The 102,894-nt window shown below is 46.2% G+C and overlaps 5 protein-coding genes across 7 annotated transcripts in view; 3 read left to right on the forward strand and 2 right to left on the reverse strand.

The window, feature by feature from the left end:
• Positions 1-782: 782 nt before the first annotated feature.
• Positions 783-52,194, reverse strand: ITGA10 (integrin subunit alpha 10). Its single transcript, XM_033174803.1, has 30 exons — positions 51,861-52,194; positions 38,251-38,362; positions 33,246-33,355; positions 31,934-32,022; positions 29,462-29,576; positions 28,612-28,739; positions 23,209-23,357; positions 22,170-22,320; positions 21,048-21,213; positions 20,241-20,308; positions 19,730-19,874; positions 18,995-19,143; positions 18,066-18,209; positions 16,772-16,975; positions 15,599-15,729; positions 14,954-15,120; positions 14,041-14,183; positions 13,678-13,788; positions 13,121-13,206; positions 11,448-11,589; positions 10,603-10,695; positions 10,170-10,246; positions 8,529-8,618; positions 6,800-6,884; positions 5,704-5,817; positions 4,616-4,717; positions 3,212-3,325; positions 2,493-2,591; positions 1,922-2,035; positions 783-869 (listed from the first exon to the last, which is right to left on the reverse strand). Exons 1-30 carry the CDS (start codon positions 51,910-51,912, stop codon positions 816-818), a joined length of 3,504 nt encoding a protein of 1,167 aa, XP_033030694.1. The 5' UTR covers positions 51,913-52,194; the 3' UTR covers positions 783-815.
• A 3,489-nt stretch (positions 52,195-55,683) lies between these two features.
• BANF1 (BAF nuclear assembly factor 1) lies at positions 55,684-62,049 on the forward strand. The gene is made up of 3 exons (XM_033174769.1): positions 55,684-55,785; positions 60,643-60,782; positions 61,351-62,049. The coding sequence occupies exons 2-3, from the start codon at positions 60,660-60,662 to the stop codon at positions 61,495-61,497; spliced, it is 270 nt and encodes an 89-aa protein (XP_033030660.1). The 5' UTR covers positions 55,684-55,785; positions 60,643-60,659; the 3' UTR covers positions 61,498-62,049.
• A 2,123-nt stretch (positions 62,050-64,172) lies between these two features.
• CTSF (cathepsin F) lies at positions 64,173-90,436 on the forward strand. The gene is made up of 14 exons (XM_033174598.1): positions 64,173-64,406; positions 67,574-67,696; positions 69,761-69,836; positions 71,053-71,162; positions 72,400-72,475; positions 73,105-73,218; positions 73,873-74,018; positions 74,825-74,921; positions 75,332-75,412; positions 76,060-76,179; positions 85,562-85,626; positions 88,174-88,264; positions 89,039-89,097; positions 89,724-90,436. The coding sequence occupies exons 1-14, from the start codon at positions 64,197-64,199 to the stop codon at positions 89,796-89,798; spliced, it is 1,443 nt and encodes a 480-aa protein (XP_033030489.1). The 5' UTR covers positions 64,173-64,196; the 3' UTR covers positions 89,799-90,436.
• A 3,309-nt stretch (positions 90,437-93,745) lies between these two features.
• On the forward strand, positions 93,746-99,285 carry EIF1AD (eukaryotic translation initiation factor 1A domain containing). Of its 3 annotated transcripts, none has more exons than XM_033135766.1 (7): positions 93,746-93,848; positions 94,827-94,918; positions 95,959-96,135; positions 96,740-96,848; positions 97,194-97,302; positions 97,967-98,020; positions 98,829-99,285. In XM_033135766.1, the coding sequence occupies exons 3-7, from the start codon at positions 96,049-96,051 to the stop codon at positions 98,971-98,973; spliced, it is 504 nt and encodes a 167-aa protein (XP_032991657.1). In that variant the 5' UTR covers positions 93,746-93,848; positions 94,827-94,918; positions 95,959-96,048; the 3' UTR covers positions 98,974-99,285. The 3 variants fall into 3 exon arrangements, with proteins under 3 accessions (XP_032991657.1, XP_032991659.1, XP_032991658.1); XM_033135768.1 differs by having other exon boundaries at positions 98,832-99,285; XM_033135767.1 differs by lacking the exon at positions 93,746-93,848 and adding an exon at positions 93,866-93,894.
• Positions 99,286-100,822: 1,537 nt separating this feature from the next.
• The window catches only part of SART1 (spliceosome associated factor 1, recruiter of U4/U6.U5 tri-snRNP), an 18,967-nt gene continuing 16,895 nt past the window's right edge, over positions 100,823-102,894 (reverse strand). The window contains exons 16-20 of the mRNA XM_033174522.1: positions 102,799-102,889; positions 102,437-102,572; positions 101,986-102,075; positions 101,583-101,704; positions 100,823-101,092 (exon numbers count right to left, since the gene is read on the reverse strand). Of these exons, the coding sequence (XP_033030413.1) occupies positions 101,074-101,092; positions 101,583-101,704; positions 101,986-102,075; positions 102,437-102,572; positions 102,799-102,889 (458 nt within the window). The 3' untranslated portion in view covers positions 100,823-101,073. The remainder of the gene's footprint in view (positions 101,093-101,582; positions 101,705-101,985; positions 102,076-102,436; positions 102,573-102,798; positions 102,890-102,894) is intronic.

Below are 102,894 nucleotides of genomic sequence, written 5' to 3' on the forward strand. Positions count from 1 at the left end.
TTCCACACCCACTGGCACATGCCCCTCTCTATCCTCCATCCGGACAAGACAAGCAACGGGCATGAACCATTCCCCTGATTTCCTGGTGGTGCTCACAGCTGCCAAACCAAAGGGCCCTACCCTTTTGCAATTCCAAGTGAATGAGGCTGCTCTGCACCAGCCACCAACCCACCCAAAAGGTAGCACTCATCTTCAGCGTGGTAGCAGGAATACAGGACTATGTAAAATTTGTTTTGCTTCTGTGCAACAAAGTTCAGTTTGAGGGAGACAAGAGAGGCTCCACCTTGTCAAGACAAGCTGCTGCATCCCAAAGGACTGGTGGAAACCATAGAATTGTAGAGTTGGAAAGGAGGCCTCCTGCAATGCATGAAGAAAGTATCTAGAATAGAGATGCTCCACATGATTTGAGCACTTAAATCACTTTTCACAGGGGAAGGAGCCTTCTTTGAAACCCATATCTCTGTTGTCTTGTCATCTTGAAGGGTTGGGCCTAAGCTGGCCTGCAGACACTACTTTTTCTCCACCCCTTGAACATTGGAGGCAAAATTAGAAGTTTACCTGCCCCAATCTGAAGACCAAAGTGTATGTGTATCGGTGTGTTTAATTGTGGCTCCAACAGAGGGGAAGGTTGTTGCATTTTCTTAACTTCCCAAAAGCAAAAGGATGCTGTGAGATTGCAGATTGTCTTCAGAACTGCTGGATCTTCCGTCACTTTTTACAAGGAGTCAAAAGAGGGCAGCAGCAACAACACCCACTGGATTTCCTCCCCTTGCTCATTTTTCCTGTGTGAAGAGTCCTTGCTCAAATTCCGTGTTTTATTGTTCCTCTTTCTCTTCTTCTCCAGGTTTTTTGTGTGCAAAAAATCCAAGCTGGAGGGGGTGGTAAAGGAAAAGGGAGCAGAAGAAGAATATATAGATTAGCATGCGAAAGAGATGTTTTGTTTTACAGCTACAGGGAACCTAGTCTTCTGATGTCTTGGGTTCAGGGCTCTCTCAGTGCTTCCAGACAACCTGTATATTGAGCATTCATCCTGATTTGTCTGCAGGGAGGTTAGACGGCTCCGAGTCAAAGCAAGCAGCACCTCACATTTTCCTGTGCATTCCCATCACTTTCCATATTGCAAAAGGGCCAAACTGTTCTGGGGAAGAGGGCTTGCTGTGGAAGAGCTCCAAATCAGCTAGAGTTGTGCAGCCTGAATTTTCCAGTATGGGATTGAATCCCACCTGAAAACAAGCCTGAAAATTTCCCTGAGATGAATTTTGTGCTGATCTGTCCCTATAGAGAAAAATCAAGTGGTGGAGAATGCCTAGGATTGTACCACTTTCAACCACAGGTGGGGAATTGCATGTACTGTAACTGCATATACTCTTGTGTCAATCAGTTTTCATGAACCTCTGGGAATAAACAGAAAGCTAGAATTGAAATCTCTCCCTGGCCGCTAGGTTCTCTTTATGTATAGTTCCTTTCGCCACCTACTAGCCACAATGGCTATCCTCTGCCTCCACAATTGGAGGCAGCAAGGCCTCTGAATACCAGTTTCTGGAAACTACAGCAGCGAAGAGTATTGCACCTGGTTGGCCACTGTGAGAACAGGATGCTGGACTAGATGGGCCCCCTTTGGCCAAATCCAACAGGCTCTTCTGGTGTCCCTATGGTGACCTCCAAATGTTTCAGACCACGATTCCTGGGAGTTGTAGTCCAAAACATATGGAGGGCACCTGGCTGCGGAAAGGGCACTTCTCCCCCCCCCCCCGCCGCCTATGTCGACAGTCCCAGGAATTTTGTACCATGTGATTTTTCTTTTGGCGTTGCATCTCAGCAATTAAGAATGCATAAATTAGAAGACCAAACTAATCATGTGACCTGTTTAAGCTTGTCCCCCTGTGCAGGTGCAACCTGAGGCCGTTAGCATGACTCTTACCCTCCACAAACAGATGATAATCAGAGCCAGCAGCAGGAGCCCCCCAATGATGCTGCCAATCAGGATCCAGAGCGAAAGAGGGACCAGATTGGACTGGATGATCTCCAAGATGGTCTGCAACGAGAAAGGGTAGAAATCTGCTTAATTCCAGCAAAAAGCCCACTGGTAGTGTTGGGAGGCATGATGAGGATTCAGAGCTGGTTAGCTCAGACTGAAAGGGCATCACAAAGACAGCATGAGAGCAGTTGACTCGAACAGGGTTTTCTCAATGATTTCTCTTAAGCCTAAGCCCAGTGCACTCAACTCTTAAACACACATGCGCGTGCACACACACACACCAAGCTTTCATGCCTTATTGCAATTGTGAATACATACAGACAGGTCCTGCTTACCATACACAATGCATTCCCTGGAAATCATTCGCTTGCATAACAAAGTCAACAATTTTCATTCATTCTTAAGGGGATTTTTTTTTTTTTTTTTTTTTTTTTTTTTTTTGCTGTGACGCAGAAGTTGCTGCAGCTCGAACCACCACCACCCCAGACTTGGAAAGGCCAGCACGCCCTCCTACCTCCCGTTGATGGGCAGCCTCCGGCAGCAGAAGGAGGCTCTCCTCTTCTTGGCTGGTCAGCGTGAACCTGCTCACAACCTTCACTGTCTTGAATTTAGCCTTCATCCACAAGATGGAAAGAAAGAGACAAGAGGGATGTTTAGAAGAAGAAGAAGAAATGCCTCCCAAGGTGGGTTGGCAGCTGGCAAGCGCATTTATTTTTACTTATTTCATTCTTGCATTTATCCTCCAAGGGAGTGTGGTGTATACGGCTCTCCCTTACCCCACAACAATCCTGTAAGGGAGGTTAGACTGAGAGGCAGTGATGCCCCTGGATTCTCAGCACATCACTGTGCTTTACTGAACAGGCAAGTTTGCCTTTTTAGGGGTTGCATTCCACAACCACCATCACAGCCTCAACCTGCTACCAGATGCTCTCTAACCCTGTTGCATTCTTGAGCAAAGCAAAGAAGGAATTCTATTCTGGTGATTTCCAAACTCAGCAGGTGCTTCCAGGGGAGTTTACTGCTCCATCTGAACAAACTAGATGTGCAGGTTTTATGCAAGGTCCACACAGTCATCGTCATGACAGCCTGCACCTACCTACCTACCTACCTGCCTATGCACACAAAGACATTCAGTCCAGATTTTCCCATGCTACCAGCGAAGGGCATATAAGACCCTCTTAAGCAGGAACTCAAGGGTGCATGCATGAGAGAGGGGACAAAGTCTGCACTCACCCTCCTGAAAAACTCGTTGTGAACCGCTCTCAGCAGGTGGATGGAGACTTCCACGTTCCTCTCGATGTGGGGCAGCTCACACTTCACCACTTGGCATCCGGTGTTGGTGCAATTCTGGCAGGAAAGAGAGACCTCAGCCCTTTCTTTGCCTCTGCTCATTCCACCCAAGACCCAATCAAAGTGTGGGCAGAATTCTAGGCATCTTCTGTACCTTTTCCCAACCTTCCCCCCCCCCCCTTCACAACCTAGGCTGCTTCCAGATTTGGGTGCATTATTTATTTGATTAAATGTTGCATTTAAGCCCCACCTTATTTCCTCCAAGGAGATCAATGTTCTCCAGCCCGCCTCATCAAATCCCCACAACAACCCTGTGAGGGACGATCAGCTGAGAGGCAGTGACTGTGTTCAGAGTTACCCAGGGAGCCTCATGGCTGAGTGGGGATTTGAACCCTGGTCTCCCAGTTACTAGTCCAACACTGTAACTGCTGCACAACCCTGGCTAGCACCCCATTAGTAGCACCCAATCCTTGCTGTCCTCCTTTAAGCCTGCAACTGAAAGATCAACTCTTCTCTCGGGCTTCAAAAATCCAAAGAACATTAGCCCCCCCCCCCTTCACCAGGCCCAAATGGGGTGGTTTTCATTGGTAACATGGTGTGCATGTGGTAGGTTTAGGGGTTTTAATCTGTTTTAGTTTATTGCTGATTTTATTTTATATATTGAATGTTTTTTAAATATATGCTGTTAACTGTTTTTACTAATAATTGTATTGCTTTATTTTCTTTCTAAATTGTTATGAAGGTTGTTTTAAACAATCAAGCAGTAAATGGTTCTTATGAAATCTAAACAAACAAACAAATAAATGAAAATTAGTGTACACACTCTGCAATCATGGATGCAACATAAAATGGGGTGGGGGGAATATCTCCACTTGGCACTCTCCTGGATGGTACCATTTTAAATTGTGTTAAAACAATTTTAACTGACCTTTTAGTTTGCACTAAAATGCTTGCAATGGAAAAGCAACTGTTGGGTTGTGATAGAGACAGCCAGTCTTGAAGCTGCCTGAGTCACAGTGAGGAAGCCAGAGGAGGGAAAGTTGGAAAAGGGCAATACATCTCCTTCTCTTGAGTTACTTTAAACCACATGAGGGCACTCTTTGTGTTGCAATCTGGCCAGCACTTGTTTGTAGTTTTTTTATGTCTATGTTAACTTCACCCATAAAAGCTGAGCCAATTTGTCTGCTATTCTCTCCAGACAAGATATCTACCAGTATTATTTTCTCTGTCTCATCTCCACTCATATTGTAAATAGTTCCTGCATGAATAAAGCCTTTAAACTCCAGAAACTGTGATTACTTCAATCAAATTCACCCAAGCTGCAAGGTCTGCTAACAGGGCACTCACTAGTTTCTCTACGTGCACAAGTTCTTCTGGATGAACAGGGATCATCACACCACCAGCTGCATTTTGAGATGCCTCTGTCAGATTTTGCATGGTGCAGGTCACCTGGAAAATGGAAAGGGACATCAATATGTGTGAGGGGTCCTTCTAAGCTTTTCCTTGAGCACCTGCAGCAGACACCCATGCCTCTGAACAGGAGTGGATTTCTTTCCCTCCCCTTATTCATGTTTGGCCCCTTCCCATTTTGCACTTTCTCTTTCATCTCTTTTGGCATTAAGATGTCCTAAACAATACCCAGCAGCAGTGCTATTTTTCTAGAAAAAGAGGTGGCACCCACCTAAGAGGTGCTGGAACTGAGTTCTGGCAAATTCTGGCTGGAAAAAAAGCCCTGCTCAGCAGCCAGCTAAAATTAAGAAGAGCCTGCTGAACCCAAAGTGCTAGAGGAAGTGGTCAGAGCTGTTTGCAAATTAAACTTTACTAAAGCTGAGCTTTTAGAACATTTAGGGAATGTTTAGCCCTGTTTAGGGAAGCTTTTAATGTTTGATAGACTATTGTATTTTAATATTCTGTTGGAAGCCACCCAGGGTGGCTGGGGAGGCCCAGGCAGATGGGCGGGGTATTAATAATAATAATAATAATAATAATAATAATAATAATAATAATAATAATAATAATAAATTATTATTATTATTGATCTAAGGACTTTTATAAGAGGACCTTGTGAGCCATGAGCATAGGGAGAGTCTGGTCGCTGGGTGAGGCCAAAGGGGGCCTATCTAGTCCAGCATCCTGCTCTCACAGTGGCCAACCAGATGCCCCAATGGCAAGCACAAGAACATCCTTTGCCCACAAGTTAGTAAGCGTTCACTCTAAACCAGATTGCAGATTTTGAAACTGAGAAGATCAGCAACAGCAGCCTTCTGGGCCAAATCTGTCCCGATGTCATACGTGGCGCATTGCCAGGGCTGTGCAAGAGAACTTGCTGCCCCATGAGCAGGAAAGTGTCATTTGGAGTTTCCCCCTAAGACCCCAAATGACAGCAAGAACAGAGGCCCCAAAGCGCTTATACGGGTGAAGGCCTAGTGACTCACGTTATCTGCAATGATGCGTGTGACGGAGAGGAATTCACTGTTCTGATAGGCTGTGGCAGGCAGGTCCATCACAAGGGAGAGATTCTCCACCACATAACAGCCGAGGTTTTGAACCTACAAGGATGAAAAGAGTATTCAATAGATGAAGCAAAAAACTACACAAAGCTTTTAAAAAAAAACCCAGTAGGGTCACCATTTTTGGAAACCAGAACCTGAAACTGGATTTCTCTAAACTGAACTTTGAAAATCTGATTGGGCAGGAGCTATAAACTCAGTCTCCGAACCCATAGGAGTGAACAGTGCCTTTGCCAGTTGTTTTTCTTCTTTTTCTTTTGGGCATTGCAGTGGTGAGAAGAAGGGTGGTCACAGTAATAAATCAACAGGTGTGTCGAGCAGCCTCTGCCCGTTGTACAATGTGGAACCAGATGCCCAAAAGAAAGAGAGGGGAGCCTGTGGCCTTCTAACTGTTATTGGGCTCAGATCATCCTTGGCCATAGGCCAGCCATAGGCCAGGCTGACCAGGGGGCTGATGGGAATGGGAGCTCAAAAACGTCTGGAGCGCCAGCCCTGATTTTAAAGCACTGGTAAAATGTAAAGGTAAAGGATCCCTGGACAGTTAAGTCCAGTCAAAGGCGACTATGGGGTTGTGGCGCTCATCTTGCTTTCAGGCCGAGGGAGCTGGCATTTGTCCACAGACAGGTTTCCCAGTCGTGGCCAGCATGACTAAACCGCTTCTGGTGCAACACTGACGGAAACCAGAGAGCACAGAAATGCCGTTTACTTTCCTGTTGCAGGGTGCCTGGGGGTGCTGGAGAAGCATTCAGTCATGTGAGTCCTGCAGTCTGAATTAAGCTTCGAGACTTGGACCCCTGAGAAGCTAGACTTCTACACAGAGATATGCTTGTATATTTTACTTAGAGGAGCCCCTACCTGCAATCTGAGGTGGTCCAGCCCAGGCACAGGTTCACCGCTGCCTTACTAATGCCACTAATGATAAAGTGTTATGTTCTGCAGAAGAGCCCTGCCAAACAGAAAATTGGCCACCCTTCCCTGTGTTACTTCTGATATACAAACTCTGTCTCAATTCCTTATTTACCTTGATGGTAGTCCTGAACTCAGGGCTCATACCGCTTGGAAATGTCCCAACAGGATGCACTTCATAGCGGTTCAGGGTAGACTCGCTGAGGGAGAGAAGAACCATAGAAAATAAGCCAGGTCAGTTCTAGATTGTGTAGGCCGCAGTTTCCAATTTCTGAACGTCAACCCTTGCAAATAACCCAGATTGTTTGCTTACTGTACACTCTACAGAGATGACCCAAGGGCTTTTGTTGCCTGAAGAAGAAAATCCATATACCGTCCACCTAGTCCTATCTCCTACGGTGATGTAGCACTTAAGAGTTTCAGATTAGGAATTTGGAGACCAGGGTTCGAATCCCCACTCAGCCATGAACCTCGCTGAGTGGTGTTGAGCCAGTTACTCTCAGTCTAACCTACCTCACAGGGTTGTTGTGGGGATTAAATGAGGAGGGGGAGAACCATGTGAGCCACCTTGAGCACCATGAAGAAAAAAGTAGGATATAAATGGAATAAATTAATTAAATACAGTATTTATAAATTGACATCCTTTAATAGCACCTGTTTTCCCCGCCCCGCCCCTGGAAGGTAGGCCACGTTGATCAATTGTAACTTCATTTCTTTCCAAACTCCGTATCCATTCCAATATCCCTCAATGGTTCAGGCAGAGATCCCTGGAGGGATACCCCAAAAGGAAGAGATATTCCCAATCTATATATTATGAAAATGGGAGGCCTAGAGATGTCATCACCAATCCTTGTATTCAAACCACCTTTAATAACAATAAATGCTGTGGGATGTTTAGAGCTAATGAAACTCAAAAGGTTGTCAAGTTAAGCCCACCCATCCAAGGTAAGTAACGTAGGTTAAATTAGTGTCGGATAACCAGTCTCATATAACCAAAATGCTTAAGTTTAATTAATGCATGAAGGGGTTTGTGCCATAGAGTGAGCTGTCCTGCCAGGCTTAGCTATGTTACTGCCCTTCACCTTGAGAGGAAGGAAGTCAAGTCTACTATTTCCTTCAGTCTACCATGTGAACTGCTATGTGTAAAGAGGAGCTGGTGGCTCCCAGCTCAGACCTCATGGCTTTCTGCAAGTCACCCTTGTGTTCCTATTTAGGAACTTTCACCACTTTGGAACTAACCTACTGAAGTTTTGCTGCCTGTGTTTTCTCAATGCTTTGTGGGAAAACACATGAATCTGACCTTTGAAGAGTTTGTAAGTAAACCATTGTTAACTTACCAAACATGTGGTCTTTTTCTATGCTAAGAGAAGAGGGGAGTTTTGGCACTTAGAAGGGCATATTAGACCTTTAAATAAACAGCCTATATTTCCACACTTTACTTTGCTGCATATCTTGTGATTTTACATCTCTGCAGGGGTTCTCTCACAAAAGAGTACTTGCCCCAAACTTGGATCTTGCCATCCAGGGAATTCTCCTTTACACACCTATCTTTTTCATTGTCAACCAACAGTTAGAAGGGTCATCTAAGTATTAAGACAGGCCAGGGTAGTCCTATTGGGGAGTTTCGTCAGAACTGAAAGCATCCCTGCATGAGGAACCAGAGCCTCTAATATCAACAGAGATAAAAGGTAGCCATTGGAATGAATTAGCCAAGTGATGATGGTTCACATTTGGTTTACTCTCCACCCTGGGGGAGCTGAATCATCTTGCCAGGGATACCTTGCAAGGAGGGGGCTCCATCCTCTTATTCAACCTGCATGCAGCTCACTCTCAGAGGTCCTCACCTGGTCAGGAAAAGGTCAGGCTCATAACGGATATAGGCAAGGGGCTGTGCCACGTTGTCGGTCAGCGTCTCATTCAATTCATGGCTGTCGCTGCAGGAGAGATAATAGAATCATAGAATTTTTGGGCTGGTAGAGACCCAAAGGGTAATCAAGTCCAACCCCCATGCTGCAGGAATCTCGGATAAAGAAGGCAATCCAAACTCTGTTTAAAAACATCCAGTGAAGGAGAGTCCACCATCTCCTGAAGTAGTCCATTACACTGTCAAGCAGTTGTCCTGACAGAAAGTTATTCTTACTGTTTAGTCAGAATCTCTTCCTTGTAATTTGAACTCATTAGTCCTCTGCAGCAGCAGAAAACAAGCTTGCCCCTTCTTCCATGTGACAGCCTTTCACATATTTGAACGTGGCTGTCCTATCAGCTCTCTGTCTTCTTTTCTGCAAGCTAAGCATCCCCAACTACCTCAATCATTCCTCATTAGGCTCAGTTTTGAGGCCCTTAATTTTGAGGGCCACCCTCCTCTACACAACTTCTAGTCAGTCAAATCCAAATCCAAATCACTTTATTGTACTAGCCACTGACCATGACAAATCTGAATCAAAAATAAATACAAACAAAAGGGATGTCACACCACAAATAATGGTTTCTATTTAGATCTGTGCATCTTAGTCAATAGCCTTCTTAAACTAGACACAGGACTCCAGCTGGGGACTGACAAAAGCAGGACAGAGGGGCACTATTCATTCCCTCAATAACACTCCCCTTCTGTTGATGCAGCCTAGAATTGCATTAGCCTTTTCTACTGCTGCATCACATTGCTGATTCATGTAAAGCATTCACAGAGTTCCCTGTGAAGTGAGATTGCTTGTGAAACCACTCTGAGACCTATAGCTCTGTCCAATGAACATGGCTGGTGTTTATTGCAGAATAGCTGCAACTGAAAACACGATGGGTAGCTATGGCAGACAGCGGAAGTAAAGTTGTGCCTCCCCATGCATTTTGAAACTATGTCCATGCCTTTGATTCATGTACTGCCCCCCCACACCCCGCATCCAAACACACAGAATGAATGAAACAGGAAGAACTTTCCAGGGAAGACTGGTGGTGGAAGAGCCCATATTTTGCATGCCAAAAGTCACAGGTTCAATCCCCTGCATATATATGTAATGCTGGGGGGGGGGGGAACCTCCTGTCTGAAAGCTTGGAGAACTGTTGCTAGTCAGAGGAGACAGCAATGACCTAGATGATGATGATGATAATGATGATAACAACAAAACAACAACAACAACAACAACAACTCATTTATACCCCACATAACAACAACAACAATTCATTTATACCCCACCCATCTGGATGGCTCCCAACAGAATATAAAAAACACGATAAAACATCAAACATTAAAAACTTCCTTAAACAGGGCTGCCTTCAGATATCTTCTAAAAGTCAGATAGTTGTTTATTTTTTGACATCTGAGGGGAAGGCATTCCACAGGGTGGGACCAGTGGTCTGACTGAGAGCTCCTCCAGACAACATGGAGTCAGCTTTCATCCTTACTTGCTTGCACAAAGCTGAAGAAGTGGTTAGTCTAGGTCTGTTACACACACACACACACACACACACATATTATATTCACTGGTTCTCACCTGCTGGCTGTGAGCTTCACCTGTGCTTTGTTCAGAAGGGTGGAGCAGCTGAATTCAAACTCCAGGACAAAGGCTACCTGTGAAAGAGAGAGAAAAGAAACATTCCCGCATCTGCTTTTTCTACACCATTCATAAACTCTGTACCACAGCTGTATACGTGCCATACATTGGCTTCCCTCAATGAACCCTAGGAATTGTAGTTAAGAGTGCTGGGAGTTGTAGCTCCATGGGAGGTAAACTATAATTCCCAAGATACTTTGGGGGCAGTTGTGTGCTTTAAGTGTATAGCGAGTACACAGCCCACATCTTCCTTTAGCTGCCTTTTATTTTATTTTCCCTACGTGGAAAAAAAAATGGAATACTGTTCACCTAGGAAATGTTCCAAGGAACCCCGCTCTAAGGGGATCCTGAAGAGCTGCTCTTACTCTCTCACCTTTGCTAAGGACCTGAAGACAGGGTAGCCCACACTGCAAGCTCGGGTTTGGGAAGACGGGGAGGCGCATTCCACCTTCACTGCGTTCTCTCCCTGTGGAAGGAAGGAGAGAGCAAAGCTGCAAAAGGAGAGAACCACCAAGCGCATGGAATGGGATCCAGCCTCCTCAACTTGAGTTTCCACCTTTTGCTTTCCTGGCAAGAGCTTTCAAAAAGCTGCAGGGTAGGCAGAGATCCAACACGTAATGTTGCTACACCTCTGTGCTAGAGAAAGCTGTGCCCATTCAATTTCTGCTTATCACACAGGTGTTTAAAGAGCCTTGGGCTGCGGAGGCCGGGTTGTATACATTCTGGGCTACAGAAAACCTGCGGGATTTGGTAAACAGTCACATAATCTCTGCTTTTGTTTTTTAAAAAGAAAACACCCACACCCACACACTGTGTGATTGTGGCAAAACACTGTTGGCTGCAAAGACAAAGCTTGAATCCTTGGTGCAATCTCAGAAGTGATTGTTGGGGAGTTGTTGAATTTCTGGAGCTCAAGTCCCTCCCCCAGCCCCCCAATAAGAAGAAATGAAGAAGCAGAATAAATCATGTGAAAATATGCACATCTGCATGCTTCACACAGGAGTTTTCAGGCTGGCACCATGACATTTAAGCCTCGGAGATGTGACAGCCTCTCTTTCCAGAATTCTATGGCAACTATCAGTCCTCCTGGAGCCAGCCTCGTCCCTGGCCAGAGGGTGACCCTCAGTGTCCTAGTGACTACCAGTATTTCGTTCTGCTTCCAGCCCACCACTTTTGACCACAGCGGAACGCCAGTTGGGAACAGGGCCTCTGCTTTACCTTGAGCACAAGGCTGGAAAAGTGGAGGTTTCTGGAAAACCAGAGCCACAGGCTGGCATTGTAGGCGTTCTCCTTCTTGTTTTCCAGGAGGACGTCCACCAAGACTTTCCGCTTCCCTTTGCGGATCACGTGCGGCTTCTGCCTGGAACGAGAAGAGGAGATGGCAAACGCCTGCCTTGCAAAAGGCGAGGAGGGCAGGAGGCCTTGATTTTTGCCCAGCCTCCCAATCAAATCATTCTCAAGTTGATTATCATCAGCAACAGATCTCCTGCCACCTGTTATGGAGGAACTGGATTGACAGGGTCCTGGGCCAGGAGGACCAGCAAGTGGCTGATGAACTAAGCTGATGAACTGCTTGCTTGGCCTGATCTAGCGAGAGAGGGCTAGGGACTATAAGAGCCAAAGGATGATGTGAAAGACAGTGACTGGGCTGGGTGAGCCACTCCGAAGTTAGTCAATTGCTACCATATCATGTATTTTGATGATGGGCTTACTGAATTCATTGTACCTTTCTATGTATTAGTATGCTGTTCACTGCTTTGGGGGGACTTTGGCCCCAAAGTGGTACACATACAGTATATCATATCAATCATATCATATCATATCACCCGGCTCGCAACAGGTCAGGAGTTGCCAAAACATTTTTGTGCCCCTGGGCACATCTGGAAATCTGTGAAAATGTTGTGGGCATCACCCACTGCAGGGAGCTCAGGGTGGCTCACACACAATAAGTGGCATAAGATTCATTTAAAACAACTCTCTTAACATAGGAGTTGGGAACCTTCTTCAGCCTGAGGACCCCATCTCTTTAAAGGGAACCGCTGCCAGGGGTGGCGGGGTAAGCAGGGGTGGGACTGAGGAAAAAGTGGGCAGAGAAATGAGTGGGACTCTTGCCTTTTGTGCAGGAGGCCACACACACACACACACACACACACACACGTCTCCACCCAAGCAATGAAGCAGGTACAGTCGTACCTTGGTTTTTAAACAGCGTAGTTCTCGAACGATTTGGCTCCTGAATGCCATAAACCCAGAAGTGACTGTTCTGGTTTACGAACTATTTTTGGAAGCCGAACGTCCGACGCGGGTTCCATGGCTTCTGATTGGCTGCAGGAGCTTCCTGCAGCCAATCAGAAGCCACGCTTGGGTTTCTGAACGTTTTGGAAGTTGAATGGACTTCCGGAAGGGATTCCGTTCAACTTCCAGGGTACGACTGTAATATTATGGCAGTTCAGGGACAAACTCCAGCCAGGAAAAAAGCAATCAAGGAGGGTGCAGAGAAGAGCCAGTGATGGGTAGGGATGGTTGGATATGCCAATTTCAGTTTCTTTCAAGCAACATCCACACCATACATTTAAAGCACTATGATACCACTCTAAAACAGTCCCCCAAGAATCCAGGGAGCTGTGGTTTGCTAAGGGTGCTGAGAGTTGTTAGGAGAGCCCTCAATTCCCCTCACAGGAATTGAATGTGAAGTCGCGCTGAGAACTGCAGCTCTGTGAAGGGAATAAGGGCCTCCTAACAACTCTCAGCACACTGCACAAACTACAGCTCCCAGGATTCTTTGGGGCAGTTTAAAGTGATACTGCTCTGAATGTATAGTGCAGATGAGGCCCTGCTCTTCTGAGCCCTCCTGCAGGACAGACTTTTCAACCGTTCACTCTAATTCCTACCTGGATCCTGTGATGTCCATCTGAGCTCGCAACACCAGATCTGTTATACACTCATCGTCTTCACCACAATCCTTAAAGAAGGGGATCTAAAGAGAAAGCAAGAGGCAGGATGATTCTCTGTGTTGCAAACCCCTTTCCACAATATTATTAATTTTTTATTTTTATTTTATTTTTATTTTATATTATGAATTAATCATGATTCAAAAACAGATAAATTTATTTGAATAGGTTACACAACTATATAGTTCTTAAACAAGGTACATAAAGGGGGAATGCTCCTCTGTTTCTAAAAGCAGCCATATATGCACTAGATAAACTAGTCCTTTTAAAAATTCATTTCAGTAACTATACAGTAAAATTATACAAACACCACGTAGGTCGTAATAAGGTCTAACTAACGATACAAAAAAAAAATAGTAATGGCAAGAATTAAGTATCTCCAAAATGAAATCTTGACCCCAAGGTTAGCAAGGCAGGAAGCAGCAAAGATGGTCTGGTCTGACATGTGGAATGGCATGGGCAGCTGGCCGAGGGGCATCTGTGCATGTGCTACTCACCAATTTCTTAACGCTGGTGGGTGATTTATCGTCCAGCACAGGGCCTGGCTCAGCATCATTCAGTGCGAACTTCACCAGGACTGCGACCGGCCTCAGGTAATCGGAGGTGTCCTGCAAAGGATAAACAAATCCAGGGTTGTCTTTAGATAGCAGGCCTGATGAAGATTCACAGCGTTGCTGAGATTAAAACAGGAGAACACTGTGCACCTTGGAGGTTTTTAAACAGAGGTTGGATGCCCATCTGTCAGGAATTTTTAAGCGGTGATTCCTGCATTGCAGGGGGTTGGACTAGATGACCCACGGGGTCTCTCTCCGCATCAGTCGGAGTCAGAACTGACCCACCCACACTTGTAATGTACTCACAATCACGTGGAAACGGACCGCCGAGCAGGTTGTCCTGCCCACAGTGGCCCGGGTCCTCTTCTGCAGCAGCTTTTGGGAGTTGCCATCAAAGACGGCCCTTGCCCCAAACTTCCTGTCATCCAGGGAGACGTTGTACTTTATACCTAGGGCCAAGCAGTGAGTGGAGTCAAGCGAAGCCAGCCTTTGCTAACCTTGGACTACATTTCCCATCCTCCTTGGGCATTGGCCATGGGAACTGGGGCTAATGGGAGCTGCAGTCAGAAACTTATGGAAAGCCCTAGGCTGGTGACACCTGGTTTCAGTCATGTGATCAGCCAACAACCAATCACAAGGCTCCTCAAGAGCTGGCCCAGAGGCATTGCGAGGTAGTTTAAGATTAGGGCAGGCATAGGCAAACTCGGCCCTCCAGATGTTTTGGGACTACAACTCCCATCATCCCTGACCACTGGTCATGTTAGCTTGGGATGATGGGAGTTGTAGTCCCAAAACATCTGGAGAGTCGAGTTTGCCTATGCTTGGATTAGTGGCATAGGCCTACAGGCACAAACAAGAATTTAGATTTAAAGTATCACAGAAGGCAAGCTGCCTGATTTCTCATCCATATCCCCCCAGATAAATTCTTCAACAAATTTGCCCCCTGCCCCAGATTGCCCCCAATCAGCTTCCCGTTAATTAATTTATCCTGTTTGCAAATCAATTCCCCTTCCATTGCCCCCATTCATTATCCTGTAAATAATCTCTAGTTAAAAGCTACCTAGTTATTCCATACCCAAATTAAGACCCTGCCTTGCAACCCAGATAATACTCCAAGTTTTCTCCAAATGCATTAACTGCCCAGAAACAGCCCAGAGGACACTTTGGAGAATATGCTGCCCACTCCTAACAATCCGCCTGCCGAGAGGGCGCTACTCACTGAAGTGGCTGTCCCTCGGGCCCAGAGACCGGGAAGACACCCTGAAGCAGATGTTTGCCGTCACACAAAGAGACTCCTTTCTGTTCCTCTGGCAGTTCTTCTGAATCACATTGATGGATGGAGGGTTGGCAGTGACTGAAGTGTTGACTTGCACGATCCTCCTTGACCTGCCCCCCTCAGCAAGAAGGAAAATGATATTGTTAAATTAAAAAACCCCAAAGTTGGGCCTAAGGTCTGCGCTATACGTCTGAGGCAGTATCGTATCACTTTAAACAGTCATGGCTCCCTGCAAAGAATCTTGAGAGTTATTAGGAGACCCCTTATAGAGCTACAATTCCCAGAGTTCCCTGTGAAAAGGGATTGATTGCTAAACCACTCTGGGAACTATAGCCCTGGAAGGGGAATAGGGATCTTTCAACAGCTCTTAAAATACTACAGTTTCCTCTGGGGAAACCATGATTGTTTAAAGTGGTATGATACTGCTTTGAGAGGCAGCGTGGTGTAGCGGTTAGAGTATCAGACTGGGACCTGGGGAGAGACCAGTGTTCAGATTCCCATTCGGCCATGAAGCTCACTTCAATGACCTTGGTGTTCCCTCTGCCCGGGTGCAGCTTTCATTCCCTCCCATCTTTCAGCTTCCCTCACCTCAAGACCACCGCAGCGCCCTGAGCTCCAACGGCAAGGTCCACCAGGCCATCTCCATCCAAATCGATTTGCCCATCCAAGCTGCGGCCAAAGTAGCGGAGGCCTCGGCGCAGGCCGGCCGACTCGATGCGCTGTCAGAAAGAGCAAATCAAATCACATGCAGAATGTGGGGTGTTTGGTTTTAATCAGTGGGGCTGCTCTCCAAGAGCCCTCACTGCAGTTGTTCCAAATGTACTTAAGAACATAAGAGTCTGTTGGAACAGGCCAAAGGAGACCCATCTAGTTCAGCAACTTGTTCTCACAGTGAGCAACCAGATGCCCCAATGGGAAACCATCAAACAGGACCTGAACTCAAGAGCCGTCTCTCCTTCTGTGGTTTCCAGCAACTGACACCCAGAAGCATCACTGCCTCCAAGAGTGGAGGAAGAGCATAGCCCTCATGGTTAGTAGCCATTGACAGCCCTCTCCTTCGTTAATTTGTCTAATCCTCTTTTAAAGTCATCAAGGTTGGTAGCAATCCCTGCGTCCTGTGGCAGAGAGTTCCATAGTTTAACTATGTGCTGGATTTTCTTTTATCTGTCCTGAACTTAGTGCGGTGAGAGAATCAGAATCAAAAATCAAAACGGTACGAGGAAATTGCTTAATTTTGTTCTCTGTGGTTTTCTTTCTCATTTCCCTCTTTTACATTTTACTCTTCTCTTTTGCTATTGGTTTTCATTAATATATTTTTTTGTGTGTACTGTCATGGTTAAAAACAAAATAAATAGATATTTACCAAAGGCAAAAAAGAATCAAAACAATATTGACAGGTTGGAGTTGAAACCTAAAACAGCGTGTGATTCTGCAGAGTCAAATGTGAAGCGCTGCGTTTAGTGGCAATAAAAAAAAATAGAAGGCGCAAGTTTAGGATGAGGGAGGGAGACTTGGCCTGGCAGGAGCACAGCTAAGAAAGGACATGGGCATCTTAGCTGAACATCAGCCAGCAGTGTGATTTGCCTGCTAAAAACGCAAATGCCACCTTAAGCCCCTTAGATCATGGGAAGTGAATAGGAACAGGGCCTGGGGGTGGAAATGGATTTTGGCTAAACACTGGGGGAAATGTCCTAGTGGGAAGAGCTGTTAGAATAGTGGGGAGCACTCAAACACTGGATCCCAACACTGGATCCCACTCACCTGTTTGAAGCGCGGCAGCACCGTGGTGCGGTAGCCATGATAGATGTAGACTGCCCCCTGGTGGTTGTCCTCCAGCGGTGCGCCCACCACAACGTCATTATAGCTGTCGTGATTAAGGTCAGGGACAGCCAGGAGGGAGTAGCCAAAACGAGCGTCTTGAGGTTTTGGGTCGGCATGGAGGGTCCCGTTGAAAGACACGAGCAACTTCAGAAGAGGGAGAAAGGTTAAAATGGTGCCATTAGGCATTGGCTTCAGGATAGAAGCCCCCTCCCCCACAATGGTGTGCCGCGAAACACTGTGAGGAAGGCCACAGCTCAGGACTGAAGCACATGCAGAAGGTCCCAGTTTCAACCGGGGCATCTCCAGTTTAGAGGATCTCAAATAGCAGCTGATGAGAAAGATCCTTCCCTGCCTCAGATCCTGGAAACCAAATTCTCAGCAAAGTACTGGGCAATCTGACCCAGGATGAAGCACCTAAGCTCAGCCAACAAAAACACTGCAATGCTTTGGACAACGGCTCCCATCATCCCTGACCATTGGCCATTCTAGCAGGGGCTGATGGGAGTTGTAGTCCAAAACACCTGGGAGGGAAGGCATCAGGCTGAGTGCCACAATACAAGTGTTGCACTTTTTGTTGCAGGATGAGGTTCCAGGTGGGTCACGTATCAGAAGAGCTTGAAATTTACTGGCTTTGTAAGCACCTCTCCCATGTGAAAAATATTTCTTTGCTCAGCAGAGGCCAGACTGGAAATGGCACGAACATGGAAGGGAGTGGTCAGCCTTCCTGTTAACACTTGGGAGGAGAGAGTTTGGCAATTAGCAGTCAATGATAAGCTTACTCAAGAATGCAGGAGAGCCAGAGGAGTAGCCCTAATAAAGTTGTTCAAACTTGGTACCCATTCATCTGTTAGGTGACCAAAGGTGGATGGGAACTTCCTGGAGGGACACTTTCTTGTCTACTTCATTGCCAGGATAAACTCAAATGTTAGGGAAGTTTTAATGTTTGATGTTTTATTCTGTTTAATATTCTATTGGGAGTCGCCCAGAGTGGCTGGGAAAACCCAGCCAGATGGGCGGAGTATTAATGATAATAATAATAATAATAATAATAATAATAATAATAATAATAACTATAGTAGTAGTAGTTGTTGTTGCTGCTGCTGCTGTATTGTACTAATGTATGATGATGGAGACATTGTCGTTTCCCATTGCTATTGTCTGTATTCCTGCTAACTGTTTATAGAAAACCTTTAATAAAAAAGAGGTTTTTAAAAACCAAAACAACAACACTCACCTGCCCCACTTTGTAGATGTAAACGCGGCCAGTCTCTTTGTTCTGTGGGCCCAGGTACATGGGGGCAGCCACCAGCAGTACGTCTGTGATTCCATCTCCGTTCACGTCCACCGGGCACATTTCACTGCCAAAGTAGGAGCCAATCTGCAGAGAAAGACGCCACCTGCTATGTCAGAATTGCACAAGTTCTTCTGCACTGGACATCAGCGCAAGCTTGCACCTTAAGCCTGATTTTACACATTTCCAGATCTCAATAAAGAAAGCAGCACCCCCAAACACCTAGATGCAAAGTCAGAGGTCCAGGGGGCAATTTCATGGCTATCTATCTATCTAATCTATCTTATCTATCTATCTATCTATCGTATGTGTGGGGGGGGGGGTCAGGCAAGACTCAGAATCTTGAGGAATTCAGAGTTTTCAAATACCTGCTCTTTATAAAGCACCACCTGCATAGATGGCGCTATAGAAAAAACTAATACATTCAGGTATTTACATTCAGGTGCAGAGGGTATTTCAGTTCAGTCCCCAATCCATAACGACCCCCACCACCCCAAACCTCTCCTTGGCTGCTATAAATTGTGCTGGAAACCGCGTCCATCTATTTGGACCCCGAAGTTCTGTGTCACGAGTTCTTGTTGTGCCTGCAAAGATAGTGGAAGGGTTGCATCATCTCCCTCCCCTAAGAAGCAGCACCCCTAACCCCTGCCTCCTCCCACCCTAATGAGTTTGGGCCACAGCCATAGCCAGCAGGTGAGGTTACATGAAAGGGAGGAGTGTCTCTGTTCGTGTGCAGACTGTCTTTTACTCTCTTCTCTCAGTAATTGTACACATATTCGGGAATGAACAAACAAAGTTTCCAGGGACACAGTTGTCACTCCAGAAATCAGCTACTATCATCTACTATCATCTCCACTGCCCCGAAAACTCACTTGGTCCCCAGTGAGGGCCTGGGAAATGGTTACGCTGCCATCGCTGCTCATCTCAAACAGGATCACTTTCCCCTTATGCTTGAAGCGGGGGGCACCAGCCACATACAGCCCCTTCCCGTTCCTGAGCTTGATAGAGGAGACTGTGTATCCTGGGGAAGGAAAAGAGAGAGAGAAATAATAAAGCTGTGCAGACTCTCGTTTTGCCCTGAACTAATTGGCTAGCTTTTCACTCACAGCCTTAAGTTTTTCTTTCTGCAAAATGGGAACAAGCACTGACTGGCCTCACACACATGGTGTATGGGGGAAGCAAAGGACTGCCTTGCTTTTATTCATCCTACGTAAGCAAGTGGTTTAACAAACAAACAAAGCAAATGAATCTCACTAGTTTTTTTGTTCTTTCACCCACTGAACAGGAGCCGTGCTTGAAACCTGCTGGGATCATTTTATCACCTTGATTTTGGAAACAAATAGCCATTGAGAATTGGGGAGATGGGGTGAAGAACAGGCCTGCCAGCTGCCTTGACTATTAAATGAAACCTCCATGTACAGGGCAAGTCTACCTGTGGGTACCAGGGGAGGACTACTGGCTTCCTGACCTCCTCCAGAGGCCTCTGTGATGTTGTGCTAGAAGGACCTCTGGCCTGATCCGGCAGGTGGGCTGATTTTATCTTTGTGCCCTTTGTGGGTCTCCACTCTTTCCCTTCCTGTATAATGGGAAGCAGCATCCTTCCTTACCCAGATAGGCTGCGTGGTTTTTCAGCCTCAGGGGGAACTCCCTCTCAAAGGCCTCCCTTGGCGGGATGAGCCGCCCACTCCTGCTCTCCTTCAAGACTGCGCCATCCCAGTCATATGCCCCGACCATGCCAAAGAGGATCCCGTCCTGCCAGGGAACAAGCAGATACATAAGCAGCCCAGCCAAACAACTATTTGCCCTTGCCTTTCACACAGCAATACCAGAGGTGGCCAGCAGGGGGCCCTCCATATGTTGTTGCACCCTGACTCCCATCAGCCCCAAGCAGCAATGGCTACTGGGCAAGGGTTCATGGGAGATGGAGTCCAACAACCTTAGGAAGGCATCATGAAGCCCATCACATTACAAATAGAAGTCATACAGCATCTAGCATTACAAGAGCTACAACAGGCAGAACAAACATTAAGTGGCGAGGCCAAGAACCTCTGCCATTTTCAACTGGTCCGCGGGGGAAGGTTTGAGAACCACACTTTGCACTGCAATAGATCTTCTTACCTCAAGGAGGTGCATAGAGAAGCCAATTTGAGACATTTCCAACTCAAATGAGCTGTATTCACGGGTCCCTGAGGAGAATGGGGAAGGGGGGGGGGGAGAGAGAAATCTGTTAATAGTTGTACACCACTTTGGGTATTCTTTTAGTAGAAAAGCAACAAAGTAGTAAGACAAAGACAGTAGGCAGATTGATAAATGAACAAGGTGTGCTCCGTTTGCTGAAATAGCAGGTGGGAACTGACAGGGAGGGAGGGAAGGGGCTTAATCTGTCCTGCCAATTCTCCATTGCGAATGCCCCCCATAATTGGATTGACCCATATCTCCCGTAGCAGAGAATCTTGTGCCCATTGCCTGTCTGGTATTACCACACAGCTTCTTGAGACGCTTGCACAGGTCCTAGCACCATGAGGACCCACTGTCAGCTCCTACCCCGGGCCCCTCGTGCTCCTGGCATTTGGCAAAGGAAGCCACCATTTTAATTCCCTCACAATGTCCTGTTGCTCTAGGACACTGCAGGAAATCAAAATGAAGGGTCACCTGACACTGTCTGTGGCCTCTACTGTGTAAGCCCAAGACGGACGCTATTGGTGCAGCCCTTAAGGTTTGAGCCAGTGCAGTGCGTCACTCATACTAAGGTTTACAAAGGACAGCTGGGAAATGGTTATGACTGGGAGGTGTTGGAGACCTCCCAACTAACACTTCTCCCTACTAACCTCCCTACTAACACTCCATTTTGTTTAACTTTCATAAACCACAGGGAATCTGGTGGTAGCCTCCCTCCCCCCCTTTTCACCCTCCCCCTTCCCGAACCTTCAAGGCTGAATATCCTGTCCCCTAAGGCATCCACAATATCGTTCAGGGCCGCCTCGTCAGTCACGTTGAAGAAATACTTCTCATCAGGGTCGCTGGCAATGTATTTAATCTCGTTGATGAAAGAGTCCGGGTCTTTCTGTCGCCGAATGTAGTGCCCCAACACCTGAGGGAACAAAAGCCATTAAAAAAAAAAAAGGCTGAGGTGCAAGAAGTGCTCATTATAACACTTTGCAACTAAGGGTGTAAGAGAATTCCGCAGATAATGGAAATGCTTATTTGTTTGATGTCTGGAAAGGGAATCAATCCAGCAGATACGGCTGGTATTCACTTACAGGTGGGTAGCCGTGTTGGTCTGCCATAGTCAAAACAAAATCGAAAATTCTTTTTAGTAGCACCTTAGAGACCAACTGAGTTTGTTCCTGGTATGAGCTTTCGTGTGCATGCACACTTCTTCAGATGGTATTCACTGTTGTTGTTGTTGATTCAGTCCACAAACAATTTGCAGATGGTTACATTTCCCTCACCACCACCATTTGCGTTGTGCTTCCTCTGCACTGAAATGAATGAGGTGGAATAATGTGATTTATGTCACCATGGTGGACAGCGAGATGAATAATGTTGTTCTTAGAAAAGGGCGGATTGCAGCGGAACAGAAACAGGGCTGCATGGGAGGAACACAGGGTGGGACAGAAAACCCTTCTTACCTCCCTACTTGAAACTCACCTGAAAATATTTGTTTGGGCGGATGAATACAAAAGTGGGGACCAAGGGAGCAATACAAAAGGATTCAAGCAATAGATCCTGCTAGTTATCTCAGAAGAGCATGTCAACTTCCGCCTCTTCCACACTGAAATCATTTAATATATAAATTTGTAGCTCCTTCATATGCAAGTCGGAATGAACCAATATTAAATTTAGTAAAGAAGCCATTTAGTAAAAAGCCCTTCTTATCTGTCAAGGTGGAAGGAAGCTAGACATGGAATCATGGCAGAAGAACCTGCTTTGAATTCTTTTTCATGTGGCACCTCTCTCAGCCCTTGCTTGCTCTCTTTTTCACATGCAAGCACACCCACGTCACTGCCACCACCCAAAAGCCTCCTGGCACCAGAGCATGCTCACTGCAATGGCGTAGCGTGTCACGTTCCGTTTCTCACACTCTTCCAGGGCGTCTTGGAGCTCTTCGCCATCGTGGGACTCCCCGTCAGTCACCACAATCATCAGCTTGGTGGCTCCCTCTCTCCCGCCTCTTTCTGGGCTAAAGGCCTCTGTGCTGAAGAAAGAAACAAGAGGTGAGGAGGGAGGAAAACAGAGATGCGCTCCTGTTCTGAGAATGGCATTTCTTGGAGACACTGGCAGTGGGCAAGATTTTGTGTGCCATTCAGACCAGCACCAATGGAAGCCTAACAGATCCGACTCACCAGAGCACCATCTGCCAGGATGTTCTCCTGCAAGGTGCTGCACAAGGCTCTATAACACTGGTCCTCAAAGACCTACATTGGCTCCCAGTGCGTTTCTGTGTTGGTGCTGACCCTTAAAGCCCTAAACGGCCTCGGCCCAGTATACCTGAAGGAGCGTCTCCACCCCCATTGTTCAGCTCGGACACTGAGGTCCAGCTCTGAGGGCCTTCTAGCCATTTCCTCGCTGTGAGAAGTGAGGTTACAGGAAACCAGGCAGAGGGCCTTCTCGGTGGTGGCACCCGCCCTGTGAAATGCCCTTCCATCAGATGTCATGGAAATAAACAACTATCTGACTTTTAGAAGACATCTGAATCCAACCCTGTTTAGGGAAGTTTTTAATGTTTGATGTTTTATCATGTTTTTAATATTCTGTTGTGAGCCACACAGAGTAGCTGGGGAAACCCAGCCAGATGGGCGGGGTATAAATAAATTGTTGCTGTTGTTGTTGTTGTTGTTGTTGTTGTTGTTGTTGTTGTATCCTCACAACAACCCTGTGAGGTAGGTCAGGCTGAGAGACGCTGCGTCCGTACACACGAGACCATCGGAGCTCATTCAAAACACAACACACACACACACCCCAATAAAGCCGCTTGCTTCTCTGCAAAATGCCTCTTTCGCACATGAGCTGGGCTCCTGCTTCTCTGTCTCTGTCTCTGTCAGGATCAAGACACACACACATAAACAAACAAACAAACACACACCAGGCTTTGTGGATGGCAGACGCTGTCCTAGTTTCGAGCCCCTCCTGGCGGCTGATGTTTTTGGCGGCTTCAATGACCTCCTCTGCTGTTTGGTAATCCTTCAGAGTCCACTCGTGGACAGCAACCTCACTGTACTGCAATACCCCAACCTACAAGGAGAGAAAGGTTTCATTGGTTTTTCCTTTTTCCTTTTTATTATTACAAACAAAGCAAGAAAAAGTGGTTTAAAGAGAACACATCATTGGGTTAAGAAATACACACCAGGCTGGCATAATTCAAAATATAAAGATGAGGAGGATTCTAAACACAGAATAAAATAAAACCATGAATGCTGTGGGTGGAAAGAATCTTAAAGAGGAATTGTATCCTATATTATTGGATCAACCAAATCCACTGATAAGCAGAGAGAGGGAACAGACCATGTTATTGCTTATTGACATATGTTATAAAATAAAGCCAGACCTCTACAAATCTATCTTTCCTACATTGTCCCCTGGAAACCTAACTCGCAGGGTTGTTGTGGGAAATAAATGTAGGGAGGGCAACCATCTACACCACCCTGAGCTCCTTGGAGGAAAAGGTGGGATATAAATGAAAGAAGAATAATAATAATAATATATCTGTGTTTTAGTATGTCTTTGTGTGCATTATTATGTGCATTATTTTGTGTGCATTATTTTGAAACTAATAATTATACTGCAGTTAAGGGTCAAGACTGCAGTAAGGATCGCCAAGTAAAATGTGAAAGAGCTTCATAAGTGATAAGCATTCATGCTACATGAATGATAAGCATGATATTATTATTAAGGAGAGCAGCTGATACAGGCCACCGTGGAGAGGGCAAAGAGGGGGAAACTGGAAGGGGCAGGGTGAGGTAGAAATTCTGCAAAACTCAGTAAGAGCAGTGTTACTACGTAAGAGAGCTGTCCGACCACAAAGCTGGATTCAGGAGGAAACCTAACTTTGACTATTAAGAGTGAAAAACAACTCTAGATAAGGTACAAGGAGGGCTCTGCACATACAGCAAAAAACTTGAGGACTGTGATTGGATGAACAGACAGTGTGGTGCTTGGGCGGCAGAAGGTTGGTTGACTGGAAAATAACCAGCCAAGATGACATATATTTTGCCTATCTGGGATGTGTGCTAATGGAAATGCTTCCACAGACTATTTTGGATTCTATCCTGTAATGCAGTTCTGAATAAGTCTGACTAACTGGGAACTTTGTGTGAGAACAAATAAAATGTTATTTCTGTATGCCACTACTGAGGGTCATGTTTTGCTAGCCCAAAAATGGAAAAACGAGCAAGGTCCCAACTAAAGAAGAATTTCAACTTAAGCCAGGGGTCAGCAACCTTTTTCGGCCGTTGGCTGGTCCACCATCCCTCAGACCATGTGGTGGACCAGACTATATTTTTTTTGGGGGGGGGGGAATGAACGAATTCCTATGCCCCATAAATAACTCAGAGATGCATTTCAAATAAAAGCACACATTCTACTCATGTAAAAACACCAGTCAGGGCCCACAAATAACGGAAAGATGCATTTTAAATAAAAGGACACATTTTACTCCTGTAAAAACACGCTGTTTCCTGGACTGCCCACGGGCCTTAGGTTGCCTACCCCTGTCTTAAGCTGACAGAATATGCGCTGCTTGCAGATTTAACATATAGAATAAGAGAACAGGAAGAACACACGTTTAGAGAAGATTGGAAAACCTTTATTGAATATATGGGGGGGGGAATTGTATACACTTGAAAACGTTGGCAGCATTAAGATAAATTCAACAGTGTAAATAAGTTTTGATGGATGTAATAATGGAATACTGAATGGCTTAGTTTTTGTAAAATATGCAGGGATTTGTGATGTGCAAAATGAACCATGTAAAGAGAAGAAGGGAAGTCACTGATATTTTAAGGATGTTTAGATGAGTATTTTAAATTGTAAAACGAAAAATTTAATAAAAATTATATACAAGAAAAAAAAATTTAAAAAGAGAATTTGGTGTGAGTCTCTGTACTGAACCCCAAAGGGAATTTTCTCCAACCCCCCAGGGCCCACCAGATGTCCCTGAACTACAGATCCCATCATCCCCGGCTATCGGCCATGCTGACTAGCGGAGCTTCTGGGAGTTGGAGTCCGAAACATCTGCAACAACAAAAGGTGTGTTTTGCTTGGGGAATTGCCATCCGCTCCCCTTCTTGCCAACCCTTTCTTAGCCCCGGAGAAGGTTTTTGCGCTCATGCTGACTCAGCAGAGAGCCCCTCTGCAGCTCACAATGAGGCTACACAGAACCAGCTCCCCTTCCCTCCCTGTCCCTGTTTTCTTTAAGCTTCCTGTTTTCCACAGGCTGGAGTTTTCAAACGTCCCACGCCTCTGCTCTGGCACAGGCTCCATCCTGCAGTAGTAGCAAAGGAGATGGGGAAAAGGTCAAGCGATACCCCAGCATGTGCTGCTAACAGGCCAAGGAGAAATAAAGTGATTATCTTTATTTCCAGAATGTGGCTATGCTCTGAGAATCACACATGGCCATTCTGGGCACATTCCATTTAATTTACGGTTTCCCCTTTTTTGCATTAATTAAAAGTTGGGGCGATTTAAGTTTTTGCATGGATGAAGTGGGGGAGACATCAAGCCCTGGCACAGTTCCTTATCAATTCTGGAGATCTCCCTCTCTCGTAACGCTAGAATTCATGGACATCCAAGGAAGTTGAATGTTGGAAGGCTCAGGACAGAGGAAAGAAATGATTTTTTTTTTACACAGCGCATAGTTGAACTATGAAAATCCTCCTGCAGGAGGACATGACGGCCCCTATCTTAGATGGCTTGAAAGAAGATAAAAAATTCTTTCCAGTAGCACCGTAGAGACCAACTAAGTTTGTTCTTGGTATGAGCTTTCGTGTGTGTGCATGCACACAAAAGCTCATACCAAGAACAAACTTAGTTGGTCTCTAAGGTGCTACTGGAAAGAATTTTTTAATTTGTTTTGACTATGGCAGACCAACACGGCTACCCGCCTGTAACTGGCTTTAAAGAGGATTAGACAAATTCATGGAGGATAAGGCTATCAATGGCTACTAGTCATGGTGGCTATGCTCCGCCTCCACAGTTGGAGGCAAACTGCAGGAGAAAACTGCAGGAGGGGAGAGTTGCTCTTGTGCTCGGATCCTGCTTGAAGGTTTCCCACAGGCATCTGGCTAGCCACTGTGAGAACAGGAGGCTGGACTAGATGGGCCACTGGCCTCATCCAGAAGGTTTCTTTTTACGTTATTATGTGTATTGCAACTGAGTCATTAAAAGTTAAAATTCTGCTCAGAAACAGTAGTGAATATATAACTGAGAAGGTGGCTTTGCATGCCAAGGTTTCCCTCTGTTTTAGAGCTGAATCATTACACATAAACCTGACATTCTGTAGCTTAAATATCAAATGATGGCTGTTGTTAAGAAGAAATACATTACACACACACACACACACGGTTGTCCCACATTCTTCATATGGGGTGTTGTTGTTCAGTCGTTCAGTCATGTCCGACTCTTCGTGACCCCATGGACCAGAGCACGCCAGGCACGCCTATCCTTCACTGCCTCTCGCAGTTTGGCCAAACTCATGTTAGTAGCTTCGAGAACACTGTCCAACCATCTCATCCTCTGTCGTCCCCTTCTCCTTGTGCCCTCCATCTTTCCCAACATCAGGGTCTTTTCCAAGGAGTCTTCTCTTCTCATGAGGTGGCCAAAGTACTGGAACCTCAACTTCAGGATCTGTCCTTCTAGTGAGCACTCAGGGCTGATTTCTTTGAGAATGGATAGGTTTGATCTTCTTGCAGTCCATGGGACTCTCAAGAGTCTCCTCCAGCACCATAATTCAAAAGCATCAATTCTTCGGCGATCAGCCTTCTTTATGGTCCAGCTCTCACTTCCGTACATTACTACTGGGAAAACCTTGCTTTAACTATACGGACCTTTGTCGGCAAGGTGATGTCTTTGCTTTTTAAGATGCTGTCTAGGTTTGTCATTGCTTTTCTCATATGGGGTATAATACTGTATATGCAACCTATCCTTAAAAAGGTGAACGTTGCTAATGGCAACAAGTTAAATACGGTCAAAATTTTAAAATTACTAAAAGCAGCAGATAGCTGCCATCATAATCTGGGTCAGCAAAATCTAGGTCCTCTGACACTTGAGTATAGCAATGGATGTTCTGAGTTGACATTCTGAAACATAAGACCTTTTCTTGCAGGATTTGCTCTGGCTGCCAATTTACTATCTGGCCAAGTTCATGGTGTTGCCACTAACATGTAACGTACAGTTACAGGTAGGTAGCCGTGTTGGTCTGCCATAGTCAAAACAAAATAAAAAATAAAAAATAAAATCCTTCCAGTAGCACCTTAGAGACCAACTAAGTTTGTTCTTGGTATGAGCTTTCATGTGCATGCACACTTCTTCAGATACACTTCTGGTCCAGCTTACTTGAGGGACCGGCTTATCCCTTATACACCCAGCAGATGGCAACAGTCTGCAGGAGAGTTTATCTTGCAAGATCCAAAGATCTCAGAAGCTTGCTCTGCAGTAAACTCAGAACAGGGCTTTTAGTGTGGCTGCCCCTGTCCTTTGGAAAAGCATCCCTGCCCATTGGACTATAAGCTTGTGAGCAGGACTATGTTGCTTTCTTAATCTCCAGTGCCTAGAAAAATATAGGGTGTAAGAATACCAATAATAATGAATAGTGGTGTTGATGGTAATAATGCCTTGTCCTTGGCTTTGGCCCAGCACAGCTTCCTTCTCATCATGCGTGAGTCAGGGAAACGGTCCAAGCAGAGTGTCTAAGCATTTCCTCAGCCAACATAGCCGGAGGATGTGGGGAGGAAGCCAAGCAGACTCACGCAGGGATGTCTTGGGTGGCTCTCAACTCTCTGTCCCTTTTAAAACAAGTCACACTGTATACTGGCCTTTCCTGACCTGCTGCCCTCCAGATGTTTTGGATTTCAACTCCCATCAGACCAGCAAGCACAGAATCCTCAAGAACCGCCCCCCCCATCAAATCTCCAGTTTGCAACAGTGATATTGCCTTATAAAAGCAGATTTTCTCCACAGTGATTTTGTCCGGTGAAAGCTGATTTGGAATACTAATTAAGTTACTGCGATGCTAAATTATCAAGAGGAGAGTTACATGAGTGGAATTGAGTGGTCCCATATGTTTACTGAGTGCTAGAAGCTGACGGTTTTGCAACTGATTGTGTGAAGCTGCAGAATGACTATTTAACATGGAAAGAAACAACGATTTATAAATTGAAGTGTAGCTTAGCATATGAATAGGTAGCTGTGACCATACTGCAATTTCAAATAACTTATATTTTTTCCATCATATATGTTTGGATGATCATTTCAAACAAAATAGCAAACTCACTTGGATCTGCTCTGGATCAATGAAAAATTTGCTAAGGATGTTGCTAAGAAAGTTCTGCACCTCGTACCAAGGATAAATGCTGTTGGACCCATCCAGAACAATTATTATGTCCATGTAAGTTGAGCATCCTGTATGAAATTGAAAAGGCAGAAAGTTAGGCAATGGCAAAGGAGGGTTGTTCTTTTCAGGGGGGATAGCAATAGGCAAATATGTTTTTCTCAAAAAACATGGGACTTTTGACCAGGCCACGCTCTTAAAATAGGGGACTGCCCTCTGTAAAATATGGCACATGGCCCTGCTAGCCTGAAGTGATTCAACAGAGGCCTAAGGCTGTCCATGGAGAAAAGTCATTGGCACACGATGCATGACTGATGTCCCAACACGACTTTCCAGAGCCTGAGTCATATGGAATCATTGCAATGAGTCCTCCTGGGCCTGCAGGCTTAAGGAAAATGCTAACCTTGGGGGAACTTAAATGCTCACAGCGGTGCCTGCATTTCAAATCACTAAAACACACAACAGCTTTTAACAAAGGAAGCTGCCATATATTCAGTCAAACTGCTTGTTCAGACCAGCCTACTCTGGGAGGCAGCAACTCTCTCCAGGATTTCAGGTAGATAAAGGCCTTTCTTGTCATCATCTTCTACCTTAAATGCTGCAACAGGAGGGTGCCATATTGGCTAGCCCAGAGCACTTCTGAACATGTGCAGAGTGGCACTTCCCTTTCTCCTGGACCAACACAATTATTTCTGAGGGACTTGGGAGTAGAGAGAAGAAGGGCTTCCAGCAGAGGGCCTCAATGCTGGCTGCTTTAGAAATCTGACACACCATGCAGGACATCAAAACTTACTCTGAGCTGTTGGGGCAATGTTTTCCATCAGGTGGAAGTTCTCGTCCACGCTGGTGCAAATCCCGGTGCTGAACATGGACGTGCCACATTCCTGGGACCACAGGGGGGCACAGGCCTGTCAAGAGAACCAGACATAAGAACCTGCCCAGCCACACTGGAGAGGAGACACAAATTGGTTTAAGTGGAGTGCTGCCGCCAGTCTGCAGACTTTACTGAGCTAGATAGACCAATGGTCAGACTCAGTATAAGGCTGCTTCCTGGATCCCTGTGTTCTCTTTTGCCAGACAATTCTTAGCATGTTCAGAATCTGAGAAAGTCTCGGGTACAATCAGGAGGGGTTAAACTAGTGGTTCCCAAAGTGGGTGATACTGCCCCCTGTGGGCAGTGGGGATTACCGGGGGGGTCCTAAAAGGCAAGGGGGGGCACTGGAGGTTTCAATGACTCTCAGACTTTGAAAAGCTGGTATCACTGGATCAAGTTAATCCATTTTGTTTAATTGATTAAACTAGTTTTAACTGGGTTTTGAATAAATGTGCAACTACGGGCTCATCCACAATTACCTTTTGCCCCATGCTTCCTAGGCACAGGTCTGTGCTTTAAACTGCTGTGTCCAAACATCCCACCCCACTGCGCTTTCCTCATGAAAACCCACTAAATCGGAATAAGCGGGAATTTGGGTTTTCCACTTTAAAGCGCAGTGCTGTTTCGTGGCACAAAAGCAAGTTTGGATGAGCATGAGCCTTAATTGTTACTGTTTTGAATTTTATTGTGTTATCACCTTCCTTGGTGAAAGGTGCTTTTTTATAGAGTAGGGGACACTGGGGTAGAGTTTAGGAAACCAAAGGGTAGATAGCCCAAACAGGTTTGGGAATTTCTCGTTTAAAGGCCGGTTCTTGCACCAGTGACACGGATTAAAAAAAACAGGGCCTGCCCCCCCAAAAAAGAGGGACAGCTGGCCCACATGTAATTCATTACACAGGCTGTGGAATTCCAAGTTTCCTAGTGCAAAACTTTTGAACATTTAGTTATTCGTTCCATTTGTTCACGGGTCCCATCTCGGGAACCCTTGTCAGGGCTGCGGGATTCAGCCCCACTACCAACAACTGCAGCTCCCCTCAGTGTTTATTTTCTGCTTTGAAAGGCTGTCCTGCTCAACCCGCTTTCGGGGCCTCGCTGCCCTCAGGCCAGCTTCAAACAGATGCTCAGGCGGGCTTTGAGAGTAAACAAGAGCCTCACCACAAAAATGCCAGCCAGCCAAGCAGCAGCTAACGGCCTCCTCTGCTTGCAGGGAACGCCCAGCCAAGCTGCCCTAGATACCAGCCGCAGCCTCCCTGGCCAGCTGTTCAGGGAAGGAATTAAGCTCCTTTGGGTGTGCCATCGTTGACTGCAGCTGTGATCTTTACAGGCACACCTCCATTAAAGAAGCCCCCACCCCACCCCGCCGTTACTTGCAAGTCTTTGGCAGGCAGAAACACGACAAGCAGAGCTTTCTCTGCCTTTCCATCAGGGGCCGCGTTTGAGACTCTGCACAGTGGTTCTCCCAGGTTGCCGGTTTCTCTTTTTCAGGGCCACGATCCTCCTACACATTAAATCCCCTTGCTTAATAGGAATTAAATGGGTTGTTTGTCCATGGACAACAACGGGCTTGTTGTTAGTCATGTGACAATAAAATTGCTGAAGCTATCATGAGACACGACAAAAATAACCACAATAAATATTGTTGAAATACACCACTTTAAAAAATATAAATAGATCCTGACTATATCCAAGGCAACATTTTTGTCAGTCTTGCTCCATTCTGCTACAGAATTGCCTTGCCTGTTGATTTTCAGCACACCATGCAGCTGCTGAAACACATAGGGGCTTTGCTGAGATTGGAGGTGGGGTGAATGGGAACACTACCATCAAAATCCCTAATTTTTGTTTCTTCACTCTGCTTTTTCAAAACACACCCTGCATCCTGTTTGCCGGATGCATGCATATACTTCTTTCTTCCCTACTAAATGAACTGTTCTATGTCTTTTCATTATCTTTTGTAAAAGTGACAAAATGTTTTTTGCAAAGCCAGGTTGCAAAACCCTCCGGCTACCACAAATTCAGTGCTTGAAGCATTGTATGCAAGGAATGGGACCAGCCTCTTAATTGAAGACTGATGGAGATATCATATATAAACTGATGCCCCAGATGCATGTGAATCTATCCCCCCAAAGGGCAAAACACACATACCACACACATAACAAAATAAATGAAAATCAGACCAAAATGGCAGACAACCCCCTCTTTCAAACAAACAAACAAACAAAACTTCATTCTAGAAATAAAAAATGGGGCCATGTTGAAGACTCTAGCCTTACAGTTCACCTGGCTTCCATTGAAGTAATAGCAGCCTTTCCTAGATCTCATTTTTGTGCATCTGTCTCTGTTTGTGTTTTCAATTTAAATACAGAAAAAGACACCGCAAATATTGCTCACCACAAACCCGTCATCTTTGTTGGCCACAAGCGACATTCCAAAATGCATGTTTTTTATTTGCCTGGAGTTGTTCTGCAGGGCCATGTCACCTAATTTTAGTTCACAAGAGGCCAGCAAGAGGGTGGGGGAGGAAGAGAAGTAAGAAAAGGAAGTGGAAAGGGGGGGGGGAGAGAGAAGGACACATACAAAAATATGAGCCTTGCATCAGATCATGGCTGGGACTGGAATTAGAGGTAATAGCTACCCTGTACATTAAAACCCTCCTCCATGATGTACGCCTGCCCTTGCCTCCCCCAAACCCTCCATGAATTCTGCTGCACGACTCAGGATCACACCTGATTGATTGATTTATTAAGGATTACAATTGTCACAGAAGGGTACAACAAGCCCTAAATCAGGGAACCTGACGATAAATCCAACAGTGAGCTGGTCCTGCTGTCTCTGCCCCATCTTCCATCCAATTCCACAATTCTACCAGTCTATGAATCCAGGGACACAGTGCCTGCATGAACAGACCATGTGTGCTTAACCCTCATGGAGACTTTGGACCAGTCACTGCCCACTCAGTGCCCAATTGCTTGCCCAGTCTCGAGGCTCAGAACCTTGACTTTTCAAATAGCTGTATTTGTCCCTCTCTTCGAAAAGGAAGCACAGCGGGTGTGTCAAGGCTTCAGGGAATCCGATCCCTCTCACGGTGGAATTCCAAGAAGTGGCAAATACAAAAAGAATTCTTACCAGGTAGTTTATTCAATATTCACAGAGAGAGAGAGACGAAGGAATGCGGTCTCTCTTAGTTAATGATGTTGCTCCAAGTAAAGTCCCACCCCCTCAGTCCCTCCTATTCTACATCACCCCTGCACCAGCTGATCTGAGTTTTCTGTTATATTACTCTCAAGGCACGCCTTGCTCTGGGAGAAGGGGGGTCAGGAATGCTTTCAAGAGACACTTGAGTCTGTTAGCTGTCTATTCCCTGCTGCTCTCCCAATATTTCCCAGCTTCTCCCCCCTGCAGCCTCTGAACTATGACCTTCTGCAAACCACTGTCCTCTTCTAGGAAAGGTGCAGGAAGGGGAGGGGCAGTTCCTACCATTCCTCCTCAGTCCAGCCCCTGACAGGGGGTGTCCCAATTTTTGGAACATCTTAGCTTACCTGCTGTGCCTCATGAACTTGCAACTTCTAGACTCATTTTGGGACACTCTGCTAACTTATTGAATAAAACCTTTAAGCCATCCAATCCCGGCAACAGTACGAGTTCTGAATCTGATGGGGGAGAGGCAGGTCAAGTACTTACCAGCTATGACATCATTACCTACCTATGTTGACTTTGGCACATGTTGAGTTGTTCCTCTCTCCCACAATGCACTTGTAAACATCACCTTTTCTGTCATCTGCCGTCCCATCCCAAGGTGCCCCCACCAGCATCCTGTTGAGATTTATTTATTTCATTAAATGTATAAACCACTTGACTATAAAAAGAAAACTCAAAGCGGTTTACAAAAAAAACTCAATAAAATACAGTTTAAAACAGCCATTCATAACATTCAAATAACAATTAAAACCAACGGTAAGCTAAAAAAAAACCCACATGTCAACATTCTGGGTAGGCGCGTCTAAACAAAAATGTTTTCAGCAGGTGTCGAAAATCCTGCCTGATGCCATTCCATGCGTTATAAAGTCACAGTAACATGAAACCACACCAATATTTGTATATTGTTTTCTGGAGTATTGTGACACAATTTTGCAAAGGGAGTTTCACATGGAATTAGGAGCCATGGGTTCATGTCACTGACTAATTCTCTGGCCTTGGGCAACACAGTGCTGCTAACGTTCTGCATGTAGTACGACTCATGCAACACATTGACATGAGTCGTACTACTTCTACTAGCAGAACAGGTTGCATTTTTTTCTGACATTTTGCGTGTGGCAAAGCAGCTACGCTTTTAAGGGTTATAAATACGCTATCAATTGCTGCACTACATGCAGCTTTTTAGGAGCTGCCCCAGAAAAGAGGAGAAGGAGGCAGCGGCCCTATCAAACAAGTAGCCACCCCCCTCTATTCTAGCCCTGTATCTGTAAAATGATAGAGTGAATGTGCTGCATTACCTCGCAGGATTTTTGTGAGGGAAATCACATCTTGCAAAAAAAAAAAGTAGAGTAATTTGGATTATTGTTTTTAAAGCACTGTATTACTATTACTGTACTGAAAACTAGATGATGAACTGTGAAATTTGGCAGGGCAGAGTTGGATGGAGGTTTGTGTAGGAGAGAGAAAGGAGGGGAAAGGACAAGGGAGGCCATTTTCTCTTGCATTTCCTTCCTCCTGCTCACTTTCCCTCTATCATTCCTCCACCCACCCTTCATTTTGTCCATCCCCTTTCCCAGGGGGTCCCCAAAACTATTCTCACCACCTCATCTACTCACTCAATGCTTCTGGAAAGAAGCTGGAGAATGGAAAGGTGGGCATCCCTGATACGTTACTGGCACACACACACACACACACACACACACCCCAAAGTGTTGGCTTTGGTGAACCCAGTTCTTGGTTTGGGGAGGGGATCGAAAGTGTTTCTGACACGCTTCCCCACTTTCTCACTGAAGCCAGCCCCCCAGCTCAACAGCCCCGTCGCCCATTCTGAGATGCCTTTTCCACGGGAAACAGAGCGACCATGTTAAGCTTTGCATCTGATTCCTGGATCATCGCAGGCAAGCTCACAGATTCCTCCTTCATTCTGGTAATACAATGGAAATATATTATGGGGAAGTAGGGCATTCCCCACAGTTTTCCTCTGAAGGTGCTGCCTGGGATTTAGCGTATCACCCCAATGTATTTGGAGGTATCAAAAGATGCAACTGCGTGTCAGCCCCCACCCCTCATCAGTGAGATGAATTCAGCAGGCCAGGTTGCTCACAGGGGCAAGACAATTTGAGTAGGCCTATATAACACCAACCCCCCAGATGATGATCAAGGGTCTGGAAACTAAGGCTCATGAGGAGCGCTTGAAGGAGCTGGGTATGTTTAGCTTGCAAAAGAGGAGACTGAGAGGAGATATGATAGCCACCTTCAAATATCTTAAGGGCTGTCACATGGAGGAGGAAGCATACTTGTTTTCTCCCGCTCTGGAGGGTAGGACTCGAACCAACGGCATCAAGTTGCAAGAAGGGAAATTCCAACTAAACATTCTGGGGGGCGGGGGCGAACTTTCTGACAGTAAGAGCTGTTCAGCAGTGGAACAGACTCCCACAAGAAGTGGTGGACTCTCCTTCCTTGGAGGTTTTTAAACAGAGGTTGGGTGGCCATCTGTCATGGATGCTTTAGCTGAGATTCCTGCATTGCAGGCAGTCAGACTAGATGAACCTTGGGGTCCCTGCCAACTCTAAGATTCTACGTAGAAACCCAGAGCCTGTATTCATCATCTGAGGCCCTTCTTCATGTGCCAGCCTCTACAAAATGTCCGGAGGGTGGCAACACGAGAATGGGCCTTTTCTGCAGTGGATCCCCACTTGTGGAATACAGTACTCTCCCCAGGGAGGCTTGCCTGGCGCCTTCATTACATACCTTTAGGCACCAGACGAAAAGGTTTCTCTATAACCAGGCCTTTGGCTGATTAAACAATCCATGGCCTTTTAAATGTGTCTGTGGGAGGGGGTTATTGGTTTGTTTTCTTTGGGGGAGGGGGTTGTTGTTAGGTATTGTGTGTTCTTATTTTGTATTTTTACATTGAAACCCACCCTGTGCTGTTGGGAGTTTAAATGCATCAGCGGAAGTTGAATTAATCACTGCAGGAGGAACAGACTTTAACCTCCTGCAGGAGGCAGAAAAGGCCCACCAGCTTGGACGGCTTTAAAAGAGGGTGAATTCATGGAAAAGGCTGTATCAATGACTACTAGCCGTGACAGCTATGCTCTGACTCCAGGAAATGTTGCCAACCATTCAAGTGGATCTTGCAGCTGCGGCTGAACAAGATGATGACCTCTTAGGTCCCTAACTAACTCTACAATTCTATGATTCTACGCAGCTTTAACAGTGTGGAGGATTGCACCAACAGAATGACAAGCATTATCTCTAAGCTGAGAAACCTTTCTACACCACAAGAGAAGGCCTGGATCAGTTGGCAACCTTAACCCACACTGAACCCCATTTTCAGGTCAAAAGCTCAGTTCTCCCTGATAACATAAATTCATTACACATCCCATTTCCAACTCCCCCCCCCCACAACTCCCCTGCAGCATCATTTCAAGCTAAGGAGGCCAGACATCTGGTGAACCCATTCAGCAGGACAGCCTCCATGTGGCTCTGAGCCATCAGGGGATGCTCCAAACACCCACCAGTAGCTATGGCGGCTGCACACAGAGGCTCTTCTTGAGTGCCTCTGTGTTTCATGTGATCTTTGGACCCAGTTCCCTGGCCACCCTTAATGGCAGCATATGGAAGTCTGGCATATACTGAATTTCTTCTCCATCTGTGAATTATTCTCAAGTGCGCGAGTGCTGCCAACAGTTCCCTTTTGTTCTTTTATTCTTTAACAAGGCCAGCGGATGTACAATTGGGGAAATCATTGGTGCAGCTCGGAATTTCCCTTTCTGATTCAGGACTGACGCAGGACTGAGGTCTGGAAGCCAGAGAAGAGGTGGAAGCTGCCTCAGAGGAAAGGCAGAAACAAGCAACAGGGGGCTGTTTTTAGACCTGCATTTAGGCCTCAGGGGTGTGGTGGGGGAGGACAGATTTTGAGGCACCACAAGTTGTCAGGAAATCATTGCCTTTTTCATTCCTTAGATCCTTGGCCTCAAAGCCAAAAACTTCATTCAAATAATCTCTCCGCCCCCCTGCCACTAGAAAAGAAACGCTGAATGTTTCAGTACATACCCTAGTCTCTGTAAAATTTCCACTCAAAATCACCCCTTAGAGATATATCTAGAGATGCTTAAGGAACCATCTTTATCATCATGACTATTTCAGTTTATTACCTGGGTTATTGACCACTAGGTTCTAATGTTATGCGGGGGGGGGGGGAGAGCTTTTCTCTAACCACTTTCTCCATGCCATGTGTAATTTTATAAACTTTTATGTCACTTCTTTTTTGCCTTTCCTCTAAATTAAAAAGTTCCAAACATGGGAGAGTCGCTTCTTCCCTTTGATCATTTTGGCTGCCTCCCCCCCCCCCGAAACCTTCTCCTACTTTACAATATCCTTTTTAAAGTGAGGCAACCAGAACTATACATAGTATTCCTAGTGCAAGCACACCATAGATTTATATAATGGCATAATGATATTGGCAGTTTTATTTTTCAAATCCTGTGCTAACCAGTGCAAATCATTTTCAGAGCTGGTGCATACTGGGTCAGCAAACCCCCATGTTTTCCCAGGACAGACATCGAGCTAACTAGCCTGTAATTTCAAAGGATCCCTCCAGGTTCCTTTTCTAAAAATTGGTGTTACACTGTCTTCTTTCCAGTCCTCGGGTGTGGAGGGCTGATCTGAGGGACCAAGTTACATATTTTTGTTAGAAGATTAGGAAAGTCACGTTTGAGTTCTAGGGTGGATTCCAACCGGACTTTTGACAAGTTTTCCTTGTGTCTGTTAGGCCTAGATTAATCTCATCACTGCTATCTGCCTCAGCTCTTCTGACACCCCTTCCTGCACAAGTTAGTGTTCAGGCACTGGGAATCTGCCCTAGATTTTCCACTATAAAGACGGATTCAAATAATTTCCTCAATAACTTTTTCCCCAACCTGTGTGAGGGTACAAGCAAACTCCAATCCCTTACGTCTTGGCACTCAAAGTGCTAATTTGCCTCCATCCTTTGGAGCAATATAACCCCACCCCAACCCCACAAAAATATATTTGTAGGCAGAACAGGCCTAAGACAATTTGCTCCCTGTGGTGGAGCAGGAAATCCTCCACTCACCATTCACCACCCATCAAATTGCAGTGTCAAAGGCTGGCCAAGTTATTTTGGCACCTGAGGCCAAAAGATAATCCCATCAGCATATCTTCCCCTCCCTGGCAGCAGTAAAAATGCAACACACTTTTATGAAATAATAACATGTTAAATTTAAAAAAGTAAGCAGCAAGTAGGCTGCCCTTCCACGGCACTGGAAATTAGCTGCCTGAGTCAGTCAGCTCACTTTGTCTAATAGTAGGGCAGGCCCTGGAAGGACAAGTCTTCCCTCAGGTTTCTGGATAATTGAACAAGAGGCAGAGGCCGTGGTTTTAAGCTTTCCCGTATGTGTAAGTTTTGGTGACAATCTATAAAAAAGAGAGGAACGGTCATATTCAAAACAGCTATTGCAGGTTAGGTTTAACCAGCCTTGACTTACCATTTCTGACCTTGGGCTGTGTACTGAAGGACTTTGTATCCAAACTGGGCTTCCTGTGGGCCACGGAAGATCTGAGGTCTTTTCACATCAATGTTAAATGGAGTTCCAAACCCTTGAATGATTGAGAAAAGTAGAGAGAAATTGAGAGCTTTTAAAAAAAACACATACACACACACAAACACACACACATTACTTACATTACTGTCACCTGATATGTGGTTTTTATTCTGAGGTGCTTTTAGCACTCAAATGAAAAGGCAGGATAGAAATCTGTTTAAATAAATAAATGACATAGATTTGACGCATTAAGTGACACACATTAAGCATATAATTAAATAAATGACACATTTTTTGCCCTCGTGATGTTTTTTTTTTATATACTGGCGGTGCTGGTTGTATTGATACTGCTTTGAAGTATGTTTTGCTATCTGTTTTTGGTCTGCATTATATTTCATGATTTTGTTCACCGCCCTGAGCACTTTCTGTTGAGAATGGTGTAAATAATAGTGATAATTATTGCAATACCTCAGGTTTCATAAGAATGAAGGTCACTAGAGAAGCTGTAATACAGTATATGATTTTATTTATACATACAGGCCTAGTATAAAATTGAAAGGCTCACAGCATTAACATGCCCACAGACACTCCAACCAGCCACCATTAGGTTTGGGAGCAGGGGCTCCCCAATGCCATCATACTGGATTCTCACAGCAAACAAAATCGGGTTTTTATGTCTTCCCAGTTCCACCTGCAGATTAGACTAGTCCTCCTTTCACACACACTTCCACTTTGAGGTGCGCTCAGTACAAACGTCACTATTCTGCACCAGGGTGGGAAATATAGCTTGGATTGAGAAAATCTGGCCAAAATGTATCATGAGCAGAAAGTCATGCAGAGGATGCATAACCCACAAAAACTCTTAACGGCAGCAAACTGAACAGAAAAAGATGTTGTGCGGGAGGCTGCAAACAGCACTCCAGAACTAGAACCAAAAAACCCATGTCTGAGTGAGAGTCGACTCAGACACTTCCTTGTAAGGTAAGCTAGAAGGGCCAATCTACACTATGCTGGCTAGGGAGGGTACATATTGGCTAGCACTCAGGCCGTCACCAATACTCTGGAGTGTGTTGATTTATATTATTTATAAGGTAAGCCAAGCATTACTGAACCACTTTTCTACCTGACATCCTCCAATTTGTCTCATGGAAACATTAACACACACACACACAGAGAGAGAGAGAGAGAGAGAGAGAGAGAGAGAGAGAGAGAGAGAGTGTTGAAATATTACAAAATTACCCCAAAAAACAAGCAATAAAAGTAATAAAATAAACATCAACAAGACTCATATTCCACAGGCAGAAACAAATACACTGTAAAAAGACTCTTTACAAAACCCCGAAGAAGGAAGGGTTTCAGTCCTGAGGAAAGGATTTCCAGAGCTAAGGTGTCACCACAGAGAAGCCCCTGCTGCTCATACTCATCAAGCTAACCTGAGATAGGGTGTGAGTTGGAACTTCCTCTGAAAACCTTAATAGAAGTGGAGGCTAGTCCACTGGGATGACTGCAGCACAGCTCTCCCACTGAAATGTCAAACAGGGTTTGTTTTTTAAAAAAATCCTCCTCCAAAACTCAAAGCCACACACTACTTCTTGTCCCACACATGTTTTATACTTCCTTGAAGTTACAGGGGCATTTTTGCTGTCTTCTGTTCTCTGGCCAATCAGCTCTCTGCATCACTCAGCCGGTCCTAATCCAGAAGTGTAGCTAGAGGTCCTTCCTATCCGTCTCTAAACAGGAAAACCGTGTGACTGACCGGACTGCCGGGAAGTCAGACCTAGCAGGAAAGCTCTTACTCCATCTGTTGCTGTGGGACCTGTTCAACACAGCCGCTACAGCAGATGTAGGAGATGTCAGGAGATGCTTCAAAAGCAGCGCTCTGTGCTTGCATTCACCTATCAGAATCATACACTGCTTCTGAGCATGCTCAGAGCTGTTTCCTTGAAAGCCACAACCCCATAGTCACCTTTACCTTTACCTTTTTTAAGAGTTGTTTCCTTGAAAGCCAGAAAAACAACAATCCTATTTTGAAGAGCTGGGGGGGGGGTTTAGTTTAGTATTTGTTTTGTGACAGAGAGCGAGAGAACAAGCAAGCAATTGTGAGTCTCTTTCTATAGTAAATATCTTTTTTATCATTAAATCACCTGGCATGATGAACTCTGTACATGAACACGTTTTCAGGACTGAGTCAGGAACTGCAAATATGTTCTGCTATGCTCCAATGTGCCCTGGCTCAAAGGAAATAATCTCCTCCAGCCCATGGATTGGAATTTTTAATTGGGGGGGGGGACAGTTTTGGATAATTAATAGTGAAACTGATCCCCCCCCGGGAGGTTTTTTTTTGGGGGGGGTCTGCATGCAACGGGAATAAAAATTTCCTCGCATTTATATCTGTGGTTCTTTTTGGCAATGGGTGAATACATGAATTCAGAAACTTATGTCATCTGATAAGGCTCAATTTTCGAATAAGAGTTGTGGCGTCAATCTTGTCTGAAAATCATACTTGAGCCCTCGCGCATGGACCCTCTTTCCCTGCCCATAGATGTGCAGAGAATCTGGTGGGTTGTTTTTTTCAGAGAGGAGGAGACAGCACTCTGCACGTGTATAGCGGCACACTTTCCTAAATAACTGCTTTACAAGTCCTACTGGGATGAAAACAGCAGGGTTAAAAATTGCAGCCCTACCAGGTCAAAATGTTTCCAGCAGACGCTGCTTGGAATAACAGAATGGTAGAGTTGGGGGACCCCATGGATCATCTAGGGCCAACCCCACCTGAAATGCAGGAAGGAAGAACAACAAGGGATTTGGAGAGTGAAAAAAGAGCTATTCTAAATTCACCTGTCTCTTGCAGGTAGTGGACCCGGAAGCATCATTTTGGTTACTGTTTGGGGCTGCAGTTTTGAGTGGGGTGGGTGTGTTCTTTAACCCCCATCCCTCTCCAAAATTGCACCTCCAAAACTGAATGAACCACTAATCTGGGGGTGGTTTGATACAGCCCTACATGAAAGCAAGCATTATTTCCAGAAAACAGGATCCAAACCATTTTTGGGATATATATTTTCCCCTCTCGTGATCAAATTTCAAACTGTAAGCTCCTCACGGGAGGCACCTACCTTATTTTTTGCTTATGATTTGACATATGTACAGTAATTGTACTAATTATAAAAAAATTAGTCATTCAATAAACAAACAGCTTTGTGGGCGGAAACTTGTTTCTACATGTCCATCACAGGAACTCTGGCTCATGGCCTTACACCAGTGCTTCCCAAGGTGAGCGGTACCATATCCTGGGAGGCCGTGGGATTATTTAGGGGAGCACAAAGAGGAAGCGGGGCGCTGGCAGGGTACCATTAGACTTTGAAAAACTGGTATCACTGGATCATCAATTTTGTTCAATTATTTAACTAAATTGTTTAAAGTGGATTTTGAATAAATGTGCAATTAATGGCTACTGTTTTGAATTTGTTGTCGATAGCCTTCTCTTCCATGAATTTGTCCAATCTTCTTTTAAATCTATCCAAGATGGAGGCCATCACCACCCCCTGTGGAAGCAGATTCCACAGTTTAACTGCACACAATGGAAGGACTTCCTTTTATCTGCCTTAATCTTCCAACTTTCCACTTATCTGTCAAGTGTAGGAGTTCCCCTCACCCTTCGGAAGCTCACAGATAAGAATTAACGAGCAGTTGATAGATTTATAGTCCTTTTATTACAGCATCATGTTGCACGCACAAGCAGAAAACCTTCCACAAGATCAGTTGCCTACTCTGAATCCTCCTTCTGACTTCGCACCAATGGGACGTTCCTCCTCCTCTCAGCCTCCTTTGTTCTCAGATACAAAGAGAGGGGTGTTTCCCCACACTCTCAATTGATGTGTCTCCCAGCTGCCCCCTCCCTTCTGGAACTCTTGTCATTATCTCATAGCTGGGTAACTCCTCCCTAATGTGTTCAGCTTCTGTCTCTGTGTATGCCCCCCTCTCTCTCTCTCTCTGCTTCTGAAAACGCTGCAGGCAGGGTGTGTGTGTGAATATATCCCCTTCCTCTTCTGAGAGGAATTGATCTGTCTGCAACTGCGTCCCCCAATCTTCAGATCCAGACCATTCCCTGACGTTAACTGGATGTCCACGAGTTCGTGGAACCAAGGGGGTGGTTGCTCAAAACAGTTTGGGAACTACCTTCTACCGGCATCTGCCTGCTTCGCATCTCCTAAACTTACAGCCATGTTGTTGGGAATGTGTGTGCTGAGGAGGGGTGAGATTTCTTTGCTCAAGAAGAAGAAAAACGATCTGATGCTTGCAGCTGCTAAAACAGCAACCCACCCACCACAGTCCGCCATGGCACAACCTTGTGAGCCAAAATTCCAATCCAACTTTCACAAAGTTCCCAACAAATTTCGTCCGTTTCAAGTTACCGGCACAATCCCACATCCGCTCAGTGAACGCACTCTGGAGGGAAGGGAAGGCCAGGAGCAAACGTGGGCCAATATTTGAAATTTGGATAGTGAGTTTATCTTGGCCCTGCAAAAACATTGTTTACCCTTCTGGCTGGCTCAGAAAGCCTTCTCTGTTCTCCTCTGGCAGGTAGTCATTCTAAGAAGGATTAAGCTGTGCCTTGGCTCAGCCTGAGAATCTGTTTTCAGCCCTGCAGGCCTGGTGCATTTGAGACAATAGTAAAAATGGCAGTGTTCCTGATCGTGTGCAGAGCGCCTCGCTTTCCCCCTTGTCTCTAGCCTTGGACCACTCTTTTACACACACCTGATATCAGGGTAAAGGCAGTGGTTTAATTTCTGAAATGGAAGGGAAGACCCCTGAATGCTGTCCATCCTGGCCGGTAAGGAGATGTTGGAGGCCAGCAAATCCACCTGCACATCACTATCTGACTACAGTATATTATTATTATTATTATTATTATGTTAAATTGGAAGTATTAATTTATGCTGTTGTAATTTTGTTTGTTTACCTTATGATAGAATGGTTAAGTTGTTTATTGGTCCTGTGTATTTGATTTTGTAATTTTTGTATACTGATTTTCTCTGTGTATTTTTATTGCTTTGTTCCCAGCTCCAGGATCGAAAACATTCAATAAAGAGTGGGCTATAAATACTGCAAATAAATAAATAAATGACCTGAAGCCTACAGATCAACCGTACTATCTAATGAATGTAATCCTGCTGTCCAATTGCTGCAGTTACTCCGCGGCAAAGGAAATGCACTCTTACACGTTGGAAACCTGGGCTTAGCCAACAATACATACATAGCTGAATGTTGTAGGTTCTTCATACGAATTGTACAAATTGCTTTCCATATGAAAATGAGCATTAATGCCCCTAGCATTCTGCTTGGGGCAAAAGATAACATGGAAGCAGTTGAAATCTATTTGTTGGAAATAAGTTTGCCAGTGTTTTGCTTTTGTCAGGAAGGAAGGAAGGAAGAAAAACAGAAGCAGTCAGCGTCAAAGTCATCATCGCCAGTATCTGAGGGAACGATTTCCAGAAATGGAGATCAGCAGCAATAGTTCTGCCCTCCGAACGGCAGCTCAGAATCTGGCAAAGCCCCGGAGAAAAGAGCAAAGCGTTTCCTGGCTCGCAAGTGGATGTGTATGGAAAGGGTGTCGCTGTCCGTGTCTCGCACAATGGCACCTCTGTCTGTCCCTGCCCCAGATTCCAAATGCCAAACGGAAACAGGCAAAGCAATCATGGACTGGTAGAAGCTGAAATATATATATCTCAAATCATAAATTGCAGCTTCTTACTTATGGAGATTGTGCCCGGCAAACTTCCACTACAAGTTCAAAAGCAAACCTTGTTGTTTGTACCGTGTAGTTTGGCCTTTGCCAGATGCTTTGGACTCTTAACTGGGGCTGATTGGAGTTTTGTTCGAAACATCTGGAGGGCACCAGGCTGGCTGGTGTAGCTCAACTACTGTTGGTGAGGGGAGGGAATCCAAAAGTCTAGACTCTAAGGCTCTGCTCACACACCCCTTTACTGGGAATGTGAACACAGCCTTAGAGCAGAGGTCAGCAAACTTTTTCAGCAGGGGGCTGGTCCACTGTCCCTCAGACCTTGGGGGGGGGCGGACTATATTTTTTGGGGGGAAATGAATGAATTCCTATGCCCCACAAATAACCCAGAGATGCATTTTAAATAAAAGCACACCTTCTACTCATGTAAAAACACCAGGCAGACCCCACAAATAACCCAGAGATGCATTTTAAATAAAAGGACACATTCTACTCATGTAAAAACAAGCTGATTCCCAGACCATCTGCGGGCCGGATTTAGAAAGCAATTGGGCCGCATCCGTCCCCCAGGCCTTAGTTTGGGGACCCCTGCCTTAGAATCTAGACTTTTGGATTCCCTTTGCACACTCAACGCGTTCCCACTGCTGTGTTTTTAAAAAACGTGTTCACGTGATGTTATCCAGAATTCAGGTGTGCGCCTTATACTTTGCTGTAATGTTGGATGCATTGCTTCTCACACAGTTTTAGGGTTTCCAGACCTCCAGGTCTGAGCTGAACGTCTCCAGGTGTGCCTGGCCCCCTCCAGGTGGCAGGTGGAGGTCTCGAATATTCAGGTGGGTAAGGGGGCATTTAATAAATAGATATATTAAGAAGACCGTATGTGCAGCTTGCAAGCTACGGCCCAACAGGAGCTGGGTGCAAATTGTAGCATAGACACTCCAGGAATGGAAGGTTGGTCCTCCTCTGCTCCTTTGCCTGCCGTCCCTATTTACCTACGGTATGTCTCCAGGGCCTGCCCTGTGACATCACGAGGTGCTGCCCCTAGATCTCAGGTTTGGGCCCTGAAATCTCAGGGTCTGGGAAGCTCCTACTGTGGAGTCCTGAAGCCATTCCTAATTCATCTCTTTAGGCATAGGGTCTTTGCACAGGTTCAGTGCCGGCCCTACAATCAGGAAGATTGAGGGATCTGCCTCAGGCGGCAGATGCTGGGGGGGGGGATGGCAGTGAGGTGTGGGAGGGTGGAGCAGTCTGTGCTGCACAGCCTGCTCTGTGTCGCCATAGATAGTTTGCTGCCATCACTGATGCTAGTGGTGTGTGTGTGTGTGTGTGTGAGAGAGAGAGAGAGAGAGAGAGAGAGAGAGAGAGAGAGAAAGAAAGAAAGAAAGAAAGAAAGAAAGAAAGAAAGAAAAACTGGAAAAAGGATACTGCTACATTTTTTTGTGTTAGATTGATGTCCTTTTGCCAATTTCAAATACTACTTTTTTTAAAAGAAAAAGGTACCAGGGTCTTTCTCCTCATAAATCTCAAACTTTTGGTCTCCTCCTTGCTTCCCAGAGATCTCACATGAGCAGTCAAAATGGCTTATTTTCTCCTGTGGTGGGTGTAGCAAAAGCTTGGCAAAGGAAGCATAGCCCACAAGCATATTTTAGGAAACACCAATTAAAGGGGGTGAATTCAAACCAATCCATCTTGCCTTTGTCTTGGAATATAGAAAGAATCCTTATGACTAGAGATAGGACGCAACGTCTTTATTGAGTTCGCCTTTAAAGGCAAACCTACCAAATTTGCATTTTTGTAAAATAATGCACAAACCGAAACACAGCCAGCCTTCAAAATTCGCAGTTCTCTGAATTTTGCAATGCAGTTCCCCAACAAAGGAATGTTTCAAAAAAATAATAATGCACATGTTAGGTAAAAGTATGTATGCATGAAAATGAACATATTAGTGAAAACAACATACAAAAATGCACCATATTAGGAGAATTTGCTTTCAAAAATGTGCACATTAAAGTGCATACAAAATAATGTTTATTTGGAAAAATCCACACTCATTCTCACAGCTGAATTTCGCAATGCCAAGTAATGTGCAATGCAAAGTAAAGTGTGCAATATAGTACTGAAAATAAGATACTAAAGATGCATTACATTATAGAGGGTTGCTTTGCAAAAAAATATATGAGTGTATTAGGCAAAATTGCATACAAATGTGTACACTGAGGGAAATTTGCACTTAAATTTTCATTAGGACTTTGCGTTTCTTTTTTACATCACCCTAAACTGATGTGGAAATGTGAAAAACGGGGTTTAAGAATGGAAAAACGAGAAACCGAAATTTGCAGATTGACCTATACCTACATTTTCCCAGCAGCTAAGAAGTCCAAGGGATAGCTATAGGTAGTTCATACACATTACATTGCTGGTGCAACCGCATTTGGAATACTGTGGGCAGTTCTGGTCACCTCACCTCAAAAAGGATATTGCACAGTTTGAAAAAAGTTCAGAAAAGGGGATGGAGCGAATCCCTTCATTAAGAAAGGTTGTAGTGTTTGGGGCTTTTTATTTTAGCAAGAACGTGAGTATGTGGTGACATAACAGATGGGTATAAAATTACACTACGAGTCAAGAACATACAATGAAGCTGGATCTTGGAAGATTTGGGACAAATAAACGAAAGTTCTTCTCCATGCAGCACACAGTTAAACTACAGAACTCCCTGCCACAGGAGGCAGTGATGGCCACCAACTTAGATGGCTTTGGAAGAGGACTGGACTAATTCATGGAGCAGGAGAAGGCCATCAATGGCTACTAGCTAGGACGGCTATGCTCTGCCTCCATGGTCAGAGGCAGTAATGCTGCTTGGTACCAGTTTCTGTAAACCACAGGAAGGATGGGAAAGGGGTCTTTTGCTCAAATCCTGCATGTGGGTTTCACAGATGAAGTATCTGGTTGGCCACTGTGGGAACAGGATGCTGGGAGAGATGGGCCATTGGCCTGATCCACCAGGCTCTTCTTAAGATCTTAATTTCTTTTAGGTTTCACTTTGCCCTCCTCCCCAAGTCTTCATCCCCATCTGAAAAGGAAATGAGCTTCTGTACCCTTCTTTCCCCAGAGCTAGTGTGGGATAGTGGCATAAAGAGTTTAGTCACTAAGGGCAGCACCCAACTCACTTATTCCACCAGAACAAGGATTTCCAGTTTCACAATGGAAAGAGTCAATAAATGCATTGTCGAGCTTTGGCTCTTAAAACTCATTTTTCACAGAGCAAGAGAAAATTGGTAGGTGGTGTGGGTCTTAGAGGACCATGTTAAGGTTTTTTAAATTATTATTCTACCCACCAACACACCTAACTCAATACAGTGGTACCTTGGTTCCCAAATGGCTTAGTTGACGAACAAATAGGTTCCCGAACTCTGCAAAGCATAAGAGTTCCGGTTTGCAAACGTTTTTTTGGAAGCCGAACATCCGTTTCGGCTGTCAACATTGTTTCTGGTGCCTTGGTTTGCGAACGTTTTGGAAGTCGAATGGATTTCCAGAATGGATTGAGTTCAAGAACCAAGCCACCACTGTATTTTAATAGCTGTAATCTTGTTTTTTCCCTGATGCAACTGATTTCTCTGTTTCTGTGAGCAAAATTCTCTGACGTGGGGTTGTAATGTTTGTCAACATTAGTCTTGAGTCAAGTCCATTGTTCATGCTGCTCTCTATTTAGACATGAGGCAGGCAAATTTAATTAATTTATTTATTTTCCTACACTTAACCCCCCCCCAACCTTTCACAGGAATGCAGGAAGCTGAATAACACTGACTCAGACCTTCGGTCCATCTAGCCCAGTATTGTCAGCTTTTCAGGCAGGGCCAGGATTAGCAATACTTACACTGGGAAAGTACAATATGAGAGAAAAATCCCAGAATCCTTTGCAACGTTTCAAGGACTTGCTGTTTTTCAAAGCCCTAGCACTGTCAATAGATTTTTTTTGGGGGGGGGGAGTGGAGAACAAGATGATCTGGTGGAATAAATGGGAACCAAAGCTACCTCGCTGCCCCCCTCCTGGCTTGTAAGCTTCAAAAAACAAGCCTGCTAAATCACAACGGGTGCTGCAAAAGGAAGGCTCTCGAGAAGCCTGCAATATCCATTCATAAAAAAATAAGCTGGTTAGCAGCATCTCCAGAGCTGGGAGTGGTCCAGAAATAGTCTACAGAGAGAAAGAGTAAGGCGTGGGAGGGAAAGAGGAAAAACAGATTGAAGGGACCAGAGAAGGGTGGGAGATTTGCTTGAATCATGTCCTTGAGATGGAGAATGAGGAGGAAAGGGCTATCGATAGCTATTAGGTACGATGGCTGTGCTCTATCTCCATCACTAAAGGCAGCAATGCTTCTGAATATCAGTTGCTGGAAACTGTAGGAAGAGAGAGGGCTCTTGGGCTTGGGTCCTGCTTGCAGATTTCCCATTGGGGCATCTGGCTGGTCCAGGGGCGTCTTACCCATAGAGGCAAGTGGCGTGGGGCGCCAGGACTCCAAGTTCGTGCCAAGTTCTTGAGGGCGCCTGGGAAGAGGCGGAGGCTGGACGCGGTGCCTCCCAGCACCAGCTCACTGCCCTCGCCCACCGTGCTGAAGCAGCACCGCGCCTGGGACCTCCGCCTCTTCCCCGCCCGGGGAGCCGGCCTCCAGCCGCTGCCTGCCTCCTGCAGCCCCGCAAAGCTGCTGGCAGCGCTGTAAAAAGGTGAAACCAGGGGGCGCTGGAGGGATCTTTGAACCACGGTGCCGGGTATCCTCCCTGGATGGGTCACTGGGAGAACAGGATGCTGTACCTTTGGCCTGATCCAGCTGCCTCGCCTTATGTTCTTATGAGTGTGGCTGAAGTGGCCCTGCCTGTGTCTCACCTGGAACACTTCCTGCAATCAAATCCATACAGAAATAATCCTCCTACACAGAAAACCAGCATATTATGTGGCGGCGGCGGTGGGAGTCTAGCCTTGTGATACTAGTTGTTGAAAAGCTTAATTTCATCCAGTCACATAAGTTCCCACACAACTGTAATCTGAAGTACAATTACAGGTGAAGTACGATTATGATTATTGGCTGAGTCTGGAGGCTGGGAAAACAGAAGCATGCCCTGCTCTGTGCTGAATCCAAAGCAGGAGGGGAATGTGGGGGTGTCTCCTAACAACTCTCGGTATCCTGAACAAACTATACTTCCTAGGATTCTTGGGGGGAAGTCGTAACTGTTTAAAGTGGCATGGTATAGCTTTCAATGTATAGGCTGGGAAGGACTCTTGCCTGGTAGCCTGGAGAGCTGCTGCCAGTCAGTGTCAACAATACTGGGCTAGATGGGTCCGTCGTCTGGCTAGGGAAAAGGCAGTGTTATGTATTCAGTGGTCTGTGTTTGCCTGAGCTTGAGTCTGGACTAAGGATTCTGAGCTCCTGTGCTCTGATTTGATACATGATGTCCAATCACAGAACATTTCAGAAGTTGGGTCTCTGCCATTGGCCCTTGGACTCTGAGTCATGATTCGCAGCTTGGACGTTTAGACAGCCAGTCACGTTGGGAGTGGCCCAGGCTTTCAGAAATGTATATAGGCAGTTGCTTTGCCCCTGTTGTCCAGTTCTGTTTGTTCAATAAAGGTTCTTGCTGTTATCACTGTGTCTTGCATCGTGGGAACCCACCTACACTTCAGGCAGCTTCCTTTGTTCCCATGTAGTACAAAGCAAGTTCTTACTCCCAGTAAGATGTTCTGGGTGCCATTAATGAGTGGAAGAGTGGGAGATGAGATGGATCTGACCCCCAGGGACACGATCCACCTTCAGAAAGTTCTCCTGAACAAGCCCCTCTGAAATGAACAGAAGTTGTACAAAACTATGGGTGTGCAATGTATGTAAGCCCCGGGCGCGGGGGTGTGTGTCTGGGATGATTCCTCCTGACCCCAAGGCTCAAGCAGCCCCTTGGAAATGTAGTTTTGGGGAAATATAGAACAAAGTTATTTTCAGTTCCCAATGCAATAAAAGGCAGTGGACAGCTTTGCCAATCAGACCTGATTTCTAAACGTAAATAAAACTTAGCTTCACTGTGTAAGATTTGATTTTAATATTCTGCTTTGCAAATCCAACTGGAACCTGCAAGATGCTAGGTCTCTGCTGTCCAGCAGCTGAGGTTTAGCAAAATGTATTTTCATGAGAAGCTGTTCTAACTTATCATGCTCAGGTCTTGCAGAGCTTACATTGTCGGGGAAACCTTGCGGTGAAGGCAAAAGTGACCAGAAGCGATGAAGTTCTCATTATAACCAGAGAGAAGGAAATGAGGACCCCTCTTAAAGAGAGAGAGAGAGAAGGTGTCTCCCACTCAGAGCTGGGGGAGAGTTGGCCGTTCATGTTATTTGGCCAATAGCTATTCCTGGTTAATCTCCCTCTGGGTTACATTTTGTGGTCTGTGTGTGAGTAAATCCAAGATTAAATTGGTGACTTTTTATTGTGGACTTTGAAACCATAACATGCTGGGTTACGGCATGGCTGTGCTAGCGGGGGCTGATGTGAGTTGTAGTCCAAAACATCTGGAGGGCACCAGGTGGGCAAACACTGCTTTATACTTTTATGTATAGCAAGGTAACAGTTTTCCACATTTCATTTCCCCCCAACCTGTTTGCAATCCCTACTTCCCCCCTCCAAAAAAAGATGTGTATTTATACCTATAGCTCAGGACAACACTTCATGCATGATGAAGTAGTCTGTGAAAGCTTATGCCGTAATTAATATGTTACTTTTTAAGATGACACAAGATCTCACCCCTGCCATGACTTCATCTCTCGGGGTTATCCAGTTGTGACATCCTGCTTGGTCAAAGAGAAGTTCCCCTTCTCTCCCCTCGGCAGCTTCTCAGCCCCCTCCTCCAAATCTGGTCCACAGGGTGGGGGAACTCTGGAGCAGATTTGGGTGGGTGGGCGCTGAAGAAGGGAAGAGAAGAAGGGGAGACCCCGTAACATCCCAGGGTGTGATGTTGGATCTTCTCCACCACTTCAATACCTTCATTTCTAATGTTAAAATAATGCTTCAGGCCTACCTCTCAGTGTTGTCACAGGGATTACTGATATCATGGACACGAAGCTCTTTGTATGAATGCTCTAAGGCACTGATTTGAACCCAAATCACAAGAACCCTCTCCCCTTCTGTGGCTTCCAGCACCTGGTATTCAGAAGCATGATGGCCTCCAACCATGGAGGTAGAGCATAGCCATTGTGACTAGTAGCCATTGATAGCCTTGCCCTTCATCAATTTGTCCAGTCTTCTTTTAAAACCACCCAAGTTGGGGGCCATCACTGCCTGCAGCTTGAACCTGAGCTTGTGTATTACCTCCTCCCTCCCAACCATTTTCCTTATGTGCTGTGTCTCTTTCAGATTCTAAGCCTGAAGGCAAGGACTGCCTCTTTTGTAGTGGTTTGTAAACCACTCAGAGAGCAGTTTTTTGTGATGAGTCAGCTTTTTTAAAAAAAATACGAAATGCTTAAAATAAAAAGATTTAAAAACAACAACAACAACAACAACTCCCATTTGCAGAGAGGCTAAACCAAAGGAAGGCACAAGGAATTTTGAATGGCTGGTTGCACAATCGGTCCACTGCAGCATGATTGAGACATGGTCTTCCCCTTGGGTCAGTTCTGCTTTCCTCCCACTCAGGAGCCCTTAATGACATCCAGTAAACTTGTATCTTGATAGGGCTGCCCCCCTTCCACTCCCCAGTTCTCTCCTAACTTCGGGATAAATTCTTCAGCCACCTAGCCTTTCCGTCTTTTGAAATGGGCTTAAATATTCTGGAATATGGGTACCTGGTAGCAGGAGAAAGAAGAGGTAGCAGGAGCAGCTGTATGGCCCCATCATTATCACTCCAGTCAGAATCCACACTAGTAGCAGGACGTCCCGAAAGAAAATCGAGGCCGTTTGGACATTTGGACCCTCGCCTCAGCAGCTGAGTGGTGGCGTTTGCAGAAGCAGCAGAGCCTCAAAGGTTACACTGTCTTCTGCTGGCTTCTCTGGTACACCACCAATTTTTTTTTCCCCTTTCCCTCCTTCATCTCGGGAAAAAAGTTCCAATTGGCTGCTAAAAATAAATTAGAAGTTCAGCCTTCCCTCTGTGCTCCTTCCTCCGTCATGTAGATGCAACTCGCTTAAAAAAGGGGGGGGCAGAGAGAAAGGGGAGGGAAAAGTTTTTTCTTTTAAAATATACCAAAATCACAAAGCAGAAAACAACCCAAATTATATGCCAGCAAATGGAGAGAAAATTGCTCATATTTTGTGGGTGAACCATGGTGATAAAAAGCTGTAAGAGACCAAGAGTCACTGTCTGATATTTTTAAGTTTTAAGTTTTCTTTAAGTTTTAACCATCTCTGACTGTACACAGAGTGCAATTATTTTACTGCCGAATAAGTGCAGCTGATTCTCTTACCTGAGGCATTCCAGGGACAGAAAGCACCAACTTCCCTGGCAATGAGCTTCAATGACACTCTTCTTCTTCTTTTTTTAATAGGAATTTATTGGATTTTCCAGATTAAACCAATTACAAATACACACAATACCCACAAAACAACACAATACCCCCAATACATACGAAACAACACAAAATGACACTCCTCATTTTATAAACAAGCATTTCCCATTGTTGTTTATTAATTATTAGTTTTATTAAAGTAGTTTACACACTTCTCTGACATTTCCTGGGCTTCATTCCAAGCCTGAGTCTAGCCCTGGAACTTGATGGCGATGCCAGCCCTGGAACGTGAGACGGAATAATTAAAATGAGTTAGCCTCTGAACGTATGTAGAGTGCAGTTTCTCCACAATCACAGCCATTCCCTAAACATTCATGAAAACAAGGATCAGGGCCTCTTGATAGACTTCAGGGGACGCTTGGCACAGTGTCACCAATGCCACAATACCTAAGACTGTGGAACTCATTCCCACAGCAACTTGGATGGCTTTAAATCAGGATGGGACAAATTCATGGGGGAGAAGGCTATCAGTGGCTACGAGCCATGGTGGTTATGCTCTGCCTTCCAAGTCAGAGGCAGCAATGCTTCTGAATACCAGTCACTGGGTACCATAAGAGGGGAGAGAGAGCTCTTGTGCTGCTTGCAGGTTTCCCACAACACCTGTCAACCACTGTGAGGATAGGATGCTGGCCTAGATGGGCTGTTGGCCTGATCCAGCAAGCTCTTCTTAAACCCGATGCAGCTGAGTCAGTAAAAGACATTTGTGTGTGTGTGTGTGTGTGTGTGTGTGTGTGTTTCCGGTTTTCTTCAGCTTATAAAGCTTTGCTGTTGCCCAGGAGCTGCAAATTCCTTTGTGGTAAGAAATTAAAAGGTTTCTGTGGAAAGCGAGTAGGAGCTTTGTGCAACTGAAACCCCGAATTAAGGACTCCTTGTCAGCACAATGGGACATGGGAGCGGCCTCCCAAACCGAGCCACTCCTTGCCACAGCGGTCCAATCTGAGCAGGAGCTTCGAAACATTTGTTGAAGTGAAGCCATTTTCCTTCTCCTCGAAGCCCTCGGCATTCAATGGAGCAGCAATCCAGGCTGGATCTAGGCTTTGAGCGGGCCGAGGACAAGGTGGTATCTCAGTGCTTCCCGAGGACACCCCATCCACCTTGATACTGTCACAACTGCCCACTCACTTGGGCCTACTTTGCCTCTGGGCCCAATCCACCAGAGCATAAGGAGTGAGCCGCTGGTGGCTCCTTCCCCTGGCTCCTTTCATGGCTTGCTCCCTTGGAGAGGGCAAGTGAACAGGTGGCAGCAACAGCGATGGGCAGCAGCAGGCCAAGGAGGCTCCAGGGATTAACTAGGAGGCTCCTGCCGTGCCCACGGGCATGTGCCTGACAGTGCCAACCTCGTTGGCAATTGCACTTGTTGACTACAGCAGGAGAACATGCAAGTTGGAGCAAATTGAGACATTTAGTGGCTTTACAGTGCATCCTGGATTTGAAAGAAGGTGCTGGGCAGCCATGACCTTCACACTCTTCCTGTCCTGCCAACTCCAGGGATAGACAAATGGGTGATGGGGACCCATCATGGATAGGTCAATCATTCCTGAGGGTGCAGCTCCTCCTGGTGGACAAACACACCCACAGCCACCATTGCTGTGCCCTCTTTCTGAAATAAGTACTGTATAGAACGGGGGTAGGCAACCTAAGGCCTGTGGGCCGGATGCGGCCCAATCGCCTTCTCAATCTGGCCTGCGGACGGTCCGGGAATCTGCGTGTTTTTACATGAGTAGAATGTGTCCTTTTATTTAAAATGCATCTCTGGGTTATTTGTGGGGCATAGATGAAGATTATATTTAATATGGGGGAGAAATGGGAATATTTCTGGCTCAGTGTTAGGTGAGTTTTTCTGGACATTCGCCTGTCTTTCCTGTAATACTTTTGGTTTATTTCTTTATTTTAAATTGTCTATAAACACTGTATTTCCCCCCTCCTTTTTATTTACTTACTGTTAGCTGAAGAACAATACTCAGAGCAACTGGATGGAACAATGCTTTTAGAATATTTTTAACTAACTGCTTTTAGATGGATTAATTGCAATTATTTTTTAGATTTTTTTTCTCCCTTTGCTCTTGTTCTTAAATTATATAGATGTTTGCTGCCCTGGGCAACTCCAGAAGGAAGAGCCTGATATAAATTCAAGAAATAAAACATATTGGGTGAGAGATTTTTTAACTTATTTTGCTTCTTAAAAATTTTGCTAAGAAAAAAATTCACTACCGGTAATTTTTAGTTTGACAGCAAAAAAGCAATGGGCATTACAAAAGGGTATGTGTGCGCATGCACATATGCAAACCCAGCCAGATGGGTGGGATATAAATAAATTATATTATTATTATTATTATTATTATTATTATTATTATTATTATTATTATTATTATGGTATGTGTACAGTGTGCATGTGTATATTCTTCTTCTTTGGCGATCATTTGTGGTCGAGTAAGATTGTCTTCCATGAACACAGTCTTAACAGTGAGTCCGTGACTGTGGAGACCAATTGTGGAACCACAGTGGGGACATTGGTTTCCAGGCAGCAGTTGATCACGGCGTGGACTTGCCAAGCGTGCCTTCCTCTTAGCACGTTTCTCCCTTGCATCCTGAGTTTGAGTGTCTTCAAAGCCCATGACACCTTTGGTCAAGGCTGTTCTCCAATTGGAGAGCTCGCAGACCAACTGTTTCCCAATTGTGGGTGTTTATATTACATTTTTAAAGATATGCCTTGAGAGAGTCTTTAAACCTCTTTTGTTTAACAGCATGACCAGTCCAGTTAAGTTGATGTTGAAGAATCATTGCTTCGACACTGGTGATCTTTGCTTCTTCCAATACACCCCGAGTAATACACTGGCATTAGCTCGCCTGTCTTCGGGGGTGTGGGGGTGTGTGTGTGTGTAATTATTCCCCCTCCGCCCTCCTTTCGCGCGTTCCTTAAATTATGCCGCCTTTTCGGTTCTCCCAATAACAAGAGCCTCCCGCCTCCATAGAGAAACCGCCGAGAAGCCTAGAGCGCCGCGGCCGTCCTGTTTTTATGGCGCTCCGACCATAGAAAGGGTAGATCGTCTCCATCGAATCTCTATGAGCTTAGCTCTGGACTTCCCTGGGCAAACGTAGGAAGCCTAGAGCGCCCTCTAGCCGACTCCGCACGCCCACGTTTCCTGTGTAACCCGGAAGTGGTACTGAGGGGAGCGCGGGAGCGACGGTTGAGGCGAGAGAGCAGGTGAGCGGCTCGGAGGGCGGGAAAGGGAGAGGGGGCGGCCAGGGGCTACCAGCGGTGAGGGGGGCGGGTGAAGCCCCTCAGGTTTGGGGGAGGCTGGCGGCTGCCTGGATGGTGATAACAACCATAAGCAAGTAGCCATGAGGCGCCGCCGCCGCCTTTCCCTCCATCCGCCCTCTTCACTTGAGGCGTATCAAAATGGAGCCTCTTTAATTCCACAAACATTACACACCAGGAAGCAGTTTGAGCTTCTCTCTTCTCCCACCGTCCTTTCCATGTATTTATCTTTTTCATGATGGTGTCTGCCTACCTTCCAGGGATGTTGTTTGGCTTATTCGTTTTAGGCCTCTCCTTTTTGCTTAAGGGCGGTTTCACACACAGAGAGAAAGACTCCAAGATTAACAGAAGGAATTGCAGTAAAACGGTTGAAGGGAAGTTTGTTTTTAAACTTTTTTTTTAAGTTTGAAAATCACTCCCCCCAGATGTTTGCTTTAATGTTCACTTCCAGAAGGGGGATTCCTGCTCCAATAACTCCCAAGTGAAGAGGTCAAAGCAGTTACTGATTTAAAAAAAAAGAGGGGCCGGGTTTGCCCCTGATGAATAAGCAGTGTGGGTTTTCTGGGAGAGAAATGTTAAAATGGGGCGAAGAGGGGATTACTGGACCCCTCAGATTATGCGGAACTGAATTGGCATTTGTTGTAGTTACCAAACACAACTCGGGAAGTACCAAAGTACAGCGTGTTGACTTTGTATGGTATGTAAAAATATCTCCCATTTTCTCTATAAATAATCAGGCAATATCTGATTGGGGAGAAAGTTCAACCAAGCACATTCACAACTCAGTCCTGAGTGTAGTTAGTGGGCTGAACTCTAAATCCTAGTTCACTGCATTCTTAAGCAGTTTTTAAAAAAGGAATGAGTCCCAGTGGACAGTGAATCCTATGGTACTCAGAAGTAAGTCAATAGGAGTTCAATGGAGTTTACACCCAGATAAATGGATTAATGGGGCTTAACATTGAAAGCCTTACTTGGAAATGATTTGTTGGAATATTTCCAAATGTTTTGGGACATAATATTAAGACATAACAATGTAACATTGTTTGAAGCCCTCCCATAGAAACTGACTGGCTTGAATGAGATTTGTCTTTGTTCTGCCTTAGTTGCTGTTGGGGATAGAAAGACACTTAAGACTTGTGAGGTAGTGTTCCTCTGTGCATCTCTACCTGAGATTTTCTTTAATTCATTGTGTCTTGTTTCAACCTTCCCATCTCTGGCTTAGGTTGCCTCATCTACCCCAAGTATTTGGAAAGGGAGTGTTTGGGTGTGGTAGACTTTTTCCATGGGGATTGTTGCTAGTAAAATCAGGAAGGTGGGAGGAGAAGGTGAGGCAAAATGGTACAGGCGCCTACACTCTTCCCAAGCAGGATGCCTCTCTCTCCAGCAGGCTGCTTGACTTGGCTCTTCACCCCTCACCCAAGTGTTTCTGCCACCTGCCCTCCCCACAATTGGAATAGTATATTTGTGTTTTTAGATTGTAAACTGCCCTGTGATCTTCAGATGAAGAGCAGTATAGAAATTTGATTTAACAATAATAATAATCTGTACTCACTTTTATTCATTGGTTTTCTCACATAAAGTTAGCTTTGGGGTCTCTGCACTGAAGTAGCAAACAGTCTGATATTGAGTGCTGACTCAGAGCTCTGCCCTTAGTAAGTGGGTTTATTTTCATCCTAAACCTGTAATGCTAACAAATAGCCTTTTTTACTATTTGTCTTCCAAATAATAGTTTACTTTAAGAACTTTGGCATTAGGATTCCAGCCTCAGTGAACCAAAGTGACCTAATGCTGGAGAGAGAGGAGGGGTTAGGACAGGTATAGGTAGCTAATAGTCCCTCAGAAGTTGTTGAGCTACAACTCTCATCATCCTTACCTACCAGCTGTGCTATCTGGGGCTGATGGAGTTGGAAGCCTTAACATCTGGAGGACCAATTATTCTCCATGCCTGGGTGAGGAGAGGAGCACTACAATACTAGCTTTCTTGGCTGCAGCGGAAGACTAGCATCAGTGGGAGGCTAACACTGGTGTTCCTTCCACCAGCAATCCTTCCACAGGAGGATTCTGTGAAGGCAAGGTAGAATGTGGAAGTGCTTGGATCTGCTGAATCCTAGGCTGGTTTCTCTCCTGAAGAGCAGCCCAACATACTGTATATACTTGAGTATAAGCCTAGTTTTTCAGTACATTTTTTGTGCTGAAAAAGCTGCCCTCGGCTTATACTCAAGTGAGGCGGCCGGTGGGGGCGGCGAGAAAGAAGCCCTTTCTCTCCGCTCGTGCCGCCGCCCGCTCTCCCCAGTCAACCATTCCTTAAGAAGCGTACAAGAACGGCGGTTCTTTACTCTCCCCAGGCAGCTTGTTCCATTCCTGAACTGCTCGCATAAATGCAAACTTGGCAAAGGAGGAAGAGGAAGGAGCAGCCCAAAGGGCTGCTTTCGGGCTGCTTGTTCCACCTCCTCCTCCACAGCGGCAAAGGTGAACCGGCTTATACTTGAGTCAATAAGCTTTCCCAGGTTTCTGTAGGAAAATTAGGTGCCTCGGTTTATATTCGGGTCGGCTTATACTCGGGTATATACGGTAGGTCCTTCTGTGTCATCCTGGTGGTGCTGCAACAAAAGAACCTCCTAAGCCACCTTCTGCCGAGGCTGGTGATGGTTCTGCTGTTCCAGTTAACCCCAGGAGCCAGTGAGGAATCAAAGGAGACCACCTCATTCCACTGAGTGTTTTTCAACTTACTCTCTGGTAGGTGGTGCTGTTGCCTTATTTAGCTGCCTGCCCTTCAGTACCGCTTTGCCTTATTTAGCTGAGTCAAGTAACACCTCTTGCTGCTTCCCTGGCTGTATTCCCTTACCAGGAGGTTACCGGTATGTCATTATTGCAGTCATCAATTGGAGACTGTGTGAACCTAGGGAGCAGTAGCAACCGCCACGCTCTGGCTGGCTGCTGTTGGAATCGGAAACTTCCAAAGACTACAGCAGCTGTTATGAAAGCTGTAATGACCCTAACTGAGCCCCCTCCCACTTTCCAAGTGTGAACTCTAGAACTGTCCAGTCAAACTATATCTTTTGGCCTTTTCCCCATCTCCCCTAAACTGGATACAGCTAGTAGGAGCAATGAGATCTTGTTTTTGCAATCTCAGGTGCAACCATGGTTGAGAAGTTGTGCATTGCCTCCGATACTTGTGTTGCAAATAGTAACAGCACTGCTGACTATGCTTTATTTTACAAAGGTTCTTTGCAAAACACCCGCCCACATTCTGTATACAATCAGAGCAGTGGTGTGCTCTGAAAACTTTTGAATAAACATTTTCTGCTTCGCTAAACCAATTAGGATCTGATCTAGTATGTTTGACTCACTTTGGTAACCAAACCCTAAAAATTAACATGAAAGCACTGTATAAATGCTTCCAAATAAATTGCTCAATAGCTGGAAGTAGATGATTTTTTATTTTTATTTAAATTTAATTTCCTGATCAAAATGTACATAATGAAATATTAATCTGTGCTCAAAGCTTTAGTTGTAAATTATTTTTACTTGATATTTGCCTTAAGATATGTATATAACACATTAACATAAGCTTATGTACCAGTCCTTGCACACACAGCGAGCTGAACTTTATATATTTGTGTGTATGATCTCAAAAAAGTTAATAACAGCTTCAAAGCTGCCCAGTTTATATATTGGCTCATTTACATTTAAACCATATATAAGTCTGGTTTGCATTTTATTTATTTAGCTATGGTTCTCGGCTTGTTTCTGACTTGGGTGTGCATTGTTTGTTTGAAAGGAACAAGTCATGCACTGAGTTCTCACAACACAACAAGCCATACTCTGATATGTTTGTGTTGTGTGTGCCACATGCATAGGGGATGGGTGAAAAGCCTTATTCGCATTTAAACTAAAATTTAACATGGCATTTGAGCCAGGTCACTATCTTTAAATACATCCTCCAACTTGAACAACAAATCTCAGTAAAAAATTTTTTTGCCACAATATCAAAATGCACACTAAAGGTAAAGGTAAAGGGACCCCTGACCATCAGGTCCAGTCGTGTCCGACTCTGGGGTTGCGGCGCTCATCTCGCTCTATAGGCCGAGGGAGCCGGCGTTTGTCCGCAGACAGCTTCCGGGTCATGTGGCCAGCATGACAAAGCCGCTTCTGGTGAACCAGAGCAGCGCACGGAAACGCCGTTTACCTTCCCGCCGGAGCGGTCCCTATTTATCTACTTGCACTTTGACGTGCTTTCGAACTGCTAGGTGGGCAGGAGCTGGGACCGAGCAACGGGAGCTCACCCCGTGGCAGGGATTCGAACCGCCGATCTTCTGATCAGCTAGCCCTAGACTCTGTGGTTTAACCCACAGCGCCACCTGGGTCCAAAATGCACACTAAGTGTTGCCAAACACATAAATTAGCAAAATGTACACATTGAATTTATTCTACAGTTCCTAATTCACATGAATGTTTTACAAATGGAAAATGTTTTGTCCTGTGCCCCTGCCTCTAAGTTATGGTGTGGCAACATCCATGGGCATTCTAAAGAAAGCTACCTAATGCTGGAGAATTATTGGCTAATTCACTGCAGGCTTTCAGCTTTTTGGCCAACCAGGCAGGGGAGTATACACTCCTAATGCAACCATTGATATGGCTCACTCTGTTTCTTCCTCCCTGGAATAGTAAACAAATAAGCTGTATGACAGTTGGCCAAGAAGCATGTGCAGTTCTAGCATCCTGTGGGTTTTTTCAACTGCCTGGTGATGCTACCCACCCTTTAGTTCTGATACTTCACTGATCTCTTGAGTTCCTTTGCAGGCAGAGCTGCAGGCAACATGACCACCAGTCAGAAGCATCGGGACTTCGTGGCTGAGCCCATGGGAGACAAGTCTGTTGGTACTTTAGCTGGCATTGGAGATGTACTTGGCAGGAAGCTGGAAGACAAAGGCTTTGACAAGGTATCTTCTGGGCCATTGGATCCGAAAGCAAAATAAGCAAAAGAGTGGTGTTTTCTAGCCTCCAGACAAACCTCTGCTGTGGGGGGGGGTTCACTTCAGAGGTACCGGGAGTACACGCAGGACTACAAGATTAAGAGAGACATGCTCCATTTTGATTACTGCTGCAGCCTGCTTTTCAGGGCCTATGCAATGCAGTAGTCTTTCTGAATCTCAGTAGGCCTGCGTCCAGTTAGTCTTTGTGGTAGAGTGAGGACTTGAACCCAAGTCTTGCCAGTCTTGAGTCCCAAACTCAAACTGCTGCACTGAAAGGATAACTTCTGTGTTCCCAGATTTTCTGTGTTTCTAGAACAGCGTTTCACAACCTGGAGCCCTCAAGATAGTTTGGGTTACAACTCCCATCAAACTGAGGCAACTAGTCCAAAACCTCTGAAGGGCACCTGGTCGTGGAAGAGTATTCTGGAATTTTATTCTCCCAAAGGGGTCTGATATAGGTATCCTCTCTCTCTCTCTTTTTAACCCAAGTTGCTAATCCTCTGTTTGTCCCCCCCCCCTGCTTTCTTGAACCCAGGCGTACGTGGTTCTGGGACAGTTCTTAGTGCTGAAGAAGGACGAGGACCTTTTCCGCGAGTGGTTGAAGGACACGTGCGGCGCCAATGCCAAGCAATCCAGAGACTGTTATGGCTGCCTGAAGGAATGGTGTGATGCTTTCTTGTGAATGATGTTGGCCAAAGCCTGGTGGATGCTGTTAGGGCTTTTGTAGTTGAATAGAGATTGTTCCTCCCCATCTCTCTCAGCACCTACTTCTTATAAACCTTCCAGCATCTACACGGGCTGCTGGGGGCTAATGCTCCCAACACTGGGGTGGGGTGGGGGTGGGGGAGCCATGGCTGCCTTTTAATGTAACTGAATCTTTTTTTCCTCCAGGGAGAGGGTTGAGAAACATCAAATGTTCTAAATCGATGCTCCATGTAGGTCGTTTTTTATGTGGCTTTAATAGCAACCCCCCTCACTGTTAGGCCACCCAACTCCAGAACCAGACCTGCCTGCTAACAATAATGGAAGTTCCCCTACTCCCTTGTTTGAGCTCCAGTTAGATTGAGGTTTACCCTTCAATTCTGAAGACAAAAGATGTTATTAGGCCTATTATTTTTGTGATTTTTCTCCAGTGTTTGATCCCCGCTATAATTTTTATGCTACTCGGTTTATTGGCAAGAACCAAAAATCATTGCAAAGTTTTTAAATCAATAAAAATCAGCTGTGTTAACTATTCAGTGTTGCCTGAAAATTGATTGGGGTGAGCTGTTTCAGGGGAAGGGGTGCGGGAATCCAATTTGTGTCTTGATCCCACAAGGAAGTTTATTAAGGATTTAGTATCTCCCTGAGGTTGCAGAGGTGATGGCGAAAGTCAGGAGTTGTGAGTCTCCTCCTCATGATGGGGCACGATTCTTTCCCCAAACTCATCCAGGTAGGAAGAGAGCAACCCAGCACTGCTGCTGACTCCAACTACCCTCGGCATGTAGCTCCTTCCAACAGAATGTGACCCTTAACAGTTGCCTGTTTTAAATATATGCCGAAGGAGGCTGAGCATTCTGGCCTAGTTCTTAGGATAGAAATTATCCCAAATAGTTGGGCTAGAACAATGCTCTGCCTCCTTCCCTGGCCATCATTCTAAAATGGGCAAAATCTAGATGGCTCTCAAAGTTAGGAATGGTAAGGAATAATCTTGCCCTGGCATAGAAATCGAAATTTACAAAAAAATATTTGGGCCTTACAATAAATGTTACTTGGCCGTTCCCTTGAGGTTGGAACAGGGAACCTATTTTCTGCGAGGGCTACAACCCAGTGAGGTAATCTGCCAGGGACGTACCTGCTAGCAGTGGGCAGAGTTTACAGCATTTAAGGACTGCATAACTGCTACCCCATCTCCACCCATTTTGGCTCCCCCTATGTTTCTGTCTTGTTGCCAGAAGGCTCCCATCACTGCCCAAACCAGCTCTTCCTGCCTTCAGGCTCCTGCCATCTGCAGGAGATTAGGCCAAGGCCCATATGTTCCTCACCTTAGGGGTGTGGGGAAATATACTCTCCCTTGGCTATCTTGTGGGCAGATGCCAGCAGGAGCCGGGTGAGTCTTTGTTGCCCAGAGTCCTGCAGAACATTTTAAATTACATGCTATTTCATCTCGTGCTCATATACTGTCCTACTGGTTCATGGCTTTAAATGAGGATCAGACAAATACATGGTGGAGAAGGGCTATCAATGGCTACTAGCCATGATAGCTATGCTTTGCCTTCACACATGCTGACAGCAATGCTTCTGAATACCAGTTGCTGGAAGCCGTAGGAGGGGAGATGGCTCTTGTGCTCAGATCCTGCTTGCTGGCATCCCACAGGCATCTGGTCGGCCACTGTGAGTATAGGATGCCGGACTAGAGGAATCGGAGAGTTGAAAGGGACCCTGAGGATCATTAAGGAGTATGCAGCTGTCCCTTATGGGGATCAAACCTGCAATCTTGGCATTATCACCACAGTCTAACCATCTGCTGGTTGCTGGCCTGATGAAACAGGGCTAGACATAGGTTCTTATGTGCTTTACCCCTGCATGCAGGGATTGTGGCAAATTCAGAGAACAATGAAAACATGGGCAAATGAATTTCATGTGGCAATTCCATGTGTGTTTTGAGACAGATAACAAGTGTCCATAGCTTGGATCTGTGGCACACAGTGGAAAATCTGAGCTTGCCACTGTACAACAGGAAGATGTAGCCACACCCTGGCACCATTACTATGTATACAAACACATGCCACATTTCAGGTTGCTTGGCAGCCAGGCATTTTAACTTGTTTTCCTCCAGCTGCTGGCATCTAGTGTCCTGCTGCTTCTGTACCTGTGCATACTTGATTCTCACCCGTTTTATGTTCACAATAATCCTGTCCGGTACGGTTAGGCTGACTCCCCTCAAGGCCACCCAGTGAATTTATTGGCCAAGTGGGAATCTGAATCCAGATCCTAGCACTCAAACCTCTGCCTCACACGAGCCCTTGTGGCCTGCAGATGCTCAGGGTGAGGGCGCTGCCTGTTCTCATCCCTGCGGCTCTCCTCACCCCACTAGGGGTACTCTGCAGGTGTGCAGGAAGGGAACGTCACATGAGTGGGGGGGCTGCGGGAGCGAGACCCCGCCCGTTTCTCCTGGAAGCAAGCCGGGAATGCCTCTGTTTTCCTAGAGGGAGAGGACCAAAGCGAGGGCGTTCAGATGACGCCGGGTGGGTGGGGCAAGGCGGAGACACGCCCTCTAGCTTCGTCGGCTAAGGGGACGCCACCTAATGTCCAGCAATCTCTCTCAGGCCCCTCCCACTCTGCCTCAGGCCCCGCCCCTTCTCCCTCCACCCGGCCCGATTCCCTTCAGTCAGAGCTAGGATGGCGCAGGCGTCGGCTGTCCCCTTTGTGCTGCTGCTGCTGCTGCTGGGTGCCTCCGCGGCGATGCCGGGGGGCGCCCGGGAGGTGGACGTGCGGAGCGGCCAGGCCCGCGAGGCGGCTCGCTTCGCCTTGGCCGAGACTTTCCAGAGCGACAAGGCGGGCTCCGGAGGTGGCCGTCGCCTTTGGACGCTGCGCTCAGCCCAGACGCAGGTGAGAGACAGAAAGGCTGGGTGCAGGTGGGGGAAGGTCGACCTTGGGGCTGGAAGAAATGAGAGGGAATCATGATTTGGGGGGGGGGCACGGGTGCTAGGAGGGAGGAACCTTGGGGCTGGAAGATTTGGATGGGGCTCATCATTTTGGAAGAGCATGAAGTATTTGGGGGCTGGAAGAAGTGAGCGCTATGATTTAGGATGGGGGGGGGGGGAAGGATAAAGTATTCCTCGTAATCCAAAGCATCGGGGGGGGGGGTCAAAGAGGCTGTGAGTGCCTCAGTCGTGCCCCGAGTAGCCTCCATCCAAGTCCATTCATTGCGTTTATGTCTGCCCCCCGTCCCCCTTTCTCCAATGAGTTCAAAATGGTGACCTACATGGTTTTTCTGCATCTCATTTAATCCCCACAACAACCCTGTGAGGCAGGGTAGGCTGAGAGACAGTGATGGAGCTTAACGGTTACACCACCACTAGCTCTTATGCCAGCCATTTTTGCCAATCTACCCAAGTATTATGTGCTCTGGCTGGCAGCACTTCTCCAGGGTCTTGGCTATGGGGTCTCTACCCCCCCCCCCACCTCCTTCAGACCTGATCCTCTGAACTGGGGATTTAACCCTGGGCCTTCTGCATGCAAAGTGTGTGCTCTTTGTTTTGCCAAGTAACTCAGAAAACCCAACCCTTCCAGTCAAATTAATTTAATTTAGCTAACTAGTTAAGGCATTTGTACCTTGCCCCTCAGCCAAGAAGAATTCCAGAGCAGCTTACGTTCATTCAGTTAGCACAAGACTGACCCTGCTTTCGGGATTACAGTCTAAATGACAGGTTGTCAGTGCTTTTTTTTTCTGGGAGTACTCAAGTGTACGCGGTACCAGAACCTTCTGTTTTCAAATGTTAAAAGTGTGGCACTTACTGTAACAACGTCATGGGGAGTACCGGCACCTTTCCCCCTAAAAAATAAAGCACTGCACGTTGTCCAAGGAAAAGAATGTTTTTCACACAGTGCATGGTTAAACTATGGAACTCACTCCCACAGGAGGCAGTGATGGGCACCAACTTGGATCTCTTTAAAAGAGGATTGGACAAATTCACGAAGAAGGGGTCTGTCGGTGGCTGCTAGCCACAATGGCTATGCTCTGCCTCCACAGCTTCTGAATCCCAGCTGCTGGAAACCACAGGAAGGGAGAGTGCTCTTGTGCTTGCTAGTTTCCTTCGGGCATCTGGTTGGCCCCTGTGAGAACAGGATGCTGCACTTGACGGGGGCCCCCTTTGTTCTTGTGAAAAAGGGACTGGAAGGGATGGGAAATAAACTGAGACATCAATTCTTAAATAGTAGGTTCCTGTAATGACCAGCTGTCATGGAAACAGTTCAGGGCAGGAGGCTGAAGCAGCCTGCTACCAGGTGACATTTGAGGGAGGGGGAGGCCTGATGGCATCTGTAGAGAATATTTTCTCTATCAGCCCCTCCACCCCAAGCTCCAAGGGCATCCGAAGTGGCAAATGCAGGACTGGGAAGTACAGAGGGCCGGGGAGTCTGCCGCTGAGGATGTCATTTTTCTTCTTCTCGCTCCCTTTGGGATCCTTACTGCTGTCCCAGGTGTCTTCTTGTTGACTATTAGAAGCACAATCCACTTAACTCTTAAAATAGTTATGGGTGGCTTCCATCAAGCTAGACTGCTTTAACTGGTATACTGGCAGAGGGGGAGGGAATCTGCCTCCATCTGATTAGCTGGAGTCCTGGGTAATTGATGCTGACCTACAAGTAACAAACCTCTGGGCCGAGGCTGTAACTCCATGCTGGAGAACTAGGTCAGTGACTAAGAGTAAGGCCGGTGGAATGCCCTTACAGATGGCAGTCAGCAAGAGGAACTCGGCCGCATGCATTCCTGCTCCTCCCTCAGAACCAGGTTGCATCTTTGATGGAATCTAATTATCAGAACCAAAAGGGTGCGGGTGTGTTTTATCAGTATTTGAAATGGTCTGCAGGCCTAACCATAATTCCCACGAGGAGGCAGCCTGCTCTGTTTAATTCTTCACTGTACAACTGTGGTGCTGGCTCTCACAGAAGTGTTTTGGCCACAGTTGGCCTCAAGCATCCAGTATTGTGCCTGGTGTGTGAGAGAGGCTTTATTTACTTCTTTATTTACTTTCATGAGAGCCTTTTGCTCAGTGTTTGGGATTGTGAGACAGAATCGCATAAGAAAAGCCCTTCTGGATCAGACCAATGGCTTATCTAGTCCAGCATCCTGTTCTTGCGGTAGCCAACCACTCTTCATCTCCTGTGGATTCCAGCAACTGGTATTCAGATACATACTGCCCCTGACCTCCATGGAAGCAGAGCATAGTGATTGTGACTAGTAGCCATTGATAGCCTTCTCTTCCATGAATTTGTCTAACCATCTTTCAAAGCCATCCATGTTAGTAACCACCACGCCCTCCTGTAAAAGTCAGTTCCATAGTTTAACTATGTGCTCTGTGAAGGACTCCTTCCTGTTATTTGTGCTGAAGCTTCCACGTTCAGTTTGATTGGATGCCCATGACTTGTAACGTGACGAGAGAGGGAGAAAAACTTTCCTCTGTCTACTTTCTCCATGCCATGCATAATTTCATAGACTTCTGTCACGTCTCATCTTTTCTCTAAGCTAAAAAGTCCCCAAACGCTGCAACCTTTGTTCATGGGGGAGTCATTCCATACCCTTGATCATTCCAGTTGCCCTTTTCCAACTTTACAGTAGGCCTATCTTTTATGAGGCGAGGTGACCACAGACTTGGCCAGCCAGCAAGAGACAGAACAGTCAGGTCCCTTTCTCTGTCGGTCAGGAATTGTGGAATGCTGAAATATTTCCCAGTGTCAGCAGTGTGCCAGGCAGTGGCTGTGTATCTTGCTTTTCTTTCATGAAGTTCCTGTTCTTTGCATGTAAGGATTGAGCTTGCAGTGTGAGCTTGTGAACCTCAAGTTTAAAACCCGGCGGTGAACTTTTGAGTCCAGTCATAAGTTATCTGCTGCCTCCTCGTTCCAAACAAATAAACAACCAGAAAACCATTGAGGCCACTCTAGGTCTTTTCCAGTTTCTTCCAAACTGGTTTTGGCTCCTTGCAGGCAGTGAACATCACTGGGCAATTTCCCAACTTTTCCCGCTTGCCTGAAAGCTGTTATTTCCTCATCTCCAGGTGGTGAATGGAATCAAGTACTACCTGGATGTGACTCTCCTGCAGAGCAGTCAGTGCAGTGGGAAGCAGGCTGTGGGGCAAGATGCTCCTAGTTGCCTCACTCCAGAAGAGCCGGAGCAAATGGTAAGAATCAGCATTGTACTTCTGCTGGAAACCTGGAGTCTGGTTCCCAAGGTATCCCAGTTTTGCATGGCTCTATTGATTTCTCTTCTGAGTTTAAAAAAAAAATCTCATAGCATCATGCAAAACACATGGGGCTGCAACAATTAGCCCAGGCACTGGCACATAATATCTGTTCCGCATTTGTAGGAAATCAGTCTTTTAGTGTGGCAACGCCTGCACTTTGGAACTCCCTGCTGATTGATAATCAGGCTGGCGCCTTCACCGAACTCCCTTCAGCGCTTGGCTAAAAATATTTTCGTTTAGACAAGCGTACGCAGATACCTTGAGCATTGATGTGTGTTTTAAGCTGTTTTTAATTTATCCTGATTTTAACTTTTTGAATGTTTTTACTGGTAATTTTTATTGTATTCTTGTTTTTGTTTACCACTTCGAGATTTTTTTTACAATCAATCGGTATATACAATTATTATTATTATTATCAACAACAACAACAACATTTTATTTATATACCTTCCTTCACCCAAAGATCACAGGGTGGTTCGCAACATAAAAATACAAAATGAAAAGACAAAATACATAATAAAGCAAAAATAAAACGAAACAATAACCTCCCCTCCCACAGAAACAGTTGAAAGGGTGGCAAAATGACCCCAGTTGGGTGTATCAGTTCTTGTCTCTATTCCAACAGTGCTACAAGTCCCTGAGTATGACCTCTGTGTGCATTAGGAAACAGGATGGGCTGAGACGGAGGGGCACCTGAGGCTGGGACTCTGCAGAATCTTTCCCTGGCACATCAGTTTCCCTGGAAGTGTGGTTATGCAGATGGCAGTGAAGTGGGGTTTCTAACTCTCCCATCTCCAAACAGACACCTCTTTGCTTGAAGAGGAGCAGACCTCCTCCCACCTGGACCTGTGGCTGGTACAAAGTAGTTTGTCCAAATATGGTCTCCTCCTTCCAATGTGTTGGAGAAATGAGGGCAAGCTAGATGTCCAGGAGATGAATGGGGAAGTAGCAGGTCGTCACTCAGAAGCTTGGGAAGGTTACAGATTTGCTTTGGTCTGCATAAAGCAGCGTGTTAACAGCAGTAAACATTGGTACTGTTGACTCGGACTTCTCATTATCAAAGCTACGATCTCCATAAGCACATGCCAATTTCAGTTTGTCCCCCTGGGCCTCACATGTTTCTCTTGTGACCTGGCATCACTGAATCTCTCTGCATAAACTTCCCCTCAAACAAGAGCAGTTCGGTTTGGCTGGCCAGCCTGTCAGCTGACAGTGCCTCATGTAGCTCCCAGGGGTTGGGTGCAGAGGAGGAAGATAGGAGGCATTGACATCGTGTGTACTGACTGGCACAATTGCTGTATCCAAAAGTTTCCCCTAGCCTTACCTGGAGATTGAACCTGGAACGTTCTGTACGCAAGGCATATTCTCTACCTCTGAGCTACGTAGATGGGCTTGATCCAGCAGGCAGGCTCTTCTGAGATTCTTATGGTGTGCTCAGTCCCCCAGCTGAAGACTGAAGTGGTTGCAACCCAGGCGCAACTAGCCCTCAGTGCAAGATATTTGACAAGTACACACACTGACCCTCTTGCTAGGACTTATTTTCATGAAATCAGCCTCAATTAAGATGCAAAAGGTCCTCTCATTGAAGTGGCTGGTAGGGACGAAGCATCCCTGGTGCACGGTGCAAGATGAACACCCCAAGGCACCTTACTGTTTGGAGTCATAGATCATTAGGTCATAGAATCATAAGAGTTGGAAGGGGACCCTGTGCATCATCTAGTCCAACCCACTGCAATGCAGGAATATGCAGCTGTCCCTTATGGGGATCGAACCTGCAACCTTTTGGAAGGAGGGCAGCCCTTTCCTGCCAGAGGTCCTGACTTCCTTTTGCTTCCTCCGATAGCCCAGTAGGCCCCATTTCCTCTCCTAGAGTTGATGGTAAGGGAATATTTCTGATTTCCAGCCTTGCATCCATCCGCCGCCCACATCTTATCTGCGTGGCTTGTCCTGACTTTCTGTGCCTAGCTTGGCCTCCTAACCTTTTCTGTCCTTCCCTTCCAGTCATGTCACTTTGAGGTCTGGAGCCAGCCCTGGGCAAACAGGAAGAGGCTGGTGAAGCAAGAGTGTCGCCTGGCTGGTAAGTCAGGTCTGGGTAGTCTGTCTGAAGCACTAAAAGCAGAAAATACAGTCAAGAAGGCAGGGCCCCAAACCTTTGCATATTGTTGACATAAACAGTAGCTCCCTGAGACAAGCTTTTCCTTCAAGGATGTTGATTGTAAAAGCCAGCAGCATCCAGAACGGGTAAGATAACTCTTGTGCCAGCCTACCTGTAGTTAAGACTTCCACCGAATTCTCCTTCAGGCGGCAAATAGCCTCCACACTGTAATGCTCCATCCAGGTTGGACTCCTATCAGTGCAACTGAGCAAATGCAAGTAGCTTCAAAGCCATTTGGAATTCCTTCTTCTGGGGCTGCCAACCATTCTTTGGCCCATGGGGATTTATGACCGAGTGCTGTGGGCTCCACCAAGCCTGGTTGCTTCTCCCTGCGTCCTCTGGTTCAACCCTCCTGTCAGAGTTCACACATGCACTCTTTGCCTTTCCCAAGGGATCTGGATAAAAGTTGACCCAATAATATTAATCAGAGGCTTGAAAAGCACATAGAGTTGGAAGAGGAAATGGGAAAGAGCGCCACTTTTCCAACTTCCTCTTCCTGTTCAAGCAGCCCCCCCCCCCCCCCCGTTTATATGGGGTTTACGTTCTGAGGCACTGTGTGTGTCGGTGAAATCGTGTATAATTGAAACCCATTGAAAAAGCCTGCAAGCACCCTGCTCAGCTCTATAGTGACATTTCAGTGACATCTTTATGATGTTTCTGGGTTTGGTGCACACGGTTGCGCACATACGGAACATGCCTAAACGGGGGGTGGGGGTTGCTGCCTGTATGTACCTTTAAAGGAAGAAAAAACTGACCACCCTCACAGCTTCATGACCAAGTGGGTAGTGGGGGGGCTTTGTGGGGGCCAGGAGAAGATTGCAAGGCACCATGATGTTGATACCTGGACTTACATCATTTGCGAGATGGGTGTCTGTGTGCAATTGATACATGGCCTCACCTTTTTTCCCCAGGCACAATGAATCATTCAAGGGCATGAATCATTAAGGTGTAGGCTGCTGGGTAAAAGATTTCCTTCTGCATATCTGGTTAAGCACATCTTTCTGCGAGGAGGTCTAAGGAGAAGGATTGGGGGTTTAGCTGATAGCCATTTAGAATTTAGGTGGCTTTTGGAATATCAGTCTTGTGACGGAGTGTGGGATAGTAAATAAATAAACACACACACCCCTTGTTCTTGCAGAGCCATCGGAGGTACTCCACGCAGCAAAACTGGGGGAGTGGGAAGTGTTCCGTCCGAAGGCACCTGCCAACGAAGTCGAGGAGTTAGCCCAGGAAGAGAGGTTTCTGCAGGTGAGTGCCATTTGCAGCTGGGTGTGAACTCTTTTAGCAGGGCAAAGCAGGGCTGTGTTCCTGCTGATTGAGTTGCCTCTTTCTCTTCTTTCCCTTTATACCAAAAGCATGTACATTTGCAGCTTGGATCCCGAACGTCACAAACCCGGAAGTGAGTGTTCCAGTTTGCGAACTTTCTTTGGAACCCAAACGTCCGACACGGCTTCCGCAGCTTCCGACTGACTGCAGGAACTTTCTGCAGCCAATCGGAAGCTGCACTTTGGTTTCTGAACATTTTGAAAGTCGAATGGATTTCCGGAACCGATTCCATTAGACTTCTGACATATGACTATATACATTTGAGACAGGCACAATCTTCCAATTTTGGTCAAAAGTGGACATAATTCCTGTTTGCATGTTACTGATTCTAACATTAGGTAAGCTGATTTGTCTTGGGTACTTCGATATCACCTGCCTTGCTTTTGATACAGCAATTAAAAAAAAGTAATTGGGTAGGGTAATGAAAGTTCAAAGGTCAAAGAAAGATGGACAGGTTTTTGGCAGGCTGGCATTTATTCATCGATTTCATAAAATGCCAGGAAACTGGTAGATCAGTTCCAACTATATATAAGATAAAGGTAAAGGTACCCCTGACTGTTAGGTCCAGTCGCGGACGACTCTGGGGTTGCGGCACTCATCTTGCTCTATAGGCCGAGGGAGCCGGTGTTTATCCGCAGACAGTTTTTCCAAGTCATGTGGCCAGCATGACTAAGCCGCTTCTGGCGAACCAGAGCAGTGCACGGAAACGCCGTATAAAATATAAATATAAAATAGAAATATATAAAATAGTTTGGTCTTTTAAAGAGTAAGACAGCATTCATTGTAGAAGGGTTAGATTAATTAAGAAAAACGAAACGTGCACCTAATTAATGGAGTCCTTTGTTTAGATTATAGGTTATAAGAGACAATGCTGTAAAGGAAAATAATAATACTACTATTGAAGATCAAATATTATGTTTAATAAGTTCTTAATACCACTCGTAAAATATATTGTGTTAAAGAAATGTAATATTATGCTGAAAATACTGTCCATAGGAGGAAAGAGGGCTAATTTATATTTATGCCTTAATCAACATTTCTGCAATACAGTTTGGGGGAAAAAATGAAATCACACTCTGCAGTTGAAGGCAGCAGCTCTGTCTCTGTGATTCAGTTCCTTGTGTACCAGTTTCTCAATTATGGATTCTTCCATCCCCAGAATGCCTCCACCCACCTGGTGCCCCTCTTCAAGGAGTTCATGACAACTTATGAAAAGAGCTACAAGGACAAGCAAGGTGAATGTTGGGCAAAGGAAACTGTCAAAGCAACAACACGCCTGGGCATGTTGGTAGGGCTGCCCTGTGTGGTGTAGTGGCTGGTCTGGGACCTGACAGAGCCCAGAGTTTGAATCCTCACTCAGCCATGAAGCTTGTGGGATAACCTTGGGCCAGGTGCAGTTTGTCAAGTCTGATGTACCTCGCAGAGTAATTGTGGGGATAAAATAAGGAGGGCTGGGAGAACTGTGTACGCCACCTTGAGCTCCTTGGAAGGAAAGTGGGATATAAAATCAAGAAATAGATATAAGCTGCAAGGGCCAGTCTAGCTTCTCAGCAGAGAATTCCTGTGACGTTCAGATTTTGTAGCAGGCATGGCTGTGCTTCCTTGGGCTGTTGGGAGTTGGGAAGGCAGGCATTGGGAAGGCCACAGCTCCCCACCTCCCTTGTCTGTCCTCCAGCTTCTCCTGATCCAATTTGGCATCCCTCCACTCCTTGGAGCACACCAGCCCACATACACACTGCTGGAAGCATGATTCTGCCTGTTAAGCATCCTTAAAGAACTGTAGGCATAACTGCTGATGGATAAGAACCAATAAGAATCAATACTCATGCTCAGTCCTTGCTTCCCTGGCCTCCTGCTCTTTTAGAGACCGAGAGGCGTTTCCGGATCTTTGCAGAGAATCTGGAGAAGGCCCGGCTAATTCAGGAACTGGATCAGGGCACGGCAGAATACGGTGTCACCAAGTTCAGTGATCTGACAGGTAGGTGAGGACGGGGCAGGGACTCTACTGCTAGCTTCCCCTCTGAATCGTAGAGCTACAGCATACCTGTGTCTGGTAGACCCGCCTTCGCCAACCAGGTGCCCTCCAGGTGTTGCTGGACTAAAACGCCCATCAGGAGGGCACCAGGCTGAACAGGCTGCAGTAAACAAATGGCATTCTCTACAAAACTGCTGCCACTTAGTCCTCACAGTGCCACCACCAAACCCTCTCTGAAAAGGCTCCAGCTAACAGGTTAGAGTCTTGTCTTCTTTATCCTGCAATGTGGTAAGTGTTACATATCCCAGCTTCCTTGGAAAGTGCAGGTGTCTCAAACCAGATATTTTATTTTTACATTCAGTTACTCGCATTAAGGAACTGGAATAATACATTATCCAGATGTGTATATTAAAAGGGGTTTTTTTAAATAAAAGAGAGAGAATGAAACAAAGTGAATAAAAGTAGCATAAAATGAAGCAAAAATGGGTATCTAATGTTTTTAAAATTACAGCACAAGTTCCAAAGAGGAAAGATACAGATATGTGACAGATAGAACGCAAGAACTTAAATCAACCAGGAAGGTTAGAGTGTCATATTTAATGAAGTCTGGTTCTCTCGTCTTTTCATCGCACAATGTATCTTTCTCCTTTGTTTCAGAGGAGGAGTTCCGCTCCACGTACTTGAACCCACTGCTGTCCCAGCTGCCTGGTCGGCCAATGAAACCAGCCACCATCCCTAATGACCCACCCCCTGATGCATGGGACTGGCGGGACCACGGGGCTGTCACAGGTGTCAAGAACCAGGTTGGTTTTCCTCCACCCCACTATGGAAGCAGTTGTTTCCTCAAGGGGACCAGGTTGGGCTTAAAGTTTCGAAAGGGGATAAAAGTTCCACTGTTTCCCTGTGTGGGCTTGTTGCATGAGGTTGGTGAGGAGCTGGAAGAAGGTAGTGATCCACCCTAGGTTGTGGGCCTGAGATTTATTTTGTTTTATTCTATGTAGGAATTTATATCCCAGCTTTGTATCAAATTGGGATTCAAGGCAGCTTACATCATTTAAAAAACGTCTTCATAAAATGAAAAGTAATAAAACTAATTGAAAGCAGTAGTTAAAATACGTCGAAACACATTTAGAACCAGCAGCTAAAGTACAGTTTGCCCTGGCAACAGCATCTGCATTGTCTGCACCTTAGTTTTCAAAGGCCTGACTGCCAGCAGAAGGATAACCAAGAGGGAGCCAGTTTAACCTCTCCTGGGAGAGGATTCCACAATCTGGGAGCAGCTGCAGCAAAGGTTCTCTCTTGTGTCACCACCAACCGTGTTTCTGATGTTGATGGGTCCAAGAGAAGGTGCTCATCTGAGGATCTTGGCACCCGGAAAGGATTATATAGGGAGTTACGGTCATTCAGGTAATCTAGACCCAAGCCATATAGGGCTTTATAGGTCAGAACCAGCGCTTGGAATTGTGCCAGAAGTGGACCAGTAGCCAGTGAAGTTGTTTAACATATGTAAGATGCCTTCTTCCAGGCTGCTTCTGTATTTTCTCCTTTTTCATCTTATGGCCAGTTCATACTATTTGGAATAACTCTTTCCCTTTCTCAATGACTGCAGGGTTCCTGTGGCTCCTGCTGGGCCTTCTCTGTGACGGGCAATGTGGAAGGGCAGTGGTTCCTCCGCAATGGCACTTTGGTTTCCCTCTCTGAGCAAGGTAGGGAATTCTTTGAGGAGGCCTGGTCTCTCATGTTTGGATCTGGGAGCTTTCTGGGCAGCAGAGCTAAAACAAAAACACCCTGTGAAGTCATTGGATGTGCCTTGTTTACATGGCTGCGTTGACTCAAATGTTTTACAGGTAGAGGATGCTTGCATTCTCGAAGCAGATTTTATTTATTTTTTGCTTTCATTGCCTTGTTATAACCCATCCTGAGAGCACATATGGCGAAGAGCGAGATGTAACTGCTTTGAGGTTTTTTCTTCAATCAAGTGGCATATAAATTTTATGGAAGAAATGTCATAAAGGAATAAATTGGGAAGTGGGCTGACTTCAGGAGCAAGACTGGACATGCCTTTGGGTGCTCACCCTGCAGTTTCCAGCTGACCTGATTTCTGCTCCTTCCACAGAGCTGCTGGACTGTGACTCTGTAGACAAAGCCTGCGGAGGAGGACTTCCATCCACGGCCTACCAGGCCATCGAAGGGCTGGGTGAGTCAGCAAAATATTTTTTGCTCCAGCATGGCACTTGGTCTGCAGCTTGTTCCTTTGCATGTGCCTTGACATCCAGAGAATAAGATGTTTTGAGTGTTCAGAGACTTGTTTTCACAGCAGTCTCTGAACTGGAGAAACTCGGTGCCTTGAGCATGGTGGTGCCGGAAATACTGGTTTGTTCCCAAGGCTAAAACATAACTGAGTTTTGTCAGTTGCTTCTAGAGCATCATTCATGCCAGATCCTTCCCTTTTAGAAAAAAAACCCATTCCCTCTTTCTTGGGGCAAAGCCTGAATTTTTCAAGAGTGCACATGCTGTCTTTACTGCAGTTCCCCAATGGCTGTGAAGCAACCACCACATTGAGGTTGGAAGACGCTCTGTTTGTTCAGCTGTTTGGTGACAATGCAAAGTCCCTCTTCAGAACTGCTGCATTCTGGCTGCTGTTGATTTCTTTGTTGTTCCTTGCTGCTTTTATTATTGGAAGCTGCCTCTGGAAGTATTATTAGGGCATAATAAATGTGTGGGTTTTTTTTTTAAGCCAATCTTAGATCCTTATTCTGCACAGCAAGAGCCCTGCCTGTTCACGGTTTTCCTTGCCAGGTCATCACCCTCCTTGGCCTTCCTGATTCTCCTCTTCTTCCCCAGGCGGCCTGGAGACAGAACGTGATTACAGTTATGAGGGGTTTGAGCAGAAGTGCGGCTTCTCCAAGGATAAGGTGGCTGTCTACATCAATAGCTCTGTAGCAATCTCCCGGGATGAGACAGGTATGTGTCTGAGACCATGGCTTGGGGTGCCAGTTAGTGAATCAAATTGTGTGCCTCTTAATACCTAGAGAGATCTGGAACACTCTGCTGTGGAATGAAGAAGGCCATTTGCTACTGCCTAGAGCAGTGTTTTTCAACCACTGTTCCGCGGCACGCTAGTGTGCCGCGAGATGTTGCCTGGTGTTCCGTGGGAAAAATTCGAAAGATTTTTTTTTTTTTTAATGTCAAATTTCCGCGGCGAGCGGGTTCCGTCGGGGCGCCATTTAGCCTCTCTGGGGCATCGCCCTCCTCCGGCCAGCAGCGCGTCCGTCCGTCCAGAGGGCCGAATGGCTTCTCTCTGCCTCGCCGGCCAGCGCGCCCGCCCGCCGGGGGACTCTTTCTTCTTCACCCCCCTCCCCGCTTCGGGCTGCGCAGGGACACAGTGTGAAAAGACACACAAAAGGGAGGAGGGGGCTGCGGCTGCGGCCAGGGTCCGGCAGGACAGGCGAGGGGGAGGAGGCGGGGGCGCGAGGGGCTCCCCGGCCCTACTTTCGGTGCCTCTTCATTGGCCTTTGGCTGGACCCGGGCGGCGGGGGGAGCCAGCCCTCCGTCCCCTCCCCCGCGCAGGCACCTGAGGTCAGCCTCGCCAAGCGCCTGCTTGAGAGGAGGAGCAGGGGGCGCTGGAGCCGGCGCGGGGGGAGGAGGCTGCCGGCGGGTTCTCCCGGGGGATCCCCTCGCTGCCTCTACACCGGCGCGGCTGTGGGGAGGACGGGGGCCCGGTGGGAACAGGCAGCGCTCCTTGATGCGCGCCCTCCTGAACGGGCTTCTCGCCCCGAGGATTCTGTGCAGCGCTGCCCGGCCCGACAGGGCTGCATAGAAGAGCTTCCAGCGCCAGGAGCAGCTGGGCGGAGGGGCTTCCCGCCGGCCATGACGAAGCGCCTCGCAGCCCGTGCAATAAGGGAACAAGATCCCCCAAGAGCCAGCGACCTGTTGCAACCTGAGCGCAGGGAGAAGGCCTGTCTCTCCCAGGGCTGCGGACCCCCCCGGCCCCCAACATCTCGCTCGCTGCGCTGCTCCTGCCCGAAGTAGACCGTCAAATGCGGGGGGGGGTGGGGGTTGCTGAGGGACCCCAAGGAGAGCTTCGTGGGGGCTGCCGGGGTCCCAGAGTAGAAGAAAGGCGGCAGATAAAGGGCAAAACATGCCCCTCCAAGCACTATTAACCCGTTGTTGCCTTCCTATTAGTCGTCTATTAAAATGATGGCTTGGGGCAGGGCAATATGTATTTGAAGAGCCTGCCAAACTCAGCTTTCTTTTCTACTTATCTATTTATGGCTGTCCTCCTAGCTCTGATTTTGGTGAATTGCTGCTATAACTGGAGACCTTCTTGAAGCTATGCAAGGTATGACACGCAGCACTTAGGGCTGATAAAGATCTCTCAGCATCAGTGCTGTGTGTCTGCCCCCCTCCTGCATCCTTTTCTCACAGTAGCCCAATGGGAATAAGCTTGAAAGCAGGGCATGTGCTCCCAACATGCTGCCTCCTATGTGAGGTAGATTTGTGTTTATTTGATTCCTATTCAAGAGAATTACTTTATATATAGTCAATATAGGCACAGAGTTAATTTTTTTTAACATTTTCTAATGGTGGTGTGCCTCGTGATTTTTTTCATGAAACAAGTGTGCCTTTGCCCAAAAAAGGTTGAAAAACACTGGCCTAGAGCAAGGGTTGGGCAAACTTTTCCCAGCCCCAGGGCTGCCTTCCTTCTTGGCCAAACTTCCAGAGGCCACATGCCAATGGTATGTGGGGCCAGAGCAGGCATAATAAGCAAACTCGGCCCTCCAGATGTTTTGGGACTACAACTCTGTTTTGAATAGTGTTGATATTGGGTCATAAAAACTTTGACCCAAGTAGTGCTGCTGGCCGGCACTGCAATCAATCACCTTTACGATCGTCTCCGACATCAATGGCGCCCAGGCACACTTCTGCTGCGCCCTGAGCGTTCTTCCGTTCAGCAGAGTTTAGCAGAGTTGAATCGCAGCGACGAATGGCTTGTTGAGGTCTGCTCCGTGGCGTCGTGAAATAACTTGACAGACGCCAGTGCTACTAAACTAAACTAGGCTTTATTTAGTAGCACACACACACAAGTCCTACAGACTTGAGCTGCATGCTTGCAGCAAACTAACAAACTCACATCTAGCAGTAACGATACACGAACACAGAGTGAGGCGAAGGGGAAAGTGAAACCAAACCTCCCCTTCTTCTAGACAAAGGAAAGTGCCCGTATCACAGTGGGCAAGGCTAAACTCCCAGGATCAGAACGCCTCTTGCATCATTAACTCTATGATGCCCAGAAAACCTGACACCCCCTCTCGTTCGCAATCCTGGGTAAACATATATGCATTTCATTCAACATTTAACCCATCACAGAAAACTTCGTGTTTCTGGAAACTCAAGGGCTTTGTGAATCCATCGGCAAGATTCATTTCGCTAGGACAATATTTCAACTTGACCACATTTGTCCTAACGCTCTCATGCACATTTTTGAACCGAATATCCAGGTGTTTGGTTCGTGCGTTGAATTGACCGGATTCAGCCAACTTCAGGCATGGCTGGTTATCCTCCCATATGGTGATGGGTAGGTAACACTTCTCACACACTTCCTGCACTAGGCACTTGTAGAATTCAAGCTCTCGACACATTTCTGAAAGAGCACTGAACTCTGCCTCAGTTGATGATAGAGCAATTAAACTCTGCTTTTTTGATCTCCAGCCAATTACAGAACCTCCAAATTTTACCACTATTCCAGAAATTGACTTTCTGTCTGAGCCGCAAGCCCAATCAGCATCCACCCAACATTGAAGCTGTTCATCACCTTGGGCTGTCAGTGTGAGGCTAAACTCTTTGGTCTCTTGCAAATATCTAAGAACTCTTTTGACCCCATTCCATGCCATCACACTGGGTTTTGCTGCCTCTTGGCTCAGCAGATTAACTGCAAATGCAATATCGGGCCTGCTCCACTGCGAGAGATAGAGCAGGCTTCCCAGAGCAGATTGATATACCTCTTGGTTCTCAAACTCTCTTCTTTCAACAGATTGGTTGTCAGTTACAAAACTCGTTTCCATTGGTGTCCTTGCACCTTTGCAGTCTGCCATATTGAATTTTCTGAGTAACTGATCAATCTTTGCGCTCTGGTTCAACACAAAACTGCCATCTTGGTCTCTGTGAATCTGAACCCCTAGATACATGTTCACAGGACCCAACTCCTTGAGTTTGAAGTGCTGCCTCAGCTTACTTGCAAACTCCTGCACCTGTTTGTTTGTGTTGGCCACTAGCACAATGTCGTCGACAAAGATCAGGGCCAATTCTTGTTGCTGACCTTTCCCTTTTATGTACAAACAGTTGTCCGCATGGCTTTTCCTAAAGCCTAGCTTCTCCAGCGCTTGGTCGAGACACTGATTCCAGTTTCTCGCGGACTGTTTGAGACCATAAATGGAGCGGTGTAGCCTCCATACTAGACCTGGCCTGTCGCCCTCAAAACCTGGAGGAGGTAGCATATAAATTTCCTCCTGCAGCGGTGCATTTAAGTAGGCGACATCAATATCAAAATGAGCAGCTTCTGCGCCTCTCTGCGCTGCTACAGCAAGAAGCAATCTCATTGTTTCACTACGGGACGTGGGTGCATAGACTTGTGAGTAATGCACTCCTGGCCTCTGGCTGAAACCTCTTGCCACCAATCTAGCCTTATATTGTGGCTCTCCACTTGCAGTGGGTTTCAATCTATAGACCCAGCGACAGCTCACAGCTTGCTGTCCAGCTGGCAGAGTTGTCAGCGTGAAAACTCCAAGAGATTTCATGGCACTAAGTTCTTTCTCCATTGCTTGTTGCCACTTGCTGGATTCTGCCTGAGGTAATCTCTGCACCTCAGCGAAACTTTCCGGTTCGCAGTGAGCAAAACCGGCCCAAACATTAGTGGCTTGGAACTTGTCAGGAGGTTTCCCCTTTGTAGTGCGCTTGGAACGCCGTGGCACCACCGGTGACTCGCCCCCTGACCCAGACGTGCTAGACTCAGCCTGGGAGTCCCTGGCGTCTGGTGAACCACCAAGCGACCTACTACGCTTGCTATGTCCCCCTGGACTGGGCTTCCCAGTTGGGGACCTTGGAGACCTACCTCGCTTGACTCTCCTAGCTACTTCTGGAGATGTGGGTGCACTCCTTGGTTCTGTCTTCACCTGTCTTTTTGGGATTGCCCCCTCTGACACTGCACCCTGGTCGTGTTCGGGAATGCGGCCCGAAACACCAGCAGGTTGACCACCTTCTGCACCACTGGCAGGTGTAACTGGCTGATCTTCATAGTCAAGATCGCTGAACGGATCTGTGAGCACCTCAGGATTTCCATGAATCCTTTTCCAGCCTTGCTGCTCACAAAACTCAGCGCTCCTGCTGATTATGACTCGTGAACGATCGCCATCTGGGAAAGCAAATCTCCATGCTTTCGAACCTGTCTCGTAGCCACAGAAAACCAACTTTTGTGATCTTGGACTGCCCTTTCTACGTAAATGTTTGGGGATAAGAACCCAAGCTTCTGCCCCGAAAGTCCGAAAATAGTGGACCTTGGGCTTCTTTCCATAGAGTAGAAAGTAGGGCGTGGTCCCTATCACGGAACTGTATGTCCTGTTAAGAGTGTGGCAGACAGTTCTCCAGGCTTCAGCCCAATAGCATCTTGGCAAGCCTGAATCAAACAAGAGAGCATCTACTGCCTCCTGCATTGTTCTATTCCGCCTCTCAGAAACACCATTCTCTTGAGGAGAATAAGGAGCAGTTTTTCTATGCTTGATACCTTTGGCACGAAAGAAATCCTGCAGCTTAGATGCAGTAAATTCTGTGCCTCGGTCTGTCTGAAACGCTTTCACGCGGGTTCCAAATTCCACCTCTACTGCTTTCACCCATTCTATAATCTCCTTCGCTGTTTGCCCCTTGTCTTTGAGCGTGAAAATCCAACCTGCTCGACTAAAATCATCAGTGAGACAAAGAACATAACGAGAATTACCCATGCTTGGCACCCCCATCGGACCACAGAGATCCGCATGCACAAGCTCGAAAGCTTGTTTGGTCACCCTATCAGACGATGGGTAGCTGCAAGAATGCACTTTGGCTCTTTTACAAGCTCTACAGTCTAGAAACTTGGAGCACTCCTTCATTTTACAACCATCAGTGCACTCTACCTGCTTGCGCACGTATTTCCAATTCACGTGCGAGAATCTGCGATGCCATAAATGCAAACACTGATCATGCGTGGGTAAGTTGGCATACTGAGCTTGAGTCTCCTCAGAGATGCCATTACTTGTTTCAGCACCCTGCGCCCTCTCTGTGGCACTGTTGTCAGTTTCCAGCATATACACCCCATCATGGCCTTTCACCTGGACCAATTGTTTCCCATCTTTGGAGATGGTGCATACCTGGTTGCCAAAACTGACCAGATAACCTGCATTGTCTAAAGCTGAAACAGAAAGTAAACCAAATTTCATACCATCTAAAACATACACATCAATGTCATCATTAAGACAAGGCATGAACATAACACCAGTTTTGGTAACAGGTCTTGTGGTTGAATCAGCCAGAGTGACTGCAGTTGCATCTTGGATCGGCCTGCAGTTCCGCAACTGGCTGCTAGGTGGCGCTAGATGTCTCCCCGCACCACTGTCTATTAACCAACGCAGCTTGGGGGTAGCAACTGTCTTTCCAACCAAGGCATATGCAGCTGCTTTGCAGTGGGCTCCAGCCCCTCCTCTGCTTGCTCTGGAAGGTCCTCTTCTCCCACGACGTGGTCTTCCTTTCATCTCCCGGTTGCCATGGAAACCATCTTTGAAGTCAGCCTGATCGCAGTCTGCCTGAAGATGGTTATCAGAATTGCATAGATAACAGCGCTTAGCTGCAAAAGCTTTAACAGAGCTCTCAGCGTTTTCTCCACTCCTGGGCTTAGGCAAAAAGCAACCCCCCTTAACAGCTTTCCCTTTCTCTCTCTGCCTCCGGTCCTGTTCGTCCTGCAGCCTCCCAGTAACATAGTCCAGATTCAACTGGCTTGCAGGCATGGACTCCAGCGTTAGGGAAAGAGTCTCATAACTGGGGTCTAGTGAGCTCAAAAGGATATAGACCTTTTGTTCCTCTGAAAAAGGAACATTCAGCTGTCTCAACTTGTTGAAGAGTGCCAGCATTTTGGCCACATGTTGACGCACACAGCCTCCTTCTTGCAAACGTAACTCAAACAGCTGTCTAGTTGTATGAAGTTTGGCACCAGCTGACGTTCTTTGAAATACACGCTTAAGACACTCCCAAATTTGGTGGGCATTAGTAGCAGCGTCTATGTGCACCATCAGCTCTTCCTCTATGCCCATGACTATGTGAGCAGTAGCCCTCTGGTCTTTCTTAAGTGCTGCAGCAGCTTCAGCAGCAGGGGCTTGAACTGGTGGGCTCTGAGTACAAGTCCAAAGATCTTTAGCAATCAGAAATATCTCCATTTTCTTGGCCCAATCTTGCCAGTTTCTCCCATCCAACCTTGGAAAGGGTGGCACGAAACTCTCATGGGACTGCGCCATCTCCCCCCTGGGGCTTGAGGTAACTCACGTGGCTGCAAACTCAGCACTCGCCTCTCAGCTCCCAGCTCCGGAAAACGGCTTCTCTTCACCAGCGAGGTTTCCCTGCTTTGTGCCTCAAAAGCATGGCACAAAACAGTCCTCCAGCTGGGCTATCGGCTGCCGGCCCCGCAGACATGCAGACCTCCCGTCCTGGCAATCAATCTCCTCAGGACGCCTCGCCATCAAAGCGTAGCTTCTTGGCAATAAAGCAATTAAGCCATTAAGCCATAACCTGTTTTGAATAGTGTTGATATTGGGTCATAAAAACTTTGACCCAAGTAGTGCTGCTGGCCGGCACTGCAATCAATCACCTTTACGATCGTCTCCGACATCAATGGCGCCCAGGCACACTTCTGCTGCGCCCTGAGCGTTCTTCCGTTCAGCAGAGTTTAGCAGAGTTGAATCGCAGCGACGAATGGCTTGTTGAGGTCTGCTCCGTGGCGTCGTGAAATAACTTGACAGACGCCAGTGCTACTAAACTAAACTAGGCTTTATTTAGTAGCACACACACACAAGTCCTACAGACTTGAGCTGCATGCTTGCAGCAAACTAACAAACTCACATCTAGCAGTAACGATACACGAACACAGAGTGAGGCGAAGGGGAAAGTGAAACCAAACCTCCCCTTCTTCTAGACAAAGGAAAGTGCCCGTATCACAGTGGGCAAGGCTAAACTCCCAGGATCAGAACGCCTCTTGCATCATTAACTCTATGATGCCCAGAAAACCTGACAAACTCTCATCATCCCTAGCTAACAGGACCAGTGGTCAGGGATGATGGGAATTGTAGTCTCAAAACATCTGGAGGGCCGAGTTTGCCTATGCCTGGGCCAGAGGCAAAAGTGGGCAGGGCAACAGATGTGACAGAAGTCAGCCAAGTTAGAATTGATGTAGATAGATAAATATATGTTTATGAAAATATTTATATGCTGCAAATCACAACAAAATAAAAGCGGTGTACAATAATAACTATATAATATAAAAACACATTTAAGATCGGAGACCATCATCTAAGTGCTAAGATGCCTTCTTAATTGCTGGCATAAGCTTGACGACATGGAGAACTGTTCAGCGTATGTTTGAAAGGAGCTGGCTGCTGAATCATGTTAGGAAAGTGTTCCACAGGTCTAGGCCGATAAAACTAAAGACTCTTATTTCACATTGATGTCAAATGACCTTTGCCAACTCAAGGGATGACTAATGAGGTTCTTCCAGGTGATCTTGGCAACTGAGCCAGGATATAAGGATTCAGGTCATCTCTAAGGTACCTTGATCTAAGTTGTTCAGGGCTCTGTAAAATTAATACAAGGAACTGGCTCAGTAGTAGATGGGCAGCCAGTACAGAGGTTATTATTTACGCCCTCTTCATCCATACAATCAAGAGGTATTATCATGGTCCAATAACACATTCTGGCCAAGAAAAAACACAGGGCAGGGTCAGACAGACTTGTGGGATGGATTTAGAGGCCTGGATGACTGCATAGGTCCCTGAGGCCCCCCCAGGCCTGCGCTAGATGTTCTCTGGACTTGATAGGTGCCCTTCTTGCTGCTTTTAGGACTAAGAAACATTCAAGACCACACACTTCTTTGCTGAGCCGTCCTGCTACTGTAAGACCATTCATGGGCTCTTGAGCTCTTGAGTGCTGGAGCATGAACACAAAGAGGCAAACACCATGCAGGATACAACAGGTTTATTTTGAATTGCATATGCAAAGCAAAAGGTTCAGGGCAAAAGCCAGATTGCACACGGAGAGACCAGCGTGCATTCCTTATATAGATGATAACAGGAATTCGAAACTTAATTCATGATAGGACACGTGAATTACGGGAAAACATGTGATTTATAGGAAACCGAAAATAGAAACTTATGCGGCTCAGTGTTCACGTGTCCTCTAGGAGTACAGCCTTCCAAAGCCTCCCAAACTGCCTCCCGTCTGAGAATGTAAAGGGAGTTTGTTCTTGGCAAGCTTCCTCCAAGGTAACCTAGCTAGCAAGCACACAGATCCCTATTGTCTATTCAAGACTAAGTCTATCCATAGGACATGTGTGACTGCCAATCAACAAAGAAAGCATAACTTCAATTAACTGGCAATAATTATTGCATTAGGCTTAGAATACAAAGGGTATAAATCAATAAAGCAATACATAAAATACTCTAACAAGCTTGATGCTTCTAATACAATTAATAGGCTAACTCATAGGCTCAATATTATAGACACATTCCATTCTTCAAAGGTCTCTGCTTCTTACTCTGTCTCTTACAGGCAGGGTGCTATTTTTATTAATAGACAGTTTCAATACTTCTTTGTTTTGCTCAGACAGTTCTTATCTCTTAAGGTCGGCCAATGTTGGCTTGATTCCCAGAAAGGGGCCCTCTTCTTCTTATGTCAATTTAAAGCTGTTGCTCTTTCAGAGGCTTATAGAAGCAATACAGAGAAATATATTTAAACAGGTTAAAGACTATATTTAAAAGCATTTAAAAGGCATTTGACAACAGGGAATTAGCAATATGGAATAATTAGCAATATGGAACTGTCCCCTTCACTACAATCTCTTGTCCTAGTGCTGCCACCATGCATGGGTGTAGGAAGTACAACTGAGACCAGGGAGAGAGGCAGCATATCAGTATCTCAAATGCATGGCTATCAACATGTGTAAAATGCTTGTGTTTTCTGGGTCAGGGCTGCAGCGCAGCTCCCGTAAGCTCCCTCTCGTATCTCTCTTCATAATATAATGGCCTTGCATATTAACCAGTCATCCTCTCCGTTACAGAGATCGCTGCCTGGCTGGCTAAGAACGGCCCTATTTCCATTGCTCTGAACGCCTTTGCCATGCAGGTGAGGGAGCCCCTGGAGGGACATGCTTCTTTTTCCATGCTGTAAGGAACAGAGGTCGCCCTTTTGGTTAAAAATCATTCTCTCCCCCCCCCCATCATTTGTTGAGCATGTGGGGAGCAAAATGAAACCCTCCCAAAAAAGGGGACAGAAATTCCTATGCAAGTTTGAGCAGGGAGTTGCCGCTTATCTGCATTAACTTTATGATGTGGCCATAGGTTTTCCATTTTCCCTTGCTTTTTTAAACCTAAAAAAAGAGAGAAAGAAATCCTGGGATGCCTTTGGAGCTCTTCCACCTCCTGCCCTGTTGCATCACTCCCAAGGCATTCTGGGAAGTGTCCGGCAGGAAGCAATGTGATACTTTCTGCACAGCTTTCTGCCAGCCACACTTCCTGGTGGAACCCAGTTAGGTAAGTGGCAACTCCCCTCTGCAAAAAACGGCCCTTGTCTTCAGAGGGATTATACTTTTGGAAAATGCTGGTGAGAATTTCACTCTAGAATGCTGCTCTTTTGCCATAGACACATTGAACAGATGCAGTGTGCTATGCAGATTGGCTTTGGTGTGGACTCAGGGTGTTGCAGCTGTGGAAAAAAGGGGTGAATTCCATGCTAGGGGGCCATAGAGTCATGGAGTTGGATGGGGTCCTAAGGGTCATCTAGTCCAACCCCCTGCAATGCAGAAATTTCAGCAAAAGCATCCATGACAGATGGGCCCGTCCAACCTCTGCTTAAAAACCTTTAGGGAAGGAACTGAAAATAAAGGTACCAATATCATAATGCCATTACATTGGTACCTTGGTTCTCAAATTTAATCCGTTCCGAAAGTCCCTTCCAAAACCAAAGCGTTCCAATAGAAAGTAATGCAAAACAAATTAATCAGTTTCTGACTTTTAAAAACAACCCCTAAAACAGCAATTTAACATGAATTTTACTATCTAACGAGACCATTGATCCATAAAATGAAAACTGTAATCAATGTACTGTACTCTAAAATAAATAAGACAGTATTGTAGATGATAAAAATTAAAATTAAACTTTTTTCTTGCCTGCACTGATGGTAGTCATTGTTTGGATGGGGGGCTTTTATCCATTTCCGCAGTCACACAATCAGTCAGTAGCTGAACTGGGTTCCACACAGTCACAAAAACAAATTAATGGAAAAAGCCTCAAAAACAAAAACACAAAATAAATAGCAAAAACAAAAGCGCGCAACTTAATCAGTTCCGGAAGTCCATTTGACTTCTGAAATGTTCAAAAAACAAGGCACAGCTTCTGATTGGTACAGGTGCCCCAGAAACAATAGCTGACAGCTGCATCAGATGTTCGGCTTCCGAAAAACATTCGAAAACCAGAACACTTACCGGTACTTCCAGGTTTTCAGAGTTTGAGAACCAAAGTACCACTGTATGCATATGTGACCAGGCTTGGGGAAACGGTGTAAAGTTTTTGGTTTTGCTCGCCTTGCAAAGGATATTGTTGAGATGGGGAAAGCATGGGAAAGGGCAACCAAAATGATCTGGGCACCTTTCAGGGAAGATTGTGGCATTGGGGGTCTCTTTAGCTTAGGAAAACCACAAGCAAAAGGAGACCAGGCAGAGAGAGAGATGCATGGAATTTTGCACAGTGTGAACCAAATGAAGAGAGTGGGATTCCCCCCCCCTCTCTTTCTCTTATTATACTAGGACTCAGAGCCATCCCTGATTGAGGACAGGCAAAATAAAGCCCTTCTCCACACAGAAATAGAACTGTCGAATTTGCAAGCGCTAAATGCAGCAATGGCCACTAATGTGACCGGCTTCAAAAGCGCAGGTTAGACAAATTCAAGGAGAATAAGGCTGGCGATAGCTGCTAGCCATGATGTTTATTTTCTGCCTCCACTGTTGGGAGGCTGCATGCCGCTGGATACCAGTTGAATCGCAGGCGGAGAGAGTACAGTGGTACCTCAGGTTACATAAGCTTCAGGTTACATACTCCGCTAAACCTGAAATAACGCTTCAGGTTAAGAACTTTGCTTCAGGATAAGAACAGAAATCGTGCTCTGGTGGCGCAGCAGCAGCAGCGGGAGGCCCCATTAGCTAAAGTGGTGCTTCAGGTTAAGAACAGTTTCAGGTTAAGAACGGACCTCCAGAACGAATTAAGTTCTTAACCCGAGGTACCACTGTATTGCTGTTGTCTTTGTGAGCTTTCTGGTTGATCACTGAGACAGACTGCTGGGCCTCAGGTCTGATCCGGCAGCTAGCCCTGCTTGCACTTCTTTGACACGGCTTACTCTGGTTCCAAATTCAGATTGGCCTAGTCCAGTTTTTGTTGCTGATTGAGAGAGGGAGGGCTGAGTCATGCGGAACACGAGGGAACAGATCCTTTCAGAGGGGCAAGGATTCCTTGCAGCTGGGACATATTTGACTGTCTTAGTAGCTTCACGCATAGACCTTCAAGCCCTCCCAAATTGCCTGAAGGCCTAAACATTGCACAGGGTGCAACATGTATGTATTAAGTTGTTTGAAGTCAAGGATTGTCTCTGAGCCCTTTTCCCCTTCTTCCCGTGTCCAGTTCTACAGGAGGGGAGTTTCCCACCCCTTCTTCCTGCTGTGCAACCCCTGGATGATTGACCATGCGGTCCTCTTGGTGGGCTACGGCACACGTAAGTGGCTACTTTTACTTGTGGGGGGTGGGATGCTCCCAAAACGTGAAGGTGGGGAGAGTCACTCTGGAATCTCCATTCCTCCACCCTGCAGTTTAGCATTCAGAAGTAGTCTCCATCTGTGTTCAATAAGCTTGCTTTACTTTGTTCTTTCTAATTTATTTGCATGACCTATCTAAAACATTTTTGTGCCACCCTACCTCCTTTCTAAAGTGCTCACACAAAGAGTTTAGAAAAAAAGCAGATGAAACTTTAAATTACCCTAAAGCTCGCTCAGTTAAAACCTCCTCGTGTCTGGGCAAAATATATTAGAGCAGTTTTACTAGCGCTGGCACCTGATGTTTGTCTGATCTAAGTCCCTAGTTCTCATGATTCCCAAAGTTTCGCTTCAGACTCCCTAGTTTTAACTGGTGTGACTAATAGAGGCTGAAGGAGAACTACAAGTGGGGAGTTTCCTTCCTTGTGATGGATGTTCAGAAGTGGGCAGGGAGCAGTGGGTGGGTGGATGGAGGAAACAGGAAGGGTCAAGAATGAATTCCCTCCTGCTTGCAAAAAGCTGCTGGCTTCCATCCAAGGATGGTGCAGAGATCAGATCCGTCTTAAGCCACTTCAAGAGATTGATGGATTGAGGGGGGGGGGACTCTCTTGAGGGATAGATGGAGGATTTTTTAAAAAATTTATATGCTGCTTTGGAAAAAAAACAAACTCAAAGCTGTTTACTGCTTGCTCTACCTCTGACAATTCTCTTCTGTTTCCACCTGTCTGCACACACAGGGGGCCGTACTCCATTCTGGGCGATCAAGAACAGTTGGGGAGAGAACTGGGGAGAGAAGGTAAGCATTCTTCCAAACTCATCTGGGCGACCTTTCCCCCGCTCTTGACAATCTCTGTTCACATTGTAAGGAAAGGGCTAATGCACTGAAAGCTCACGAGTCAGGCTTGGCTTTCTCCTCAGTGTACAGTGGTACCCCGCTAGACGAATGCCTCGCAAGACGAAAAACTCGCTAGATGAAGGCATTCGTCTAGCGGGAGGCTGCCCCGCAAGACGAAAAAGTCTATGGGGCTGCCTCGCAAGACGAAAAATTTTCGTCTTTTTTTTTTTCGTTTTGCGGAGCGCGGCTGTCATTGCCGCTTCGCAAGACGAAAAACCCGCTAGACGAAAATTTTCGCAGAACGAATTATTTTCGTCTAGCGGGGCACCACTGTAATTGCATGCTCCTGACCCCCTAACCATAGCTGTCAACTTTTCCCTTTTTTAAAGGGAAATTCCCTTATTCCGAATAGGATTCCTCGCAAGAAAAGGGAAAAGTTGACAGCTATGCCCCTAACCCAGTGTCTCTTTGCTTGACAACGCTTTTGAGGCAAGGAGGAGCTGGTGCCAGGGTATGGCTGACTTCTGCTTTCCTGATCAAGGAGGATCTGTGCTACTTACTGACAATTGTCCCGTGTCTCTTTTCAGGGCTACTACTACCTGTACCGTGGCAGCCACGCCTGTGGCATGAACTCAATGTGCAGTTCTGCAGTGATAGAGTAAGCCTCTCGGGCCCCTTGGCTGCCTCCGGTCCAAATCATCAACTTGCTGGCTTTCCAACCAGCACCAAGATGAAGATCGGAGCACCTTCCCTGTACATTATTCTAACCCTGTTTGCCCATTTCCATTTCGAAACAGCCCTGGTTAGGCCTAGTGCATAACTGAGAAGATCTGGCCCCTGCTGCTGCTGCCTGCTGCTATGAACGGTAAAGACTAGAGGTAGCATGTCCTAGGATAGGACCTTAACCTTGCTGAGATCCTGCAACCAGGTCAGGATTGGTGTTGGGTGTGTGTTTAAAGGGTGCTCCCCTTTCCAGTAGGAGCAGATTCCTTCCCCCGACCCTCAGTGAAGGGGTACTTGGTGCCTGGGCAGATGCACAGAGGATGGTAAAGGGGACTTGCTCCTCTGAAATGGTTAGGTCATCAGCTGCTCCTCGCTGTGAGCCTCCTCTTTTACCTTGGTCAATCCTGAACTGCTTTTTGGAAGGCAGACTGGGAATTGGGGCTGGGGAGGAAGGGGCAGCGATCTAACTACCAGCTCCCATCCCAACCCCCTCTCCAAAAAGCAGGTCTTATTACTGTTTTCTAACCAGAGGCCTCTTAAATTTGGGCCATAGCTCAGTGGAAGAGCACCCACTTTGCATGCAAAAGGTCCCAAACAGTTATACAATCTCATACAGTCCTGGAATTGTAGATTTGGACGGGGACCCAAAGAGTCATCTAGTCCAACCCTCCAATCCTCAGGAGGCAGGGCTAGGGAAGGACCCTCAGTTGAAGAGCTGCTGTGCTAGATGGGCAGCAGACAGTCTGACTTGGTCTAAGGCCAGCTTTCTGTCTCCATACAACTTGGGGAACCAGCTTGCATTTAAGACAAGATGTTCCAAGGTACTTCACAACTCACTCAAGCCCCCTTGAATAAGTGCAGGTGAATTTTCCCTTGTGGAGATGAGTGGAGCACCTTTAACACTCTTATTTCCCAAGAAGTCGGGGGCTTCTTTCTTTTGCACTCTCCAAGTCTTCCCCCTCCCCTTAGGGATTGTAGCACTGATAAATGCCCTCCCCCCAAAATGGGGTACCCTTGTTTCCGTTAGCTCAAGTCTTTCCCTGCTTCTGGAAGACTTGATATGGTGGAGTCACAGCCTTGCAAAACAGTCTTGCCTGTGGCTGGGCGGCTCCACTAGCCTGTAGGGAAAGTAACCACTCCAGTATTGGTCAGCTTTTGCACTTAGATGCCATGAAATCCTTCTCCCTGCACCCACTCCAGAAAAGAGGTCAAACCCAGCCCACAATTTTTTTTTTAGCTTTAGTTGCCCTGTATTAATGTTTGCTGCTAGAATGGAAATGTTGGTGGAAGGTTTGAAGGCAATGCTGAGAGATGATCCCTAGCTCGGTCAGTTCTAAGCACCACCCACAATGCAAAAGACCTTCTCCTCCAAGGAATCCTACTTGAGCATTTCCCCCCACTGTTGCACCGGGGGCTTTTTGGTAGTGGAAGGCATAACTTGCACTTGCAAAATAGTTGCTATAGAAAGTGTTTTTCCTTTGATTGCTGCTCTGAACACCTACCCCACCCCACCCTGAAAAAGCTATTTCCCCTTCCGGGACTCAAATCTCAGCCAGAATGGCCTGAAAGGGGCTGCAAAAAAAGTGTTTCTGGAAGACGCAGCTGCTCAGGTGGCTGTGCCTTCTGTCTGTTACTTTAAAGATGCAGCCTTTGGTGTTTCTGTAATTTCCACACTAATAAATACTGATATGATCTGAACTAAAGTGTCTGTGTGTTGCAGGGGAGAGGGCAGAGTGACGCCTGGAGTGTTGAGGGAGGGAGACTAGGTTTACCTCCTGCTAAGTACTCCTGAGTAGGTCTTGCCAGCATCCTTCCAAGGTGGATGAGAGACAAAGGGTGGTGGGAAGTCATCAGAACAGGCTTATCTCAGAGGCAGTGCTTATTTTTCCTCTAAAAAAATGTTTAGGGGTACTCTCATTTTCCTACTCATATTGAAATACTGCCCCTCAATGAAGCCAAACTTAGATTCACAAAATGTTTAGGGGTATGCTTACCCCCAGAAAAAAGGCACTGCTCAGAGGTAACACAAGGCAAAATATAATAATAATAATAATAATAATAATAATAATAATAATAATAATAATAATAATAATAATAATTTATTTGTACCCCACCCATCTGGCTGGGTCTCCCCAGCCACTCTGGGCGGCTTCCACCAAACATTAAAATACATTTAAAATATCACAGTTTAAAACTTCCCTAAACAGGGCTGCCTTCAGGTATTTTCTGAATGTCAGGTAGTTGTTTATTCCCTTGACTTCTGATGGGAGGGCGTTCCACAGGGCGGGCGCCACTACCGAGAAGGCCCTCTGCCTGGTTCCCTGTAGTTTTGGGAAGTGCTGCCCCACCACTGCTCTGCTTGCCTCTGCCACGGGTGGAGAAATGGTGCCAGCATTGACACCGGCTTCCAACAAGATTTCACTGGAAATGCCAGGGGTGGGAGGGTTGTCCATGGGGGTGCTGTCTCAGCGCTTCTGCCACCAGAGGAAGCTGCTTCACCCTGCCTCCAGTGGGCCAGGTCTGCATTCCACTGTTGAACAGCACTTACCATCAGAAAGTTCTTCCTTGCAATTTGAAGCGATTGGTTTGGGTCCTCCCCTCTGGAGCAGCAGAAAACAAAGCTTGCTCCATCTTCCATGTGGCAGACCTTCAGGTATTAGAAGATGCTTGAATCCATCCTCCTGAATATTGATCGTGGGTGACACAGGGCTTGGGAAGGTGGGCTGGCTTTGCAGAAACGTGAACAAACATGGCTACACAGTCCAAGGCTGGCTTAAAAATAACAACTTGAATATAAAAGGGAGCACTTAAAGCACTCTTTTGATGGCATTGGACACCCTAAAGCTCCACTTCGTCAACAACTCAATCTCACCCCATATTGGAGAGATGGTGGCACTGTTGGCTCTCTTGCACACATGTGATGGGATTGTGCTCCAGTTCACAATTTTTGTTTTAGCTCCTGCTTCAGTTTTGGAAACATCCTGGAGCACATAATGAGTTAGTTGTGGTGTTATTAGCAGCAGCTTGTATGGAAATAGCCTTTCAGTGGAAAACACCAGGCAACCTTTGGGTGAAAAGATAAGAAAAGGCAAGAGTTTGACAAGTGGCTTTGTCTGAAAACCTGATGCAATGCCACATGGAATTGTATGTTGAGATTCCTGTATTGCAGTGGGTTAGACCAGACGACCCTCAGGGTCCCTTCCCACTCTACAATTCTATGTCTAGTTCCCCTTCTTTTCATACATGACAAGATCTGTACCAACATATCCCCCCCACAATCACTTAAGTTTCTCTTTGGAGGGGTTATTTAGGGCAAAACGGATACTTTGGGTTATTTTTGTTTTGTTTGTTTCATCCGGTGCTTTTTTCTTTTCTTTTTTAATGTTTACAGTATTTGGTTTTCAGATCAAAGTTTTACAATCATATTTCCAATATACAACATAAAAACAAGATTCCAAAGAATCTCCTGGACTTTCCTTCCTCCCCTTTGTGGGTCCTATGGTTAATCATTTCCTCCTGCATCTTTTATGATAATCCAAATATTTTACATCTCCATTGTGTCCAAAGTTTACCATTAAACTACCAGTTTTAACTGTTTGCAATGGTTTTTAAGACAAATTATAAAATGTCCCCATTATTAAAATTTTGGTCTTTCTTCCTGATTTCTGATTCTTCCGGTCATTCAGTGATCTAATCCGTGTTACACTTTCGCCCTCTCCTGCACAAGTCAGCAAGGCTGATATCACAACAAGTCATTGACAAGTCAATGCTGAAGTGGCTGCACCCGCAGTGCTCTTAACTCAGAGGTACCGGTACAGTATACAGAACAATTAGGGCAGCTTTCCTCGGAGGTGGGGAAGTTTTTAAGCGCAGCACTCCGGGAAGGAAAAGCGTGGCGCACCCGGAAGTCGGGTCCATGAAAGCCGGAAATAGGAAGTTCTCGCTTCTCACGCTTCGGAGGAGACGAGAAGGTGCCAGTTCTTAAGCAGGTATCGACCAAGCGAAGGGTTTGGGGGCGCAGGACGCTTTGAAAGGGTGGGTTCAGAAACAGATGAGAGCCCGATACTGCCTTCCTAAGGGCGGGGGGTGGGCCGGTCCTACCTCAAAAGGCTGTTGTGGTTCTTACCGAGTTTTATTTATTTATTTCATAAAATCTATACGCGGCTTGATTGTAAAACAAACAAACAAACAAACGAAAGCTGTTTGTAAAATAAACAAAAAACCCTCCGCCGCCCCCATTAGAATGATGAATAAGAAAAACTAACAAACAATTATTTAAGACTTTAAGAGTTAACACGCGAAGCGCATTGAGTGCTGAAATATAGAGCACCAAAGTGCTAAGTAAGCTCTATGAGAAGAATCCAACTAGCTTACTCCCAGGAAGGGTTGCCATATGAGGACTATCCCAGACCTTGAGATTTGGGACATCTCAGTTTAGAGAAAAGGCAAGTAAGAGGCAACATGATAGAAGTGTATAAAATTCTTCATGGCATGGAGAAAGTGGATAAGGAAAAGCTTCTCTCATAACATTAGAATTTGGGGACATTAAATGAAGCTGCATATTGGACGAAATAAAAGGAAGGACTTCTTCACGCAGCACATAGTTAGACTGTGGAACTCATTGTGGGATAGAGGATGTTGGAATAAATCACACATGCACACCCCAAAAACTCCATTGCTTTGTGTCCTCCAGATGTTTTGGACTACAACTCCATGCGTCTGCGGCTGATGGGAGTTGTAGCCCAAAACATGGAGGGCACCAGGTTGAGGAAGGCTGGACCAGATGAATCTTCAGATCCAGCAAGGCAGTAATTGTAACAGAGTAGATATATCTATGAAGGATCAATGGCAGTTCTCAGTGGTAGAACATCCATGTTCAGAAGCAGTATACCTCTGAGCCCCTGAGACTGTCCTTGTGTATGATGACATTATTATTATTATTATTACATTTCTCCACACACTTCAAGCTCTTCCAGAACTGTGAATGTACCAGAGAGTGAAATCAGCACTGGATCCACAGCCCTTGAACTTGGACGACGTTGGCTGTTGTTGGAAACAGGTCAGTTTTCTGTGGACCCTCACCTCACCCCCACCCCTGTACAGAGAAATTTTCCCCATCACTGAACACAAGGGAATTCATATGGATGTACTTTGGTCCCATCCATTCTTATGTTTTAAACCAGTGGGTTATCTGGCTGGCCTTCCAAGAGTTGTGGGCAGGGGGGTGGAGTGAGAGAACAAGCCTTTTCTCTGGTGCCCCCTGATTGTGGAATTCTCTCCCCAGGGAAGCTCACCTGCACTGACATTGTCATCCTGACACCAGATGAAGATGTTTTTATTCTCCTTGGTGTTTGCTCTTTTATTTTTTTTATATCAGTTCGTAATTTGGGTGGGCTGGCTATGTTATAGTGCATGACTTTTTTGGATGAACACTTTTTTTTTTTGCCCATCTAAATAATTTTTTCCTCAATATCGTTCCAATAACAGCCTCATTATAACAATGCCAATTTTATCCAGTTAATACAATTATTAAAACCAATTATTAATATACCAAATTATACAATTTAGCTAGACCCCTGTTCCTTTCCCACCCAGAGAGGAATTCAAAGAATGAGTTCCCCCCACCATTCTTTATCTCCATCTGCCTCTCCCTGCGATGTCGAGGAAGACCTCCATTCCTGGTGCAGGCAGAACAGTATGAACACTTTTAGCATAGATTTTTCATTCTGATTTTTAAAATTGCATATTTCAGGAGTAAGCAACCTAGTGCCCCAGTGTTTTGGACTACAACTCCCCTCACCACTGGCCATACTGGAATGGGCTTATGGAAGTTGTAGTCTAGCAACATTTGAAGGCCACTGCATTGGCTACCCCTGGTATATTTTGCATGCCATTGTCCCTGTAAAACACTTTGCAGCTCCTTCCAGTAGTGAGAAGCAATATGTAAACTGAATGAATTAAAAATGAGGAGCAATTGGACCTGCCTTTCATTATCTCCCAGCCCCATGCAGTGCTCCACCTGTTCTCGTTGATATTTCCACTGCTAAAGCACTTGTGTCGCTCTTCCATTCATTATTCAATTCAATTTATTTTGGGCAGCCTCCTAGAACGTGGGCGTATTCTGCAAACGGCTCCTTGCATCACCCCGACCCCGGCAGAGACACGGTTCCCCAGGGCTAACAGAACAGCATGTCCCAAGCCACAAAACGCAAGCATGTGGTGAAAGAAGTCCTAGAAGAGTATGTGGTGCCTTCAGAGAGGCAGCAGATCGTCCGGGTGAGAACAGAGGCCTCCCCACTGTGCATTTCCAGCCTGGACTAGCCATGGGCTTCCAGATGTCATTGCTCATTTTCTGTTCTGATTTTGCGGTGCTGTTTCTAGCAGCTGCGTTCCATTCAAGATAGCTGTAGACTTGGTTATTGTACATCATCATCCCTCATCATCCCTCATGCTACCTCCAGTTAGCACAGCTGCTTTGGACAACTGCTGTCAGCTGAGCTTGCTGGGAATCACAGGATTCATAGTCCAAAACATCTGGAAGTTGGTGAAGGCTGTCTTAGATCTGCATTAACCCTGTTTATGGATCTGGGGCAGCTTTTTGTAGGAGATTGTACTAGATAACCCTTTGTGTCCACTCCAAAGCTACAGTTCTATGATTCTGTTGCCTCCCTCTGTTCATCGTATCTATAGCTGGATGGTTCAAAAGAGGTTTGGCTCTTCCTCCTCTACAGGAGAGGAAAGCAGAGTGGGTGAGTTTCAAGCCAGTCGAACAGAAAGGGCCCTTTTCATGGACTACAGTGATGGTTGCTGTTTGTGAGTACAAACCCCAACACAACTTTACAGTGTGGTGGTGGTTGTTTGTTTTGCCTATTTCCTCCAGGTGGTGGGGACCCCTGGCAACAATCTCCATGAGGTGGAGACATCTGAAGGGACGCGGTTCCTTGTGAGCATGCCCACGAAATTCCGCAAGAATATCTGGATCAAGAGAGGTGAGTGGCAAAGGCTGCTGTCCTTATAGCAAGTGATGGAAATTGTGTCCTCCCCCTCCTTTCCAGTTCCTGCAAGTCTGTGTCTGTGTGCAATATATACAGTAAGCCCACAACTTATACAAGGGTTACATTCTGCAGATCACGGCTAAAGCCAACCTTGCACATAGTCCAAGCCTATTGAGTTCATTGGCAGGTGGGGTTGCTAGTGTCGTTTTCCCTAGAACCTCTCCCCCTTTAATTTTTTTGGCCATGCACATGATGCTGAATACGCACAAGGTAAATGCTCATAAGCTGTGGGCTTAAGTATATACATAGACAAACACTTATCTTTTTTACCCCTCCCAGGTGACTTCCTGTTGGTAGATCCCATAGAAGAGGGGGAGAAAGTGAAAGCTGAGATCAGTTTTGTCCTCTACAAGGACCATGTTCGCTACCTGAAAAAGGAAGGATACTGGTAAGGACCAAATACCCACTGGTGACACTCAGAATCCCTGCAACCAAAATAGGGTTCACCCCTCAACAACCCCCCCCCCCATAAAAAAACCACAACACAGATTTGAGAAGCAGGAATCAACACTCCCCCCTCGCTCCCAGCCAAAGAACAACAAAGGATAGGAACTGGAAGGGGTATGAGGTCTTGAAGGGTGCCAGGGGGTGTCTGTGGGTAGCAAGTTGAGTCCCCCCAAAAAACTTACACAATTGCTGATAGGTTTATTGCCACCCAGCTCTCTTCTCTCCAGCAATAGTAGGAAATGAGCTACTGACAAGGAGAGCTACTGACAGCACCCCTGAAGCCTGCTAGGCCAGCCTCCTCCACAACCTGGTGCTTTTCTAATATTTTGGATTACAATTCCTATCATCCCTGACTTTTGGCCTGATTGGCCGATGGGAGTTGGGAGTCTAAACCACCCCAGTGCACCAGGCTGGGTGAAGGGTATGTCCGGGCTGCTGGTGTGATACACTTTCCTGACTTGTTTTATGCAAGGGGAATGACCCATCTCTTCTGCAGCTCCCACCTTTGTCTTGGGGCCATCCCTTTGTAGGCTCGAATGTACCCTCCAAACTACTAAGCTACCAATATCCCAGGCTGCCCTTCTCTCTCCTGTTTCTTTCTGCAGGCCTGAGGCCTTCTTGGGTGGTGTGGCAGGAGCTCAGAGCAGTGCTAAAGACAGGTGAGTTTGGGAATGGGACTCCTGCGATGTGTTTGTGTGGAGGGTGGGAGAGCACTCTAGGGACCTCCTGTCTCTCACCTCTAAGGTGTTGTTGTGATTAAGTATTATTATTAATTATTACAATTAATTTATTGCCTTCTAAACCACCACATAAGATAAATATAGAACAACATATACAGTTGTACCTTGGAAGTTAAACGGAATCCGTTCCGGAAGTCCGTTCGATTTCCAAAATGTTCAACAACCAAAGTGTGGCTTCTGATTGGCTGCAGGAAGCTCCTGCAGCCAACTGGAAGCCCTGTCAGACATTCGGCTTTCAAAAATAGTTCACAAACTGGAACAATCACTTCCAGGTTTGCGACATTCGGGAGCAAAAACGTTCGGGAACTTCCAAGGTACAACTATACATTTAAAACAAGATTAAACCCTAGCAAGTTGACACTTGTGGCAGAGACCCATTTGTCCAGCTGAGAGAATATGTTGGGACAAAAATTGTTTCTGGAAAGTGCGGATCATGGACATCTGTTGCATTTTGACAGAGACGTTACCCGCAACAGGCCACACATTACACAAAGCAAGAAAAAGGGGGAGGCGAGGACAAGTTATAAAATGTACAAAAATTAGGCTGGATGTTGTAGCCATGGGGCCAGCTGTTAGTAGTCCTACTTTGCTTTTAATGTTGTGTTTTAATTGTTATACAGGTAAACTGCGCCCTGGGATCTTAGCATGAAGGGCGGGTAATAAATTGAAGTAATAATAATTACAGAGAAGTTTACGCTAAGAGCGCCTTCTGTCTGTCTTCCTTTGGCAGGGATGGGCCACAGAGCCCACCACGTTCTGCGGGGGAGGAAGACTCTGAGGACGATGATGCAGACTTGTTTGTGAATACCAACAGGGTGAACTACAACTACTTGGAGAGTGAAGACAGCGACTCAGATGAGGAGGAGAAGTGACAGGTCAAGCCAGCCTGGGGGCTTCCATAACTTTGCTCAGAGAAAAGGGGGCATTGCCTCAAACCCCATCCTCTTGTCTAATAGGGTTAGCTGTTTGTCCCCTTTTTCTGGAGGGGTGTGTGTACTTGCAGGAGCATTTTGGAGCTGCTATATTGCAGGCAACAACAACAAAAAATTGGCTCAGCCTGTTAGCAGCAGCCATGGCTCATTCCTTGAGGAACTTTGACCCTGTCTTGACCAGATGCCTCTACTGTGTTCCAGGCCTCTTTCCCTTTCTCCCTTTGCCTTATTTAGTCACTGCCTGGCATGCCAGGTAAGTTTTGCATTGATCATTTTGAAGCGGCACTCCTCCTAAAAGTGGGCTGGCCTACATTAAGATATGGTCACCACACAATGGGAGCATCCAAGAGCAAGTCGTATTTAATAGGCAAGTGCTGAATGAGATGGTATTGGGGCTGATCTCAGCTCTTTCTATCCAAATTCTCTGCACCAAAGCCATTTCTGGGTATCGCTTTAGGCTCAAATCACCTTGCCTTCCATTTCTCCACATTTGCTAGATTTGGCTCTTGAGAGGCAAGGGGACATACTTCTCTTTTGTATTATAATATTCAACAAATGTTTCAATAAACTTTAAAGAGAGACTGGGGAGAGAGCCTTTGTGTGAGCTTGCTAAAGCTGAGGGAGGAGGGGAAGGTTCATCTTGAAAACACTGCGCAAATTGCTTTCTGTGAAGTTTTTTAACCATGTAAATACAGGAAAGCAGCTAGGGGGGCCTTTAGACAAGGGGGTTAAATGCTTTACTGTGTGAGGAAAGGGCAATTGTAGAGAAGCTGCATTCTTTCCAACTGCCTTCTAGGTAGAAGATGCAGGGCAGCACCCCGTGCCTGAAAGACTTCCTTCAGGAGGGAAGCAGACGTAAATAGTAGCAGCAAGGTTTGCTGGTGACACCAAACTGTTTGGGGTGGTTAAAACAAAGAAGGGATTGCAGAAGGCTCTTTGAACGGTGGCTGGGTAATAAAATGTTAAAGGTGGTTCAAAATAAAGAAATGCAATGCAGTGACTGACCAGCAAAGAGATGTGGGTCTTGAGGTGGATAACTTGGCGAACTTGTTAATCAAGCAGTGGCTGTGAAGTGTGTGAACTCTGTGTTGGAGATCATTAGGAAATGAATCAAACTGCCACTATCATAATGCCCCTATACATTCCATGTATGACCACACTTGGGGGGGGGGGAATATGTAGCTTTGGATGATGGGAACTCTAGTCTACCAACATTACAGAGGAACACAAGGCCTCCTTAGAGTGCACACCAGCCTTCACAAATCTGGTGCATTCAGATATTGATAGGACTTTTATTCCCGTCAGCCCCACACAGCATAGCACGATGGGAATTGCAGTCCAAGAGTTGCAGAGCAGCAGGTTGACAAAGGCTGCTCTACACTAAATGGCAGCAGCAGCTCTTTCTCAGTCCTGCTTGGGAGAGAACCTGAAGGTTTTCTGCATGCAAAGGGAAGGGACATGATGAACATGTTTCCTTCAGGAAGCAATGGACCTAGGCCCTCTGCGGGGACCCCGGCCACAGTACTGCTCCTGCCCTCTTCTCCCGGGCAGTTTTAGATGGAACGAAAGTTGCTGAGGATTGTACCATCCCTGACTAAGCCGGTTTTCTATATGCAAGGAACGCGCAAGACGCCGTCAGTCCCACAAGCCTCTTAGCTGCAATCTGAAGTGATAGAGGGAAAGAGTATATGTAGCCAAGTGTGTTCTCCCCGTTTCATCAGCCACCAAACACAGCATTCTAAACTCCTGTTCATGCCCGGAAAGTAGAAGAAAGAGGCTCAACAATGAATGAGGAAGCAGTTCCTTTTACTTAAGCTATTTGGTTTCACATATATATAGATACAAAAAAAAATGGTGCTAAAAACTCAGCTCCACAACTATATACACCCCCTCCCCATATTTCAAAGTGGGGAAGGGACATGATGAACACATTTCCTTCAGGAAGCAATGGGCCTAGGCCATCTGCGGGGACCCCGGCCACAGTACTACTCCGCAGAATCCTGAGCAAACATTTCTCTCCGATGCAGAAAGCAAAGACCTTTATTTGGTGATGGTGTTTCTGTGGAGGGGGAAGAGAGAGAAAAACCAGTTAGCAAAAGGCCTGGATGCAGAAAGTGAGAGAGACGCCACCTGCCCACTCTTTTTCCAGATAATGGAGAAGAAGCTCTTAGCCCCCTCTCCCCCAGAAGCAGGGAAAATGAAAGGGATGAAAACAGCAGCTACAAAGCCAGAATCCATCTGGTTCAAGCCTCAGCCACACACTTCCTTGTTCAGATGGGTTAGGGTGCACAGCACACCATGAGCATTTAGTACTGCCCCACTCTCTGCAGATGTGACCAGCAAGCTTTTGTGGGGACTGGCTGCTTGAGAGTGACTTGTGGAGGTGATATTTTCAGGACTTGATCAAGCCAGACAGGTGAGCCAAACAGTCAGCCGCAGAATCACCCACAGAGAAGACAGCCTCCCTTCTCCTTAGCAGGAAGGATCCCCATCTGGCACCCGTCTCTCTCACACCAGCCCCAAGATCCCCCCCCCCTGCAATTCCTTACGCATTCATGCTCTTCCCACTGCCACTGAGCACGATGTAAGGAGTCTTCTGGGCCTTCTGCTTCTCCTGCAGCAAAGCCACCGTGCCCAGAGGGGTGTCGCTGGAGCTCATCTTTTTCAAGAGCTGGAGGAAGAGGAGACAGATCCAATCAGGACCACTTCCCTCACCATCCCTGTACTCCTGCCCTCTGTGCAATTCCTCTCCCTGGTCAATGTCTCACACAGTAACGTAAAGAGGCACATTTCAATGGCTGGGCAAAAGCTACCCCTCCTAAAATGGGAAATGGGCACCACACTTCAGCAGGCCCTGGAGAGAACAATCATTTTGGGGAACAGGCAAGTGGGGTGGTCTCAGATCCTCCACGCTACTGGAACTAGCCAGTGCCTCCCTCTCCCTTCACTCACCGCCTCCTCGTCTAGTTTCTTCATGCGCCGCTCGGTCTTCATCTTCCCAGAACCCTTCCCGTGGAAGCGGTGAGAGAGCTGTCGGAACGCCTGGAGCAAGAAGAAGACCAGAGGGTTAAACAGCTTTAGCTGGGTTGGCTGCCGCACCTCAAGCAAACCAAGGCTGAGAACTAGGACCACAGATGCCTATTAGTTGAGACTGAGCCAGCCTTGCCCAACCAGGGCCCCCCCCCAGATGTTTTGGACAGCAGCTTCCACTAACAAGCCAACACACACAAAAATCTTTTACCAGGCAGCTGCCCTATTGAGAACCAGTTACTCCCTTCTGGAAGGGAGGAAGCTGCTCCGTTAAAACTGCCTTGCTTGGTTTTATTATACCATATGCATAGTATACCATAATATAAGCCATCTATCATACCAGAAGAGGGCTGATAGCCCTGCCTAGTAGTACCTCTTTGGGTGTGAGTTTGCGCCCAGTCTCATCTACATATTCTATTTTCACATCTGGCTTGTAACCGTCTTTCTCCTTGAAGTCCTGAGTGAAGCCCCGGTATTCTTCACGCCGGCTGTATTTATCATCAATGGCCCTGTAAGGAGGAGGAGGAGGAGGGAACAGAGCAGCCTTAACCTCACTGGCCCAGCCTGGCAAATACAGAGTCTTCAGCTCTGCTGGTTTAGCCATGTTTAGAAATTTCCTACCCCAAGCTATCTGGTTCCAGGGATGTCCCACCTCCACCCTTTGAAGCATCTCTACCTGCCTGATTTAACACTGGAAAGCCAGGAGCTCCTTCCCCCACCCACCAAGCCACTCACATTTTGTCCTCAATGCAGTAGACTGCAGATGGCAGCGACTTATTGGGTGCCTTCACTCTTGCCACCTTCTGCACGGTAGTCTCCAGCAAGCCTGGT

The sequence above is a fragment of the Lacerta agilis genome, chromosome 17, assembly GCF_009819535.1.
Source record: "Lacerta agilis isolate rLacAgi1 chromosome 17, rLacAgi1.pri, whole genome shotgun sequence".
Lineage (NCBI taxonomy): Eukaryota > Metazoa > Chordata > Lepidosauria > Squamata > Lacertidae > Lacerta > Lacerta agilis.

Coding starts and splice junctions, on each gene's coding strand:
- BANF1 (XM_033174769.1), top strand. CDS start 60,660: ATGACCACCAGTCAGAAGCATCGGGACTTCGTGGCTGAGCCCATGGGA. Junction 60,783..61,350: donor AAGACAAAGGCTTTGACAAG/GTATCTTCTGGG, acceptor TCTTGAACCCAG/GCGTACGTGGTTCTGGGACA.
- CTSF (XM_033174598.1), top strand. CDS start 64,197: ATGGCGCAGGCGTCGGCTGTCCCCTTTGTGCTGCTGCTGCTGCTGCTG. Junction 73,219..73,872: donor CAAGTTCAGTGATCTGACAG/GTAGGTGAGGAC, acceptor CCTTTGTTTCAG/AGGAGGAGTTCCGCTCCACG. Junction 85,627..88,173: donor TGAACGCCTTTGCCATGCAG/GTGAGGGAGCCC, acceptor TCCCGTGTCCAG/TTCTACAGGAGGGGAGTTTC.
- ITGA10 (XM_033174803.1), bottom strand. CDS start 51,912: ATGATGGGGCCATACAGCTGCTCCTGCTACCTCTTCTTTCTCCTGCTA. Junction 20,309..21,047: donor CAGGATATTCAGCCTTGAAG/GTTCGGGAAGGG, acceptor CATTCTCCTCAG/GGACCCGTGAATACAGCTCA. Junction 5,818..6,799: donor AGTTCAGGACTACCATCAAG/GTAAATAAGGAA, acceptor TCATCCTTGTAG/GTTCAAAACCTCGGCTGTTA.
- EIF1AD (XM_033135766.1), top strand. CDS start 96,049: ATGTCCCAAGCCACAAAACGCAAGCATGTGGTGAAAGAAGTCCTAGAA. Junction 96,849..97,193: donor GAATATCTGGATCAAGAGAG/GTGAGTGGCAAA, acceptor TACCCCTCCCAG/GTGACTTCCTGTTGGTAGAT. Junction 98,021..98,828: donor CAGAGCAGTGCTAAAGACAG/GTGAGTTTGGGA, acceptor GTCTTCCTTTGG/CAGGGATGGGCCACAGAGCC.